Here is a 128700-nt window from a genome sequence, read left to right on the forward strand (position 1 = left end):
AAATTTTCATCTTATAAGTGATTTCTTGCTGCTTAAAATGAATTTACCTCTGAATCAGGAGAGGCAGAGTTAGACATCTTTAAAATACTGAGTTACATGTGGTAGAAGTTCTCTATTTTGCCTTCATTCTTTAGATTACATATTGTGGAAGAAATGCAGGTAGGTTTTACTTTTGCCCCAAGGTCATTTTTGAACGAAGTGAGCAAAATTCAAAAGAGACTCACAGGATTCGACCTTAATTTTTCATTGCTGGAGTTAGAATTATGTCTCATTAAATCTGTTTACTTGAGGCACCCTAGAAAAAAATGATATTTACAGATTTATTTTGTGTTTTATAATTGTTTAACAATAGTTTAATGTTTCTTTTATCAAAATTAATGCTGTAATGAATTCTCTGCAAACGTTTTAGATAGTGGCCATCACATTGAAATTTGTCTCTTCTTGAGCATGAGGAAATACCCCAAATTATACAAAATTTAGAAAAAAAGGCATGGTAAAAGTTGTTTAAAATTTGCAACACAGCGTGAAACATGGTCAACTTTAAGAATATACCAAGCAAAAGCCATTTTTGGGGCGGTGCGTAAACTCCGCCTCCAATGGAATTAAGACGGGAAAATGAAAGCCCGTCACTTCTTAGTGCAAAACGGCAAAGCGCATCCACTTTCTACATCCTCTCATAAAGAAGAGCACCGAAAACAAAGTGGATGAATATGACCTATATTGCGGCTATTTTAGACTTGTCTGGTTCCCGTCGTACTATGTATTTTAGTACGACAGTGAAGGAGGGGCAGGTAAACCAGACTATTTTTACACTCTGACGTCATGAGGGAAAACCCCACTTGGTTTTAATCTGACTTGTCTAAAATTACATACAAGTCAGTGACTTGTAGCCTGGCGGACTACTTTTTTAATTTTTTTCTTAAAACGACGCCATCTTGTTCTTTCCAATTGATAACTGCAAAAAACATATCTACGCGATTATTATTATAAACTGGACTTTTATTAGGTTCGTGAGACCATGGTACAAATGTATAGTGTATGCATACCGTATTTGCAATTACTACATAAAAGTTTTTATAACGGAAACGCTTGAGGAAACGGAAAGTGACTGGATTTTAGCTTTCTGCAATTCAAATTAGGAAGATATTGCATCTGGAATGGAGTGTTATTGAATAAAATCATCGAGGATACGGGTTGCCTATTTGTTCTGTCAAGCGGCGTTATGGCGTGTGTATAAGTCACGTCATTTGTTTGCTTGGTGAAGATGGGTAATTCGGTAAACAACTGAACTTCGGACAAAATTTTGCATGGCAGCAAATCAGAATTATTCAAGAATGTTAAGGTTTCGATGGAGGCCTTGAGAAACAAAAATCAAACAACACCAAATCATAGAAAGAAAGAGTTGTTTGACATGAAAATTGAACATCATGTAAAACATGTATATTACTTTATGAAACAAGTGTCAGTATACTGATATAAACATTGAATTCCGGAAAAGGGCTGCCTAAAGGGGTTCCACTTCCGGACAGTTAAACGCCTTTAAAAACTCACCATTTTCAAAGAACTGTTACACATGTTCGTTTTGATGCATTTGCAATAGCGTGCGAGTGGTGAAATTTCGCATAACAAGGTGGAACATAGTTTTCAGCAATTGTTTATCTTTTTTTTCTTTACAAATGGCATTCATTTTCAAAGGGAGACAACTTTTTCTCAAAGTTTACTTAAAATAATTGGAAAAAGTTGTTTCCCTTTGAAAATGAATGCCATTTGTACTTAAAATCATCGGGAACAGTTGTCTCCCTTTGAAAATGAATGCCATTTGTAAAGAAATAAAGATAAACAATTGCTGAAAACGGTGTTCCACCTTGTTATGCGAAATTTCACCTCTCGCACGCTATTGCAAATGCATCAAAACGAACATGTGTAACTGTTCTTTGAAAATGGTGAGTTTTTAAAGGCGTTTAACTGTCCGGAAGTGGAGCCCCTTTAGGCAACCCTTTTCTGGAATTCAGTGTTTATATCAGTATACTGACACTTTTTTCGTAAAGTAATATACATGTTTTACATGCTGTTCAATTTTCATGTCAAACAACTCTTTCTTTCTATGATTTGGTGTTGTTTGATTTTTGTTTCTCAAGGCCTCCATCGAAACCTTAAGCAGAACAGAGAGGTCGGGCAAAAAGTTAAACAAGGTTAGCGTTTGTTTATCAGCTCATATTTTAAGTCCTATCAATAAGACCTGACATAACATATTTTAACATTTTGACGTCTATCTTTATGTCTGGTCTTATCGGATCGCCATTTATAACATGTAGCCAGAAGTGAACACACATCATGTCGCCTTTATTCTTCAAATTACGAACAACATAACCCAGTCCGAAGTGAAAGAACACTACTTACACCAAAAATAATCCTTTTTTCAACTGCATATGTGAATAATTACAAAATAAAAGTTACTTTTCATGTTAAATATAGAGTTGTTTCTTTCAACTGTATGTATCGCTGTGTATCTGTGTTATGGTGTGCAACATTGCCGGTCTATTCCGAATGTTGAGTAAATACAATTTATTTTGAGAATCAATTTTAGACGAAATATTTTCGCTCTAAATCAGTTGGCAAATAGTTCACGTTGTTTTTCGTCTAAGTCGCATCTAAATATATTATTATTATAACCTGCTGCATATGCTTGAAAAATGGCGGAATGTGTATTGAAAACTCTACACAATTGGCATACATTGAATATAAGGGTTTTTAAAGGTAAATTTAAACGATATATTACTAGAATATGATAAATAACGGTGGGCTAAACTGTTTAAATCTGCGTACATCGTATATTTTCACACTGGCCATAGCTTTATCAGATCAAGTGGTTCCAACGTTGTTTGAATGGTGAATTTTACGCCGATCAGATGGAGAAATATGGCCGATACTACAAATTTCCGGTATTGTAAGTATGATTTAAAGGAATTTCTACCCATTAAATAACGAATCAAATGAAAACGATGGGTGCACCTGGAGCGCAAATGTGTCTATGTTTTAGAACATGTGTCCATTTAGCTGAGATTTGTGCCGCTTATTCAAACACTTCTGTACAGTCCGGCGGGGGAAGGAGATTTTTGACAGTTTTTGACAATATCACCTCAAATATAGTGTTTATCGGCAGCAAGTAACTGTTTAAACCCTTTTTATGTAAAGGGCTACCTCTTAAAACAAAGCGTGTGTATTTTCCATAGAATTATTCAGAGTTGTTTTTGAAAAATCGGCCGAAAACCTGATGCAACGCCGTTTCGAGTGGGTCGCTATGCAACGCAATCAAGTGGATACCGTTCTGTGTCTTACTTGCGAAGTATTATCCGTCTTAAAAAATAGACATTAAAGGCTAACAATGAATAAATTTAGAGAGTTTTATATCATTATAATGATCCCGCCATTTCTAAATATATTGTACTTTTACATTTTTATGCTCGCTTAACATTTAACATATTTTTGCGGACACTGTCAAAAAACATCTGCACAAAAACATAAAGCAAGGATGAACATCGAACAAGATCATTTAGTAAATAATGTTACAGTTTGTAAAAACAAGAACCAGTTTCAAGGATATTTTATCTCATCCACGAATGGTACTGAACAGCATGCCAAAAGCGGGTTGACTCTTTAAATCAGTATAGTAACAGTTGGTTACTTTTTAGTCCCTTAAAAACCAATACAATGCGATTTCATTACTGATTTGCTGTGCATTTAAGCCGTTCATACAAACTAAATAATTTTGGTCCATGATAAAAGTATTGATCAGTTGTTTGTACACATTTTCATTCATATTCCTGGTGTAGCCTTCATTTATTTTCAGAGAGATAAATCACAGAGACCGTTAAATGGCCAGGGAAAAAGACAAAATTTTATTTGTTCTCCATAAAACAGAAACGAAGTAATAAACCTCTATGGTCGCCTTTCAAAAATGAAAATACAAATGAAATACAGACACCAGTGAAAGAAAATAAACGGACTAGCAATAATAACTAAGAGAGACGTGTCACAGTTGTACTATTTAACTGTCTGTAACTAAAGAAGAAAATCGATGTTTGCCAAGCGTACTTATTCGTTTTGATAAGATTTTAGAAATATTGTAAAATTTAATGTATCTTTTGCTTCAGAAAGTTGTCTCAGGACAGCCTTGTCGCTCGCAATGTCTATATCTAAAAAATCTGTCTCTTCCTTTGTTAATTCTTCAAACATTCATCAGATAAAACACTTTCTTCTAATTCCTTATTGTGAACAGGGCTTTTTTTCTTGATATTTTGGTGCTTGAAGTTGAGTTAGCAGAATTTTCGTTTTTTGTGTGTGGTGTGTTTTTTTTTTATTCACTTTGAGCACATAGAGAAAACGCTTTAATCGTTTGCTTGGTGACACGTCTCTCTTAGAATTGCTGGTCTGTTTTTTTTATTGGTGTTTGTGTTTCATTTGTATTTCATTTTTGAACGGCGACCATAGAGTTTTATTACGTCGTTTCTGTTTTATGGATGACAAAAAAAAAATCTTGTCTTTTCCCTGGCCAATTTAACTGTCCTCTGTGATTTATCTCTCTGAAAATAAATGAACGTTTTCACCAGATTTATGAATGAATATATGTACAAACAACTGATCAATACTTTTATCATGGACCAATTTTTATTTATTTTGTATGAAACGCTTAACTGCACAACAGTAATAAAATCGCAATGATTGGTTTTAAAGGACTAAAATTTACCAACTGTAACTATACTGATTTTTAAAGAGTCAATCCGCTTTTGGTATGCTGTTCAGTACCATTCGCGGAGGGAATAAATATCAGTGAAATGGTTCTTGTTTTAACGAACTAATGCTATTATTTACTTTATGATATTGTTCGGGGTTCATCCTTGCTTTATGTTTTTGTGTTGATGTTTCTTGACAATGTCCACAAAAATATGTTCAATGTTAAGCGAGCATAAAAATGTAAAAGTACATATATTAGAAATGGCGGGATTATTATAATGATATAAAACTCGCTAAATTTATTCATTGTTATGCCTTAATGACTGTTTTTAAGACGGATAAGACTTCGCAAGTAAGACACAGAAACGGTATCCACTGATTGCGTTGCATAGCGACCCACCCCGAAACGGCGTTGCATTAGGTTTTCGGCCCGATTTTTTCAGCAACAACTCTGAATAAATCTACGAAAATACACACGCTTTTGTTTTAAGATGTAGCCCTTTACATAAAAAGGGTTTTAACAGTTACTTGTTCCCGATAAACACAATATTGAGGCGATATGTCAAAAATGTAAAAAATCTCCTTCCCCCGCCGGGCTGTACAGAAGTGTTTGAATAAACGGCACAAATCTCAGCTAAATGGACACATGTTCTAAAACATAGACACATTTGCGCTCCAGGTTTCACCCATCGTTTTTCATTTGATCCGTTATTTAAAGGGTAGAAATTCCTTTAAATTATACTTACAATACCGGAAATTTGTAGTATCGGCCATATTTCTCCACCTGATTGGCGTAAAATTCACCATTCAAACAACGTTGGAACCACTTGATCTGATAAAGCTATGGCCAGTGTGATTTTACGTTTGAGAAAATGCTACATTCTACATATAAGGGCCCTTTTAGACGTTACAATGCAGAATAAAAATGAAATATAAGATAATGAATGTTGAAGGTAAAATGAGCATGTACATTGGACTACTCTTATTTTATAATATTTTTGATTTATTTCAAAGGCTCTATTCAATAATTTAGCTGTTTGTGTATTCTAGTATTCTACTGTCAATTCTACTTTTAAATTTCTTGTACAGGCGCGCAGCTGCACATAATACTCGTAAAGAGGGGTAATGCAGTATAAATAGATAGATTATGGCAGTGTTCGAAATTCGCGGTAGTCTGACAGCCCGTGGCTACCAAATTCAGCTCGGGCTACCGATTTGCCGCAGGTACAAGCCCGACCAGGCTACCGAAATTTTCCTAATTTGTTTAAAAAATCATGCTAATTATAAACGAGTACTGCATCCAGCTAGAAACGCTTATGGAATTATTGTTGGGTTTTTCACTCTCACGTGTTGACAATCAAACACAGTGTCAAAGATGTAACCGCAGAGCTAATTGGGTGAATACAATCACCCCTAGCGTAACGGATAATCTGATTAGCTTTCATACTTCTTGCGAAAATCTCACAAGCACCTGCAGTAGGGGGAGCTTAAATTATGCTATCAGCGTGTGCGTAAATGTATATTCAGCACTCGTTATTACATCTTGCAAATTGTCAACAGTCCGAGTTGCAGTAATTGGCGAGTGCGGATCCTAAAAAATTGGGCGTAACAGTTTAGATTTTGTTTTGCAAGGAGTGTCATGTCCGATGCTTTTGGACTCTGACGATGCTGATCTGGACTGGAGTACTTAGAGTTAAAATTTTCAAAACATGGCAGACATGTACTGTATGTCTTTTTTATTACTTCAAACATGCATAGAGATGTCTGTAAAACAAAATGTTATATGGTGCAAAAATTATGACATTTTAAGGTATTAAAGTTCGGGCTAGTGAAATTGGTGTCGGGCTTGGAAATTTCCAATCTGGTAGCCCAAACAGGGTAGTGGATTCAAATCTGAATTTCGTAACACTGTAATGTTTTGACATATTAATCTTCAGATTTTTATGCAAGGTAGCAGGGGGGGCAAAATCTGATTTTGACTTGTTTGTTCTTTTTGTCAGTTGCTATTTTGTACTTTACATGTATATAGTAAATTCTAGTCAAATTAGACTCGTCCGTACAAGCTTTGGGACAACCTGGGCAATAGGGACAATTGAATTTGCCACCCCTGGGTAGTCGAATGTATTTGATGATGATCATAAACGAGCATTAAATTACATCGTCAAAGGTAGTTGTTCTTTGAAAGTCAACATGTGTACGGCTCCAGTCGCATTCGGTTTAATAATATTACAAAACGCACATTTCTACAAATTGGTATCCAATCAATTGGACCTCATTCTATTAGTGTACAATGAAAAACGATATTCTTGTTTCGTTATTCAAATATCTTTTGAAACTGAATAACCATTTTAAATGTCGTTTGATTTAAATAGCGCTGTAGATGCCCTCAACTTTTAGGACACCGTAAGTTATTTTACACTAACAACTTCTTTCCATAAACAGGGTTCGAATTTAAGCTCGCATACTCGCGAAATGCGAGTGCAAATTTCTAACTGCAAGGTGAGATTTCAGACACCAGCATTTTTTTGCGAGTGAAAATTTTTGGCCGAATAATGTGCATTTCTAACGGTCGTCTCGATCTTACACTGTTCTTTCTTTCAGAGCACTCTTTCATCTTTCGTCTTAAAAGGACATTTACACTCCATACATGTCCTGTGCACATGTCTTTTCAACTGCTGACAAGTACCTGCGCCAATTTTGATGACGTTTACCGCATCCGGTGGGTTTTTTGGTAATCTATTAATAAGTTACTATTTATATAGCGCAAATACGATTGGCTGGACTTGTCACGTGGATGTTGTGTTAATGTTCTAATAAAGTAACATGTCGCGGAAAATGCAAGTTGTATTTCATTTAGCAAGTTAAAAAAATACCACTTGCGAAAAAATGCAAGTAGAAAATCAGGCTAAATTCGAACCCTGATAAATGGCATTTTTTCCCAATCTGAAAAGTTATCACGCAGAAATTTTCACACTTTTGAGCAAGTCTCAATGAAACTTAGTCAGAATGTTACCCTTAATAAAACTTTTGATGAGTTCTTGATTGGGTCATCTTAGCTCTAAAACTAGGTCACCAGGTCAAATCAAAGGGAAAGCTTGTAAACACTCTAGAGGTCAAATGTTTGGCCCAGTCTTAATGAAACTTGGTCAGAATGGAACCCTCAATAAAATCTTAGAAAAGTTTGACATTGGGTCATCTGGGGTCAAATCTAGGTCACCAGTTCAAATTTAAGGAAAAGCTTGTTTACACTCCAGAGGTCACAATTTGGGCCCAATCTTAATGAAACTTGGCCAGTATGTTACCCTCAATAAAGTCTTTGACGAGTTTGATAACAGGTTATCTTGGGTCAAAACTAGGTCACCAGTTCAAATTAAAGGAAAAGCTTGTTAACACTGTAGAGGCCACATCTATGACTATATCTTCATGAAAACTTGGTCAGAATGTTGATCTTAAAGATCGTAAGGTCCAATTGTATCTAGGTCATCCAGAATAAAAAAAAAAAACTAGATCACCAGATCAAATCAAAGGAAAAGCTAATTTACACTAAAGAGGCCACATTTATGAAGATATCTTAATGAAACTTAGTCAGAATATTAATTTTGATATTCTTTTTTGTCAAGTGCAAATTTGGATGAGGTGGGGTAAAAAACTCGGTCACTAGGTCAAATCAAAGGAAAAGCTTATTGAGGCCACATTTATGACTGTATCTTCATGAAACTTGGTCGGAATGTTAATCTTGGTGATCTTTAGGTCAAGCTCGAACTTGGGTCATGTCGGGTCAGAAACTGGGTCACCGGGTCAAATCAAAGGAATAGCTAGTTTACACTTTAGAGACCACATTTATGACCATATCTTAATGAAACTTGGTCAGAATGTTAATTTTGATAATCTTTAGGTCAGTAGCTCAGGGGAGCGATACATGGCCTTCATGGCCCTCTTGTTTATATTTTCTCAGACTCGCTTAATAAATTTAAATTTATATGACAGTAACCTTATATTCTCTATTTATTACATAAATGGCGTTGCAGGAGTGTAATACAGCCATTAAATAAAAACGATACTACACTGTTGTAATAAGCTTGACATGACGTGATTTATAGTATAGGCGACGTCGGTTAAATTGACTTGTTTATATAGCAGAAGAAAGTCGAATATTTGGTGTTTCGACAAGAAAGGCTAACATGTGATAAAAAGAATTCATCTTACATTTGTGACTATCCACGTTGAATTTATTAAACTCTTTGAATATAATTGATAAAATGTGGTGTTTCACATTTTATCATGCAATCTATCTTATATTTGGCATGAGTGTCATCGTCGGTTAGACAAAGTCTCTTGCGCAAACCACAGGTTCCTATCTCAATATTTGACTTTCATCTAAGAATGTTACAAAAACAGCTGAAATGCACCGCCCCATCAGTACTCTCAGTGCTTTGATTTAAACATTACTATTATGGTCCAATACCTTAAGTACCATTTCATGATCTCTACTTTATATACATACAGTAAATGGATTTTTAACTTTTCAAATGCAGATGTTTGGGAGAAAAACATCAGTATTTTCACTATCCCCCCTCCCCCACTACATATGGGAGACATAATAATAAGGTATCAACCCATTTCGGACCACGGACATTTCGGCCCATGCATATTTTGGGACATTTCGGACCATATCCTGGTAAATTTCGGACCATGATATGGGTAATATCGGACCATATGAATATAAAGTTCGGACCATGTTATTATACTTATATCTTTATGTCTTTATCTATATGTATGTTTTCTATGTAAGAAAAATGAAAATACAGGTATTATATAAAGTTTTTTCCTCAAACCAGAAATATACGAGCAAAAGAAATAACCGTGTTTCAAATTTAATTGGACATGTATCTGCTAACAAATTAACATCATTTATCAATTTCAAAAGTTGAAACTTTTGATTTCAAGCTTTTAATTAATTAGCACGTAACAAATGTATTTAATGACCTAAAAATTAGTGTCAATAATCACATAATCAAAAGCTTGTCAAAGGTGTTATCGATAATTAAATTAAACAAGAGGACCGTGATGGTCCTGAATCGCTCACCTATCCCCACATGACCCAGTGTTGAACTGAGTATGACGTCGTTATTTCTATTATTTGACACAGTGACCTAGTTTTTGAGCACATGTGACCTAGATATCATCAAGATAAAAAATTCTGACCAATTTTCATGAACATCCATTGAAAAATGTGACCTCTAGAGAGGTCACAAGGTTTTTCTATTATTTGACCTAATGACCTAGTTTTTGAAGGCACGTGACCCACTTTTAAACTTGACCTAGATATCATCAAGGTGAACATTCTCACCAATTTTCATGAAGATCTCGTGAAAAATATGGCCTCTAGAGAGGTCACAAGGTTTTTCTATTTTTCGACCTACTGACCTAGTTTTTGACCGCACATGACCCAGTTACGAACTTGACCTAGATATCATCAAGCTGAACATTCTCATCAATTTTGATGAAGATCCATTGAGAAATATGGCCTCTAGAGACATCACAAGGTTTTTCTATTTTTAGACCTACTGACCTAGTTTTTGACCGCACGTGACCCAGTTTCGAACTTGATCTAGATATCATCAAGGTGAACATTCTGACCAATTTTCATAAAGATCCCATGAAAAATATGACCTCTAGAGAGGTCACAAAGTTTCTCTTTTTTCAGACCTACTGACCTAGTTTTTGACCGCAAGTGACCCAGTTTCAAATTTGACCTAGATATCATCAAGGTGAACATTCTGACCAATTTTCATGAAGATCCATTGAGAAATATGGCCTCTAGAGAGGTCACAAGGTTTTTCTATTTTTAGACCTACTGACCTAGTTTTTGACCCAACGTGACCCAGTTTCGAACTCGACCTAGATATCATCAAGGTGAACATTCTGGCCAATATTCATGAAGATCTCATGAAAAATATGGCATCTAGAGAGGTCACAAGGTTTTTCTATTTTTAGATCTACTGACCTAGTTTTTGACCCCACGTGACCCAGTTTCGAACTTGACCTAGATATCATCAAGGTGAACATTCTGACCAATTTTCATGAAGATCCATTGAGAAATATGGCCTCTAGAGAGCTCACAAGGTTTTTCTATTTTTAGACCTACTGACCTATTTTTTGACCCCACATGACCCAGTTTCAAACTTGACCTAGATATCATCAAGGTGAACATTCTGACCAATTTTCATGAAGATCTCATGAAAATTATGGCCTCTAGAGAGGTCACAAGGTTTTTCTATTTTTAGATCTACTGACCTAGTTTTTGACCGCACGTGACCCAGTTTCGAACTTGGCCTAGATATCATCAAGATGAACATTCTGACCAACTTTCATAAAGATCGCATGAAAAATGTGACCTCTAGAGTGGTCACAAGCAAAAGTTTACGCACAGACGCTAGGACGACGGACGCCACGCGATCACAAAAGCTCACCTTGTCACTTTGTGACAGGTGAGCTAAAAATTACAGACCAGGGTTTCCACTGGCCCTAATTATTTTTTCGCCACAAAATATCGATGTCAGCGACACATTTAAGGGGGAGGGATGTGTATTCTCCAACGTACTGCCCATGATGCAACAATTTGTCATTTTCATAATGTTTTCATTAATTAATTGTTAAAACTTTTATTGGAGGTGGGGGTCAGAGGGCTCTCCCCTTGGAATTTTTTGAAATACAGGCATGAAATCATGGCCTCTGCTGCATTTTTAGGTCCAAAATTTTAGTACCTTCTTGATGAGAGGGAGTGGGGTTCAGGGAGAAAATCATGAAATACAGGTATGGAATGGTGACCTCAGGTCTATTTCTGGCTCTAAATTTTGAAAAAAACAAAACATAAAAATGTTATTTCTATTCCTTTGCCAAAACTGTAGGGTGCATCCTAACTAGGGGAGCGTCGGGGTGGGGGTGGGGGGATCGAGACCCTGAAGCTGGACCTGGAATTATATTTCCATAAAAGGACTTTATAAATTTAACAAGATACACATATAATTGTATTTTGCATCTGGCAATTTGATTTAAAATCAACAATAACCCATTTGCATTAATCGGAAATTGTGGCTGCGAAAATGTGTGACGAACGAAAAATAAGGCAATCAAGACTAGCATTACTTATAAAATAAACAAGAGGACCATGATGGTCCTGAATCGCTCACCTGTTCCCGCATGACCCAGTTTTGAGTATGACGTCGTTTTTTCTATTATTTGACAAAGTGACCTAGTTTTTGAGCTCATGTGACCCAGTTTTGAGCTTGACCTAGATATCATCAAGATAAAAATTCTGACCAATTTTCATGAAGATCCATTGAAAAATATGGCCTCTAGAGAGGTCAAAAGACTTTTCAAATTTTAGACCTAATGACCTAGTTTTTGACCGCAGTTGACCCAGTTTCAAACTTGACCTAGATATCATCAAGATGAACATTCAGACCAACTTTCATACAGATCCCATGAAAAGTATGGCCTCTAGAGAGGTCACAAGGTTTTTTTATTATTTGACCTACTGACCTAGTTTTTGAAGGCACGTGACCCAGTTTCAAACTTGTCCTAGATATCACCAAGATGAACATTCTGACCAATTTTCATGAAGATCCATTCAAGGGTATGGCCTCTAGAGAGGTCACAAGGTTTTTCGATTTTAAGACCTACTGACCTAGTTTTTGATCGCAGTTGACCCAGTTTCAAACCTGACCTATATATCATCAAGATAAACATTCTGACCAACTTTCATACAGATCCCATAAAAAAATGACCTCTAAAAGAGTCAAAAGGTTTTTTCATTATTTGACCTACTGACCTACTTTTGATGACATGTGACCCAGTTCGAACTTGACCTAGATATCATCAAGATGAATATTCTGAACAATTTTTATGAAGATCCATTCACAAGTATGGCCTCTAGAGAGGTCACAAGGTTTTTCTATTTTTAGACCTACTGACCTAGTTTTTGACCGCATGTGACCCAGTTTCGAACTTGACCTAGATATCATCAAGATGAACATTCAGACCAACTTTCATACAGATCCCATGAAAAATATGGCCCTTTAGAGAGGTCACAAGTTTTTCTATTATTTGACCTACTGACCTAGTTTTTGATGGCACGTGACCCAGTTTCAAACCTGACCTAGATATCATCAAGATGAACATTCTGACCAATTTTCATGAAGATCTTGTGAAATATATGGCCTCTAGAGAGGTCACAAGGTTTTTCTATTTTTAGACCTACTGACCTAGTTTTTGACCGCATGTGATCCAGTTTCGAACTTGACCTAGATATCATCAAGGTGAACATTCTGACCAACTTTCATAAAGATCCCATGAAAAATATGGCCTTTAGAGAGGTCACAAGGTTTTTTTATTATTTGACCTACTGACCTAGTTTTTGAAGGCACGTGACCCAGTTTCGAAATTGACCTAGATATCATCAAGGTGAACATTCTGAGCAATTTTCATGAAGATCTTGTGAAATATATGGCCTCTAGAGAGGTCACAAGGTTTTTCTATTTTTAGACCTACTGACCTAGTTTTCAATAGCACGTGACCCAGTTTCGAACTTGACCTAGATATCATCAAGGTGAACATTCTGACCAACTTTCATAAAGATCCCATGAAAAATGTGACCTCTAGAGTGGTCACAAGCAAAAGTTTACGCACGGACGGACGGACGGACGACGGACGCTGCGCGATCACAAAAGCTCACCTTGTCACTTTGTGACAGGTGAGCTAAAAAATATAACTTATTTTCTATGACCAGAGTTAATTTTTACCATTGATTTTTGCTTGTTTATCACAGTTTTTCATTGGAATTTGACAAAATCAATCTACGATCATGATTTAAAAATTACTGGAATTTATCGCGGATGTCCCGTCAGTCGTTCATTCCAAAGTTTTGCTACAAAATATAACTTAGAAATGGCTACTTTGACACTACTTTCGCGATTCCGCTTGTTAAAATGTGTATAAATCAGCTGTCAGTGCTTTTAATTCAGTCCGTGAAACATGATTTTCATTTGTTTTGCTGTAACAGTAAACTACCTCGCCAAATTATTTCAGTCAACGATGACGTATGTAAAGGCGGAGCTTAATAATTTTGCCGATAAAATACGTCACGCGTTATACATCCAAAGCTGTCACTGGTTTATCTCATGTTTAAATTGAAGTCAAAGATTGAGAGAAACGTGGCAGCGTTGTGTAACTGATGCCGAATCACTAATCCATCGGTTTGTGACACGCTGTGTATTGTGTATCATGAACGGAAATGCCCGCGGGTAATATTGATTTTTTAAGACAGAGAACTACACATTATCAGGTCTAGGAAAGTGGAGTATTTACAGATTATCTGTAAATTTACAGATAATCTATAAATTTACAGATAATCTATAAATTTACTGATTTTTCAATCTGTAAATTTACAGATCAAGTGTTTGAAAACTGCTAAAATTATATTTAGACACAAAATTGCAGCTTGAAATTAATTGATTCACTTATGGTATGTATAAATAAAGGTCAGTTGTAACTCTCAGTCATTTATGTTGACTTTGATTTTTCTTAAAATGCCAAAAACTTAAAGTCAACAAAAATGGCTGAAACCCACAAATGACCTTAATTTATGCATGCTGTAAATAAACCAATTAATTCCAAGCTGTGGTTTTGAGGATAAATGTAATTTCATCAGTTTTCATACATACAATCTGTAAATTTACAGACTGAAAAATCTGTAAATCTATAGATTATCTGTAAATTTACAGATAATCTGCAAATATTCCACTTTCCTAGACCTGATTTTAGAAATACATTTACGGGGAAAACTTTTTTTTGCCAAATTTTTTTTTTCTATCAAAGCTATTGCTTTAAAATTTGGGGAAATTTCCTTTTTTTCACCATCATAAGTGCCCCTGACTTCAAAAAAAAATTTAACTCCATTTTGGGCTTTTTGCAAGAATTTTTCCCCCTTTTGGACTTAAAAATCAGTTTTTTTGGGTTTAAATTTTTATTTTTAGGTCAGTTTTTACCCTTTAAACTATAAAAGCTTTTCCCTTTTAAAAACTTGAAAAAACTTTTTTCCCCAAACAAAGCTGCCCCGGTACAGCAAAAAAACAAAAAATCCACCCTCCCTTTTTTCAAGTTTTTTTGGCCCCCTTTTGGACTTGAAAATTTTCAGATTTTTTTGGGTTTTTAAGTTTTATGTTTAGGTCAATTTTTTCTCTTAAACTATAAAAGGGATTGTTTTAAAAACTTGCACCCTCTTGTTCCCATCATACGCTGCCCCGGACAGAAAGGGCAACAAAAATTTTCCATCCTGCTTTTTGCAATAATTATTGCCCCTTTTGACTTAGAAAAATCATTTTTTTGGGTTTGAATATTATTTTTTAAGAAAATTTTCCAAAAAATAAAAAGCTATTGCTTTAAAATTTGCAAATTTTTTTCCCCAAATATAAGGGGAAAAACGTCATCAAAAAACATAACTCTATCCTGCTTTTTGAAAGGGAAGGGGATGGCCCTTTTTAGACTTAAAAAAATCAGTGGGTAGGACAATTTTTTCTATTATAAAAAAAAAAATTTTTTGAGCGTCAGCACCCGCAAGGGGGGTGCTCGGGTTTAAAAGCTAACTTCTTTTATAAGTTGTAAGTGAAAAACACAGTAAAAGGGATACATTCAGTACTAGCGCAATATTTTAGAGCATTGGGAAAGGGCCTTTGGGGCCCCTTTTTTTTTTTTAAAAATTGGGGCATTAGAAATGTTTTTTGGATTTTCAAAAAAAATATGCGCCCTAAAAATCTGAAAAGGGGAAAAAAATTTCAATAAAATGAAGGAAACCCAAAGGGGTTATTTATATTTTTTTTTGTATATATTTTAAATGCTTTTTTTAAATGGACCAATTTTTTGAAAGAAAAATTAAATTTCTTTCCAAATTTAATTTTTTTCAAAAAAACATTATTTTTTATGTCCGAAAGCCCATCGGGCAATTTTTACCCCCTGAAAAAAGTAAAAAAAAAACAAAAATCTTTATTTTTCCCGTAAATTATACAAATGCTGGCTAATTTTTTTTTCAGGAAAAAATTTTAAGATATACTATACCCTTTATTAATGAGTTTTTTTATTTATTCGTGTTTGCCCGTTTTTTGACATGGTACCATTTTCTATCATCGGGAACGGCGGAAGAACGTTTTGAGGAGGAAAGGCCCCAACATTTCCCCAATGAATTTTTTCTCGACATTTTAATTTTTAAGAAAAGGGGTTTTTTTTTGATACTAAAATATGTGGGTACTCGGCTAGATTGTTTTAAATAACGTTTCGATGATTGTTCTTATTTTTATGCTAACCCCAATTTTTTTAACTTTGCATAAATTTTTTATTGTCTTTTGTTTAAATTAATTGTCTTTATATTCAATTGGTCCCAGGGGGTAATTATGTGCACGCAAATTAAATGTACAGGTCCCTTTTTTTTGACGTTTTTTAGCGCGTCAGCTCAGGTTACTTTCTGTAAGAATCTGTGTAGGGCAAAAATTAGGGGAAAGGGGGGTGGAAAGGTTTTAAAAAAAACTTAAACCACTTTGTATACCCTAAAATTTTCCTTTTTTAAAGGGGGATATAAAAAATTTAAATTTTTTTAAGTATGAGAATTTTTCCCCGACAATGTTATATCTTGGGCTTTTCAAATTTGTCACCCCCTAGCCAAGGGGGGGGCCTGCTTGGAAAAATGGTAATTTTTTTGTTTTTAAAAAACAAAATAAATTTAGTTCTGTTTATATTTCGATTAAAAAAAAGCAAAATGCAATTGTAAAAATAAATTTTTAAAAACCTAGGTTCGCCCCCCAAAACCCTTCTTACAGAAAACTGTAACTGCAGTTTTGTTTAAAATTTAATTTTGACTGTCGGGAAAAATTTTCCCGATGAGCGTTTCGGAAAAAGGGAAAAAGCCCCCTGTGGATCAAAATGTTCTTTTTGATGATTTCATAAAAATGACGTATATAAATTACCCTAAGAAGAATTATTCTAGAAAAATTTTGGGTTTTTCCCACGGATAAATTTAAAAAAAGGTGCGAATATACACGGGCTGTGAAATTTTTCCGGGGAAATTATTATTTTTTTTACTTGGGTAATGATTACAATTTTTTTTCGACTTTTTGTAAAATTTTGTTGCTTGTTTAAACCCCTAAACATGTGCAGTAAAAAAAATATTAATTTTATTTTTAAAAAAAATGTGTATTTATTTTTAAAATCACTAAACTAGATTTTTATTGTTCATTGTAAATATACGGGACTTGTTTTAAACCCCAAATTTGGGAAAATGGCAAAGGGATCGAAAATGCAGCTTTTGATTAGTCAGGGTTTGAACCCCCAATGTTCTGTGATGTTTTTGATTTAAAATTAGGAAAAGTCTTAGAATTTGCGTTACGGGAAAACCCGGGGTCTTTTCAGTATTTCAATTTATTGTATTTTTCATTTGACACTGTACCCGTAGCACCAATTTAAAACCCTCACAAATTAATCATGTTTTCAAGCCTGTCTTGGATCCCGTCTTCGTGATTTAAAACAATTTCAAATTGAAACACAACATCCCAGAAAATTTTAAGAAAAAAAAATACCGGGTTGTTAATCTTTCGCAGTCCCGGGTTTTAAGGAAAACAGAGAATGTGTATGTTTTTTTTGAAAAATTTTTTTTACGGGAATATTTTAAGAAAAGTGTTTAAAACCCTTTAAATACTACATTTTTTCAAAATAATGGGGAGGTTAATGAAATACAGCTTTTGTTCGGGGATTTGGGGAAAGTAAAATTTTTAAAATTTGGGAAATAATTTCGAACAAAAAAGGGGAAAAAAAAGTGAAAGAATAAAATTTAAATTTAAAAAAACGGGAAAAATTTTTTTGCTCACCCGGGCAAATTTTGACAAGGTGAGCTTTTGTGATCGCCCCAGGTCCAAAGTGTGTGCATGCGGGGAACCCTTTTTTTGTGACCCCCTTAGAGGTCCACATTTTTGTGGGATCTTTTTAAAGTTGGTCAGAATTTTTCATCCCTTAAAGATATCTAGGTCAAGTTCGAAACGGGGGGCAAATTTTTTGGGTTAAAAAAAAAAACAATAGGCAAAAATAGGAAAAACCCTTTTGAAAAATCTAGAGGCCATCTTTTCAATGGGTCTTCATGAAAGTTTGGGCAGAAAGTTACCTTGTGATATCTAGGTTTAAAATTCAAAAAATTTGGGTCAACGGGAGTCAAAAAAAATAGGTCAGTAGGGGCTAAAAATAAGAAAAACCTTTTTTGACCTCTTTAGGGGGCCCTTTTTTTCAAAGGATCTTTATGAAAATTTTTTTTAGATGACCCCAAAAGGTTTAAAAATTTTAAAAATGGGTTTATGTGCCATCAAAACTAGGGGCGTAGGTCAAATAAAAGGAAAAACCCTTTTGACCTCTCTAAAAGGGCCCTATTTTTCTGGGATCGTAAGGAAAATTGGTCAGAAAAGTTCAAAATTGTTTATATTAGGTCAGGTTTTAAAAGGGGGCACATGCCATCAAAAAATAGGTCAAATAGGTCAAAAAAATAAAAAAAACCCTTTTGACCCTCTCTAGAGGGCCCAAATTTTTTTATGGGTCTGTATTTAAAATTGGTCTGGGAAAGTTCATCTTGTGAATTTCTTTAAATTTAAGTTTTAAAACCGGGTCAGCTGCAGTTTTAAAAAAATAGGTCGTAGGTTTTAAAATTGAAAAATCTTTTGACTCTCTAGAAAGGCCCCATTTTTTTTAAGGATCTTCGTTTTAAATTTTGGGCCCGAAATTTTTTTCTTGGGTGATATGTTGGGGCAAGTTCAAAACTGGGTTTTGAGGGTTCCCAAAAAAGGTCCCCCTATGTCAGGGTAAAAAGAAAAAAAGCCCTCTTTCTCAAAACGGGGGCATTTGGGGAAAAGGTGAGGGGTTTAGGCCCCTCATGGTTTCCCCCTGTTTTTTTTTTCAAAAACTGTTACCAAATCGTATTTTAAAAATTTTAAAATGTATAAACCAGTGTTAAAAAATAATAAAAAACCCCCTTTTGGGAAATATTTAGAAATTTGGTGTTTTTTTATAGCCATGGGATTACTTTTTTTCCGAAAACCCTTTAAACTAGAGGAGGACATAAAAAAAAAAAAATGAAAAAAGGGCCTTTTAAAAAAATCAATTCCCCAAAAAGTTGTTTTAAATTTTTTACCAGTTTTTTTGGTTTTTTGTTTTTTTGCTCACCTGTCAATAAAATGACAAGGTAAGTTTTGTGATCGCGCAGCGTCCGTCAAACTGTGCGGGCAACTTTTTTGTGTCTACTCTAGAGGTCACCCTTTTTTTGGGATTTAATGAAAGTTGGTCAAAAAGGGGTTTTTCGTGTTTAATCTAGGTCAAGTTCGAAACTGGGTATATGGGGTCAAAAACTAGGCCCGTAGGTATAAAAAAAGAAAAAAATTTTGCCTCTCTAGAGGCCATATTTTTCATGAGTCTTCTGAAAAAAATTTGTGAGGGGGGGGGAAAGTTCACTTTTATGATATCTAGATCAAATTCAAAAAAGGGGCCCCATTAAAAGTCGTCCGTCCGTGGGTAAATTTTGTTTGACCACTCTAGAGGTCACATTTTTTATGGGGGTTTTATGAAAATTGGTCCGAATGTTCATCTTGATGATTTGGTCAGATTTGGAAAAAGGGTCAAAACACTGGGGATGTGGGGATAGGTGAGGCGTTTTAGGGCCCTCATGGTTTCCCCTTTTTTTTATTAATGGGAGTAGGTATGTATTAGATTTTTTTTAATTTTTGGCTTTAAAAGGGAAAAGGGAAATCAATCCCCTCCTGTGCCAAAACCCCTTTGGGAAGGAGCCATCTTTTGTAAAGGTAAAATCACAAAATGGTTTCATGACCCAAATACAAAACTTTGTCACGGGCCGGGAAAATTCCCACCCAATTTCCCAAAGCGCACCCGAAATGCAGGGCGAGGTTTTTTTCTGTATGTTGAGTAAAAGTGGGAAGGTAAATTTGGGAAAACAAAGGTTTCCAAAATGTGGGCGTTATTTTCCACTTTAATTTCAATTTTTTTTTGGGTATAAGCCCAAATAGCCAAGTTCCCAAAAAAGGGTTAACATTTAATACTTTTAGTGAATTTTAAAATCCGAAATTTTAAACTTTCAGTATAAAAATAAAACCCAAAAAAATAATTTTAATTTTCGGGAGGTAACGAAATATTTTTCTTTTGCCAAATTTAAACATTGGCTTTAAATAGTTGTTTCTTTTTTGGGCTTCTTTTGGACCCGAATGTAAAGGGGGGGGTAAACTTAGTCACGGATTGGGGCTAGATCAAAGGGGGTCCGCTTTTCCACCCCTAAGGCAGGGTCGGATTTTAGGGGGGGCGGCTAAAGTTTCCCGCATTTTCTTTTTCCTTTTTAAAATTTCCATTTTAAGGGCATGGAAAATAAAAAAGGGTTTATATTAAGGTTTAGTTTTGGTCTTTCCTTTTTTAAAAACCCCCCGGTTCGAATTAGGAACCCTTTTGTTGGAATTTAGACCCTTGTTTGGAACATGGTATGCCAATCCCTTTTAAACTTTAAAAAAATTCTTAATTGGTCGTTTATTTTGTAATTTCTATTTTTTTTTAAAAAGCATGTAAAATTTACCCGACATTTTCCCCTTATCAAAAAGATTTTTAAAAAAGAAATGGTTTTTAAAACCCCCCCCCCGGTTGACTCGGGACCCTCTAAATTTCGATTTCAAAAAATTACAGAAAAAAGGTTTTTAAAACCAAAATATAATTTTTAAACTAAAATTTAGTTGGGGAATTTTAATTTTGATATCTAATTTTCTGGGAAATTTTAAAAACAATTGTGACACATTAATCAACAAAGGCTTTGTTAAACGTTTTAATTTTTTAAAAAATAATCCAAGGGGTTTGGGAAAAAGGTGCGGAAAAAAATTTCCCAAAGCTGTTGGTTTTCAGACTCGTAAATAGGTTTATACAGTTATCAGGTAGGGGGGAAGAAGTGGAAATTTTTTAATTTTGGTTTTTTTTTGTTTATGTTGTTTTTTTTTTTTTAATCGGGAGATTCAGAGTTTGACGGGGGGGGATCGGGTTTTTTCAAACCCGGGAAACGGGAGGGAAAAACCCGGGTCGGGGTTTGGGAGGGTTTGGGGTGTTGCTCTCCCCAAAATTTTTCATTTGTTCAAATTCATTTAAATTTTAAATTTTCAAAGTATACGGAAGGGATCATGAAAAGGTTTTAACATTGCCATTTTTAACTTTTAGTTTATCTTTTGGGTTTTTAAAACTTATTTTTATTTTCTTAGTGAAAAATAAACCCCCACTAGTTTAAAAAAGTGTAACTAATTTAAAAATACAAAACATGACGTTTAAAACGCAGATCACAGTTTTGATCCTAACTACTTTAGGAAACCCGAGGCAGACATAGGTAAAAGTCAGGGTTTTGAAATCGGTCTTTCCTTGCAGTCGAAAAAAATTTAGAATTTAGGGGGGCAGTAAACAGTTTTCCCGGCTTCTGGTCCCATAGTCACCTAATTGATTTTTAAAAAACCCCACACAAAACAGGGCTGTAAAAATGCTAACCCCAAACCTAATTTAGTTTTCTTTGGTTTTTCAAAACCTTTAATTTTTTGCTTTTCCCGGGTTTCGTTTTTTGATGTGAAAAAAACTTTTAAAATTTTCCAATTTTTAAAAACGCTGCAAAAAAAATTCCCGCAAAAAGTTTGGGACCAAATGTACACGATATTAGTCCAAATCCATGACTCTAGTTACCTCCCCTGATAGTCCGTCGACAAAGTCACAAGCAACAACTTTAAGATCGGTGTAATCGAGGTACTCAAGTCTTTGAGACATGATTGCTAACACAGTGCGAAAAGAAAAATATTTCTAAATAGAAAACCCTTTGAAGGATTTTCATGAAACTTTGGTCAAATGATCACCTCATCAAGACGATGTGCAGAACTTATAAGTCAGCCATGTTGGTTCAAGGTCAAGGTCACAACTCGGGGTCAAATGTTTGAGCCTTCCATTTTGTTTCAACTCTGTGTCTCCTAATCCCCTTGAAAGATTCATATGAAACCTGGGTCAGATGATCACCTCATCAAGATGATGTGCAGAACTCAGGAGACAGCCATGCCGGCTCAAGGTCACGTTTTGTATCTCCTAAACCCCTTGAAGGATTTTCATTAAACTTGGGTCAAATGATTAACACATCAAGAACTCATGAGTCAGCCATGTCAACACAAGGTCAAGGTCACAACTCAAGGTCAAAGGTTTGAGCTCTGTATCTCCTAAACCCCTTGAAGAAGGATTTTCATGAAACTTGGGTCAAATGATCACCTCATCTCAAGATGATGTGCAGAATTCATGAGTCAGTCATATCAGTTCAAGGTCAAGGTCAAAGGATTACCCTTTCACTATCCATAAAAGTAGCGGGGGATTTAGCTGTCTTTCAGACTGCCTTGTTCTATAGGTTTTATGCAGAACATGCTAAAGGACATTTTTGTTCACAAGATATGTATTATATATAATGAGAAAATCTGTATTAGTGACATGATATAATAATTACATAATTAGTAGTTTAAAATACTGGAAAATCATTGTTTTTCTTATGTTGTTACAAAAACTTGAAACTAATATATTGTAATTCGCTCATCTAAGACAATTCAGATTCTACCATATTTTTGATATAAATGTTGTTTCTGTTGTCATTGCAACGGAAATTTCAAAGCACCCATGCTCTTGAAAAAATAGAGGTCTATAGATAAAAGGCCCGTGATGAAACCAAAACTGTACGGTTAAGTTATTTTTCCGTAGAATCACTTTAAAATGTTCCTAAATATTCAAATGTATGATGTTAAGTAAGCGTTACACATAATTTGTTCCTTTAATGATTTGAAAAATACATGCCATGCACGGCGACGTCATGCTGCTTTCATAACGTGACGTCAAAAAATGTCCGCAGTGACTTACTTAAAAACATTGTAGCTCCTAAAATAGTGAAGATAATCACTTCAAATTTCAGATTTTAAAGATAAAAGAATGTTCTTCATGAATATTTGTTATTTCAATTCTGAATTTTTTGTCACTAATACAGGTTTTCTCATGGAACGCCCCATATATATATTACCTACAGCATTTAACAGTGATTTTTTTTTACCTGTGCGTCCTAGATGCATAATTATTTCCATGGACACACGTTTTCAAATAATGTGCATCAACAGGACGCATTAAATTTATAAAAAAAGTCTGATGATGTTTGTTTTCTCGATTTTCTACGGGGAATCAGCAAATTTGCTGCAGACTTTTTTTACCCTCGTACCGGATAGTAATTTTAAAACATTGCTTCTGATTGATTCTAGCCAATCTTTGCAGCTCTAATTTATTACTTCGGTAAATCACCATACAGTTTACAGGTAAACAATCATGGTCAAAGAAACAGATGCCACCAAAGAAAAAGCCAAAAATCGAGGCAAAACAACCAAAGCTGTCAGGGTTTTTTTCAATACCAATAAGGATGCATAACCTTGCATCAGACTCGGTGACCGAGTTTACTGATGTAACCTGTGTTACATAGTTATGTTTCCAAATCAAATACTGGATTTTTAACTCTGTTTCAGTCAATATGTCTTCCACCACACAGTGGTGTGGGAGACAAATTGATTTACTCCTGTCTGTGTGCCTGTCTGTCTGTCACAAAGCTTGTCCGCACTCTTAAGTCAAACATTTCTCATCCGATTTTCACCAAACTTGAACAAAATGTGTTTGCCATTTATCCTAAAACTTGCTCCAGAAATTACTGAACCATTCATCCTAGTCCACCTAGACTCACTAAACACTGAACCATTCATCCTAAAACTTACTCCTAAGTGTAATTTTTTTACTATTGTAATGCTGAAAAGTTATTATGTATGATGTAGGTACTAAAGCTCTACTCATTATGTCCAAATAATAAAACACAGTTCCAGATTATCTTCTTTATTTTTCTTCAGTGGAAAACCACACAGTTTAAAGAATAACATAATATTATTTATACAAGAGAGTCTTTAAATAGTACATATTTTGATACTAGAGAAGAAAACATACTGGTAATGCATGGTGTATACTTGAGTGAAGTGACAACATGGCTATAAGTAGGCTTTGATGAAACAAAACAAAACCAATTAATTTAAAGCTTCTATTTTGTACCATATGTTGTTTTAACATGAAAATATATTAATTTGTTAGAAAACATGCATCATTATGTCCCTTCATTTCTTAGACAATCTCTAATATATATATATATATATATGGGAAATCAACTTATGTCACACTCAGTGTCTCAAATCTAAATAACAGATTCTACATACATATTTTTTTTTTGCAAAGGTGTTATGCTCTAATTGGTCAACATGTTGCTGTACATGTACATACAACTGTTGCAGACCTGTAAGTCCCCTACCAGTGGAACACTGGAGGGGACTTTAGGAATGCCCTCTGTCTGTCCGTCTGCGAATCTTGATCCTGCAATTACTCAAAAGGTATTAAAGCTAGGTTCATAAAACTGTATGCCAATAGAGGGCAATATGTAGATTATGCATGTACATGACTTATGCTGGTAGGTCAAAGGTCAAGGTCACTACTGAAGGTCAAGTGAAAACTGTTTCTGCTCCATATCTTTTTTGTGCATCGATAGGTTATCTTAGTGCTACACACAAATGTTCCCCATGATGAGACAATGTGTCAACACATAGTCTATGCTTGTCGGTTATAATCTATGCTTGTCGGTTAAAGGTCAAGGCCACCAGTGGGGGACTTCTGTATTGCCACTGCAATACTCGTTCACTTATTTTATCTATTTTTCAGTCAAATTTTGTTCAAATGATTCCACTTGACCATTTTTAAGGGCCACTAGAGCTAAAAATAGAAAAATCTTAAAACTACTTCTTCTCATGAACTGCTTGATGGATACTCATCAAATTGGTCTGTAACATCATTTTACGGTCCTCTCTAAAAAAATTTAATGGGGGCACTTGGGTTTGCTAGAGCTAAAAATAGAAATACACAATGTACATTTAAACAACTTCTTATAAAGCGCTACGGATCTTCATCAAAGTTTGTCTGCAACATTCTTATAAAGTCTGGTATTAAATTTCATAAAATGGGGCATTTGGCCCCTTTAAGAACACTAAGTAGTAGATGGGTGGCCTGATTTAACATGATTTTTCTCCATATTTCTGAAGAAAAAAAAACAAGATGTGTAGCATACCAAAATGAAGGCAAAAGATTCAACTATACCATGGTACTATTTTAATAACATTTAATGCATCATGATTCTTTTAAGATAAGAAAATGTAAAACTCTATTGTTATTTTCAAATAGATGTAACTCTCTCATCAGCACTTCAAATGAGCCCAAATTTTGTGTGCAGTATGAGAGGCCCATAAACTACCAAAATATATCGTAAATTTTCCTAAATTGCCTGAAAAAAAGACTTACAGACAAATCAACTATTTTTGGGTATGTGTTTCCTTCCCCAATGAATTAAAAGTGATATAATTCAAGAATGTGATCATTTATTAAAAAACTTTGATACACTTTTATAGAACACCCTTCAAAAGAAACAGACTGCCAATTGTTATGCAATTTCCTTCATAAATAAAGGAATTGAATCACATGAAACACTTCACCAAGCTGTGAATTTCTGTTCTGAGAAAAAGAAGAAAATTATTACCGTATATGAACTAAATCCTTAGGCCCCACCTTCATCAAACATGAACTTCCCTTATTTTTCTGTCAACAAATCAGCCATTCCATGTATTAATAGGTCGACAGTTTGAACATTATTAATACTTGTTCACAAATAATTAGGCCTTTCCACCAAGACAGTCAGTCAAAATCTGTTATATTTACCTGGTGATCATCATCCATATAATTTCGATAACATGAAAGCAGTATAACTCCCATTAATGCTTCCTCTAGAGCCTTGGATGGCCACATTATGATTATTTGAGATTCAGGAAAGCAAATGTTGATGGTCCTCGAAATACTGTGACTAAATTTATAGCCTGGCTGTTCTTTCCAGAAGGGTGTTATTGAAAACACATGACAAATATTTACTGTTTATCCTGGAAATAGGTCAAGTAAAGGTTTTATGTTTGAACATTTAAGGTAGTTCTGCACGTTCAGATCGAAATATTTTCTACAATGTAGAATTTGATTAAACCCCGATTTTTCAAAACTTCAGAATATACTTAGAAAATGTAAATAAAAAAGATAGGGTTGTCTGCTTGGTATTTTGCTTGACTGATTTGAAAAATTTGGAACTCATGCAATTTTTAATGTAATGGGAAAATCAGAACTTTCATAACATTTTTGCAGATAAAATTTTTTCTACAATGTAGATTTTAATGAAATTTCTCACAGTCGTAAATAAACATATGTCTATAATGTGGTGAAATAAAATATATACTATTGGTCTTTGTGCTTATTTTTGAGATATTTGACCATGATTAAAGTGAACCTCATACTCAAGCTAATTTCAAGACATTATTTTGAATTATTTAATGTGTCATATGTTTTGATGTCATATTTTAACTTTAGAAAGATAGTAACAGTGCCATTTTAAGGTATAGGTCCATGTTTCGGAGAAAAAAGTTCGAACGTCATTAAATCATAGAAAGACAGCATTGTTTTACATGAAAATTTAACAGCTTATAAAACATTTATACTATTCTACAAAACCATTGTCAATTTATTCATGTATATATTGAACTCCGGAAAGGGACTGCATGAAGGGGCTACACTTCTGGACAGTTCAGTGCCTTTAAAAACTCACCATTTTCAAAAAGCTGTTACATGTCTTCGTTTTGATGCATTTGCAACATCGTGCGAGTGTTTAAACTTTAAATAACTAGGTAAAACATCGTTTTTGACAATTGTTTACATTTATTTCTTTACAAATGACATTCTTATTCAAAGGGGGACAACTCATTAAGAATATTTTAAGTATCCAACTCCGTGGGACAGAACAGTAAAGCATGTATTGGACAGATAAGTTGTGCGTTTTTCATTTACTGAAAAATCTGTTATTTTGTGATATACTGCTAAACCATAACAAATTTAGTCAGGGGTTGCCATTAATTCTTAAAATGATTTTTATTTCCGTACACCTAATCCAGGCTTTATTCTACGTTTTCCAGATAAATGACGTTACGCCATCACTTCGGCTTTATTAAACATGCAGAATTATAATAATAATAATAATAAATTTTTTATTTAAGGAGGGTAAGACTCATTAAGTTTCATACATAACATACAAATCTTATTTTCAATGAGGCCCTCTAACAAACACAAAACCATTTACTCATACAAATGAAAATGTCACAGTCGTTCCATAGAGCAGACTTGTAAAGAAGAAAAACACATGTTAACAGTCACATAACATAACTTTACACTGTATTGATTAAAAGAAAGTTTTTAAGTAAATATTTAAATGAATTTACTGAGCTAGCATTTCTTATTGAGTAAGGTATATCTTTCCAAATTTCTGCAGCCATAAAAGAAAACGAACGTTTAAGAAAGTTTGTTTTAGGTCGAAGGTGCTGTAGATCAAATTTCGTATTAGAACGAAGGCTATAGTATGTATTGTCACAAATTCCAATAGTGTCACAAATATAAGATGGTGCAAGTTTATTTAATGCTTTATAAACCAAAACATCAATATTGTATTTAATCCTGTTTGGAAAAGTTAACCATTTAAGTTCACAAAAGAGAGTACTGGATGATGTCTGGAAGGGTACTTTCAATATAAGTCGAGCTGCCCTCTTTTGAATTTTAAAGATTTTTTTCTATATTTCCTTTAGTGCAGTTTCCCCATAATAATTAGTGGATACATAGTCAAAAATCGGTAAAATGTACGAGTTATAAAACATATTCTTCATGTCAGCATTTCCTGTAAAAAAGATACAGTTTAGAGTGCAGTTTTTCACACACCTTTTTTACATGTTGATCCCAATTTAAATTTTTATCAATATAAACACCTAACAACTTTTGACATGATACATTTTGAATACAGTTATCATTTAGAGTTAGATTTATGTTTCTTCAACTTTATTTGATTTCTTGTTGGTACCAATTAACATACTCACGGTGGCGATACCCTGGGTATGCAGGGGAGCAAAATGGCGGCGGATTCTCTCGATTTAGGTAAAATTTTTCATTATTACTGTCTTAATACTTAACCAATTTTGACGAAATAAAGACGAGTGCCCGCTCATAAGAATACTACATCCTCGGCTATAAAGCTAGGGCTCCTGGGTTTCGTAGTTTTTGTGAAAAGTGCAACGGCGCATTCTGACGGAAAAAATGCAACTGCTATGTAGGGGGGCATTTTTCTGAAAATGATTAAATCAGCTATCCCTGTGTGTTTCGAAAAACGGCTTTGTGGGGCGGAACCGGGCTTGACATTTTCCAAAGCTGTTGTAGAACTTTAGCGAGTGAAATCGCCAGTTTCGGCAATTCCAGGCGATTGAAAGGAAATGCTATGTAGGGGAGGTGTTTTCATTATTGTTATGTGGGGGAGCTTTTGACATGTGGGGGTGACTTAACTGGCTGCTAGGCTGCTAGAGGCACGCGTGATATGATCATTTGATACATAAAGTACCGGTATATATAATATGGATAGAAATTATCTCAGTGGAAAAAAACCTTTTCAAGGATTTTTTATTTTGAAGGTGGATATGAAGTAAACATATAAATGCCTTCTACGGACACATTAGGGTACATATATGTGGAACAGATTGTCAACTCCGTCCGCTCAGATTCGTACTTGTATTTTGATAATATTCCCTGTGTTTTATCCCCGTATCCGTTAAATCGGGGACAATATCTTTGTTGGCCTCTCTCTCTCTCTCTCTATCTCTCTCTCTCTCTCTTTAAAATATGAACTCGGCATTCAGATAACTTTTTTCGAGGCAAATTTCTTTATGAAATCCTTCCATATTCACACATCCCATTCATGTACATGCCCATTTACATTGGTAAATAAACATTTGACCTTGGTCTTCGTTTTGCCATATTTACACGTCAAGCACATAGCTCTTTTTCCAGCCTCATATTTCAACGGGGGCATTGTGCTTCAAAAACACATCTTGTTTTTCTTACTTTTCTCATATACTTATAGCCAGTTAGCGTACTCCATGCCCCACCTACCAATATTTTATTTTGTTTTCGGTGCTACGAGTGCCGTAGCAGCAATGTTTCCTTATCTAATTTTCTGATTAACCGTTTTAACTTTGGAAAAAAATGGAAGAAGAACGTCTTAGTATATTTATTAATTATAACGTAAACAGAAATATATAGTGAAAGTCAAAATCTTTAGCATGATATTTCAAACCGAATTGTTGTAAATTGTTCCGGACATAAATTTAGCCTGTGTATGTGAAAGAGTTTGACCATCAAAATATTGTTCGTACTAGCAGTAAATTTAAACGGGCCAACATGGTTCTTGCAATTGAAAAAAAAAAGTATTGAAAGGTTCTATTCAATAATATTATGTTTACGTGCAGTTTCTTTTTAAAATAAGGGGGAAGATAGTGATATTGAAAATGATTAAAATCGTTATTTAGACGACTGCTTTACCACTTAGAACCATAGAATATTTTATGTTTCAACTGCCATGACTATTATATCAGTACAATGCAACTTCTAATGCCACCTTTAATATTTTTTTCAAATTTCTTTAAAAGAGTTTTTATGAATGTCAGCATCGCTGTTCCTGGTTGTGGAGATGCAGCCGATCAACTGTTTATAAACCCCGGCCGCAAAATTCGCAAAAAATCCAACAGCGGCAACGTAGATATAATATGTTTTTAGTAATATACGTAGGGGTTAGTCTTATTGAAACAGCATTTGACTTTCAAATTAAATTTTACTATTCTCACATGACATTTGCACCGGTGGTAAAGGAGATCGTAAAGCGTTTTCTTCGTTAAATGAAGACAATCTTTGTCGTATAATAGCAGTATAGGATGCACTTGCTATTATGAGGATGCATGATTAACCATAACAATGAAACAATAATATATCGTGCGTACAAAAATGAAAGAGTAAGTAAATGAAAATTATTTAACTGCGAGAAACTCTGCAAAGTTAATTTATAATTTTTTATGCCCGTGACAAACTGCCCGATCGTTCATCAAAATCAAATTATATTGCACGTTAAACTCGGGGTTGCATGGTTATAAAATGTACAAATCCTTTTAACGATTTAGTATGATGGAAAAAATACGAAGAAATTAAACATAAATATATCTAGTTAAACCTTCCTCTTTTTATGACTTTAAAAAACTAGAGGTTTGCGAATTTCGAGAATTTAGAAATTAAAGGTTATTTTGTAAAAAATAGCTATAAAATCTGCAGTAGATCTATATATTCTTGCATAAAAACTACTTTTTTCACTGGATCCGCCCATGTATTAACAGGAGAAAAATCGTGTGCAAACAAGGCAATTCACGTGCTGTTAATACCCGATTTTTATTTTTGAAATGCTTTGCCAGGGATATATGTATGTATTTTTACGCACACTGATATTTGGCATCTGCGTCTTGTTTCTTCCTTAACAACCTTATCTTGTAGCATTATAAATACAATTTGTAATCCATAGTATGTTTAGCTGTATCTGTTTCCAACCCCAAACGTACTGCCCCATCAATGTACGCCCTAGCTTCTTTTAGAGTTCACTCCCTTTACAAAGCGTCTGTTCAGTTATTGTAAATAACTGTGAATAAATAAGTATCGCGTGTAACTTGTGCTATTGTTCGTTTTTTAGGTATTATTTTATGATTTTGGTAAGTATCAGTCGGTATGTTTTTATCTAATTTCTCGAAGAATTTATATAAACAGCTTGGAAACTTGACACTACGTTCTTTACTTATCCGTACTCCAACTGCGTGTCCGTACTCAATATAACTCGAATGCAAGGTTATTATTCTTGAAATTGTGATCGAGTCCACCAAATTGTGAAATGATTTGAACAATTTTTGGGTTTAATTTTATGTTTGTAATAATGAGAGATAAAAAATCGCTTAAAAAACCTTCAGGAGGTGCTTTTGATAGCGTTGTTTATTTCCGGGCCCTGGATACGGATATTTAAAACATGTTTACCGTTTCCAAGAACAACTGGAATGGTAAATAAAAAATGTACCGGAATCGTCAAGTCATCACGTATGAAAACAATACATAAATCGCCGTGAAATATATTTTTATGCAAGAATAGCGACAATACACGTTTGTTTTGTGTATTAACATCTGCAGAAGCCCTTGGGATATGTTTGTGACCTCGACCTTCGGTCTCGGTCACAAACAATCCCGCGGGCTTCTGCAGCCCGTTAATACACAAAAAAACGTGTATTATCCCTACATTGAAGCTTCACTATGCAATAAAAACGCCTCATGAAAATAGAATAGGCAGCTTATAGTATTGGATGATTAATGGTTTATGTTTCAGGTACAGCATAGAAAAAAAGATGAAGAGTAAGCGCTCATCAAATGTAACGTTAAATGCCAACAGCCGGCGTCGTAAACGTACAGCTAAAATGAATATGAAATACCAACTTCAGATGACTGAAATGTATACTGTTATAAAACCGTCTCACAAAGCAGTTCACCCCCACATGTCAAAAGCTCCCCACATAACATAATGAAAACACCTCCCCTACATAGCATTTCCTTTCAATCGCCCGGAATTGCCGAAAACTGGCCATTTCACTCGCTAAAGTTCTACAACAGTTTTGGAACATGTCAAGCCCGGTTTCCGCCCACAAGCCGTTTTTTGAAATACACGGGGATAGCTGATTTAGTCATTTTCAGAAAAATACCCCCCTACATTAGCAGTTGCATTTTTTCCGTCAGAATGCGCCGTTGCACTTTTCACAAAAACTACGAAACTCGGGAGCCCTAGCTTTATAGCCGAGGGTTGTAGTATTCTTATGAGCGGGCACTCGTCTTTATTTCATTTAAATTGGTTAAGTATTAAGACAGTAATAATGAAAAATGTTACCTGAATCGAGAGATTCCGCCGCCATTTTGCACCCCGGCATACCCAGGGTATCGCCACCGTGATACTGGTTGTCTTATTTGGATGGAGAGCCATATTGTTAGACGTGCACCAATTATTAACTTTGATAACATCAATTTGCAATTTTCTTTCGATATCAGATTCGTTATGGTCGCTTACATGCATTGTAGAATCAACCAATGGAAGATCGTTTATATATATCAAAAAGAGCAAGGGGCCAAGTATAGACCCTTGAGGAACGCCTGAGTTTCTATATACGCGTAAAGAAGATTTAATATTATTCATTTGGACATATTGTGTTCGATTCTTCAGGTACGACTTAAACCAGCACAATGAAAGTTCACTAAAATGATACAGTTTCATTTTGTATAGGAGAATGTTATGATCCACTAGGTCAAAAGCCTTACGGAGGTCTAGGAACATACTACCGACTATTTTTCCTGAGTCAGTGTCTTTAGCCCATTTATCAATTAATACAGTAAGGGCCGTTTGGCAAGAATGCATTTTTCTGAAGCCAGACTGGGTGGTGTGTAGTATGTCCGTTCTATTGAAGAAATTATGCAGCTGAGTAGCAATATGTCTTTCAGCTACCTCGGAAATGGTTGATAATATGGATATGGGTCTGTAATTGTTCATTTCCTCCTTAGAACCAGATTTAAAAATTGGAAATACTTTAGCTTCTTAATTACCTTAAATTCATCTTTTTTTTGCATCTGATAGAGGAAAGTATGGTGAATATATATGAAATAAAAACTAGGGATGGGAACGAATGTTCGAATATTCGAATATTCGAAAATCTGTCGAATATTCGAATATGAAAATCAAATTCGAATATTCGTAAATTATTGCATTTTTTTTTTCAAAATAAGTTTCATTGATTTTGGGCAATATGAACGAGACATACAGAATAAAACCATGTCATGTTAGTTTATCACGTATCAAAAGATGTCCAATTAACAAGAAAATAGCAATGCATAATTGGCAGTGGCCATCGTTACTTATTAACAGTTTGCAACAGGCGTCAATGTGTCAGATGCATGTCAAAAGATGTCCAATTAACAAGAAAATTGAATGCATAATTACCTGGGGTCATCGCTACGGATTAACAGTTTGTATAAGCCGTAAATGTGATATTTCTTTATCTTTTGTTCATTTTTATTGGCGCCTGTTTTATGTAACAAGTTGTAGATTTTTTTTTTTTCGAAAACAATACCAAACTTGTAGATATTGTCGATCTTTTCACAATATTTTGTACGAGGTTTCAGACCATCCGCAGAATCGGTTTTCATCCGCAATCGGCCGTTATTCGAATTAAATTTTGAAGTAGTTAATAATAAAATCAAGAAAAACGTATGATTGATGCACAAGTTCATGTTGAAGGAGGTTTAAGTCTGCCTTACTTGCATTTTACACGACGATTTTTACACGCCGATTGAAATTTTTCAAAATGGCGGCGGTAATACAACAGCGCGTCACGTGTTTAAATGGGACGACCTGCTATTTTTAGATAAAATTGCGACGGTCTAAATTATAATCGTTTTGATTTTTTGTATCATTTTGAAGCTAAAACACTGAATTAGTTAAATATGTTCATGATTATACTGACAGAATCGTGAAATAAAACGCTAGGATCGGCGGGTTTCGCTATGTAGGATCGGGTTACCCGAAATAAACATTTTTTTTTTTGGCCTTATTTACGATGATCCACGCTTTAAACAAATGAATACGTTGTGTATATGCCAGTCACTTAATAAGAATTTAAAGCTTCCATTAAAACTAACCGAATATTCGAATATATTCGAATATGGCAAACCGAATATTCGAATATTGATTTCAGTATTCGTTCCCATCCCTAATAAAAACAAAAAATGTCAATTTACCCCTTAGAGTATCCTTAAGGAGACACTAGAGCTAAAAATAGAAATATCTTGTAATGAATTTTTGTGGGAGATCATTAAATTTGGTCCATAGCAGCCGTGTAAGTTCCTCTCACAGAATTGTATATCTTGGGTACTTGACCTTTTTTATGTATTTTTATACCGAACACAATTGTAACTATTCATGTGTCATATACAAATATAAGGTCAAATAGTCAATTTCATGTTTTGACTAAGGGCCACTTTTGCCCTCGTTTTCTTACAATTTTCATAAAAATCTAGCTGAATGTGATGAAATATTTCTGTAATTTATTATACAGATTGCTTACAACAATAAGCCTAGAAGAAAAATGCAGACAGAACCAGACTTCAGGGCAACGCTGGAGCGTTTGCAGTCTTGCAGATCTGTACGTGATGCATTAGACATATTGCAACAGATAACTGGTTTGTATATTCTATTAGGTAGAGGATATTTGTTTCTGTATGTGTAAGGTCAAATAAGCTTTATAAGTGAACAGCAGTGCATGATTTAGTTAGCTACAAATAAAAATTATAATCAGATGTTTATCGGATAGACAGATTGATATGCCTGGCAAAAGCAACCAAATTTTCTTTTTACTTCACGTCTTCAAGGGGTTTTAAACAATATTTTTTAAGGTCTGCCTGCATAGATTGATATTAAATAGATACAGTACGAGTTTTTCTTCAAAAGTGTCCTCTTACAGACGTAAGAAGCCGTTTCGCTAGGACGAACACCAATTTTATCCGAGGCGAAGCCGTTTCGCTAGGACGTACACCAATATTGTCCGAGGCGAAGCCGAGGATAAAATTGGTGTTCGTCCTAGCGAAATGGCTTCTTACGTCTGTAAGAGGACACTTTTGAAGAAAAACGTGTAACTGTATCTAACTTGTACAACGATAATTGTACAGAATATATTAATGAATGAATAAACAAATAAATAGAAATATTTGTTTTTGAAAGATAAACATTAAATTATTATCGCGTGCCTTTCTAAATATACTGTATCAGCCAGTGGTATAACCCGAAATTTTCGTGCATTCAAATTTCAAACGGGTAGCTGTACATGTTTTTGTACATTGGTATACATCACTACATGATATACAAGTTCTTAAAAATGACTGACGCTTTTTTGACGAGGAAACGAATGAACAGGATGAAATCCTAGACCTCGTAGTACCATCCCTGACTGTTTACATTGAGGTATCGGAGCTCCGTTGCTGGATGTGTCATTTTGTAATGTAGGTGCGATATATTTTATCTGTTTATAAATATTACGTTTTAACAGCTTATAGAGGTTTGTTCTGAATTTAATCTTGGACTTCGTAAAAGGGGTCTATAATATCTCTTAGCAATACACTGGCCTTAAATGTTTTAAAAACAGCCTGTTAAACGGAAAAAGGCCACAAGAGGTAAAGTGGGCTATGTAGGCTCTCGAAAAGAATGGTTACCCGTTACTAAGCTCACCTGAGCACATAATGCTCTTTAAGGATCGATTAATGCCTGCTTCATGTTAACATTGATAACACTAATATCACCCTTGCTAAATCATTGTGTATCTACCTTGAACACAATATTCAAACGAATATCACCAGGCAGAGTGTTCTTTATTAACAAATAACAAATTGTTTACTCTTCTCGTGAGAAATTACAAATATTTAGGGCCTAATATAAATGATATTTGATTAGGTCTAGAAAACAGTTGTTTGTTTTCGCTAATCCTTTGGTAATCTGTGTTCCTTCAATAAAGTTTGGTTATGTTCTGTTCTGTTCAGTAAGATCAGATTTTTCTTGTAAATTTACGTTACACAAGATTATTAGTAATTCTATAATGCTTGTCTCTGTTAAAACAAGCTTACACTAGAATGACATCACATTAAGGTACGGTGACGTCAAAGTTTTTGTTGCCACCAAAAAAGAGTGCTACTACATTTTATCTATTGTTTTAGATTAAGGGCATATTAGAATTGAAATAATATATAGCAAACCGTGTTTTAACACTATTTATACACTCGGGCGGTAATACTTTGCACAAATAAGTTCTGTGCATGATTGACAGGAAGGCAAACAGTACGATGGTAAAGAACGAAGATGCGATGGCGAAGCGCGACAGTACGATGAACTGTCACCATCATACTGTCGCGCTCCGCCATCAGACTGTTGTGTTATTGTCATCGTACTATGGCTTCGTCATCGTACACTCATACCTTCGCCTTCATTGGGAGCAGGCGCTGGCACTAATGGAACATCGTAGTTTTCACATGGTGGGGCCCACTTAATATTTAATTTGTCAGGTATTGCAGATGTTCTTATGATGCTGACTGTGGTCTAAAGCTATCATTGCCATTCTGTTTATAAGTTGAAATTAATGATTCTTTCCTGTGTTGTTTAAAAAGCTTTATTTGCATTGCAATTCTAAAATACTGATGCCTTCAACAGAATATAGCCAAAAATTAATTCACCTTAAAACATCAGGCACAGTTTACGACTTTGTTCACGATTTTCACGTGCAGGTAGTTAACTGATAGAGTGCATTCATACAAGACAGTTCTGTTTATAAAGTGTCCGCTTACAACCGTAAGAAGACACTTTTACAATAGCTCTGCTGGGGGTATAGTCGTATAAGTAGAGCGCAGATTGCAAGATTGTGAGGTCAGTCCCTAGGCAAGGTGTATGTTCTACATGACGATTTGATGAGACATTGTGTCTTAAACATTCGTCATACACCTCCTATTCATGTGGAGAAGTTCGCAGTTACTTGCGAAGAACATGTTATTACTAGTACAGAACCCACAAACTTTGGTTAGGTTAACTGCCCTCTCTTACATAACTAAAATACTGTTGAGAAAATATGGCTTAACCCAAAACAACTTGCAAGCAAAATTTACTAAATTCTACTAGTGTTGCAACATGTGCAATGCTGTGACAACTTGATGTTTATGTTGAAATAGTAAAATACATACATTTGTAGTTCTAAGAAGTTTACAACTTCCTTTACACTTTTTAAGCTTGACAGTTTGAAATTTTGCACAAGCAAGCATTGTTATTCTAATTTTCAGCATATGAAATAGTTAGTGTAACAATTTGTCCGAAATCTCTTGGTCTTAAAGTAGTATTTATTATCAATAATGGTAGAAAGCGGATATTTTGGTCTAAATACGTGAATTAAATGGAATAGATAAAACATTTAATGAGATATAGTAGAGCTGATTTGCATGGAAAGTGACTTCAAAAGTAATGTAGTATAGTGATGTTATAAACATATACTGACAATTAAAAAGGAATTGCTGTGGAACTTGAATAAACTGAATTTCCATGGCTCCCTTGACCTGCAATGCTTCCAAGATATTGTCAGCAACTGCATCATTCTTGAAGATGCCTTCAGTTTGTGTGAAATCCCTGTGATTAGGAGCAGTAATGTAGCAGTCTGTAATTAGGAGTCTGTAATGTTCAGCCAGAAGGGACTTCAAAGATTAAGCTTCGGTTTTGTAGAATATTTAATATACTTATCAAAATGTATTATTTCATTCATCTTTGTCCAGATAATGTTGAGCATTTTCTAGACTCCAAAAGGATGTGGCTGTCCTACAGATTGATACTTGTTGATATGTAAACATTCTTAGAGGCTGCATTTTATACCTGGTTTAAATGATTCTTGATCAGAATAATGTGCTTCAGTAAAATCTAGACCGGGTTGAATCTGGGTCATCTGAGTTAAACAGTAATGGCACTAGGAAATCTGGTTTTCTTCCTGGTTTTCATGTTTTTAGCTCACCTGTCACAAAGTGACAAGGTGAGCTTTAGTGATCGTGTGGCGTCCATCGTCCGTGTGTGCATCCGTCCGTCCGTCCGTCCGTAAACTTTTGCTTGTGACCACTCTAGAGGTCACATTTTTCATGGGATCTTTATGAAAGTTGGTCAGAATGTTCATCTTGATAATATCTAGGTAAAGTTCAAAACTGGGTCACGTGCGGTCCAAAACTAGGTCAGTAGATCTAAAAATAGAAAAACCTTGTGACCTCTCTAGAGGCCATACTTTTGAATGGAGATTCATGAAAATTGGTCTGAATGTTCACCTTGATGATATCTAGGTCAAGTTCAAAACTGGGTCACGTGCCAACAAAACTAGGTCAGTAGGTCAAATAATAAAAAAACCTTGTGACCTCTCTCAGAGGCCATATTTTTTATGGAATATGTATGAAAGTTGATTTGAATGTTCATCTTGATGATATTTAGGTCAAGTTTGAAGCTGGGTCAACTGCGATCAAAAACTAGGTCAGTAGGTCTAAAAATAGAAAAACCTTTTGATCTCTATAGAGGCCATATTTTTCAATGGATCTTCATGAAAATTGGTCTGAATGTTCACTTTGATTATATCTAGGTCAAGTTTGAAACTGGGTTACGTGCCAACAAAAACTAGGTCAGTAGGTCAAATAATAAAAAAACCTTGCGAACTCTATAGAGGCCATATTTTTCATGAGATCTTCATGAAAATTGGTGAGAATCTTCACCTTGATGATATCTAGGTCAAGTTCAAAACTGGGTCAAGTGCCTTCAAAAACTAGGTCATTAGGTCAAATAATAGAAAAACCTTGTGACCTCTCCAGAGGCCATATTTTTCAATGGATCTTCATGAAAATTGGTCAGAATTTTTATCTTGATGATATCTAGGTCAAGTTCAAAACTGGGTCACATGAGCTCAAAAACTAGGTCACTATGTCAAATAATAGAAAAAAACGACATCATACTCAGTTCAAAACTGGGTCATTTGGGGACAGGTGAGCAATTCAGGACCATCCTGGTCCTCTTGTTTCTTGTTGAAATCTAGGTCAAATTTGAAAGTGGGTCATCTTTAGGGCCTCAATGGCCAAGTGGTTAAGACTTAAATCACTTGCCCCAACCAGTGTGTGTTTGAAACCTTACTTTAGTTGCAGAATTTTTCATGTGGGGAAGCCATCCAGTGGGCTAACCCAAAGTCGGCGGTTATACCCAGGTGCCTGTCCCTGCCTGAAATAGCAAGGAGAGGCACCTTACTTCATGTTTATATCTGTGTAAACTACAGTTTCAAAACTTATATTTTCATTATTGTTGTAACAGTTAACCTTTGAAAGACTTCGAATAAAAGAATGAATTTTATTCTGCAGATGCTAAGATGGATTTAGTTATCCCAGCTACTAGAGAGGATGTCGATCTGATTGTAAGAGAGTTTGAGGAGAGACTTAGACAAGGGGAAAACCCATCAGATGTGGATCTGTCTTCCGAAGTACAGGTATTTGTATTTTAGATACATAATTATATGGATATCAGTTAACCTTTAGCCTGTTGGCGGCTAGCTGTTTTGTCTTTGCGACCATTGCAGACCAAGATCAGCCTCCATGGATCATGGTCTACACTGTTCGCTATTAGTCAGTTTTTAAATGAACACTCCCTTTCAGTAATAAGCGGTACTGCCCAAATTGAATGATGGACAAGTCAATTTTAGAAATTTAGCAGGGTAAAGAAACCACCAACTCAGTGGATTACAGTTACCCTGTTCTACACTAGGAACCATCTTAGAAAACATAAGCCTTAACCAAAAACAGAACCTGTAATTACCTGATTGGGCAAACCTGGTGGGCCAAAACAGTTGTTTTTAAATTCAGATCTCCTAAAAATGGAGTAGAATATAGCTGCTGTTTCTAACTTTTGCTATCTGAATATCTGCATAAAAAGGAAATCTTGGCTTTAAAAAAAAGAGACAACTTTAGCCAGATTTTTGACAGTGTGAGATATTTGCAAGACTTTTTAATACATTTGCAGTCGTCATGTGCACTGTGTTACAGTGTAACTCTTATATTATTACACATACCAAACTTTGAATGTGAATTCATGTGTGTATTATACTTAGGTTGGGTCTTTGTGAACACAATGGTGGTACTCCGACAACACTCAGTCTCTTGAAAATCCATCTTGATCATTGCTGTTATGAACTTTAAACCAACCGTGTATTTGACAGTCTTGTATGCAGTTCTAGTTTTCATCAACATTCTCCATTCTCCACCGGTGGGCCGGTGGTCTAGTGGTAACACGCTTGACTATCAATCCAGAGGTCCGGGGTTCGAATCCCGGTCCAGGCACTGGAAATTCCTGAGATGCTCTTGAGTGTCTCCCACCTAACTAAGAGGCCTGTACTGGTTCTTCCCAGGAAAGACAGCTTTGCGTGTATTGGTGCTTTACATCGGGCATTTTAAATAACCAGACTGTCTTTTTGCAAAGTCTTTGAAAGCGCTAGGCTAAATTAGCCAGACAGGCCTGTATCTAAAAAGGATTTCTCTCTATCTTTTCTGTGGGCTTTATCTCACTCTGTCCTTCTGGTCAGATCGTTCTGTGTCTGTACTAGTAGAGGATGAATTTCATGCCCTGTGTGGCTGCGTTTGCTATATGTAAAGCACCTTTGAATGTGCTTATCATGAAAAGGGCACTATATAAATCTGGTATAATAATAATAATGATAATCTAATATTACAGTTAAAAAATAGAATTTTAAATTCCAGTTGTCCTTTTTAAGTTGTGAAACTCTGTTGTGTGTAATATACATAGGGCCCTAAGACTTCTATCTGCTGTTACCGTAGAGCTGAGTTTTATGTTAATCTTATGTCTGTTATTGTAGTTTTTCATTTCAGTTAGTTGTAATTAACTAAACCTCGAACAATATCTTTGTATTTAGGAGGAGCTAAAAAGGTTCCTGGATTCCTTCATTTTGCCAGAACATAAAGGTATGTACTCATTTGTTTTACAGTGATCTTTTAAAAATATTCTTGAATTATTTAAGAAATAATATATCCCAAACAATTTATTGTTGAATAAAGTCATTGTTTGGAGTTTAGATGCGAAGGCTTATCACGAGGGGGCAGCCTCAGTGATATAATAATACGCATCTACAGTAAAATTCCTACTTACGACCACGCCGAAATTACGACCGCACCTCTAATACGACCGCTTTTGCAAAGAACGGAATATTTCCTTCTTAAAAGCAATTGTCGTGTGTCCGAAAATGCGACCAGACCGCTAATCCACTAATGCGACCACCAATTTCAGAACTGTTTGATATTTCACACTTAATTAATCACCGCAATTACGACCACTCAAATGTTTCTGTATGTTACCACAAATCGCCGCGGGAATTAACACGTGCGACATCGTGTTAACACGTTAAGCGTGTACATTGTGTATTTATCCGTTAATTTCTAACAAGTCTTTTAAACGTTATTAAAACAACGTATCAAGCTGTTTTATTGTCTGAAATTGTTATTTAAAAATGTTTAGCGTTTTACATTGCTATTTTAACATAAGAAATTGTTGAAATAATTAATTTGTCTGTAATTAGACGAATGCCCGCTGATCAAATTGACTGGATTAAAACGGATTTAATTAGATCTAAACGGTGTTTGTTTGTTATTATTTAATGTAAATACATTTGGGATTTCAGCGGAGAATAAAGTTTGAAAAGGTTTGATATTGTTGTAATTGTCTTTAATTGAACAAAATTCAAATCATTATCAGTTAAGTGCGTCCTTAATTAATACACAGTTTGATCCGTAATAGTAGTATATATAGAAATTAAAGAAAATAAAGCTACATATAAACTGAACACTGAACATTATTGCGTCTTGATTGTATTCCAATGTGTTATTATCTGCAAGACCTTCCCCGTATAGCCTTGTCCACTAATCAGACCAGACCGCTAATAAGACCAGTTTTACAAAGAACCACGGGTGGTCTTAATAGCAGAATTCTACTGTATATGGCAAACAATGATTGTATTCACATGCAAATCACTGTTTGAGATATATTATTTCGATTCCAACATGTTATCAAGGATTATTATGTCTCTCCCCACTATGTTTTTGCCCTGTCCTTCCGTCCGTCTGTCACACTTCAGTTCTGATCAATAACTGGAGAACCATTTGACCTTCAAACTTCATAGGGTTGCAGGGCTTATGGAGTAGACCACCCCTATTGTTTTTGGGATCATTCCATCAAAGGTCAAGGTCACAGGGGCCTGAATATGAAAAACCATTTCCGATCAATAACTTAAGAACCTCTTGATCCAGAATGTTGAAACTTCATAGGATGATTGAACATGCAGAGTAGATGACCCCTATCGATTTTGGGGTCACTATTAATGGTCACAGTCACAGGGGTCTGAACATGGAAAACCATTTCCGGTCAGTAACTTGAGAACCACTTGACCCAGAATGTTGAAACTTCATAGGATGATTGGACATGCAGAGTAGATGACCCCTATTGATTTTGAGGTCACTCTATTAAAGGTCAAGGTCAAAGGGCCTGAACATGGAAAACCATTTCCGGTCAGTAACTTGAGAACCACTTGAACCAGAATGTTGCAACTTAATAGGGTGATTGGATACGCAGAGTAGATGACCCCTATTGATTTTGAGGTCACTCTGTTAAAGGTCAAGGTCAAAGGGCCTGAACATGGAAAACCATTTACGGTCAGTAACTTGAGAACCACTTGAACCAGAATGTTGCAACTTAATAGGGTGATTGGACACGCAGAGTAGATGACCCCTATTGATTTTAGGGTCACTTTATCAGACCTATTCATATCTACGGATTGTCCGTAGTTTCTATGAATTTGCGTTTGAAAATACGGAGTAAGATTTACCAAAAAATACTAAGGAGATCGGCCAGATCAAAATGATGCAAAATCGCGAGTGGGGAAAATGGAAATTTCTACATATACAATGTAACTGGTTCGGATAATTTGCCTTCGTTTCAGGTAGCAAAAAATCGACACTGATACACATTCTGCGTTTTATGTTAACTGCAATCAGTTAGCGGATAAATTATCGGGAGAAGAAGCTCTTACTGGTTTGTTTTGATTGCTACTGATTAAATGATTTTATTCCTTTAATTTTCGAGAAATAAACAAATCAGTGAAACATTAAATTGTACTTCTTGTAGTTTTTTAAATTGAAAGTAGATCGTCTGCTGTCATTTTTCATGAAATGATTTTAAGAAGAGGTAATGTCATCATAAACTTTAATGTCAGATACTGCCAAATGCTACTAAACTGTCTCCGTATCAACATAATTTGTAAACATATTGCTGAAACTGGAGATTTTGGCGGTATTTAGAAAAGTGTAATCATATCCGGATATAATATTTTTGGATGAATATGAAGAAGCTGTGTTCTGAAATTTTAACATTTAAGTAACAGACATGATTGATATTATTGTAACAGAAGTGATTCTAGAATTTATTTTTATAACACATACATATATCAGACTTATAAATCCTCCGCCACAAGTGGTTATAGGAATGGTCTCCGTCCGTCCTTCCGTCCGTCTGTCCGTAACACTTTCGTGTCCGCTCCATATCTCCTAAACCCCTTGAAGGATTTTCATGAAACTTGGGTCAAATGATCACCTCATCAAGGCGATGTGCAGAACCCATGAGTCAGCCATGCCGTCTCAAGGTCAAGATCACAACTCAAGGTCAAATGTTATAAAACTTGGGTTAAGTGATCAAGACTTTGTGCAGAACCTATGAGTCAGCCATGCCGGCTCAAGGTCAAGGTCACAACTCAAGGTCAAAGGTTTGAGCCTTCCATTTTGTGTCCGCTCTATATCTCCTAAACCCCTTGAAGGATTTTCATCAAACTTGGGTCAAATGATCACCTCATCAAGATGATGTGTAGAAGCCATGAGTCAGCCATGCCGGCTCAAGGTCAAGGTCACAACTCAAGGTTAAAGGTTTGAGCCTTCGATTTTGTGTCCGCTCTACATCTCCTAAACCCCTTGAAGGATTTTCATCAAACTTGGGTCAGATGATCACATCATCAAGGCGATGTGCAGAACCCATAAGTTAGCCATGCCAGCTCAAGATCAAGGTCACAACTCAAGGTCAAAGGTTTGAGCCTTCCATTTTGTGTCGGATCTGCTCTATATCTCCTAAACCCCTTGAAGGAATTTTATAAAACTTGGGTCAAATGATCACCTCATCAAGATGATGTGCAGAACCCATGAGTCAGCCATGCTGGCTGAAGGTCAAGGTCACAACTCAAGGTCAAAGATTTGAGCCTTCCATTTTGTGTCCGCTCTATATCTCCTAAACCCCTAGAAGGATTTTCATCAAACTTGGGTCAAATGATCACCTCATCAAGACGATGTGTAGAACCCATGAGTCAGCCATGCCGGCTCAAGGTCAAGGTCACAACTCAAGGTCAAAGGTTTGAGCCTTCGATTTTGTGTCCGCTCTACATCTCCTAAACCCCTTGAAGGAATTTTATAAAACTTGGGTCAAATAATCACCTCATCAAGATGATATGCAGAACCTATGAGTCAGCCATGCCGGCTCAAGGTCAAGGTCACAACTCAAGGTCAAAGGTTTGAGCCTTCGATTTTGTGTCCGCTCTATATCTCCTAAACCCCTTGAAGGATTTTCATCAAACTTGGGTCAGATGATCACATCATCAAGGCGATGTGCAGAACCCATGAGTCAGCCATGCCGGCTCAAGGTCAAGGTCACAACTCAAGGTAAAAGGTTTGAGCCTTCCATTTTGTGTCGGATCTGCTCTATATCTCCTAAACCCCTTGAAGGAATTTTATAAAACTTGGGTCAAATGATCACCTCATCAAAATGATGTGCAGAACCCATGAGTCAGCCATGCCAGCTCAGGGTCAAGGTCACAACTCAAGGTTAAAGGTTTGAGCCTTCGATTTTGTGTCCGCTCTACATCTCCTAAACCCCTTGAAGGATTTTCATCAAACTTGGGTCAAATGATCACCGTATCAAAGTGATGTGCAGAACTTACGAGTCAGCCATGCTGGCTCAAGGTCAAGGTCACAGATTAGGGTCAAACGTTTGAGCCTTCCATTTTGTGTCCACTCTGTATCTCCTAAACCCCTTGAAGGATTTTCATCAAACTTGGGTCAAATGATCATCTCATCAAGAGCTCATGAGTCAACCATGTCAACTCAAGGTCAAGGTCACAACTCAAGGTCAAAGGTTTGAGCTTTGTATCTCCTAAACCCCTTGAAAGATTTTCATGAAACTTGGGTCAAATGATCACCTCATCAAGACGTTGTGCAGAATTCATCAGTCAGCCATATCAGTTCAAAGTTAAGGTCACAGCTAAAGGTCAAAGGTTTACCCTTTCACTATCCATAACAGTGGCGGGGATTTAGCTGTCTTTCAGACTGCCTTGTATTCTACAGTCCTGCTAGTATTTTATTGAGTTGGGTAACTCTTAATCTTTCTCTGAACAATGAGGGAGAAGGTAGCAAACAATTTTACTTATATATTTTCACCCATTGCAAAGGAAGAAAATTATTAAGATTTAGTAGGTGTTGTATTAACATTTCAGATGGTCCAAAAGAAGATGAAATTGCCAGACAGTTATCTAGGCAGATTTCAGAGGAGAAAGAAAAGGAAATGGTAATAGTTTTAAGTTAACAAGTTTTCTTTAATATGGCAAATTTGGCCAGGACTGTTTAATGAATTTTCTTTCATATGGCACATGTGGCATAAAAGAATATTGTTTTAGTTTTTCTGATCACTCAATGTCCGGCGTCCGTTGTCTGTCGTCTGTCTATCTGTCGTCTGTCAACATTTAGCTTGTGTATGCGATAGAAGCTGTATTTTTCAACTGATCTTCATGAAATTTGGTCAGAATGATTACCTTGATGAAATCTAGGCCGAGTTCGAAAATGGGTCATCTCGGGTCAAAAACTAGGTCACTAAGTCAAATCGAAGAAAAACCTTATGTATCCGATAGAGGCTGTATTTTTTAATAAATCTTCATGAATATTGGTCAGAATGATAATAGTATGCCTATATATCCATAAAAGAGGCCTAGAAATTGTCTTTGATGGCATTTTTTGTTAATGCCCGACAGCCATATTCATTGTTAACTTTATAAAAATTGGAAACTTTTCATGGGGGCTGTGGCCTTCTAAGGGTCATAGTAAGGTCACAGCACAAGGTCAAAGGTCAATAAGTGCATTTTTATTATAAACTTCAGTTTTTCGCCATTTTTGCTACATTGTAATACAAACTTGTATTTTTTGTGATAATTATGAATCTGAGAAGTAAAATAAATTACTTCAAATAGATTTATTGCATTTGAAACTGGCAAAATTCAAAACGACTTAGGTTATTTCTATAGAATAAGCTTAACTCGTATGTTCTGATATTATGTTCATTTATGGAAGTTATCTTTCTCGTGTTTCTAAAACTTCCGTTTTCAGGCTAACAATTTCCATAAAGGCTGGTTGGTTACCTGTATGATTGTCTGTATGAACAGTACAGGTAGAAAGAAATCTATGGCGCGTATTTTATAAAGACTAGTACATTAAACTTCGTTTGCTCGAATTTGGATTATCCAATTACTACTTTTGGCTCGAACTCAGTGGCAGGTCTATATAATGTATATTTCACGTTTTCTTGTTGTTCCTTCTCAAGAGAAGGAACACTTACGGTGAACATGTCACACTTGACTGAGCATGTAATGGATGCAAGGGTATCATCAAAGGAATCCGATTTCCCGTAGAGCGCCGCCATCTTGGACTCTTGCATATTCATTACAAATAGCCTCTAGCCCAATATGTGTTTACGCATAATCAATCTTTATTTCAGTCTTTATAGTGCAATACAACTACTAAATCAATAACAGAACAACAAGACACAATAATAAAGTTTAAATCATGTAACTCCTCAATTGAATATATTATAGTAAAGAATCGAGATTAATGAAATGAATATGAATATGCATCTTCTAAAAATAGACTCCCGCCAAAATAAATTTACGTAATGAAATTGTCCCTGGTCACGTGATTTTTTAGCTTCTAACATTTCGGATTTGCAGATGCTTTCTTTTGCGTACTTTTTTTACTCTTCCTGATTTGTTTTTCGAATTGTAAATGCATGTATTAATTTTTTTTGTGTTAAGTGTGCAGGTACTTGCTGGTGTAGTCGCGTGATGAATATATCCGGAACACAGACTGCAAGACAAATACTTCCAAATAGCAGAATTGTTACTGCACTTGCTTATATTAAAAAACAATTTTGGGTTATGATAAAACTGTTAATACTTAGATTAGTTCTTAATTAAGTTTGCACCAATAATGACAGCACATATTTTTCTCATTGCATTATTAAACATTTGTAACATTATGCTAAAACAATATCCCTTAAAAAGAATATTTTATATGCGCTAGAAGGAACCTTTTGGTAAGCTAAATCTTGTTCTACTGATATCTCGAACACATTTTGCTTGTCCCGTCGAGCTCTGGCAAACATATTTTGACTGTTCTAACTGTTCACAGATCTAAAGTTTCCTTCAGAAGCATAGAACTCAAGGACGTCAAAATAGCAAACTCGGTTTGATTAAGTCTGTTTGTGAGATATACAAATTCTCGCAAGCATTACCTAAAACGATCTATGCTGTCAATCAAAACTCTATTCCAGTGGTTTACGCTTGTGCTGTAGCAATTTCATGAATGTGTGGGTGTTTAGAAATACTACCTATATATCAAAGTGTAAATATAGATATTAGATAACCGCAAATGTTATCTTTTTTGTGTGTTTAATTTTTAATTATTTTTTTTTCATTACATTAGCATGAAAATGGTACTTTTCATATTTTTGAATCAGGTAAAAAATATTTCATTGCACGTTAACATAAGGCTATAATAAGAACTGGTAACCACTCTTCAAGTGTTTCCAATATCTACAACTTCGTAATTGTTCTATAGATGTCATAACTTCAAAAAGGCTTAATAACTGTCAGTGAATTTGGAAGTATATCGAATGTTATTAGTATGATCTTTATGACTGTGAATATAGGAGCAAAGCATGTTTGTTTTCATGTTACAACACCTTTCCGAGTGACTGGTTGGTGATAGAACCGAGTAGAGAAAACTTACCAATGTATCACAAAGGAATATACTGATGTTATAAGATAAACAAATGTGAGCTTACACTTTTGTAGCCTTAAACGTGTAAAAATAAATATATTGTCAATTAGATTCAGTGCTGAATGCTAGAATGAACTACCCTTATATAGAAATAACTTCTTACCCTTATATAAAAAATGAATAAACCCCATAACACTTCGTAAGCTATATGTCTTAGCCTGATGTATTCAATCGGCATTATATGTTTATTATAAACCCATCGTTTTGAATTTCAAGTTTCTTCTTCATGCTCTTCTCATCCTGCAGGAAGTTATTTTTACGCATTGTATATCTCTTGGTAGCTATCGAACCACCATATTTCATCATTTTGATTAGTTTAACCATCATCTGTCAGAAATCATGAAAATATCTCAGGGTATAACTTCAATATTTCACTGAATGGGCCTCAGTGTTACTGTTATGAAAGATTCTAAATCAACCTTCTGATGTTTCTATACCTTTGTTTTTACATTTTTATTTGTAAAACATCTGAATGACTAATGTTTTAGTGTCAAGACACACGCTTTGTTTTCACAATATTATCAAGGACTTCCTGTCTAAAACCAAGTGTCAGATCTGTAAATTGTTACGATCTGATTCGTTTTCAACTTTTGTTTTGAACAGGAAGCAAGAGTGTAGAAGCAAAGCCAAAGATAAAAAGAATCGAAACAGAAATAGCGTGCTGAATTTTCAGAATAAAATGATGCAAATATCGCATTAAGAGCTTCGGTGAAAAAAAAATCTAGTTCTTGAAATGTGCTACTTAATTGCAAATACATAAAGTATGATGATAAATGCCTGACAGATAGTAAAAAAAAATAGAACTATATTACAGAAAGGGAATAGTGTATATATTAACTAGTTGAAATCCTACAGATCTGTTCTGTTTAGTTTATTACCGTATATGTACTGTGTACACCTATGTTGTGACCAGTATAATTTCAGTTATTCTTCCAAATAGGTCCTATTTAACCATCACCCGCATGGACAAATTAACATAAATATATATCATGTAATGAATCATCACCAGATTTGAAATCATTTCTTTAGGGGCTGGAAAAGGATTCCATATAATATTATATATGTTACTTTCAACAGTATTTCAGTCATTTAACGGCGATCAATTAACCTAATCAGTGTTCTGGAGTCGCTAAAAGTAGTAGCCTTTTCCCCCGCAAGTAACTGCCAACTCACGACCCTTAGATATGCGCCTACTGATTGAGCTAAAAGTACTTGTTTGTATAAATGACAGTAAAGTGGTTTTAACTATTAACATGAGAATTTTATACATTTATATGTAATTCATTTTCCGCTGTAATCTTCTTCCCCAAAACCTATCATATTTTCTCTTTTACACAAGTTTCTCAAAAAGTGTACAATATGTAAATATTCCTTTTATAGTCAGTTGAAAGCTTAAATTCAAATTTTATTGCTGCCTAAAATGCAAGAAATGCATTTGCAGTGTCATTTTATAATCATTTGCTCAACACTTTTTCTAACTCAATACCTGACTTTTGCTTTTATCTCTGCCACATTTTGACAGATTTGAATGAAAATTGGACACATTGTTTAATGACCAGTTCAATTAAATTGGCGATATCAATTGTGCGTACATTCGTTCAAATAAGGTACTCCAACCTCTCCCAAATAAATGTCACGGAATGAATGCAACTTGGTGCTGGTCTGTATGCGGTAAGTACAGCCATCTGCGGGATTAATCAATTTTGTCATTAATGTGGTGTCATTAATGACGTCACAAACCTGATAAAAAATTAACATGTTCATATTGAAAATATAGACGGATGTTCCATTAGAACTAAACAGAGTTGAACATTCAGAATATAATAATTTAAATTATATTGAATAGGATCAAAGTGTACTACTGTGATTTGGAATTTCCTAATTATAAGGTATTCCAACCTCTCCCAAATAAATGTCACGGAATGAATGCAACTTGGTGCTGGTCTGTATGCGGTAAGTACAGCCATCTGCAGGATTAATCAATTTTGTCATTAATGTGGTCTCATTAATGACGTCACAAACCTGATAAAAAATTAACATGTTCATAATGAAAATATAGACAGATGTTCCATTAGAACTAAACAGAGTTGAACATTCAGAATATAATAATTTAAATTATATTGAATAGGATCAAAGTGTATTACTGTGATTTGGAATTTCCTAATTATGTGACTTGACTTTTAATTTAAGGGTTACCTTATTTAAACATGCCATAATTTTTCTGGACCTTTCCGGGATTCTGAGCAAAATTTTCGGGATTTTTACCCTTTGTCTGGGACATACACCGTGACATTAGTATTCCTCTGTTTCATGCATAAATATCATAAAATTATATGCAGTTTCCGGAGATAAACATTATTCCTTCGCTTAGGAATAATTTGTTGCAAATGTCGTCTAGCTTTCTAAGGGAGGTAAATAGGATAATTTACGTCTATAGTTCGGCACGTGAATTGGTTGCGTTCCCGAGGTGAACTGAATTTGGAGATTTGCTATAAACGAAGAATTAACCTGGTCATCGTGATTTAGAATCCAGCTTATTTGGTATCTTTTTAAAGCTTAAAAGTTTACCTAATCATTAATAAAATGGAATCCTCAAAGGAATGAAATAAATCTTGTAGATAAAATCGATATAAAATATTTCGGGTTGGGTCAGTTTTCAAGGATCGGGCGGCAAAGGCATTCAATACTTAAAAGTTTAATTTAGAATATGTGTGACACTCAGTCTACATTTTGAAAGATTACAACCTTTTAAAATAATTATCGTTTAATTGACCGTTATCAGCCATTTCTTCCAATCAAGGCTACATGTAGCTTCACCGCCTACGTGCTAACAACAACGAGATTTTCGGCTATTGTTCCTAATATTAAATTCTCATAAAACTGTTATTGATTGCATAATTTTGTCAATTCATAATCAGGGTCATCAAAACAGCTGACTGTAAATTAATCTGGGTCATCAAAACATCGCAGTGCGCAATATGAGTGGTGATCGGAGCTAGCTTAACTAACATGTGTCCCGCTCGAGGGCATGAAACTGATTATCGGATAATTAGGAATAAACAATGTCTAACCGGTGAATGTTTATTGTGTTTTATTCATGTAAAATTCAACAATTTATAGGCCAAAAAAACTAGTTTTTTGGGGGGTTATTTTTTGTTTTTCTGTATTTTTAATTTTCTGGGACATTTCAACACTGTCCGGGACACCGTGACGAGTATGTGATTTCTGGGACAATCCCGTTTTTATGTTATATTATAATAAAATAATCATTTAACATTGTGTAAAACATTCATTCAAATCTGTCAAAATTTGGCGATGAAGAGAATAAAACAAGTGTGGAGTTAGAAAAGTTATTGAGTATATTATTAATATACGCACTATTTTGCTACCTTTAGACATAGAAGTAATTTTTAAATGTTCAGTTTTGACCTTGACATGTCTGTCACCTTGAAATTACATTGAAATAACCCTTGGATATGACAGTTCCAAAAATATTTCTCTTTTCCCAGATATATATTATTCTATATAATATTATATATATATTATATATATATTTTATATATTTTCATCAGTTTTATTCACAAAATACTAAAGGGCGTTGAGACATAATATTTAAACCAATTTAGATTGTATATGAAAATAAAACGAATGCATAGCGGCATAGTTTATTTGTAAATGCACTTATTTGACCTTTGACCCCATTGTACTGTAATTAGACACCCTAGAAGGCGACAGCCCCTTTCAAATTTCACGCTCGATCCTAAGGAACACTTTCATACTAATATCCGAGCATTAACAAAAAATGCCATCAGAAGTCACATTTTCTCAATATATTGGCAGACTATAAGCCTGATGAAATCTAGGCCGAGTTCGAAAATGGGTCATCTCGGGTCAAAAGCTAGGTCACTAGGTCAAATCAAAGAAAAACCTTGTGTATGTGATAGAGGCTGTATTTTTCAATTAATCTTCATGAATATTGGTCAGAATGATACCCTTGATGAAATCTAGGCCGAGTTCGAAAATGGATCATCTGGGGTAAAAAACTAGGTCACTAGGTGAAATCAAAGAAAAACTTTGTGTATGCCATAGAGGCTGTATTTTTCAATTGATCTTCATGATTATTGGTCAGAATGATTGCCTTGATGAAATCTAGGCCGAGTTTGAAAATCGGTCATCTCGGGTCAAAAAGTAGGTCATTAGGTCAAATCAAATAAAAACGTAGGGTATGCGATAGAGGCTATATTTTTCAATTAATCTTCATGAAATAAAGTCAGAATGATTGTCTTGATGAAGTCTAGTTCAAGTTCGAATATGGGTTAACTTGGGTCAAAAAGTAGGTCACTAGGTCAAGTCAAAGGAAAACCTTGTGTATATGATAGAGGCTGTATTTTTCAATTGATCTTCATGCATTTTGGTCAGAATGATTGCCTTGATGAAATCTAGGTTGAGTTTGATCATGTTTTATCTGGGATCAAAAAGTAGGTCACTAGTTTAATCAAAGAAAAACCTCGTGTATGTGATAGAGGCTGTATTTTTCAACTGATCTTTATGAAATTTTGTCAGAATGATTGCCTTGATGAAATTCAGAAACTAGGTCACTAGGTCAGATCAAGGCAAAACCTTGTGTATGCAATAGGGGCTGCATTTTACACTGGAATTTCATGAAATTTAGTCAGAATGGTTGCCTTGATGAAATTAAGGTCAAGTTCGAATATGGGTTGTCTAGGGTCAAAAACTAGGTCACTAGGTCAAATCAAAGAAAAACCTTGTGTTTGCTATAGAGGCTGTATTTTTCAATTGATCTTCAAGAAATTTGGTCAGAATGATAGCCTTGATGAAATTTAGATCAAGTTCGAATATTATCATCTTGGCCAAAAACTAGGTCAAATCAAAGAAAATACTTGTTTATACTCAAGGTTTTTGCTCCAGTTTTAATGATAATTGGTCAGAATATTTTTTTCCATGAAATCACTAGATCAAACATGGTGTGTTATGGTGTGTTTTTCAGGTGAGCGACCTAGGGCCATCTTGGCCCTCTTGTTTTTTTATGACTGGCAAATTTGGCCATATAAGCTCTTTGAGTTTTCTCATCTTTGTCAACTTAGGCCATCAAAGTAAATGAGCTTTTTTCATGTATGGCCAAAAGTAGTTACTTTTTGATAGTGTTTCCTCTAGTTTAGTAACTTTTAACAAAACTGTGCAAATACATGGTTTTTAGCTCCTGGTTAAAAAACTGAGAACCACCATCTTGCTTGAATGCATTTGTGACCAGCTTTTATGATATGACATGCATGGTTTGGTGTTAAAGTTCAGTAATATCCCTCATCTAATTTCTTTTGTAGAAAATTATTGCCAGTCGTTTAGGCAGGACCTTTTTAAACAATACTTCTTCAGAAGAAGGTAAGTATTCTGTTATTATACTACTGAAAATAAAGTTTAGGGGGCATATTGTAATAATCTTCAATTAATTGGGTAGTTGTTGGTCTATTGCATCAAGTTTTGGTGTGAACTACTTCCACATTTTTGGCGAGCCCGCTAAAATGCAGAAGCGAAGACATAGTTGTCCAAATGGCTGTTCGGTGTTTGTGCATGCGTCCGTGTGTTAGTCCGTCCGGATTTGTTTGTCAGGACCATAACTTTGACATGCATGGAGCAATCTTGTTTATATTTGGCATTAATGTTAACCTCAGTGAGACGGAGTGTCTTGCACAAACCACAGGTTCCTATCTCAAAGGTCAAGGTCACATCGGAGGTCAAAGATTAAATTCAATAATGACTTTGTCTGGAGCATTTCTTTTCATGCATGGAGGGATTTTGATGTAACTTGGCACAAATGTTCACAACCATGTGACGGAGTGTCTTGCGCAAGAACCAGGACCCTTGGTCTAAGGTCAAGGTCACACTTAGAGGTCAATGTTCAGATACAAGAATGACTTTGTCCTGACCCTTACTTACTATCTTTTGTCCGGAACATTTCTTTTTCATGCATGGAGGAATTTTGATGTTACTTGGCACAGTTGTTCACCATTATGAGAGGGAGTGTCATGTGCAAGAACCTAGAATTACTTCCCTTTGTTATTACTATAAATAGCTTATATCAGAATTTTTTTATTACTGGTCGTAGGGAAAAATCAAGACCACTTTTCTGTAGAACGATATGCATGTTACATCCAATTTTGAAGTGTATTTTGACCTATCTCTACTGGTAAGGATTTTTGTGTGGACTTAGATCTTTTTAAAGATTTACTTCCCTTTGTTGTTACTATAAATAACTTATATTGTATCTTTTTGCAATCATTTTTGGATGGTTGTCGAAGACAAAACAGCCAGTGCAACCACACTCCCCCCTGTCTCCCCCACACCTTCTCCACCTCTGCTCAAAAATTTACATAGACCAAATTGTCCCTTAATCCATTTTTTAATCACTTCAAGATCTAGTTAAACTCCTTTTCCCTTGAAAAAATTGCAAATCTGCAAAATTAGATCTGTTATCAAGAGTGATATAGAGCTACCAAAATACTGTAACAAAACAGTTGTATTTGAAGTTGTCCTTTTATTTATTGATTTTGGTCGTAGGAATATGCATTGTGATGCATTTCCGTATTCTCTGAGAAAACGTTAGATATCGAAGTGGTGTATCTATATAAATTTCCATAGGCCAATAGCCCAGTATTGCTCTAATGCAAAAAGATCGCGCTAAAACTGACCACATGACCCCCTTCTTTGCTTCATTGCCGAGGGAGACGCCATATTGTTGTCAAAGACATACAGGCCTGTACAAATGCTTCTTCCCCCTCCAATAATATACATATGGGGAAAATACTTCGATTTTTTATGCTGGAGGCATATAGTGATTGTCCTGTCTGTTCGTCCATCCATCCGTACGAGGTTAACCAAATGGGACCGTTTCGTCTAGCATCAATACCCCTAACTAGAATGACTTGATACAAATGCAGATGACCTGGGACCATTCCTCATCTTCAGATATATCACCTGACCTCAGTTTGACCTTGAACTTGACTTGGTTTTGGTTGCTTTTTCTTGACAAGGATGCCACTGGGGGCATCAAGCGTTTACTGAACGCAGCTTCTTGTTATCCCCCACCGATGAAATCGGGAGAGGGGTATTGAAAAGGCATTGTCCATCTGTCTGCAGCCATTTCTCTGTTAAACTAGCAGGTAGAATTTCATGAAACTTGACTTAAATATGAACCATCATACTGCGATGATGCCCGTCAAGTTTTATTTTTGATTGGTCAATTTTCCATAGAGTTATTGCCCTTTATTTACTGAAAAATGCCCAAAAATGTCCGTCCGCAGCCATTTCTCAGTAACTAGCAGGTAGAATTTCATGAAATTTGAAATGAAGATGAACCAACATACTGTGATGATGCCCGTCAAGTTTGTTTTCGATTGGTCCATTTCCCTTAGAGTTATTGCCCTTGATTTAATGAAAAATGCCCAAAAATGTCTGTCTGCAGCCATTTCTCAGTAACTATCAGATAGAATTTCATAACACTTGAAATAAACATGAACCAGCATACTGCGCTGATGCCCATCAATTTTTTTATTTTTGGATTCAGTTTCTCTTAGAGTTATTGCCCTTTAATTGTTAAAAAATCCACAGATTTGTACATAAGAAACAAACCAGTCGGTAGAATTTTATTAAATTTCCATGAACATTTATTATAAACATGTGAAGTTGTGTAACCACACCTGGTCACCACCTTGCCTTTGCCCCCACCCCCACCACAAAAAAAAAAATCCTTTTTATTATTTTTTTTTCAAATCTTCCATGAATATTTTATCAACATGCAAAGTTGTACCGTTGCCCCACCTCACTCTCCACTCAGTCATGCCCACCATCCAGATCATGCATCTGCCCCCCCCCCTTTTTTCATTTTTAATTTTCCATCAATATTTATAATCAACATGTAAAGTTTTGTGCCCTCACCTGGTCACCCCCACTGCCTCCTCTCCTCCACAAAAAAAAAGCATTAATTTTCTGTTAAAATGATTTTGACTAATGAAATTATTTGCTTCTTAGTAATATCCTTAACTTTTTGCAGGATATATTTTTTGCCATTCCTCACCACAAGCCCTTTCAGCGGGGGATACCAATTCATCAAATTTGCTTGTTTATTAAATAACTCCTGTGATTTCGAAAACCCAGTGAAATAAACTAGTTCTATACTTTAACAGAATTATATTTGTTTGAATCCGAGTAAATAGACGCTTGCAGTTTACGCCAATTACGGATGATTATAGCGACCCGCTTATTCTTTTGAACTGTGAATAACAATGTAAATGAGTGTTTAAAAAAAAACAGTGCCCGATATACTGACACAAAGAGCTATAAAATAATGTGTTTTATATTTCATTGATTTATCTTGATTTTCAACATATGTTGCCGGAACTGAAATCAGTTTTGTGTAGATATATCAGGGTTCGCACAAACCTGGAAATATGGAAAATCACTGTATCATGGAAATGTCATGGAATTTTGAATAGATAGATTTTATCATAGAAATATCGTGGAAAATCCCAAACAGATCATGGAAAATCTAGAAATTGCCTTGAAAAAATCTCTCAGGCAGTGTATTTCAGTGATTGAATATTGATGGTCGTTTGTTGATTACAGACGTCTGAAAGTGTGTTTTACCATACCATTTAAGTGTTGTATATATATATATTTTTTTTTGCTGCAGCCAGGAAGTCCGTTTCCATTGGTGATTTATTTATATTTACCATTGACTGGAATTTACTTAGGTTGCTTTATATGGGCTATCTCTTGGTTAACCAAATGGGACCGTTTCGTCCAGCATTAATACCGCTTACAAGAATGAATTGATTCTAATACAGATGTAACCTGTGACCATTCGTCATCTTCAAACATCACCTGACCACAGTTTGACCTTGACCTTGACCTCATTTTGGGCTTAGGTTGCTTTATATAGGCCATCTCTTGGTTAACCAAATGGGACCGTTTCGTCCAGCATTAATACCGCTTACAAGAATGAATTGATACTAATACAGATGTAACCTGTGACCATATCTCCTCTTCAAACATCACCTGACCACAGTTTGACCTTGATCTCGTTTTGGACTTCGGTTGCTTTGTACTGACAAGGATGCCACCGGGGGCATCAAGCGTTTATTGAACGCAGCTCCTTGTTTAAGATAGAGCCTTGAAATTTTGATGACATACACAGTTTTGCACATCAATCGTAAAACTGAATTTCATTGACCATGAATGTGACCTACTGACTTTCTTAATATTTTATCATCAGTTTGACATTTGAAACATGTAGCTCATATTACTCAGGTGAGCGATCCAGGGTCATCATGACCCTCTTGTTTTTGTTTCTAATATGTTATTCCCCATATTGGGACAAGCATATGCATCAGGGGAGTATCATTTGGTTTTACCGATTCCTTGTATTCAAAATTAAAATAGTTGTTCCACGTTATTAGCCACATGATATTACACAGGGTGCATTACTCTTGCAAAAATATACCATGAATTATGTCTTCTACTAAGTTAATGTTTTGATACGCTTTCACCCTATCACTGATATTACTAAACACATCTAACTCAGACTTCAACTATTGTTCAATATAGTTATACACATTGGAGTCATTAAACTCTCAAGTGGTTGCTCCGGCTTCCTCAGATGTGATCTATTTCACTACCCAGCACCAAAATCCTGTGACAGCTCTTGTTTCTGTCTGTATTAAGAAAGTACTTTTAATGGTTGCTATGGTTATTGTAATACAAAATGTTATACAAGTAATATATTTGTTATTTTAATATTTGTATAATACCATCTTTAAAGAATATCTTTATTACAGATTCTGGAGAAGGAATCACTGCTGTGAAGATAAAGGGAGGAGAAACGGTTTCTGAAACAGACATAAAATTTGGATCATTAGTTGAACCATTGGATCCTGTACCAACTGCATTGGTAATTATTGCTATGACACTTTCTGATTCAGATGTCTCTTTAATATGTTTGTAGATCTGATGGATCAGTATTCTGTCACAGAGTTTGCAGCTATTATTATACCCTGTCAAAGTATCTAGAGGTTGTTTAGGAGCAAAACTATTCAAACACACTCTGAGACATTCACCATGTCAAGTTTGGCTAGACCAGAGTTATGGGTCTTGACTTAGAAAATATTCAAAAAGGGCCTAGACATTTATGTCACATGTATCAAAATGTATTTGAGCTAAAGTCATGAAACATGAGAGGATTTTTAAAAACTGTTTAAGCCAGCTATGAAACTCACTTGAGTGATCTAATGCAATCATGTCCGTCTTGTTTATGTAAGCTGGTATCTTATTAACCAGGTTTTCAACGAAAACCTTAGATTCACGGTGGCGATACCCTGGGTATGCAGGGGAGCAAAATGGCGGCGGATTCTCTCGATTTAGGTAAAATTTTTCATTATTACTGTCTTAATACTTAACCAATTTTGACGAAATAAAGACGAGTGCCCGCTCATAAGAATACTACATCCTCGGCTATAAAGCTAGGGCTCCTGGGTTTCGTAGTTTTTGTGAAAAGTGCAACGGCGCATTCTGACGGAAAAAATGCAACTGCTATGTAGGGGGGCATTTTTCTGAAAATGATTAAATCAGCTATCCCTGTGTGTTTCGAAAAACGGCTTGTGGGGCGGAACCGGGCTTGACATTTTCCAAAGCTGTTGTAGAACTTTAGCGAGTGAAATCGCCAGTTTTCGGCAATTCCAGGCGATTGAAAGGAAATGCTATGTAGGGGAGGTGTTTTCATTATGTTATGTGGGGGAGCTTTTGACATGTGGGGGTGACTTAACTGGCTGCTAGGCTGCTAGAGGCACGCAGTGATATGATCATTTGATACATAAAGTACCGGTATATATAATATGGATAGAAATTATCTCAGTGGAAAAAAAACCTTTTCAAGGATTTTTTATTTTGAAGGTGGATATGAAGTAAACATATAAATGCCTTCTACGGACACATTAGGGTACATATATGTGGAACAGATTGTCAACTCCGTCCGCTCAGATTCGTACTTGTATTTTGATAATATTCCCTGTGTTTTATCCCCGTATCCGTTAAATCGGGGACAATATCTTTGTTGGCCTCTCTCTCTCTCTCTCTATCTCTCTCTCTCTCTCTTTAAAATATGAACTCGGCATTCAAGATAACTTTTTTCGAGGCAAATTTCTTTATGAAATCCTTCCATATTCACACATCCCATTCATTGTACATGCCCATTACATTGGTAAATAAACATTTGACCTTGGTCTTCGTTTTGCCATATTTACACGTCAAGCACATAGCTCTTTTTCCAGCCTCATATTTCAACGGGGGCATTGTGCTTCAAAAACACATCTTGTTTTTCTTACTTTTCTCATATACTTATAGCCAGTTAGCGTACTCCATGCCCCACCTACCAAATATTTTATTTTGTTTTCGGTGCTACGAGTGCCGTAGCAGCAATGTTTCCTTATCTAATTTTCTGATTAACCGTTTTAACTTTGGAAAAAATGAAGAAGAACGTCTTAGTATATTTATTAATTATAACGTAAACAGAAATATATAGTGAAAGTCAAAATCATAGCATGATATTTCAAACCGAATTGTTGTAAATTGTTCCGGACATAAATTTAGCCTGTGTATGTGAAAGAGTTTGACCCATCAAAATATTGTTCGTACTAGCAGTAAATTTAAACGGGCCAACATGGTTCTTGCAATTGAAAAAAAAAAGTATTGAAAGGTTCTATTCAATAATATTATGTTTACGTGCAGTTTCTTTTTAAATAAGGGGGAAGATAGTGATATTGAAAATGATTAAATCGTTATTTAGACGACTGCTTTACCACTTAGAACCATAGAATATTTTATGTTTCAACTGCCATGACTATATATCAGTACAATGCAACTTCTAATGCCACCTTTAATATTTTTTTCAAATTTCTTTAAAAGAGTTTTTATGAATGTCAGCATCGCTGTTCCTGGTTGTGGAGATGCAGCCGATCAACTGATATAAACCCCGGCCGCAAAATTCGCAAAAAATCCAACAGCGGCAACGTAGATATAATATGTTTTTAGTAATATACGTAGGGGTTGTCTTATTGAAACAGCATTTGACTTTCAAATTAAATTTTACTATTCTCACATGACATTTGCACCGGTGGTAAAGGAGATCGTAAAGCGTTTTCTTCGTTAAATGAAGACAATCTTTGTCGTATAATAGCAGTATAGGATGCACTTGCTATTATGAGGATGCATGATAACCATAACAATGAAACAATAATATATCGTGCGTACAAAAATGAAAGAGTAAGTAAATGAAAATTATTTAACTGCGAGAAACTCTGCAAAGTTAATTTATAATTTTTTATGCCCGTGACAAACTGCCCGATCGTTCATCAAAATCAAATTATATTGCACGTTAAACTCGGGGTTGCATGGTTATAAAATGTACAAATCCTTTTAACGATTTAGTATGATGGAAAAAATACGAAGAAATTAAACATAAATATATCTAGTTAAACCTTCCTCTCTTTTTATGACTTTAAAAAACTAGAGGTTTGCGAATTTCGAGAATTTAGAAATTAAAGGTTATTTTGTAAAAAATAGCTATAAAATCTGCAGTAGATCTATATATTCTTGCATAAAAACTACTTTTTTCACTGGATCCGCCCATGTATTAACAGGAGAAAAATCGTGTGCAAACAAGGCAATTCACGTGCTGTTAATACCCGATTTTTATTTTTGAAATGCTTTGCCAGGGATATATGTATGTATTTTTACGCACACTGATATTTGGCATCTGCGTCTTGTTTCTTCCTTAACAACCTTATCTTGTAGCATTATAAATACAATGTAATCCATAGTATGTTTAGCTGTATCTGTTTCCAACCCCAAACGTACTGCCCCCATCAATGTACGCCCTAGCTTCTTTTAGAGTTCACTCCCTTTACAAAGCGTCTGTTCAGTTATTGTAAATAACTGTGAATAAATAAGTATCGCGTGTAACTTGTGCTATTGTTCGTTTTTAGGTATTATATTTATGATTTTGGTAAGTATCAGTCGGTATGTTTTTATCTAATTTCTCGAAGAATTTATATAAACAGCTTGGAAACTTGACACTACGTTCGTACTTATCCGTACTCCAACTGCGTGTCCGTACTCAATATAACTCGAATGCAAGGTTATTATTCTTGAAATTGTGATCGAGTCCACCAAATTGTGAAATGATTTGAACAATTATTGGTAATTTTATGTTTGTAATAATGAGAGATAAAAAAATCGCTTAAAAACCTTCAGGAGGTGCTTTTGATAGCGTTGTTTATTTCCGGGCCCTGGATACGGATATTTAAAACATGTTTACCGTTTCCAAGAACAACTGGAATGGTAAATAAAAAATGTACCGGAATCGTCAAGTCATCACGTATGAAAACAATACATAAATCGCCGTGAAATATATTTTTATGCAAGAATAGCGACAATACACGTTTGTTTTGTGTATTAACATCTGCAGAAGCCCTTGGGATATGTTTGTGACCTCGACCTTCGGTCTCGGTCACAAACAATCCCGCGGGCTTCTGCAGACGTTAATACACAAAAAAACGTGTATTATCCCTACATTGAAGCTTCACTATGCAATAAAAAACGCCTCATGAAAATAGAATAGGCAGCTTATAGTAATTGGATGAATTAATGGTTTATGTTTCAGGTACAGCATAGAAAAAAAGATGAAGAGTAAGCGCTCATCAAATGTAACGTTAAATGCCAACAGCCGGCGTCGTAAACGTACAGCTAAAATGAATATGAAATACCAACTTCAGATGACTGAAATGTATACTGTTATAAAACCGCTCACAAAGCAGTTCACCCCCACATGTCAAAAGCTCCCCCACATAACATAATGAAAACACCTCCCCTACATAGCATTTCCTTTCAATCGCCCGGAATTGCCGAAAACTGGCCATTTCACTCGCTAAAGTTCTACAACAGTTTTGGAACATGTCAAGCCCGGTTCCGCCCCACAAGCCGTTTTTTGAAATACACGGGGATAGCTGATTTAGTCATTTTCAGAAAAATACCCCCCTACATAGCAGTTGCATTTTTTCCGTCAGAATGCGCCGTTGCACTTTTCACAAAAACTACGAAACTCGGGAGCCCTAGCTTTATAGCCGAGGGTGTAGTATTCTTATGAGCGGGCACTCGTCTTTATTTCATTTAAATTGGTTAAGTATTAAGACAGTAATAATGAAAAATGTTACCTGAATCGAGAGATTCCGCCGCCATTTTGCACCCCTGCATACCCAGGGTATCGCCACCGTGGATTGGGGTATATCGTTGGTCGGGCGGGCGGACGGCGGCGTCAAACTGGTGTTTCCGGTCAATAACTTTAGTTTCGGTAAAGATATTTGAATAAAACTTGGTATGTATGTAGCTTATATCAACACAAAGGCTGGGATTGATTTTGGGGTTTCTGGGGTCAAGGTCAAGGTCACTGGTACTTAAAATAGAAAAAGGGTTTCCGGTCAATAACTTAACTTAGGAATGAGCTATCATGATGAAACTTGGTGTATAGAAAACTTATATAAAGTTGTAGCTTGGGATTGATTTTGGGGTTTCTGGGATCAAGGTCAAGGTCATTGTTACTAAAAATAGGATTAGGTTAGGGTTAGGGTTAGCATATCTTCTACATGCATGGAGGGATTTTGATGAAAGTTGGCACAATTGTTCACCATCATGAGACGGAGTGTCATGCGTAAGAACCAGGTCCCTAGGTCTAAGGTCAAGGTCACACTTAGAGGTCAAAGGATACAAGAATGAAAACTTTGTCCGGAGCATATCTTCTTCATGCATAGAGGGATTTTGATGTAACTTTGCACAATTATACACCATCATGAGACGAAGTGTCTTGCGCAGTTCCCTTTTTTAGAATTACTTCCCTTTGTTGTTACTATAAATAGCTTATATTGTAACTTTTTCATTACTAGACGTAGGGAAAAATTGAGACCACTCTTCTGTAGTACAACATGCATGTTACATCCAATTTTGAGGTGTATTTTGACCAATCTCTACCTGGTAAGGATTTCTATGTGGACTTACAATTTTTTTTTTTTTTTTTTTTTTTTTTGGAAGATCAACTTCCCTTAGTTGTTACTATAAATAACTTATATTGTAACTTTTTTTATAATTGACCGTAGGGAAAGCCAAGACCACTTTTCTGTGGTACAACATAGTTGTTACTTTCTAATTTTAGGTGTATTTTAAGGTATCTCTACCTGGTAAGGAGTTTTTTTGTGGACTTAGAAAAACAAAAGAATTACAATGATTACTAAACAACCACAAAATTAAAATTACATCTGCAAATACAGGTGCTAGAGTAAAGAAATTTGCTGTGACGGGCGTATATTGTGACATTCTGGCACTCTTGTTTATTCTTATGAAAAGTATTGAAAACCTGGTTTCGTGGCATTGCCGCGTTTCTTGTTTATCATATTAAGAAGGATTTAAATTGATTTAACATTTTTGTGATAAGGCCTATGAAAAGTTGGGCTTTGCTAGCTAGCTACATCAGTACTCTCATTTTAGATTATGGTACCACAAGTTAGTTGTTAAACTTAGTGACAAGTTAATCTTTATAGCAGACCTTATCTCAATTTTGACCAGTGATTTTTTTTTTTCCCCTTTTGGGAAAAGGTCCGGTACCGGATAAATTGGTGAAAATAGCGGGGTTTTTACTCAGATTGGGAATTTTTACAGTTAATTAATAACATCATTTAGAATGATTCTTCCTTAAATTCCATGTAAATATCATCAAACAAACTGTTTGAATGGTTAAATCATGGTGAATGTCAATGTAACTAAGTTTTCATGCTGCAATCATCAAAATGCAAACTTAATTTTGTAATTTGAGGGAATTTTTAGACGATAATAAATTAATTGGGGAAAAAGATTGCATTTTTCAATTGGGAAAAGGTCCTTTTAAGGGAACTTTATAAAGAAGGAAAATAATCCCTGTTGACAAATGTTCACCCTGGTCCAATTAAGCCATTAAATTTTTTCTTACATTTATGACGTATACAGTTATATAAAAATCATTGGCATCATATGTTTTAGAGCATATTACTTATGCAACTCTGTTACAGTCTTTTTTACTTATTTTGTAGGCACATTTAGTCTCCGTTGCTCCAAAGGAAACATTTAAAGGTAAGTACGATTTCAGTGTTTATATTTTTATGCCTCCGAAGGGAGGCATATAGTTTTTGAACCATCTGTCTGTCTGTCGGTCTGTCAGTCTGTCGGTCTGTCCGCAGTTTTCGTGTCCGGTCCATATCTTTGTCATCGATGGATGGATTTTCAAATAACTTGGCATGAATGTGTACCACATTAAGACGACGTGCAGTGCGCAAGACCCAGGTCCGTAGTTCAAAGGTCAAGGTCACACTTAGATGTTAAAGGATAGTGCATTGATGGGCGTGTCTGGTCCATATCTTTGTCATCGATGGTTGGATTTTCAAATAACTTGGCATGAATGTGAACCACAGTATGACGACATGCAGTGCGCAAGACCCAGGTCCGTAGCTCAAAGGTCAAGGTCACACTTAGACGTTAAAGGATAGTGCATTGATGGGCATGTCCGGTCCATATCTTTGTCATCGATGGATGGATTTTCAAATAACTTGGCATCAATGTGTACCACAGTAAGACGACATGTCCTGCGCAAGACCCAGGTTCGTAGCTCAAAGGTCAAGGTCACACTTGGATGTTAAAGGATAGTGCATTGATGGGCGTGTCCGGTCCATATCTTTGTCATCGATGGATGGATTTTCAAATAACTTGGCATGAATGTGTACCACAGTAAGACGACGTGTCACACGCAAGACCCAGGTCCGTAGCTCAAAGGTCAAGGTCACACTTAGACGTTAAAGATCATTTTTCATGATAGTGCATTGATGGGCATGTCCGGTCCATATCTTTGTCATTCATGCATGGATTTTAAAATAACTATGCATGAATGTGTGACACAGTAAGACGATGTGTCGCGCGCAAGACCGAGCTCCGTAGGTCAAAGGTCCTAAACTCTAACATCGGCCATAACTATTCATTCAAAGTGCCATCGGGGGCATGTGTCATCCTACGGAGACAGCTCTTGTTGTTAACATTCCATTTCATCCAATAAAGATCATGAAATCGGTAAAATGAAAACTAGAATGATGATTTGATTCAGTTATGATGCGTTTATATACACAAATTAAAAGAATGCAGGATAAGGGAAAAGAGGAATTGTCAGAACACCTTTATGTAGATATATGAGAAATGCAATTTTGTAATTTTAAGACTGTATGGTTTGTAATGCAGATCTGATGTTAGAAAATGTGAAATGTTATTTAAGATATTAAATTAATGTAATTATATAATTAAAGTATATACAGGTTTACATGTACTATATATTGATTTATATATGTTGTCACATGTTTGACATCAGAGGAGTGAAATAAAGCCACTACATAAATTTGATAATACACTGTTGTAATAAAGCTTTTACGTCGACGTCGTTTAAAGTATTGGAGTCATTGGCCATATTAACTTGTTTATGATAGTTAAAGAAAGTAGATTTTTTAGCTCGCCTATGCAATGCTGAGGGTGAGCTATTATGATCACGCTGTGTTTGTCGTGCGTCCATCCGTTTGTTGTCAACATTTGTGTTTAAAAGACATCTCCTCCAAAACCACTGAATGGATTTTGATGAAACTTGGCATGGGTGTTCCTTGGATGGTCCTCTACCAAAATTGTTCAAACGGTTCCGTTTGGTTGCACATAGGGGCTGCCAGAGCTGAAAATAGAAAAATCTTCAAACGACACCTCCTCCTAAACCGAATGTCCAATTTTGAAATAATTTCACACAAATATGCTTTATGTCAACCTCTACCAAGATTTTTCAAATTATTTTGATTCGTCAAAAAACATGGCTGCCAGAGGGTGTAGTCACTTTTCCCTATATGTATATAGTGGAAACTTTAAAAATCTTCCTGTGTGAAACTGCTAGCCCAATTTTAGAATAAATGGTCCTTGTATGACCCTCTACCAAGATTGTTCAAGTTATATCGATTTGTCAAAAGCCATGGCTGCCAGTGGGCATGGTCACTTTTTAGCTCACCTGTCACGAAGTGACAAGGTGAGCTATTGTGACCGCTTGATGTCCGTTGTGTGTTGTCCGTCGTCGATCAACAATGTTTGAAAAAATCTTCTTGAAAACCACTAGGTAGAATTACACCAAACTTCACAGGAATGATCCTTGGGTGGCCCCCTTTCAAAATTATTCAAAGAATTGAATTCCATGCAGAACTCTGGTTGCCATGGCAACCAAAAGGAAAAAGTTTAAAAATCTTCTTCTCAAAAACCAGAAGCCCTAGAGCTTAGATATTTGGTGTGAAGCATTGCCTAGTGGACCTCTACCAAATTTGTTCAAATCATGACCCCGGGGTCGAAATTGACCCCGCCCCAGGGGTAAGTAAGTAAGTAAGTAAGTAAGTAAAGACTTTATTTAATGAGGCTACACATTTGGTTTCCCAATCTTCCATGTGGGCCTTAGAATATATACATAATATACAGATGATAAAACATTCGGGGTCACTTGATTTTACATAAGAAAATCTTAAAAAATCTTCTTCTCAAAAACCAGAAGCCCTAGAGCTTAGATATTTGACATGTAGCATTGCCTAGTGGACCTCTACTAAAATTGTTCAAATCTTGACCCCGCTCCAGGGGTCACTTGATTTTACACAGGAAAATATTAAAAAGTCTTCTTCTCAAAAACCAGAAGCCCTAGAGCTTAGATATTGGACATGTAGCATTGCCTAGTGGACCTCTACTAAATTTGTTCAAGTCATGACCCGGGGGTCAAAATTGACCCGCCCTAGGGGTCTCTTGATTTTACATAGGAAAATCTTCAAAAATTTTCTATAAATAAACCAGAAGGCCTAGAGCTTAGATATTTCACATGTAGCATTGATTTTAGACCTGTACAACATTTGTTCAAATCATGACCCCCTGGGTCAAAATTGACCCCGCCCCAGGGGTCACTTGATTTTACATAGGAAAATCTTCAAAAAATTTCTAAAAATAAACCAGAAGGCCTAGAGCTTAGATATTTCACTTGAAACATTGCCTAATGGACCTCTACAAAATTTGTTCAGATCATGTCCCCCGGGGTCAAAATTGACCCCGCCCCAGGGGTCAATTGATTTTACATAGGAAAATCTTTAAAAAAATCTAAAAATAAACCAGAAGGCCTAGATCTTAGATATTTGACGTGTAGCATTGCCTAGTAGACTTCTACAAAATTTGTTCAAATCATGACCCCCAGGGTCAAATTGACCCTGCCCCATGGGGTTACTTGATTGTACATAGAAAAATCTTCAAAATTTTCTAAAAATAAACAAGAAGGCCTAGAGCTTAGATATTTGACATGTAGCATTGCCTAGTGGACCTCTACAAAAAATTTTCAAATCTTGACTCTCCAGGGTCAAATTGACCCAGCCCCAGGGGTTACTTGATTGTACATAGAGAAATCTTCATAAATTTGCTAAAAATAAACCAGAAGGCCAAGATCTTAGATATTTGATATGTAACATTGCCTAGTAGACTTTTACAAACTTTGTTCAAATCATGACACCCTGGGTAAAATTGGCCCCGCCCAAGGGGTTACTTGACTGTACATAGGAAAATCTTCCAAAAAATGTCTAAAAATCATCAGTTTGACATTTGAAGCATGTGGCTCATATTACTCAGGTGAGCGATCCAGAGTCATCATGACCCTCTTGTCTCTATGTGTATATAGTGGAAACTTTAAAAATCTTCTTGTGTGAAACTGCTAGCCCAATTTTAGAATAATTTTACACAAATGGTCCTTGTGTGACCCTCTACCAAGATTGTTCAAATTATATCGATTTGTCAAAAAACATGGCTGCCAGGGGGCGTGGTCACTTTTCTCTATATGTATATAGTGGAAACTTTAAAAATCTTCTTGTGTGAAACTGCTTGCCCGATTTTAAAATAATTTTACACAAATGGTCCTTGTGTGGCCCTGTACCAAGATTGTACAGATTATACCGATTCGTCAGAAAACATGGCAGCCAGAGGGCGTGGTCACTTTTCCCTGTATGTATATAGTAGAAACTTTAAAAACCTTCTTGTGTGAAACTGCTAGTCTGATTTTAAAATAATTTTACACAAATGGTTCTTGTGTGACCTTCTACAGATGGTGTTCAAATTTTTCTGATTCATCAAAAAACATTGCCGCCAGAGGGCGTGGTCACTTTTCAACAACAATTTCTTTTAACAGTATTTCCTCCAAAACCACTGAATGGATTTTGATGAAACTTTACACAAATGATCTCTGGGTAGCCCTCTTTCAAGATTGTCCAAAGGTTCCAGTTCATTGAACATAAGGGTCTTTTTTGGTTGAAAATAGGTTTTTAGTTATCAGACTTCAAAAATCTTATTCTCTAGAGCTTTGATATTTGGTATGATTGTGATATAAGAATTTGACTCTCTACTATACATGTCCAAATTATTACCCTAAGGTAAAAAAAATGGCCATGCCCCTGTGTCTGACATGTACTTACTATTAGACAGTTCGCGAAAACCCTGAGAAAAAAATCTGTAGGCATTTTTTAGTACAATATGGTATCATACATCCAAATGTTCGTTGGGGTATATCGAATTCAGCCAGGGTGGATACCAGGCGCAAATATCCCTATTCAAGTTTTTGTGAGGCCCTAAAAGGGGTGTACATGATAAGAAATAATAATGAAAGTAAAATGTTTAAATTACAGGTTAAGGTAAATCTGACATAAATATATAATAGAGTGGAAAGATTCAATTATGTAATATAATTTGACGTATAAATGTAATTTTCAAGTGAAATTAAAGACTAAGAGGCCCTAAATTGGGGGTTCTCTGTCAGACGGCATTTACATGATGATGTGACGTATCCAATATGTTAAAATTTGCGCTATATTGGTATTAACATGTAATTAAGAAATGAATGTTTACCCTTTATAGTATCCAGTGCATATAAAAAACTAAGATATATTACATTTTCTTTGAAATTTCGTATATAATTCAAGAGGCCCCAAAAGGAGTTACACTCAAAATGAACAATTTTAACCGGACATGTTGAATATCATTTTTGCCATCAACGTAACATTCAGTTAAGTGTGTGGATATACTCAGGTAGTCTTAAAACATTAACTGTACTAAAACTTATTATGTAAAGTTATTTCATTGTTTTTATTATTGCAGCATCACTTTCTATTGAGGTCTGAGAACACTAAAACCGAGACTTTCACAAAACACTTTGATACATATAGAATAAGTTAAACTCTGAGAATTTCAAGAAATTATAGAGCCAATATATTACATATACATGTTACTTTGCTGCATTTCATTTCCTAAATCACTTGCCCCTCATCGATGTGGGTTCGAGTCTCACTCGGGGCGTTGAATTCTTCATGTGAGGAAGCCATCCAGTTGGCTTACGGAAGGTCGGTGGTTCTATCCAGGTGCCCGCTCATGATGAAATAATGCACAGAGGGGCAAAAAAAATATTTTCATTTAATTGTTACTACAATGAGAGTGTGTAAAATATCGGTTTATTGGTACTAACTTTTGAGACACATAATTATAGTCAAATTGCCCAAATATGGAATACTGAACCGATATATACACTCAAAAAAGTAAACACGCAATATCACTTTCTGGCAAATATTTCATTTTTTTTTTTTTCAAAACGTGTGTAAATATTTGATGTATATTGACATACACATATAAATTGCCAAACTTTTCAAAATTCCAGTGCATTTGAAGAATAGTGAGAGCTATTCTGTTCACTCTGGTGTTGGTGTCGCCTTTGTTGACATCCTCACCTTGGATAAGTTTTGCATGTAATAATCTTGACTGAGTTTAATACAAAATATGATTTGTTTTCAACCTAGAATATTTGGTAAAAGATTAGCATGTACCTAAAAACAAGGTGTATTTCAGAAACTATGGTTTTGTAAGTCTTGCCTAGTCGTGGTCCTTGTTAATCTTAGAAGTTGTTGAATAGTCGAGCGCAAGGCTTTTGGGCAGCTATTGTTATTAAAATCGTTATCAGACTTTATTCATGGCCAAAACAGGCATTTTTCAAAAATATTTTGTTGAAGCAGTGGTATGCCATAAGACCCATTGACATTCAGTTGTTTTGAAATGGTGGAGTCACCAGATGTAATAATACGACTACAATATAGAAAACCTTGTGTGACATTACACGTAAATGTTTGTAATCGCGTCTACATCATACAAAAGTGTTTTGTAAGGTAAAAACTTCAGACTTACCAAACTTAAACTTTTGGTCAATTTATTAATCATTTAACAGTATCAAGACTTTTAATGGATATTTGGTATGTCATTCCTTATTAATTATCAAATTTCTGTATAGTTTCTAAGGTTGTAGTGAAATGAATTAGAACACAGGCGCCATATGCTCATGTAACACACGTCATGCTTAGACTGTCCTAAAGAGTGGATGTGTTGCATTTTTACTGTTTGAGAGTATTTTCAAAGCACAAGGCTAGACAAAAAAATCACATGGACAAATATTCATTAAGAAAAACTACGTTCGAAGAAAGAACCTACCCCCTCAAACAAAAAACCCGTATCAGTGATATGGATGTGTACATGATTAACTTTACACTTAATATACATGAACAAAGTTAAATATATAGACAACGAGAAACATACGGACACACAAAGGAACAAAGTGGAGCACAGATTTGGAACTGTCAGTTGCAAAAACACAACTTGGAAATTAAACCAGTAAAAAGTGAAGTAAATCTTTCTCCTAATCCTTCCAACTTTTTAGAGTTGCATAACAGTGTAAATAAAAGATGTAATGGCAAAGTATGTACAATATGAAATATTTCTGTAAATTTAGATACAAAGTAAGCCTAACAACTATTAAGACATGTACTCAGTTCTTTTAACCTGAGCAAAATAGGCTTCTAGAGCATAATAAGCCTAGAACTGAAAAAATGACCATTAACAAAGGAGAAGGTTCACTTGCCTCAAAATGGCCTAAAAACTGAAAGTTTCAAAATGGAGTAAAGAACACGTTTTCTTTCTTTAAGAAGTATTCTTTTATCAAATGGCACGAAATAATTTACAATATATTCATTATAGAAGAAAATATTTGACATAACTGAAAATACGTTTACCATTATGGGAATGGGGAACCTTCAGTTTTTAACAGAATTTTTAAACAAATCTGAAATTTTCACTATGAGCACAGCTGTCGACCACAATCAAAAAATGACCATAAATTCTGTGAAAGAAGCTGGACCTATGGTCAAAATATTTTTGTGGTCCTTGAGTGTGCTCACTACCAAAAATATTCCTATGTGACCTAAATATGGCAAAAAATGCCAGTTTTCTCAAAAATCTACGTTTTCAGCAATATTCAGTGATATGTGTTGAACACAATAATTAACCTGTTTATAAAAAACTTAATTCTTTACAGCAAACAATATATAGTTTTTCAAATTTTAGCCAGTTTGAACATTTTCAGAATTGCATAGGCCATATAAGGCTTAAGTGAACTTTGTCCTTTTTAATGTTGAGCTGAAACTACATGGAGGGCTCTCAGGTTGGAATCTATCCCTGACCATCACTAAGATGCCAGGAAAATTGTTTCATGCAGTCATTTGTACATAAAAATGCTTACTCTCAGGAATCCTTACAAGTATAACTACTGTTAATAACAAACAACAAAATATACATACTTAATCTATTATCAAAATTGTAAACAAACAGATTTGACAGGTCCTGGACATTCTTATTCCTATAGCATGAATACAGGCGAGTATATGAGGACAAAAAAGAGCCGATATCTACAATCTGCAAGGCACAAAATTACACAAAATACTAATGATTACATTATTTTTGGAAATATTAGAATTTTCTAGCTCCTTTGTGGCTACTTCATAAACACCACCTACTAAAAACGTAGCTGATTGGGAAAATAGGTGCTACATGTTCACATGAATATTAGCTATCCTTTTCAGGTAATGAAATACTTAAAATAATAAAATGTAACTATCAACTGTGCAGTGTCATTGTGACATTTACTGAAGTGGACACACACCAGTACATGTGTCATGTGGTACATGAAATGCTGACATCCAGATTGAGCAGCGGAAACCTAAATACTTGACAACTGCTCCTCTGATACCAAATTGGTTAAAAATGTCTTTGACTTGTCTCTCTGGCTAGCTGAATCAAGTGATCTAATAACTACCTAAAAACAAATGTTAAATTGCTGTGAAGAAAATATTCTGGTAAATTTTATGGTTTACAACATATGAAAGAAGAAGGCAATTTACCATATTTTTTTTCAACAAACTTTAAAATTTGCTTATCAATTATTCTACAATAACATGACCCCATAGTGGTGCCTTTTTAGCTCACCTGAGCCAAAGGCTCATGGTGAGCTATTGTGACCGCTCAATGTCTGTTGTCCGTCGTCCGTCCGTCAACATTTCCTAAAAAAATCTTCTTCTTGAAAACCACTGGGCAGAATTACACCAAACTTCACAGGAATGATCCTGAGGTGGCCCCCTTTCAAAATTGTTCAAAGAATTGAATTCCATGCAGAACTCTGGTTGCCATGGCAACCGAAAGTAAAAACTTTAAAAATCTTCTTGTCCAAAACCACAGGGCCTAGGGCTTTAATATCTGGTGTGTAGCATCATCTAGTGGTCCTCTACCAAAATTGTTCAAATTATCCCACTAGGGTCAAATATGGCCCCGCCCCGGGGGCTCTCAAGGTTTATATAGACTTGTATAGGGAAAGCTTTGAAAATCTTCTTGTACAAAACCACATGGCCTAGGGCTTTGATATTTGGTATGTAGCATCATCTAGTGGTCCTTTACCAAGTTTGTTCAAATTAACCCCCTAGGGTCAAATATGGCCCCACCCCGGGGGTCACATGGTTTATATAGAGTTAAATAGGGAAAACTTTGAAAATCTTTTTGTAAAAAACCACATGGCCTAGGGCTTTAATATTTGGTATGTAGCATCATCTAGTGGTCCTTTTCCAAGATTGTTCAAATTATCCCCCTAGGGTCAAATATGGCCCCGCCCCGGGGGTCACATGGTTTATATAGAGTTATATAGGGAAAACTTGGAAAATCTTCTTGTACAAAACCACATAGCCTAGGGCTTTGATATTTGGTATGTAGCATCATCTAGTGGTCCTTTACCAAGTTTGTTCAAATTAACCCCCTAGGGTCAAATATGGCCCCACCCCGGGGGTCACAAATTTTACATAGACATATAGGAAAAAAAGTTTAAAAATCTTGTCTGAAACCACAACTCTTAGACCTTTGATTTTTGGTTTGTAGCATTGTCTTATGGTCCTCAACCAAAATTGTTCAAATTGTACCCCTGGGGTGAAAAGAGGCCCTGCCCTGGGGGTCCCAAGTTTTATATAGACTTATATAGGAGAAAAAGCTTTAAAAATCTTCTTGTCAGAAACCATACGACCTAAGCTTTTGATATTTGCTATGATGCATTGTCTAGTAGTCCTTTACCAAAACTATTTAAATTATGCCCCTCGGGTTAAAAGAGGCTCCACCCTGGGGTCATTTAGTTCTTATGTGAGTTATATAGGAAAAATACTTAAAAAATCATCTGATCCTATTTCCAAGACTATTTAATTATAATTACCTGATGACCCCAAGTAATATGATGTCACTTGATTGTGACCTTGACCTACTGACCAATTTTCTTGTTTTTTAAGATACAGCCTTGAAATATTGATGACTTACACAGTTTTGCACACAAATCGTAAAACTGAATTTCATTGACCATGAATGTGACCTTCTGACTTTCTTAATATTTTATCATCAGTTTGACATTTGAAACATGTAGCTTATATTACTCAGGTGAGCGATCCAGGGTCATCATGACCCTCTTGTTTTATTATTTTGTTTATTAGAATGCCTGTTACACACCTGAACCTTAAATACTCAACCTTACTATGTAGAGATTTCACAAATAGAGTAAAAACAATATACTTCTAAAAAATGCGATACCTATCAAAAATTTCAAAATATGTTTTTAAAAACCCAGTAATGGGCCTCAAATTCTAAAATAATTAGTGTGATGAACATATTTATTCATATTAGAATACATTTAATCTAAAACAGATACACATTTCATCAAATAATGATAAAAATGAAAATTTTCTTTAACTTCCCTTAAAATTGAGAAAAAACTAATTGTCCCCTTTTGGGGCCTCACAAAAATTTAAAAATGGATTTTTGAGCCTGGTATCCACCTTGGTTGAATAGAAGAAAGAATATCCAACGTTTTAAGGTGTGATACCATATTGTACTAAAAAATGCCTACGGATTTGTTAACCAGGCCTCTTCCAAGTGAGCCAACTGTCTATATAGGCTTTTATATAAGAAACATTGAAAATCTTCTTCTCTGAATCAATAATAGCTAGAGCTTTGATATTTGGCATGTGATATCAGATTTGTAATTTCTGTTGTAATTATTCAAATTATTGCCCTAGGTTCAAAAATGTGTGTGACATGTATATAATAAAGGCTAACATAGAAGAAACTTAACTCTGTACTATTACAGACACACTTGAAGCCTTTAGTTGTACACAGGTGAGCGCTTTAGGGTCAATGACCCTTTTGTTTTGTTTTGGCTTGAAAGGCTTACATTTGGTTAAAAGAATATTATATTTGAATGTTCCTTTCCACACTGAATCCACACTCGTTGAGTAAATTTGAAAAACTGCTCGGTAAAGCCTCGCATTTTATTAGCTCACCTGAGCCAAAGGCTCAGGGTGAGCTATTGTGATTGCTCACCGTCCAGCGTCCGTCCATCCGGCCGTCCACACTTTCCTTTAAACAACATCTCCTCCTAAACCATCAGGCCAATTTTGATGAAACTTCACAGGGATGTTCCTTGGATAGTCTTCTTTAAAAAGTATTCAAAGAATTGAATTCCATTTAGAACTGTTGTTGCCATGGCAACCGAAAGGAAAAACTTTTAAAATCTTGTCCAAAACCACAGGTCATGGGGCTTTTATACTTGGTATGTAGCATCATCTAGTGGTCCTCTACCAAGATTGTTCAAATTATTCCCCATAGGGTCAAATATGGCACCGCCCTTTGGGTCACATGGTTTACATAGACTTATATAGGGAAAACTTTGAAAATCTTCTTGTCCAAAACCACAAGGCATAGAGCCTCATTATTTGGCATGTGACATCATCTAATGGTCCTCTATAAAGATTGTTCAAATTATGCCCCTGCGGTGAAAAGAGGCCCAATCCCAGGGGTCCCAAGTTTTACATAGACTTATATAGGAAAAAACTTAAAAAATCTTCTTGTCTGAAACCAAAAGACCTATTTGATATTTTGGTATGTAGCATTGCCTTTTGGTTCCCTACCAAAAATTTTCAAATTATGCCCCATGAGTGAAAAGAGGCCCCGCCCCGGGGGTCTCAAGTTTTACATAGACTTAAATAGGATTTTTAAAAAAAAATCTTGTCTGAAACCACAAGACCTAGGCCTTTGATGTTTGGTATGTAGCATTGCCTTGTGGTTCTCTACCAAGATTGTTTAAATTATGCCCCTGGGGTAAAAAGAGGCCCTGCCCCGGGGTCCCAAGTTTTACATAGACTTATATAGGAAATTTTTTTAAAAATCTTCTTGTCTGAAACTGCAAGGCCTAGGCTTTTGATTTTTGGGATGTTGCATTGCCTAGTGGTTCTTTACCAAGACTGTTCAAATTATGCCTCTTGGGTAAAAAGTGGCCCTGCCCTGGGAGTCCAAAGTTTTACATAGACTTACATAGGAAAAAACTTTTAAAAATCTTCTTGACTGAAAGTTCAAGGCCTATGCTTTTGATATTCAGTATGTAACATTGCCTAGCGGCTCCCTTACAAGATTGTTAAACTTATGCCTCTAGGGAGGAAAATAGGCCCCGCCCTGAGGGTCACATAGTTTTTATATGAGTTATATAGGAAAAAATACTTAAAAATATGTGATCATATTTCCTAGACTATCTAATTATAATTACCGTATGACCCCAAGTAATTAGGGGTCATTTGACTGTAACCTTGACCTACTGACCAATTTTCTTGTTTTTAGCTCACCTGAGCACGAAGTGCTCAAAGGTGAGCTTTTGTGATCGCCCTGTGTCCGTCGTCAGTCGTCGTCAACAATTTGACTGTTAACACTCTAGAGGTCACAAATTTGAGCCAATCTTAATGAAACTTGGTCAGAATGTTACCCTCAATGAAGTCTTGGACGAGTTTGATATTGGGTCATCTGGGGTCAAAAACTAGGTCACCAGGTCAAATCAAAGGAAAAGCTTTTTAACACTCTAGAGGTCACAATTTTGGCCCAATCTTAATGAAATTTGGTCAGAATGTTACCCTCAATAAAATCTTGGATTAGTTCGATATTGGATCATCTGGGATTAAAAACTAGGTCACCAGGTCAAATCAAAGGAAAAGCTTGTTAACACTCTAGAGGAAACATTGTTGGCCCAATCTTAATGAAACTTGGTCAGAATGTAACCCTCAGTAAAATCTTAGACTTGTTCGATATTGGGTCATCTGGGGTCAAAATCTAGGTCACCAGGTCAAATCAAAAGAAAAGCTTGTTAACACTCTAGAGGTCACAATTGTAGCCCAATCTTAATGAAACTTGGTCAGAATGTTGCCCTCAATAAAGTCTTGGACGAGTTTGATATTGGGTCATCTGGGGTCAAAAACTAGGTCACCAGGTCAAATCAAAGGAAAAGCTTGTTAACACTGTAGAGACCACATTCAAGATAGTGTCTTCATGAAACTTGGTCAGAATGTTAATCTTGATGATCTCAAGGTCCAGTTTGAATCTGGGTCATGTAGGATAAAAAACTAGATCACCAGGTCAAATCAAAGGAAAAGCTTGTTAACACTCTAGAGACCACATTTATTACCATATCATAATGAAACTTGGTCAGAATGTTAGTCTTAAGGCTGTATAGGTCAAGTTCGAATCTGGGTCAGGTGGGGTCAAAAACTAGGTCACTAGGTCAAATCAAAGGAAAAGCTTGTAAACACTCTAGAGGCCACATTTATGACTGTATCTTCATGAAACTTAGTCAGAATGTTAATCTTGATAATCTTTAGGTCAAGTTCGAACCTGGGTCATGTCAGGTCAAAAACTAGGTCACAGAGTCAGATCAAAGGTAAAGCTAGTTAACACTGTAGAGGCCACATTTATGACTGTATCTTTATGAAACTTGGTTTAAATGGTAATCTTGATATTCTCAAGGTCCAGTTTGAATCTGGGTCATGTAGGATCAAAAACTAGGTCACCAGGTCATATCAAAGGAAAAGCTAGTTTACACTGTAGAGGCCACATTTATGACAATATCTTAATGAAACTAGGTCAGAATTTTAATCTTGATGATCTATAGGTCAAATTCAAATCTGGGTCAGGTAGGGTCAAAAACTAAGTCACTAGGGCAAATCGAAGGAAAAGCTTGTTAACACTGTATAGGCCACATTTATGACTATATCTTCATGAAACTTGGTCAGAATGGTAATCTTAATGATTTCAAGGTCCAGTTTGAATCTGGGTCATGTCGGATAAAAAAATAGGTTACTAGGTCAAATTAAAAGAAAAGCTAGTTTACACTTAAGAGGCCACATTTATGCCATATCTTAATGAAACTTGGTCAGAATGTTAATCTTGATGGTCTTTAGGTCAATAGTCAGATGAGTGATACAGGGCCTTCATGGCCCTCTTGTTTAAGATACAGCCTTGAAATTTAGACGACATGTACAGTTTTGCTTACCGATCTTAAAAATGACTTTCAGTGACCATGAGTATGAACTACTGACATACTTCTTGTGTTTTAAGATACAGCCTTGAAATTTGGATGACATGTACAGTTTTGCACACCCATCTTAAAACTGATTTTCAGTGACCTTGAATGTGACCTACTGACCTACTTTCTTGTTTTTTTAAGATACAGCTTTGAAATTTTGATGACATGTACAGTTTTGCATGCCGATCTTTTAACAGACTTTCAATGACCATCAATGTGACCTACTGACCTACTTCCATGTTTTTTAAGCTAAAGCAAAAGGATTTGGACTACCTGTAACATTTTCCAGATTTCAGAAGTAATCTTGCATAATCTTTACTTTGACCCACCCTCCTAATTTTCTTGTTTTTAAAGCTTTAGGTAAGAAATTTATTCAAGCAAGCAACACTACTCAGATGAGCGATATAGGGCCATCATGGCCCTCTTGTTATTTTATTCAACTTGTTTAATAAATTTAATATGAAAAGACACTCGTGTAATATCCTCTATGTATGTAGAACGAGCAGCTGATTCTGAAATAATTTCACACAAATGGTAATTGTGTGACCCTCTGTTAAGATTATTCTTATAAAAGCATTTTCAAAAGACTGATATACAGTTATCTTCTTCTTCGTGATACATGGTTATCATATTTATAAAAACACACACATTTCAGATGCAACTGATGGGAGAAAATCTATGAAGGTTTCCTCTTCTTGTTCTTTAGGAATAGATACTGTCCTGTAGATGATGATAATAACTTTCAATTTTGACATACTTCTGCAACAGCTATTAAATTATATTGACCAATTTGTTTTGGAAATGTTTTATCAATGAATTTAATATACCATCACCAGTGCACAAAATATTTCGATTTGTGGAAGCTTATTAACACTTTAGAGGCCACATTTATGACCTATCTTCATGAAACTTCAGAATGTTTATCTTGATGATTTCTATGCTAAGTTCAAAACTGGGTCATATGGGGTCAAAAAGTAGGTCACTCGGTCAAATCAAAGAAAGAGCTTGTTAACACTCTTGAGGTCACATTTATAATTCTATCTTTATGAAACTTGGTCAGGATGTTTATCTTGATTATTTTGTGATCGCCCTGTGTCCGTCGTCCGTCGTCATCAACAATTTGACTGTTAACACTCTAGAAGTCACAATTTTGACCCAATCTTTTTGAAACTTGGTCAGAATGTTACTCTCAATTAAATCTTAGACGAATTCGATATTGGGTCATCTGGGGTCAAAAACTAGGTCACCAGGTCAAATCAAAAGAAAAGCTTGTTAACACTGTAGAGGTCACAATTTTGACTCAATCTTAATGAAACTTGGTTAGAATGTTACTCAGAATTAAATCTTGGACGAGTTGGATTTTGGATCATCTGGGGTCAAAAACTAGGTCACCAGGTCAAATCAAAGGAAAAGCTTGTTAACACTCTAGAGGTCACAATTTTGGCCCAATCTTATTGAAACTTGATCAGAATGTTACCCTCAATAAAATCATGGACAAGTTCGATATTGGGTCATCTGGGTTGAAAAACTAGGTCACCAGGTCAAATCAAAGGAAAAGCTTCTTAACACTGTAGAGGTCACATTTATGACTGTATCTTCATGAATCTTGGTCTGAATGTTTATCTTGATGGTCTCAAGGTCCAGATTGAATCTGGGCCATATAGGATCAAAAACTAGGTCACCAGGTCAAATCAAAGGAAAATCTAGTTAAAACTGTAGAGGCCACATTTTTGACCATATCTTAATGAAACTTGGTCAGAATGTTAATCTTGATGATCTATAGGTCAAGTTTTAATCTGGGTCAGGTGAGGTCAAAAACTAGGTTACTAGGTCAAATCAAAGGTAAAGCTTGTTAACACTCTAGAAGCCACATTTATAACTTTATCTTCATGAAACTTAGTCAGGATGTTAATCTTGATGATCTTTAGATCAAGTTCGAATCTGGGTCATGTGGGGTCAAAAACTAGGTCACCGGGTCAAATCAGAGGAAAAGCTAGTGAACACTTTAGAGACATTTATGACCATATCTTAATGAAACTTTGTCAGAATGTTTATCTTGATGATCTTTGGTCAATAGGTCAGGTGAGCGATATAGGGCCTTCACGACCATCTTGTTTTAATTTGTACTATATTTTTAACACTCAAAAAGTTGTAACAAACAAAGATATTGAAACCAGCAATAAGATAATTATTTTCAACTTCGTTCCAAGACAATCATTTGGAGACAAAGATATTGTGCGTGTTAGAGGGGTTGGAGTGTGTAAATGTCTCTTTCAGAAAGAAGCACTTATGGGCAAATGTCCAACAGTCCACTTTTTCATTTTGGGTCAAATGTACAGATCCCAGTTATTTTTGGCCACTGAGGCCGACATGCTATATAAAGAGTCATTATATAGGGATTTCCAATGGTGGAACCAGGTGATCGTTCTAAGCAGGGTCACGTATTATAGGTATATAGGTGACTGCTTATGCAGGTTAGACTGTACAGTGCAACCTCTGTAGTGCAACAGCACTGAAATTTCACACAGATTACAGCTGTATTAAAGGATATTTTACTAAGAAATTAGAGGTAGGCATTAGCATTTGTTGTAGTGGTCTCATAGCTAGAGGTTATACTGTATTTCAGTTGAAACCGCTGCAGAGGGAACTACAAATGAAGAAGAATTTTTAGATCTGCAGAAACAGCCTAAAAGTAAGATACGTATATTCAGTGATAGACAGCAGTTTGAACATTACATTAAAAGTCACATTGACCCCGATGCTTTCAGCTGGCGAATAATCGAAGGAGTGGCTGAGTTTGTTGTATTAAGTTTGCATGTTCTTTTTGGAACTAATAGAATTATAGAAATTCAGAATGAAGGAGGGGATGTCGAAAATTTAAAACATCTTGATGTTTGCCGCCAGCTTTACCAGAATTTCCTTGGGGAATGTAAATGTGGAGTTGACCTCTCGTACAATGGGGAAAAGGTTGGAGAAACTAAACGTGCACTTTATAAACAGGGGGAACAAGGGGATTGTTCAGCAGCGGTAATGGATAGAAGTGGGATTGAGATAGCCCTTGTCAAAATGGACCATGAAGAGAAAGTAAACATTGACTTTGCTGACTCGATATCTGATCAGTGGAACAAACTTGGTAAGAACTTTTTGTTAATTTGGAGAGAGCTATTATAAATGCTCATTGTTGTTAGTGTTAAAGCATGAGAGACTGTTGACAAATTTTAAAGAAATCTACATAGAGCATATCTCGTTTAAATGTGATAATGAGCTCATATAATAGCAGAGTTACTGCCTTTGAATTAGTTATTGTCACATTTTGTTAGCATTTACATCAAAAAAGGTTTTCAGGGGTGTGGAAATCCCAATATTTTTCACTTGTCCACGGACAAATGAGACTGAAAAATCTACTTGTCCGCAGTCAAAACTTACTTGCCCGGATTTTCAACATTTAAGCATGCAAATAATTCTTTATTTTGGACAATAATCTACAAGTATTAACAAACGCAAACATAATAAAGTGTAATACTATAGCTGTTTCAAAAATTAAGCTTTCGACACTTTAGCTTGTGTTCGTCCGCGAGGCAGTCAAACATTTAACAGAAATACCTGGAAGACTGCCCATCATGCCATGTGAAATCATTTGAGAAAGCATGAAACTTTCTGACTGTTACAGTTAGAAAACATGAAACTTCCTGACTCGTACTAGCGAGCTCTTTGTGCTTTAACTGCTGACTTCCATTTTTGTTGGCAGACGAGGTTGTAACAACGAATTTGTCCAAAACCTTGTGATAATTGTTTACCTTTCCTGTTTTTATTCGCCGAGTTATCATGTGCAAAAATAACGCGAGGTTGTGACAGGAACCAATCAAAATGCAGAGAAAGAGATGCTAAATTTAGACGCAGTATGGTTTTCCCAAAACTGGAGAAATCGAGAGGCCCTCGGCGGGTGAAACATCCATTTTGTACGTCAAATTCTTTTATTAACTCCATAAACTTGAAGCACTGTTCAGCGTTTCTAAATTATCTTTTCCTTTTTTCATTTCAAACCAGAAAAAATTTGTGCTTGTCCATGGACAGACGGAATGCGAAAACTCACTTGTCCGCCATCAAAAAGTCCCGAGTCGGACAAGTCCGACATAGGAATTCCACACCCCTGGGTTTTGCATGTAAGCAGGTTTTCCAGCAAATACTGGACTGAATGATTTTGATTTTTACACAAGTATGACATCACAGGCCAGGTTTCATATCTCTTGCTTACTGTTAACAAAGTTATGCCCCCTTTTTATGCCCCCCTTCAAAGAAGGAGGGGTATATTGTATTGCAGATGTCTATCGGTATGTAGACCAATCGGTTTCCGGATGATAACTCAAGAACGCTTTGGCCTAGGTTCATGACAATTGATAGGAAGGTTGGTCATGACCAGCAGATGACCCCTATTGATTTTTGAGGTCAGTAGGTCAAATGTCAAGGTCACAGTGACCCGGAACAGTTAAACGGTTTCCGAATGATAGCTCAAGAATGCTTGGGCCTAGGATCATGAAAATTGATAGGGAGGTTGGTCATGATCAGCAGATGACCCTTATTGATTTTGAGGTCAAAAGTCAAAATCACAATGACCCGGTACAGTTAAACGGTTTCCGGACGATAACTTGAGAACGTTTGGGCCTAGGATCACGAAACTTAATAGGGAAGTTGATCATGACCAGCAGATGACCCCTATATTTTGAGGTCAGTAGGTCAAAGGTCAAGGTCACAATGACCTGAAAATTTCTGTTCCTTGTGCAGTTACTGAATGCTTCAAGGGGGGCATTTCGCATTTACGAGCTCTTGTTGCTAAGAAATTTTTGTGAGTTTTTCATGTAAGGAAGTTTCTGAGAATTTAATGGATCAAATGCTGTCAGATACCCCAAACCAGTGTTCTGTATTATTTGACTTCATAAATCTAGCTTACAATTTTTCAAGACTGCTCCTTTTTAACTGAAACTTTTTTGGTAAAAGTAAATTTCTCAGCAACTACTATAGAGAATGACTTTAAATTCAACATATGTCTTTGGCATCTTGATCCCACTAGTCAGGTACTGTAGGCGTACATTTATTAGCGCTGCAAATTTATGTCCCTTTTCAACATATAAATCTCGATGAAAGTTTTGCATGTAAGCAGCTACTGGATGGAATGATTTCAAACACCACACAAGTCTTTGGTATCAAGAAATGACAAGTATATTCAACAACACTGGCTTACAGAATTTGACGGTGCAAGGTTCCTTCACTAAGGCTTTTATTTTAACAGAATCTTGTCCCTTTTTATCTTTAGAACATTTTGTTAAATATTTATGTCCCTTTTTATACTAAGAAAACTTTGTTGAATGCTTTCATAGTCAAATTTGTACTTTGTAGAAGGGTATGATAACATTTCCAAAATAGTCAAACACACATTGTCATTTAACAGCTCTGGTTACTGAAGAAATAATTTATAGCAAAACCATGTTTTAACACTTTTTATACACGATGGGCGGTTATACGTCGGGCTGCACCCATGTGAAATTATTCCGTACGATGTATAACCGCCCAAGTGTATAAATAATGTTCAAACAAAGTTTTGCTGTAAATTATTTCGATTCTATTTTATCTTTATTTGTAAAATATAGATAAAATATGATAGAACTGTTTATTGGAGCATGTATGGTGCCAAATGGGAGGTTGTCACGCTCCTTTGTTTATACACGCCAGGATCGGAAATGGTTATATGTTTTGCAGAATAATTTCATTGGGGCACAAATGGTGGCAAATTATTCTGCACAGCTATTAGCCAACCCTCTGTGTGTGTAAATTAATTAAGACAGTTATGCTTTGTGATATTTGTTTTAAACATGTTTTTATGTAAAATATTTGATCAAATTTGAAAGTGCTATTTCTCAATGCGCCAAATATCACAACGTGATGTCAACATAATATCGTTGTGACAAGTCAAGGATTGTTTGTCATATTAGAATTTTCAGTATTTCACATTGCTTTTTGTCATACATTAAAATTATAAGCCCTACAGAAGAAGTTTTTTTAAGTCTATTATTGGAATTACTTTGTCCTGTTCATCTATCCCTCCATTCTAGCATTTAGGGTAATACATAATATATTATGCTGTCTAAAGTGTGAGGAGGCAGCCCAAGTACTTTATGTTGAGATGGTAACTACACAACCAGAATTTATTCCTTATATATTCATAGTACTGTTAACTTCTTTTTGTACCCCCCCCCCCCCCCCCAACAACAAAGTTGTAGGGGGGGGGGGTATACTGGGTTCAGGTTGTCTGTCTGTCCGTCTGTCCATAGACACAATTTTGTGCGCACCATCTCTCCTCATCCCCTCGACACAATTTAATAAAACTTCACACAAGTGATCAGTAACAACAGTAGTTGTGCATGGGGCATGTTAGGTTCTTTCCAAAAAAATAATTGCAGAGTTATGGGACTTTGTTTTTTGTTACTATACTATATACATAGACACAATGTTGTGCACACCATCTCTCCTGATCCCCTTGGCACAATTTAATGAAACTTCACACAAGTGATCAATAACAATAGTAGTTGTGCATGGGGCATGTTTGGTTCTTTCAGAATTTTTTTTTTGCAGAGTTACGGGACTTTGTTTTTTTTTTTACTGTACTATATACATAGACACAATCTTGTGCGCACCATCTCTCCTCATCCCCTTGACAGAGTTTAATGAAACTTCACACAAGTGATTAGTAACAATAGTAGTTGTGCATGGGGCATGTTAGTTTCTTTCAGAAAAAAAAATTGCAGAGTTACGGGACTTTGTTTTTTGTTACTATACTATATACATAGACACAATCTTGTGCGCACCATCTCTCCTGATCCCCTAGACACAATTTAATGAAACTTCACACAAGTGATCAGTAACAACAGTAGTTGTGCATTGGGCATGTTTGGTTCTTTCAGAATTTTTTTTTTGCACAGTTATGGGACTTTGTTTTTTTGTTACTATACTATATACATAGACACAATTTTGTGCGCACCATCCCTCCTCATCCCCTTGACACAATTTAATGAAACTTCACACAAGTGATCAGTAACAACATTAGTTGTGCATCGGGCATGTCACATTCTTTCAACAACAAAAATTGCAGAGTTTTGGGACTTTGTTTCTTTTAAACATACTATGTACATACAGTCTGCATATGCAATCTTGTGCGCACCTAATCTTTCAAACCCTTGCACACAGCTTAATGAAACTTCACACAAGTGATCAGTGCCAACCCTAGTTGTGCATGGTGCATGTTACGTTCTTTTAGATAAATATTCTGCATAGTTATGGCACTTTGTTTTTTGTTACTATACTGTATACATACAGTCTATATACATAAAGTCCACATGATTATGCAATCTTGTGTGCGTCAAATTGCAATGTACTGTGTCAGTGCATGCGGGGGGTACATTCATCACCTTTAGTGATAGCTCTAGTTTCACATTGATTTATTTAGTTCAGTGTTTCATACTTTTAAAAAAATAGATCCCCGAAATTACAAAATCAAAAACTAACGGGGACTGCAAATATTCCAATGTTTTATCATAACAGGTACATCTTTCAAATCTGTCATGTTTTGTGTCCAGAGCATAACTTAAAAAACGTTCAAGGTATTGACTTCAAACTTGACATATAGGTATCTGGTGATGAGTTGATATGCAGAGCGCATGAACTTGGTCAGTAGGTCAAAGGTCAAGGTCACAAATTTTCATATATCAAATCTGTCCTTCTGTGTACAGAGCACAGCTTCAAAACTATTCAAGGTATTGACTTTAAACTTGGCATGTATGGGGGTGGTGATGAGACAACTCCCCCACCCCCCACCCCTTAGAAAAAATATCACTTAGTTACTCTTGTGTTAGTATTTCAGCAATGCTGCAGCACAAAACACCCCAATCCCTACCTACTGCCACATTACAGCTCCCGCTACTCCCCTCCAACACACACACAAATCAAAGCGCCCAAAGCGCTGATGGTGGCTGCTAATCAATGTGCAAAATATTACAAAGAAAGTGACATTTGAGAAATTCTTAATATAAACCTGAGAAGAACTTTGGGGGGGGGGGGGGGGCAAAATATTCAGCTTTGGTTTCAAAATTAATCCTTTTTTCATTGCCAGTCATGAAGCTTTTTCTACAAACCATTCAGCTTCTAAGATTTCTTTCTAAAGCTTTTGGACAGTGCCTATCATTAATTATATACACACTGATTTAGTCCTTATCGGATAACTTTGGTTTTCATGAGATTTTTGTGGAAGAAAACAGCATAAAACATGCACCACAAATGCACCTCAGAATTTCAGTTCTGCAGCCAGTGTATTTAAGAGGCGCATTAATTATCACTCCATCTGTTATACTCAAAAGTCCTCTAGACATAACAGCAGGCTTCGCAAAAATGTTAGACATTGGCAAACTTACAACTTTAGTCAGACCGAGAAAAAAGTCGAAAAATAAATTATGTCACTGGCGAAACGAAACCGTTTTAACTTTTATACATATTTGTATCAATCCAGATATTTTGAGCCGTACCATGAGAAATCCAACATAGTGCGTTTGCGACCAGCATGGGTCCAGACCAGCCTGTGCATCCGTGCAGTCTGGTCAGGATCCATGCTGTTCGCTTTCAAAGCCTATTGCAACTAGAGAAACCATTAGCGAACAGCATGGATCCTGACCAGACTGTGCATGCAGATCCGCAGGTCCATGCTGGTCACAAATGCACTATGTTGGTTTACTCCTGGTGCGACTGAAGTGAGCAGAATCCGTCTTAAAAAAAATTCAATTTTTAAGTTGGTCAAATCTGTTATCCGATGGCTTGCTACAGTCTGACATATTGCCGTTTCTAAAAGGCGAGTATTAATATCATCGGTGCGCCCGTTGATAACTCGTGTTTTGTTAGACGAAATTGTACCGAATACATGTGTATCTATGCATTAATATAGTATCTTATGTTGTACATTTGCTGAAGGAAGATTATCCGTGAGGGAATATTATTTAGAAAACATACATGTCTTTGATTCTCATGGCAGGTCACATTGCAAACAATATTAAATGAATGTTAACTGAATATTCTTTTGTTTTGTTCACTCTCGTATTGCAAAGCATGTTTAATTATATTTTGTTCTTAATATAACGATGAACTGTACATGTTCAAGTTATATCAATAAATTACTGTCCTGTTCTGTTCTGTTCATAAATCATCTTACCAAATTAGTGCGCTAATTAGTGTTAATTGGCAGTAGCAATGCCTGAGGAAATCCGTATCACTGCTGATTATCGATTCTCTATAAGTAGCCTAATTAACATGTGGTCATATTTTCGAGTGTTTGAAACGACAACGAGACAATACTGTCTAAAATTCGGTAACATTCTTAGATCTCTAGGGTGGCATTAATATAATATCTTATAATTTGATAGCTATGATTGACGAACATTTAAGTTTATTCTGACATACTTGAAAATTGTTACAACTTGCTGGAAAAGCTATGGTAGGTACAAACTGCTATTGTCTGTGGACCGGAAATGTTCAGAAACTTTTCCGTTGAAATTCCGTTTCTATTTTTAGCCGTGGATTATCTGTAGATGTATATAATCTGTAGATTATTGCTGTTAGAAGTCATTGTTCTTTATCAAATACATTCTTATATTTCAGGAGTTATACATGTGACAATGCGGTTAGGAAACATGTTTAAATTGTCAGTCTGGATTCCCGGCTAGCTTTCTATCTTTTCTACATTATAAGCTACGTGACCTCTAGGGCAGTACTATGCAATAGCTAATCAATATCATCGCTCAGTTCAGGTGACATGAGATCAACGTTTATTCACGTGATCATAAATTTGCATATTTGTATTCATACACATGGTTGTTTTAATTAAAAGGTTGATTTCAGTTTGTATTGATTTTAGTTGCCGAATTTACATTAAAATGGTATTAAGGGGACGCATATTGCTACATTCACAGTTCATACAGCAATGCGGAAGGGGTGCATATTCAAGAAATCGATGGTGGGAAAATAAAAAACATATTCCTAAACTGATATAATACTGATGGACACCTGTAATATTCAGTATTTTGTGGATAAGGATGTGGTACTATGAATGTAATAGGAAAACAGAGGTCTTTGTGAAAGTACATTCAACACAAAATATTAAGCTTTTGTATAAGGAAAATACAGGTTTTTTACAATAACAGTGTTCCAAATAATGTTGAAGGGATGAGATTTTCTTTCTAACACACCAGGTTTGCTTAAACATGTAAAAATTTAACGCCACGTCTGTTAATCTCGGGATGGACGCCATATTTCTCATTGATAAAAAAAGTAAACAAAAAAATCAGAGTGGGATTAGCATTGCAAGGGCATAACATGACATTCTACACAATGAATACCTTAGAAAAGATATCTAAGATGCTACACAGGTCAGGCGGGTTAAATGCATAATGTCGATCACTTGAAATTCATCTTGAAAAGGTAGTTAATTTTACTTTGTTTACATGGTTTTTAATTTTCCCACGACTTCTCGGCGATTCACTGCAAATGTATTACTGCGCCTGAGGAAAGGTAACTCTAATAAACAACGGGAGACAACTTAGGTGTCAGCACGTGTACGATTTTAAAAAAACATGTCGATGATTATAATTTCTTATCAAATAATGAATCCTATTCAGATATTCGTCTTTAATATTAGAAAATTATTAATTTCTGTGGACATTTGTCAAAAAATATTACTTACAGTGGACTACTTTGCGCATCAAACTGGTTTCCGCTTCAGTTGTGAGGCACTTCCGTTATACTTTTTGACAATAACAAAACACAAAATGAATCAAAAAAGTCACTTATAAACCGACTGCTACTTAAATCAGTGTAAGTAAAGTTGTTGTTACAACATTATACATGTTCGTTACGTTATGAGATAAAGTTTATCTTGAACTGCATAATCCATTAATTACGTTTAGATGATATTGCATTTACAACTTATTTGACCCGTTTTTTACGTGAATGACAGCATTCTCGTGCAACTCGTGCAACAGAGTTATGAAAAGTATGGTGGAGAATTCAAGGACAAATTATAAATGACATTAAAGTGAGGATAACTGTATATTCGTCCAGTTTTGATCATTGACATTCCTGCTGTGTATTAGTAACTTTTGTAAACAAGATTAGAATGTTCCTTTTCCACATATACACATTGACTGGACCTCTCAACCAAATTTCATACCTTATTTTAGGGATTTTTAAGACAATACATTTTCAAAAGTTTGTTGAATGTGTTTTGATATTTAAGTGCATTGTAGTTCATGAATACCAAGTTAAAAATTAATAATGGCAACATTTCTAGGCCTTTATTGTAAGCCACTAGACTTCTGTAACGATAAATGTTTAATGTATTAAGGGGAACATACTCTTTTAGTTTTGGAATGTGGCATTCCCTGACCACCGTATCTTTTCTTATGCACTACTTTGTAAACAAACTAAATAATGAGTTTTAGCTCACATATGCGAAATGAAAAGCAAGACAGTGAACTTATTTCACATTTTTTCTTTAAATTAGAATCTGTAGGACATTGATAAATGTTTGGACAAAGTGAAGCACTATTATTTTCGCACCAAAAAGTCTTAATTGTTGACTTTGAATGTACACAAGAAGTCTTATGTAATTCAACAATAACTTTCTTCTTTCAGTTTTTCTCATTTTTATTTTAGTAAGCAATACTTTGTGTACTTATAACAGTTGAAACAGTATTCATTTCATTTACCAAAACCTTGTACTTTTTTGCAGGTAAATTTTATAATACCCCACCCACTTTTTTCTAATTTCAAAGTATGCGTCCCCTTAAGGCATATATTGTAGCATTGCATATTCTGCACGTTGTGTAGATAATCATTTCCCTGGAAAGCCTGGAACTATTTTTGGTTGTGTTGTTAGGATGGTCTTAAGAACTGACAAGAATTCTCAAACAGAGTATTCTTTTTATGCCCCCGAAGGGAGGCATATAGTTTTTGAACCGTCTGTCCATCTGTCGGTCTGTCAGTCTGTCAGTCTGTCCGCAATTTTCGTGTCCGGTCCATATCTTTGTCATCGATGGATGGATTTTCAAATAACTTGGTATGAATGTGTACCACAGTAAGGCGACGTGTCGCACGCAAGACCCAGGTCCGTAGCTCAAAGGTCAAGGTCACACTTAGACGTTAAAGGATAGTGCATTGATGGGCGTGTCCGGTCCATATCTTTGTCATCGATGGATGGATTTTCAAATAACTTGGCATGAATGTGTACCACAGTAAGACGACGTGTCGCACGCAAGACCCAGGTCCGTAGCTCAAAGGTCAAGGTCACACTTAGACATTAAATGTCATTTTTCATGATAGTGCATTGATGGGCGTGTCCGGTCCATATCATTGTCATTCATGCATGGATTTTAAAATAACTACGCATGAATGTGTGACACAGTAAGACGACGTGTCGCACGCAAGACCCAGCTCCGTAGGTCAAAGGTCCTAAACTCTAACATCGGCCATAACTATTCATTCAAAGTGCCATCGGGGGCATGTGTCGTCCTATGGAGACAGCTCTTGTTAACACTGGTGGCAGCAGCCACCAAAAATCATTTAGTTTTTTGTGCCTTTGTATTTTATCACCACTGCCACACAAAACACTCCAACCTCCACTCCACATTACTGCCCCCTCAGACACACACACACCCCAAAAAAATTTCTTTTATTCAACTTACTCCTCTGATCTAGAGTATCGGGCATATATTGCCCCACTTTGCGGAGTTCTTATTATATTTTTTTCCACACTTTATACCTATACTGTGTTGGTGTGCAGTAAAACCCAAATAAATAAATACTCCTTTGAAAGAAGAGGGAGAGATGCTTTTCAGATTGCTGTGAAATGAAGGAAGAAACTTTTCAAGGGTAATTAGCCTAAGATACTGTGAAATCATTAATATTCGTTAGGGACTAATTTTCGTGGATTTCGTGGTCCAGTCAATCCACGAACTTTAATCCCAACAAACAAATAAAATTCCCATTCATTTTTTGTTAGAAGGTTGGAATCCATGAATTCATATCCCACGAAATTGCCGTTTTGACCCAAACCACGAAATTTCATGCCCACGAAATTTAATGATTTTACAGTAATTATATTAGGCAGTTAACAATAGAATGCATTTTATGATTTTAAGCAATTTAATACCATTCCTTTTAAATACTGTATCATTTTGTTGCAGGCATGGGAAATCAGCTAGTATTTAAAGGAAGCTGTCAGAATTACCATGACATACCACTTGGCACTGAAGTGTATAAAATGGGTCCCAAGACAGGTCTTACGAAAGGAGTAATAACCAAGAAAAATGAACCATACATGTTTTTGAATGAGGTTTTGCTTCTGTTCAATCAGGTTAAGGTTCAATGGGAAAATGTTCCATTTTCAGAACCGGGGGATTCAGGATCTATGGTATTCTCTGTAGAAAAAGGGGAGATGATATCAGTTGGAATTGTAACAGGTAGTAAAAGAGAAAAGAAATTAAGTATTGTAACACCAATAAGCGAGATAATGGAATACATCAGTAAAAAGAACAGAGGAAAATACTATAGGCTAAAACAGTTTATGCTGAAAATGGATGGAAGAAATTTAAGAAAAATAATTACTGACAAAATAATGAAAAGAATGCTACCCAGGTCATAGCTGGGTCTGTGTTTCTGAAGAAATATTGTGTTTCTGGAAAAAAGGCTTTGTTTTTTGCAAAATGACTCCATTAGTTTTTGTCAAGATGTACCAGTATTTTCTAACATAGGGACAAAAGGAGAAAAGTGTACAGAAGTTTTTTATACTGATACACATTTTCACCTTGTAAAACTTGAAATTAATATGGTTGTTGAAGAATACTTATATTTTTGACAGTTTTTAAATGATAACTCCAATCTTGAAATCCTGTTTAAAATGTTGGCAGTATCAGACAAGTAAAATTGTGCCAACATTGAGCTTCTTGGAAAAAAAAAATTAACATTCTTCTGTGAAGTGGACACTATCATACAACTTAAGAGACTGTTAATGATGATCATTGCCATTATCTGTATGTGTAGCATGTGATATGCATTTAAAAGGTAGGACAAACAAATTATAGCAGTAGCAACTTCAGATACACTTTTTATGTAACATAAATAGAAAATGATCATTTTTGTTACAGTTTTTGTACAATAATATAATAAAAGAAAGAGTATGTTTCTAATTTTTTAGCTCACCTGAGCAAAGGCCAATTTCATCCAAACTTCACAGGAATGTTCCCTGGGTGAAGCTCTACAAAAATTGTTCAAAGAATTGAATTCCATGCAGAACTCTGGTTGCAATGGCAATTAACTGAAAGGAAAAACTTTAAAAATCTTCTTCTCGAAAACCAGAAGCCCTAGAGCTTAGATATTTGGTGTGAAGCATTCCCTAGTGGACCTCTACCAAGTTTGTTCAAATCATGACCCCGGGGTATGATTTTGCATAGGAAAATCTTAAAAAAATTTCTTCTCAAAAACTAGAAGCCCCAGAGCTTAGGTATTTGACATGTAGCATTGCCTAGTGGACCTCTACTAAAGTTGTTCAAATCATGACCCCGTCCCAGAGGTCACTTGATTTTACATAGGAAAATCTTCAAAAATTTTCTAAAAATAAACAAGAAGGCCTAGAGCTTAGATATTTAACATGTAGCATTGCCTAGTGGACCTCTACAAAATTTGTTCAGTCATGACCCTCGGGGTCAAAATTGACCCTGCCCCAGGGGTCACTTGATTTTACACAGGAAAATCTTCAAAAAATTTCTAAAAATAAACCAGAAGGCCTAGATCTTAGATATTTGACATGTAGCATTGCCTAGTAGACTTCTACAAAATTTGTTCAAATCATGACCCCTGGGGTCAAATTGACCCTGCCCCAGGGGGTTACTTGGTTGTACATAGAAAACATCTTCAAAAATTTTCTAAAAATAAACCAGAAGGCCTAGATCTTAGATATTTGATATGTAACATTGCCTAGTAGACTTCTACAAAAAATTTTCAAATCATGACCCCAGGGGTAAAATTGACTCCGCCCCAGCAGTAACTTAATTGTACATCGGAAAATCTTCAAAAAAATTCTTAAAATAAACCAGAAGGCCTGAAGCTTAGATATTTGACATGTAGCATTGCCTAGAGGACCTCTACAAAATTTGTTCAAATCATGACCCCCGGCTTCATATTGGCCACGCCCCAGGGGTTACTTGATTGTACATAGGAAAATCTTCCAAAAAATGTCTAGAAATAAACCAGAAGGCCTAGAGCTTAGATATTTGGTGTGTAGCATTGCCTAGTGGATCTCTTCCAAGTTTGTTCAAACATGACCCCGGAGTAGAGCTTAAATGCAAATCTTCATAGCAACCATTTAACCAGGTGAGCGATATAGGGCCATCGTGGTCCTCTTGTTTAAGTAAATGATTTCTTGTACAGTCAATATGTATATACGTCTGTGACACAGGATATATGTTTCTAATTTTTCTAGTAAACACTGTTTTCTTGTACAGTCAATATGTATGTATGCCTGTGACTTGAGATGTAGTATTAGATTATGGGCAGCAGGTGCTTAGAATTTCAGGTTAAAGTTATGATAATTATTCTCCCTTTTTACTTAGAATTTCAGGTTAAAGTTATGATAATTATTCTCCCTTTTTACTTAGAATTTCATGTTCAAGTTATGATAATTATTCTTCCTTTTTACGTAGAATTTCATGTTAAAGCTATGATAATTATTCTCCCTTTTTACTTAGAATTTCAGGTTAAAGCTATGATGCTCTTTTCTCTTTCTCAATTATAAATAAATTGATTTTATTCGATTTCAAAGTAGTTGTTCCACTTAATTAGCATCATGATAATAACACATGGTGCATTACTCTTGAAGAAATATTCCATGAATTATGTCCCTTTTATACTGTTACTTAATTAATGTTTGGTACACTTTCAGCCTATCTCTTTTTTTTACTGAATACATTTGACTTGAACATTTGTCCAATATAGTCATAAGCATTGGAGTCTTTAAACATTCCATTGATAGCTCCATCTTACTCAGATGTGCCCTCAGCACCAAAGAAGCCGAGCATGCTGTCTCCTGTGACAGCTCTTGCTACTGTTTATAAGAGATCTGATATTAACATTCTATTCAGTTAGGGCTTAGTTAAGTTGTGTAATGCTTTTGTCTTAACCAGTGATTCTATTTTTAGAATATTTCAAGTAATCAAACTTTCCTGTTGTAGTTGATATAATTCTATTGTGAAAAATCCACACTTCCATTAAAGCACTGAAATCTGACGTCATGTTTACATATCATGTGCATGGATTTTTCACTAGACAAGATGCAATATTTTGATCCAACTAGAAACCTTAACATTTTTAGCTCGCATGTCACTTTGTGACAAGGTGAGCTTTTGTGATCGCACAGCGTCCGTCCTCTGTGCGTGCATCCGTCCGTGCATAAACATTTGCTTGTGACCACTCTAGAGGTCACATTTTTCATTGGATCTTCATGAAAGTTGGTCAGAATGTTCATCTTGATGATATCTAGGTCATGTTCGAAACTGGGTCATGTGCAGTCCAAAACTAGGTCAGTAGGTATGAAAATAGAAAAACCTTGTGACCTCTCTAGAGGCCATACTTTTCAATGGATCTTCATGAAAGTTAGACAGAATGTTCAACTTGATGATATCTAGGTCAGGTTTGAAACTGGGTCATGTGCTATCAAAAGCTAGGTCAGTAGGTCAAATAATGAAAAAACCTTGTGACCTCTATTGAGGCCATATTTTTCATGGGATCTGTATGAAAGTTGGTCAGAATGTTCATCTTGATGATATCTAGGTCAGTTATGAAACTGCGTCATGTGCTGTCCAAAACTAGGTCAGTAGGTCTAAAAATCAAAAAACCTTGTGACCTCTGTAGAGGCCATACTTTTCAATGGATCTTCATGAAAGTTAGCCAGAATGTTCACCTTGATGATATCTAGGTCAAGTTTGAAACTGGGTCATGTGCCTTAAAAAACTAGGTCAGTAGGTCAAATAATAAAAAAACCTTGTGACCTCTCTAGAGGCCATATTTTTCATGGGATCTGTATGAAAGTTGGTCTGAATGTTCATCTTGATGATATCTAGGTCAAATTTGAAACTGGGTCAACTGCAGTCCAAAACTAGGTCAGTAGGTCTAAAAATAGAAAAAAACCTTGTGACCTCTCTAGAGGCCATACTTTTGAATGGATCTTCATGAAAATTGGTCAGAATGTTCAGCTTGATGATATGTAGGTCAAGTTCAAAACTGGGTCACGTGTCTTCAAAAACTAGGTCAGTAGGTCAAATAATTAAAAAACCTTGTGACCTCTTTAGAGGCCATATTTTTCATGGGATCTGTATGAAAATTGGTCTGAATATTCATCTTGATGATATCTAGGTTAAGTTTAAAACTGGGTCAACTGCAGTCAAAAACTAGGTCAGTAGATCTAAAAATAGAAAAACATTTGGACCTTTCTAGAGGCCATATTTTTCAATGGATCTTCATGAAAATTGGTCTGAATGTTCACCTTGATGATATCTAGATAAAGTTTGAAACTGGGTCGCTTGCGGTCAAAATCAAGGTCATTAGGTCAGATAATAGAAAAACTTTGTGCCCTCTCTATAGGCCATATTTTTCATGAGATCTTCATGAAAATTTGTGAGAATTTTCACCTTGATGATATCTAGGTCAAGTTCAAAACTAGGTCATGTGCTTTCAAAAACTAGGTCATTAGGTCGAATAATAGAAAAACCTTGTGACCTCGCTAGAGGCCATATTTTTCAATGGATCTTCTTGAAAATTGGTCAGAATTTTTATCTTGATGATATCTAGGTCAAGTTCAAAACTGGGTCACATGAGCTCAAAAACTTGGTCACTATGTCAAATAATAGAAAAAACGATGTCATACTCAGTTCAAAATTGGGTCACGTGGGGACAGGTGAGCGATTCAGGACCATCATGGTCCTCTTGTTAAACCATGGTATGTTTTCAAAGGCTCATACAGTGATCTAATAGCTAAGATTTTTTATTTTGCCCCTCATTCTTTAAGGCCAGAAACATGGTTTAGAGCTTATGATTTTGTAATGAGCGAAATCTTATAGCTGACTTGCAGAAGGTCAGTGTTAGTTTCCAGTTTGACAGAAATTGGCTAGGGTAGCCTTGGCTCTTTCACTATCATTTAAAGAGAAAGGTTATAAAGGTTATTTAAGGTAAGGCTCGACAAAAGTAAAGAACAATGAATACATATTGTTGTTGACTTTACATAGTTTTTAAGTGGCCTTTACTAATATGTGCCATTTACTTAAAGTTGTGCAAAAGATATTCTTTCCTGCCATAATAAATTTTTAATTCAACTTTTATTTCTTTCCTTGATTTTTTTTCTTCCATGGAAGCAATGGCTGACATCTAGCAGCTTACAGACTTTTGAATGTTCCCTGTGATAAAAAAGATGTGCTGCAGTGCATTCAAAAGTTAACTGGCAAAGTACATTGTGTTTAATGGATTGGTTCTGCAACAATTTATGCAATATGCTCAGGACTTTAAGAGGCAACACAGTTATTATGTATTGTGCCCTTTCTCCGTACAATAGTTACTTTTTATGGATGCAAACTTTCTACCATATTTACGTTAGGTATATTTTGCATAGCCAAGTACGTTTATGGATAAAGCAAAAAGAGTACTTTAGTCTTTTGTTTTGAAAGCTTAAAATTAATGTATATAAATAGTTGCGGGACACTAGGTAAAAAAAGGACATTGGAGCTTTAAATGGGGAAAAAAGTAATCATATACCTGTGAATAAGGTAAGATTGGTAGTCTCTTTGATTGGTCAGTAATGTAGACAAACCCAAGATTTTTTTTTCAAGTTTTAACCTTGCTGTATTTGCAGTGTTTTATTATACATTTTGATAACATTACTATATTCAATATGCACCGAAAAAAAGCTTCATGCAACATGCTTCTGCCATTGTACCAAATGATTTAAGAATAGAGTCATATATTAGCATAAAATCCTGGGATAAAGGATCACTATTTATTAGCTCACCTGTTACGAAGTGACAAGGTGAGCTATTGTGACCACTTGATGTCCGTAGTGCGTCGTCAGTCGTCCATGGTGCATCAACAATTTCTGAAAAAATCTTCTTCTTGAAAACCACTGGGCAGAATTACACCAAACTTCACAGGAATGATCCTTGGGAGGCCCCCTTTCAAAATTATTCAAGAGTTGAATTCCATGCAGAACTCTGGTTGCCATGGCAACCGAAAGGAAATTTTTTCAAAATCTTGTCCAAAACCACAGGGCCTAGGGCTTTGATATCTGGTGTGTAGCATCATCTAGTGGTCCTACCAAAATTGTTCAAATTATCCCCCTAGGGTCAAATATGGCCCCGCCCCGGGGGGTCACATGGTTTATACAGACTTATATAGGGAAAACTTTGAAAATCTTCTTGTACAAAACTACATGGCCTAGGGCTTTGATATTTGGTATGTAGCATCATCTAGTGGTCCTCTGCCAAGATTGTTCAAATTATCCCCCTAGGTAAATATGGCCCCACCCCGGGGGTCCCAAGTTTTACATAGACTAAGACGTATATAGGGAAAAAAAGTTCAAAAATTACAACACTTAGACCATTGATATTTGGTTTGTTGCATTGTCTTATGGTCCTCAACCAAAATTGTTCAAATTGTACCCCTTGGGTGAAAAGAGCCCCTGCCCTGGGGGTCCCAAGTTTTATATAGACTCATATAGGAAAAAGCTTTAAAAGTCTTCTTGTCTGAAACCATACGACCTAGGTTTTTGATATTTGGTATGATGCATTGTCTAGTAGTCCTTTACCAAAATTTTTCAAATTATGCCCCTGGGGTTAAAAGAGGCCCTGCCTTGGTGTCACTTAGTTATTATGTGAGTTATATAGGAAAAATACTTAAAAAAATAATCTGATCCTATTTCCAAGTCTGTTTAATTATAATTACCTGATGACCCCAAGTAATATGATGTCACTTGACTTTGACCTTGACCTACTGACCTACTTTCTTGTTTTTTAATATACAGCCTTGAAATTTTGATGACATACACAGTTTTGCACACAAATCGTAAACTGAATTTCATTGACCATGAATGTGACCTACTGTCTTTCTTATTTTTAGCTCACCTGTCACATAGTGACAAGGTGAGCTTTTGTGATCACCCTTCGTCCGTCGTCAGTCCGTCCGTGCGTGCGTCAACAATTTCTTGTCTGCACGATAGTGGTTTCATTTATGATTTTATTTTAACCAAACTTGCACACAACTTGTATCACCATAAGATCTCGGTTCCTTTCTTGAACTGGCTAAATCCCGTTATGGGTTCCAGAGTTATGGCCCCTGAAAGGGCCAGAATTAGCTATTTTGACCTTGTCTGCACAATAGCAGCTTCATTTAAGATTTGAATTTAATCAAACTTACACAAAACTTGTGTCACCATAAGATCTTGGTTCCTTTCTTGAACCAGCCAGATCCCATTATGGGTTCCAGAGTTATGGCCCCTGAAAGGGCCAAAATTAGCTATTTTGACCTAGTCTGCACAATAGCAGCTTCATTTATGATTTTATTTTAACTAAACTTGCACACAACTTGTATCACCATAAGATCTTGGTTCCTTTCTTGAACTGGCGAAATTCCGTTATGGGTTCCAGAGTTATGGTCCCTGAAAGGGCCAGAATTAGCTATTTTGACCTTGTCTCACAATAGCAGCTTCGTTTATAATTTGAATTTTATCAAACTTGCACAAAACTTGTGTCACCATAAGATCTCGGTTCCTTTTTTAAAGCGGCCAGATCCCTTAATGGGTTCCAGAGTTATGGCCCCTGAAAGGGCCAAAATTAGCTACTTTGACCTTGTCTGCACAATAGCAGCTTCATTTATGATTTGATTTTAACCAAACTTGCACACAACTTGTATTACTAGAAGATCTTGATTCCTTTTTTGAACTGGCCAGATTCCGTCATGGGTCCCAGAGTTATGGCCCCTTAAAGGTCCAAAATTGCCTATTTTGGGTTTTGCAGCCATATAGATACTTCATTTATGGTTTTATTTGATACAAACTTCCAAAATATCTTCAACAACAATAAATCTTGGATTCCATGACAAATCAGATCCAGTCATAGGTTCCAGAGTTATTTTATATTTGATTACCTCCCCTGATTGTAATCAAAATGGATTTATATCAGTAAGTACTTGTAGGACTTATTTGAAATTTCATTATTGTCTTTAGTTGGACTGAGTAAATCAGGGTAGATAACTATGGACTGATTTTATGTCAAATTACCTCCCTTTATTTCAAATTAAAACGGGTATATCTTCGTAACTAATGAAGATACTGATCTGAAATTGCATTTATGTCAACAGATTTATTTGGCAGATCCTTCTTTTGTTCACTTACAATAATTTTTTTTTTTTAATTACTTCCCTTTTACGTTACTATAAATAGCTTATTTTTAGTAACTTTTTAGCTCACCTGTCACAAAGTGACAAGGTGAGCTTTTGTGATCGCGCGATGTCCTTCGTACGTCGTCCGTGCGTGAGTCCGTCCATAAACTTTTGCTTGTGACCACTCTAGAGGTCACATTTTTCATGGGATCTTTATGAAAGTTGGTCAGAATGTTCACCTTTATGATATCTAGGTCAAGTTCGAAACTGGGTCACGTGCCATCAAAAACTAGGTCAGTAGGTCTAAAAATAGAAAAACCTTGTGACCTCTCTAGAGGCCATAATTTTCAGTGGATCTTCATGAAAATTGGTCAGAATGTTAATCTTGATGATATCTAGATCAAGTTCGAAACTGGGTCACGTGCCATCAAAAACTATGTCAGTAGGTCAAATAATAAAAAAACCTTGTGACCTCTCTAAAGGCCATATTTTTCATAGGATCTGTATGAAAATTGGTCTGAATGTTCATCTTGATGATATCTAGGTCAAGTTCGAAACTGGTTCACGTGCGGTCAAAAACTAGGTCAGTAGGTCTAAAAATAGAAAAACCTTGTGACTTCTCTAGAGGCCATATATTTCACAAGATCTTCATGAAAGTTGGTCAGAACGTTCACCTCGATAATATCTAAGTCAAGTTTGAAACTGGGTCACGTGCCTTAAAAAACTAGGTCAGTAGGTCAAATAATAGAAAAACCTTGTGACCTCTCTAAAGGCCATATATTTCATGGGATCTGTATGAAAGTTAGTCTGAACGTTCATCTTGATGATATCTAGGTCAAGTTCGAAACTGGGTCACGTGCCATCAAAAACTAGGTCAGTAGGTCTAAAAATAGAAAAACCTTGTGACCTTTCTAGACGCTATATATTTCACAAGATCTTCATGAAAATTCACCTTGATGATATCTAGGTCAAGTTCGAAACTGGGTCACATGCCATCAAAAAGTAGGTCAGTAGGTCAGATAATAGAAAAACCTTGTGACCTCTCTAATGGCCATATTTTTCATGAGATCTGTATGAAAGTTGGTCTGAATGTTCATCTTGATGATATCTAGGTCAAGTTTGAAACTGGGTCACGTGCCTTAAAAAACTAGGTCAATAGGTCAAATAATAGAAAAACCTTGTGACCTCTCTAGAGACCATATTTTTCAATGGATCTTCATGAAAATTGGTCAGAATTTTTATCTTGATAATATCTTGGTCAAGTTCAAAACTGGGTCACATGAGCATGAGCTCAAAAACTAGGTCACTATGTCAAATAATAGAAAAAACGACGTCATACTCAATATTGTATCATGTGGGAAGAGGTGAGCGATTCAGGACCATCATGGTCCTCTTGTTTATTATTGGCCGTAGGGAAAAACCGAGACCACTTTTCTGTGGTACAACATGGATGGTACCTCCAATTTTTAGGTATATTTTGACATATCTGTACCTTGTAAGAATTTTTTTTTCTTTTTGGTTAAATTTCTTCCCTTTCTTGTTCCTGTCCTTTGGACTTAGATATTTTTTCTGAGGACCTTCTTGTCCTCAAGTGCAATGATAACAGGTGAGCGATATAGGGCCATCATGGCCCTCTTGTTATCATTTTATCATCAGTTTGACATTTGAAACATGTAGGTCATATTACTCAGGTGAGCGATACAGGGTCATCATGACCCTCTTGTTTTTATTTTTATGCCCCCGAAGGGAGGCATATAGTTTTTGAACCGTCAGTCTGTCGGTCGGTCTGTCTGCAATTTTCGTGTCCGGTTCATATCTTTGTCATCCATGGATGGATTTTCAAATTACTTGGCATGAATGTGTACCACAGTAAGACGACATGTCACGCACAAGACCCAGGTCCGTAACTCAAAGGTCAAGGTCACACTTGGACGTTAAAGGATAGTGCATTGATGGGCATGTCCGGTCCATGTCTTTGTCATGGATGGATGGATTTTCAAATAACTTGGCGTGAATGTGTACCACAGTAAGACGACGTGTCCTGCGCAAGACCCAGGTCCGTAGCTCGAAGGTCAAGGTCACACTTGGACGTTAAAGGATAGTGCATTGATGGGCGTGTCCGGTCCATATCTTTGTCATCGATGGATGGATTTTCAAATAACTTGGCATGAATGTGTACCACAGTAAGACAATGTGTCACACGCATGACCCAGGTCTGTAGCTCAAAGGTCAAGGTCACACTTAGACGTTAAAGGTCATTTTTATTGTAGTGCATTGATGGGCGTGTCCGGTCCATATATTTGTCATTCGTGCATGGATTTTAAAATAACTATGCATGAATGTGTGACACAGTAAGACGACTTGTCGCGCGCAAGACCCAGCTCCATAGGTCAAAGGTCCTAAACTCTAACATCGGCCATAACTATTCATTCAAAGTGCCATCGGAGGCATGTGTCATCCTATGGAGACAGCTCTTGTTTTAACCATTATTTTGGTGAAGCTATGAGAGTTCTTGCAAATAATGTGATTAGATACACACTCTTCAATTTATAGAAGGTTGTTACATGCCATTATGTTATAACACAGTCTGTTTTGAAACAATTGGTGGCCTGTGACTTGCACTGAAAGTTCTTGAGAAGAATTGTTTTTTCGACTTTTCTATCTAAAGGATTAGGTTTATTTTAGCGTAAAATTTATTTATTTTTATGTAGTGTATTAACACTATGTTTCAAAACTTGTTTGGCAAGTAGTTGACACAAATATTGTACACAGGCAAGTGATTTTTTGTCGGGCCTTTTAAAAGTTGTCCAAATAGCTGTTTGATTTGACATACATGTAGCAATCTTGTTTATATTTAGCATGAATGTTAATAATGAGATGAAGTGTCATGCGCAAATTGCAAGTTCCTATCTCGAAAGGTCAAGGTCACACTTGGGAGATCAAAAGTCATGTAAGATAAGGTTACACTGGGGAGGTTTAAAATCATGTAAGATTTCGTCCAGGCCATAACTTTGACATGCATAAAAGAATCTTGTTATGCCCCCCTGCCAAGAAGGAGGGGTATATTGTTTTGCAGATGTTGGTTAGTCTGTAGACCAGTCTGTATCTGGATAATAATTCAAAAATGCTTGGGCCTAGGATCATGAAAGTTCATAGGGAGGTTGGTCAGTCAAAGGTCACAGTAGCCCAGAATAGTTAACCATATCTGGACGATAACTTGAGAATGCTTGGGCCGACGCAGGGTTGTGAGTTTGATCGCCTGGTGCAGCATATGTTCTCCATGATGATTTGAAATCATTCATCCTTCACCTCTGATTCATGTGGGGAAGTTGGCAGTTACTTGCGGAGAACAGTTTATACTGGTACAGAATCCAGCAAGACTGTTTAAGTTAACTGCCTGCTGTTACATAACTGAAATACTGTTGAAAAAAGGCATTAAACCCAAAACAAACAAATTATTTCAGTTACAGTAACGTGGAGCAAGAACTTCTAACCTATAGGCTCATTCAAACAGGGATCTTTAGCACTGCTCAAGTTCAGAGTTCCCAATATCTTTTTGCCTTCTTAGGTATATGGTAATTAAGAAAACATAAGTTTAGAATCCAACATTATGGCACATACCATATTTGTTTAGAAAGTAATACATTATAAAGAATGAATTGTCACTGAATAAAATCATTGGTTGGAGTTCAGATGGGAAGGAATTTTATTATGAGGGCACAGACTGAATGATATGATAATATGCATCTAAAAGACAGACAATGAGTTTATTAGCAAATCACTGTTTTAGATATATTATTTTGATTCTAACACATTATCAAGGCATCCATCAAATATTTGCCTGTTTTCTGTTGGATTGTTTGGATTTTTTTCTAGAGCACCACTATGCTGTTTGACGCTATGATGTTAGAATTGTGGCATCAGAAAATGAATTGTTACATAACAACACAATTTTCATCCTTCTTTAATTAATAGGAAAACAAAAGAGTCAGTGTTAGAATATACAATATTAATTCATGGCTAAATTTTGATTTGCTAATTAAACAAACCTTAGAATTGTCTTAAGGTTAACAAGTATCTTATCAAATCACAAAATTATTTGATAAATGAACATCCTGTTTAACAACAATCTGCCTGACCATTTCATGTTCTGCTGTTCTGTTCTGTATGATGGATACTTCAATATTCTGAAGGAGTTGTCCCCCTTTAAAAATGAATACCATTTTAAGGTGAGCTATTGTGACCGCTTGATGTCCGTCGTGCGTAGTGCTTTGTGCGTTGTCCGTCAACAATTTCTAATAAAAGTCTTCTTCCACTGGGCAGAATTACACCAAACTTCACAGGAATGATTCTTGGGTTGCCCCCTTTCAAAATTGTTCAAAGAATTGAATTCCATGCAGAACTCTGGTTGCCATGGCAACCAAAAGGAAAAACTTTAAAAATCTTCTTGTCCAAAACCACAGGGCCTAGGGCTTTGATATTTGGTATGTAGCATCATCTAGTAGTCCTCTGCCAAAATTATTCAAATTATCCCCCTAGGGTCAAATATGGCCATGCCCCGGGGGTCACATGGGTTATATAGTCTTATATAGGGAAAACTTTGAAAATCTTCTTGTACAAAACCACATGGCCTAGGGCTTTGATATTTGGTATGTAGCATCATCTAGTGGTCCTCTACCAAGATTGTTCAAATTATCCCCCTAGGGTCAAATATGGCCCCGCCCTGGGGGTCACATGTTTTATATAGGGAAAACTTTGAAAATTGTCTTGTACAAAACCACATGTCCTAGGGCTTTGATATTTGATATGTAGCATCATCTAGTGGTCCTCTACCAAGATTGTTCCAATTATCCCCCAAGGATCAAATGTGGCCCTGCCCTGGGGGTCCCATCGTTTACATAGACTTATATAGGAAAAAGGTTTAAAAATCTTCTTGTCAGAAACTACAACACTTTGACCTTTGATATTTGGTTTGTAGCATTGTCTTATGGTCCTCAACCAAAATTGTTCAAATTGTACCCCTTGGGTGAAAAGAGGCCCTGCCCTGGGGGTCCCGAGTTTTATATAGACTTATATAGGAAAAAGCTTTAAAAATATTCTTGTCTGAAACCATACTACTTAGGCTTTTGATATTTGGTATGATGCATTGTCTAGTAGTCGTCTACCAAAATTATTCAAATTATGCCCCTGGGGTTAAAAGAGGTCCCAACCTGTGGTCACTTAGTTATTATGTGAGTTATAAAGAAAAAATACTTGAAAATAATCTGATCCTATTTCCAAGTCTGTTTAATTATAATTACCTGATGACCCCAAGTAATATAATGTCACTTGACTGTGACCTTGACCTACTGACTTACTTTGTTTGTTGAGATACAGCCTTGAAATTTTGATGACATACACAGTTCTGCACACAAATCATAAAACTGAATTTCATTGACCATGAATGTGACCTACTGGCTTTCTTAATATTTTATTATCAGTTTGACATTTGAAACATGTAGCTCATATTACTCAGGTGAGCGATCCAGGGTCATCATGACCCTCTTGTTAAAGAAATAGAAATAAACAATTGCTGAAAACTATGTTCCACCTAGTTATATGAAATTTCAGCACTAAGACAAAATTGCAAATGCATCAAAAAGAAGATACGCAACAGTTCTTTAAAAATGGTAAGTTTTTAAAGGCGCTGAACTGTCTGAAAGTAGGGCCCCTTTATGCAGTCCTTTTCCGGAATTCAATGTATATACCAGTATACTGACAAATTTGTGTAGAGTCATACACATGTTTTATAAACTGTTCAATTTTCATTTGAACAACCCTTTCGTTCTATGATTTGGTGGTGTTTGTAATTTTGTTCTAAAAATGTACAGTTAAGCCTTAAGCCTTTCACCCAAGCTTACATTCCAACCACGGCATATAATTATGCCCAACCAGCCGTACATTTGGAACCTGAGCATGACAAGATTCTTTTCTCAATCCCTGCCAGTAAGGTGCTTTAAGAGATTTTCATTATTGTGGAACTACTCTTCAACAACAGAAATGAATATGAATTATAAAGAACTAGAAATTCTTACTAAAATATCCATCAGTAAAGATACAGTTGTATATATTGGTAAATACATATGAAAACATAATTATCACCACACTGTGTTAAAATGTAGAAGAAATCTAAAATGTTAAGGAATCATTTTATTTTTTATAAGCCAGAAGTGACACATTCTTCCGAATAAAATGAAAATCTGTTTGTTTTTAAAAAAAAACTTGTGAATATTATTATTATATAATTATATTTATAATAAATTTTCAATTATTGCTGCAGATGAGTTTCAATTATTGCTGCACCACTCATCTGATTTTCACTTTGTAAAACCTATCTCGGTCTACACTAAAATGAACAAATATTGTTAAATCTTAAGGTTTTATAGGAGATAACAGCTGAAGCTATTCAAAGTATACAGTTATGTCCCTTCTTTCTCAAAACCTTTTCTGTTGGTACTTATGACCAAAAATTATACACCATGCAAAATTTGCCTTGTATGATGATGTGCACCAGGTCCTGCTAGGCGTCATACTCAGTTCATGTGGGGACAGGTGAGCGATTCAGGACCATCATGGTCCTCTTGTTTTTTCAGTTACTACATACATACTTCTGTGGCTTCAGTTATCATAAAAACATTCATGATACGTTTTCACTGCCTTCAGTTATTTAAGAAGGCTATAGGCAAAACAAACAGTACAAAAACAAACAGTAGAAACCTTTAATACAGTGATTTACTTTTAAATGATATTTTAAGTAAAGTTTAATACATGTAAATGGGAGAGTTTTCCTTTGAGTGCCCTTACAGAAGAAAAAGGCCTGCCGCGTACTCTTGCTGTGTACATACAGCGTATTTGACGCATACATGATGTGTACTGAAACCAAGGGCTTTAATAGTACGCAGGATATACACCGCACATACACCGATAGTACGTTTGTAGTACACTTTTGACATGCAAATGAGCTCTGCCGCATACTATTTGCTGCGTACATGCTGTAGACTACATAGTACACAGGATGTACGATGGAGGAATCTAGTACACAGGAAGTACACCGGAGAAATAGTACGTAGCATGTACGCGGCACATACACTTTTCACATGCAAATGAGCTTGTGGTGTACTACCCCTGCGGCGTACATGCTGTGTACTCCTGCTGCATACTTGCTGTATACTCCTGTGGCGTACATGCTTGTACTCTTGCGGCAAAACTGCTGTGAACAGGTTTTACTATTCATGTGCAGCCTTCCTAAATCAAACAAAATTCATAATGCTCAAAAATACCATATTTAGTTTAAAATTAACAGTTTTAAATAGTGACCTAAAATGCACCATAATTCGACTGGACATTAAGAGTAACAAGTGCACTTAAAGCATATGGCAAATCTGCGATAAATGCTGAGGAGCATGGGTAAGACACAGCTCACTGCTCAGTTTTTCATTATAATTGCTTATACAGGTGTCACTTTACATTGCATGCAAGGTGCAGCTCAGAAATCACTTAGATGTAAGCTTCACAAATGAACATTGCAAATAGTTTGGCAAATTTAATTGTTCAGAATAATCTGAACTATTCTGTGCTATTAAGATAAAAGTTACTCAGAAATCAAGTTCTTGCTTCAAAAAAAAAAAAAAAAAATGTACAAATCCTTCCTGCATGAAGTGTACTTCAGACTTTTACCTAAAAAAATTCTAAGTATAAACACCAAAAGAAAATGAACAAGTCTCTCCCGCGTATATGAAGTGTACTTCAGACTTTAACTTATAAAAAAGAAATAAGTATAAATGCCAAAAGAAATTGTACAAGTCCTTCCTGCGTATATGAAGTGTACTGCACAAATTTCAAAGTATCTGCGTGTACATGCAGTGTACTATTTTCTTGTACAAGTCCCTCCTGCGTACATGCAGTGTACACCTTAAATTTTTTGAAAGTCTGTGCTGCGTACTTGAAGTGTACTAATGACCTCCTGGGTACATGCTGTGTACTCTTTGAAATAGTATACTGCATGTACGCGGCATGCGGTATATGTAAAATGTACTCCTCTGGCGTACTACTGTGTTCGCGGCATATACACAGCAAATACGCAGCATGTATGCCACAGAGGCTTGCTTCTGTAAGGGTGATAATGGTCCTGACAAGGTGATATTTATTATAGTCTGAGGGCTAAATTATCTTTTTCTAGGGCCAGTATCACTTAAAGCCGCCACTCTCCCATGTATTAGTGCCATTTTTATTGGTACAAGCATCGACTGGCATAATAACTTTCAGCTTTTCAGTTTCTGTTTCATTTCTAAATTATATACACTGTATATATATATATATATATATATAAAATCAAATGCCTTTATAGTTGTACTATGTGGCTTATACCATAATTTGGAATTGAAAATAAGTTATTTCACAAAGAATACACAATGTTACGCTCGATATAACAAAACTACACCAGAACTATTTGCCGTTTTACCTCCATTAAATGTCATGACATCATTTCTGTTTACGGGTGTTAATTTCCTGCACTAGCGTCAGGGCCATTATCGATTAGTGACCCTGGGGCTAGTTGTGATGTAATTACGCATGAGGCAATGCGGTAAGCACAAAATTGTCACTACTTATATGTACTTGTGTAATAACTTTATTTATAACCAAGACTCGTTTATATTTAATGGTATATTTCATGAATTTCACTTTTAACCTGTACATATAATATCAATTGTATACATTATATTTAAAGTATTTTGACACGTATATTTTCAGTTGTTTGGGGCGCGTGCAATCATTCTTTCCACAACTGCTGTATGACATTGTGGGTAAAACAGAACAACAGATGTCCACTGTGCCAGCAGGACTGGGTCGTACAACGTATAGGAAAATACGTTAAACCCAACTTTGTTAATAAGCATAAAGAGTGGAAGTGTACTGATGAAATGTTATTTTGGAGATGTCCCTTGTAATATTTATAAATTCTAATAACAGTACATGTATTGGGGCATACAACATACAGTGAAGCAGTGATTGTTGACTATGAATTACCATGAAGTATGGACATGCAGTGATGAAATATTATTTGCAAGAAGACACTTGTAATGTTTATATATTAGTGTTTTATCACAATTATATCCTTTATCATAACAATATTGGGACATACAACATAACTGAAAAACAGTGATCAGTGACAACAAATTTCCATCAAGTATGGACAGTCTGACATGCATAAAATGTAGTAATAGCGACACTTCATGAAATATTTATTATGTATTACTGAAAGAATGATGTCCTGTGTGCAAGCAGTATTGGGTTGTATATTGGACAGGAAAATGAAAATGTTAGTTAAGAAGAATTGTAATGCATTGATCAAGAGTTATACTTTAAATCTGGAAAATATACAGGCTGGCTTTATTATTTGCTGACTGTACTACAGGTGAACTTAAAACTAGTATGAACAAGAGCTCGTTAAACACGAAATACCCCTCTTGATGCATTCAGTAGTTGCACAAGGAACAGAAATTATATGCTCACTGTAAACAAAAGTTCTACCATTCTGGTTTCATCTGACCTTGACCTTTAACCTATTAACCTAACAAGAGATTACAGAGTGATCTTGGTGCCATCCACTCAGCCATTTTTGAATGTTCCAAATTTCAAGACTAGCTCAATGTCAAAACCAATGTCAAATTTCATTTCAGTACATAACAATGTGTATGTGGTCTAAATTTGAAAGTTGTGGCTTGAGAAATGTGAAAGCAGGTCACTAGATCAATTCCAAGGTCAAAGTTCATTTCGGTAGACAGAGCTATGCATGTGTTTCAAATTTGAAGGCTGTAGCTTGAGAAATGTGAAAGTAGGTAATAGGTAATCAAAGGCCTGAATGGCCTGAGTCGGCTAATGATTGATGTACTGACAGTATAGTCTACCAGTTTCAGTTTGTTTTTAGTTTTTTTTCTTAAAATTTCATAACACAGCTCGATATTTACCCAAAATATTATATCCGGATACGATTACACTTTTCTCCAGTTTGAACAATATATTTTACAAATTGTGATGATACGAAGACATTTAGCAGCAATTGGCAGTATCTGACATTGAAGTTTACGGTTAAATTACCTCTTATTTAAATCTTTTCATAAAAAAGTTGTTTCATTTCGCCAAACATAGACGATCTACTTTCGATTTCAAAAACTACAAGAAAATACAATTTAATGTTTCGCCGATTTGTTTATTTCTCGAAAAATAAGAATTAAAATCATTTTTAATATCTGTAGTAACTAAACAAACCAGTAAGAGCTTCTTCTTCCGATAATTTATCCGTTTACTGACTGCAAAATTCATGTGTGTGTGTAGAAACCCACGCAAAGTTTATAGAAATCATACGATGCGTGTATACGTTCAATGTGGGAGAATTAAGGCTGATCGGGATCGGCTATGTTACCTAACGCATCCAGATGATTCAGATTTTGTTTTTAATAAAGCATTGTGTGCATTTCTGTAATTTTATATACGTTTAGAAATTATTAGACATGCGTATTTGCATTATTTCTATACGTAATTTACGCTAATACGCATCTTATCTGGAGCCCTGTGGAACTATTTTTTGTCTTTCGCTGGATGTTACGCAAGCTTTGTAAGCCTGCGCAATTCATAAAATGCACATTTATGCTTAATGAGTTACATTCGAGTATTGCACAATTACAAGTCATAAATATGACAGATTACATCGTATATTTGTCATAGCAAAGGGAATTCACGCAACTTAATTTCATTCTTGCAGTGAACTGTTTGAAGTTTGAGAAATCTAATGGAACTACATCGCTTCACTGTGTTATTTGGTCCATTTAGACTTAGAGAATCGCTGGATAGCAAGGACTCGTCAGAACGATTACATCGTTTAGCCGACTCAAAAATCAAGATCAAAGTTAATTTCGGTACACAAAACTATGCATGTGCTTCAAATTTGAAGGCTGTCACTTGAGAAATGTGAAAGTAGGTCACTAGGTCAAAATCAAGGTCAAATTTTATTTCAGAACACAAAACTATGCAAGTGGTCCACATTTGAAGCCTGTACCTTCAGAAATGTGAAAGTAGGTCACTAGGTCAATCTCAAGATCAAAGTTCATTTTAGTGCACAAAACTATGCTTGTGGTTCAAATTTGAAGGCTGTAGCTTGAGAAATGTGAAAGTAGATCACTAGGTCAAAATCAAGGTCAAATTTTATTTTGGAACAAAAAACTATGCATGTGGTCCAAATTTGAAGCCTGTACCTTCAAAAATGTGAAAGAAGGTCACTAGGTCAATAACAAGGTCAAAGTTCATTTTAGTGCACAAAACTATGCTTGTGGTTCAAATTTGAAGGCTGTAGCTTGAGAAATGTGAAAGAAGGTCACTAGGTCAAAATCAAGGTCAAATTTTATTTTGGAACAAAAAACTATGCATGTGGTCCAAATTTGAAGCCTGTACCTTCAAAAATGTGAAAGAAGGTCACTAGGTCAATAACAAGGTCAAAGTTTTTTTCGGTACATAAACCTGTGCATGTGGTCCAAATATGAAGGCTGTAGCTACAGAAATGTGAAACTAGGTCAAAATCCAGGTCAACTCATGTCAAGGTTCATCTTGCCACTCAAAACTATACATGTGGTCCAAATCTAAATGACGTAATTAAGTTATGGACATAAAGGTTCTAAGTTTTTCCCTATATAAGACGATATAAACCATATGATCCCTAGGGCGGGGCCATATTTGACCCTAGAGGGATAATTTGAACAAACTTGGTAGAGAACTACTAAATGATGCTACATTACAAAATATCAAAGCCATAGTCTTTGTGGTTTGGACAAGAAGATTTTCAAAGTTTTTCCCTATATAAGTCTATGTAAACCATGTGATCCCCAGGGCGGAGCCATATTTGACCCTAGGGGAATAAGTTAAACAATCTTAGTAGAGGACCACTAGATGATGTCATATATAAAATACCAAAGCCCTAGACCCTGTGGTTTTGGACAAAAGGATTTTCAAAGTTTTTTTCATATATAAGTCTATATAAACCATGTGACCCCAGGGGTGCGGCCATATTTGACACCTGGGAAATAATCTGAACAATCTTGGTAGAGGACCACTAGATTTTGCTACATACCAAATATCAAAGCCCTAGGCCCTATTTTGGTTTTTTTGTTTTTTTTTTGTGTTTTTTTTGTTGGATTTAATGTCGCACAGACACATGATAGGTCATATGGTGACTTACCAGCTTTAATGGTGGAGGAAGACCCCAGGTGCCCCTCCGTGCATTATTTCATCACGAGCGGGCACCTGGGTAGAACCACCGACCTTCCGTAAGCCAGCTGGATGGCTTCCTCACATGAAGAATTCAACGCCCCGAGTGAGGCTCGAACCCACATCGATGAGAGGCAAGTGATTTGAAGTCAGCGACCTTAACCACTTGGCCACGGAGGCCCCTCCCTAGGCCCTATGGTTTTGGACAAGAAGATCAGACACCGTTCTAACTGTTTCTGGCCAATGTGACCTTGACCTTTGACCTAATGACCTCAAAATCAACAGGGGTCATCTGCTGGTCATGGCCAACCTAACTGTCAATTTTCCGGAAACTAGGCCCAAGCGTTCTAGAGTTATTGCCTGGAAACCATTTTACTGTTTCTGGTCACTGTGACCTTGACCTTTGACATACTGACCTAAAAATCCATAGTGGTCATTTGCTGGTCATGACCAACCTCCCTATTAACTTTTGTGACCCTAGGCTTAAGCATTCTTGAGTTATCATCCGGAAACCGTTTTACTGTTCAGGGTCACTTTGACCTTGACCTTTAACATACTGACCTCAAAATCAATAGGGGTCATCTGTTGGTGATGATCAACCTCCCTATCAACTTTCATGATTCTAGGCCTAAGCATTCTTGAGTTATCATCTGGAAACCGTTTTACTGTTCAGGGTCACTGTGACCTTGACCTTTAACATACTGACCTCAAAATCAATAGGGGTCATCTGCTGGTCATTATCAACCTCCCTGTGATATCAACTTTCATAATCCTAGGCGCAAGTGTTTTTGAGTTATGATCCGGAAACCATTTTACTATTCAGGGTCACTGTGACCTTGACCTTTGACATACAGACCTCAAAATCAATAGGGGTCATCTGCTGCTGATGACCAACCTCCCTATCAACTTTCATTATCCTAGGGCAAAGAGTTCTTGAGTTATCATCCGGAAACGGATCGGCCTACATTCCGACCGACCGACATCTGCAAAACAATATACCCCTCCTTCTTCGAAGAGGGGCATAATAAACCAGCAGTGATGTCAATAAATGTAGACAAGAAAGAATTTGGTTTAAAGGTGCGGCATAGAAACCTTACACAACAATTTGCAGTATAACCCTTGAAAATATTTAATGAATCGGTTTAACAAGCACACAGCTGCTATGTTGAATACCAGTTGATGCAGAAGTTGTTTTCTTGAAGTCTAAATACATAAATCTAAACCCATCAGTAGAATTTATTGCAGGTTATTTTGTTATCATTTGACAATGTTATCGGTATAGTTTTGAGACCGAGGTACTGGAGAAGGAAAAAATCCTCTTCCAGGAAGCAAACTAAAGTTCTGCTATTTAAAATATATACAGCTTTTGAAAGATGTAACATTGTGAAGTTATTTAAAATAATTTAACGTTGTTATAAAATTTTGATGTTTTGGCCAAATTGGCATATTCTTGAGGACTAAATATTTAGTTTATGGAATTGAAAGAATAAGAATTATATCTGCAGGGTTTAATTTCATGGATTGGCACAACCCACTGAAATATATCCCCCAACATTATTGGTTTCCCCCTTGTGTTTTGTGGGGACAAAAAATTTCAGGATGTATTGAATGGGAGAGATGTCAAAGTATAATTTCACAATAATGACTTACTATGATTTAGAAGGCAATTAATAATCTGTTTGACGGATATAGTGATCAGCAGGTGTTCAACACTGTCTGTAGGTGTGGCTAGACCAGTATTTTTACTTGTTCCCAGTCATTACCTGTGCAGAAAGCAAAATGATCGAGATCCAGTATCTTGTATCGATGACTTTCATTGGCCGACCAATTACAGACTATGTCTACAGAAATGACAAACAATTGTAGAGCAAGTAAAGAATGCTCAATTACTGGAGAAACTAATTCTTGTTAACAAACATGTCAAAATTTGTTTTATAATAAAAGTGGTTACCATTGTGAAATATTGTTGTGTAAATGTTGCTTTCATGACAGTATGGGGCTATTTTAAGTTCACATGAGTCAAAGGCTCAAGGTGAGCTTTTTAGAACTGCTTGATGTCAATTGTCCGTCGTGTGTCAACAATTTCTAAAAACAAGAGGACCATGATGGTCCTGAATCGCTCACCTGCCCCTACATGAACTGAGTATGACATTGTTTTTTTTCTATTATTTGACATAGTGACCTAGTTTTTGAGCTCATGTGACCTACTTCTGAACTTGACCTAGATATCATCAAGATAAAAATTCTGACCAGATCCATTGAAAAATATGCCCTCTAGAGAGGTCAAAAGATCTTTCTATGTTGAGACCAAATGACCTAGTTTTTGACTACAGTTGACCCGGTTTCAAACTTGACCTAGATATCATCAAGATGAACATTCAGACCAACTTTCATACAAATCCCATGAAAACTATGGCCTCTAGAGTGTTTACAAGGTTTTTCTATTATTTGACCTACTGACCTAGTTTTTGACCGCATGTGACCCAGTTTCAAACTTGACCTAGATATTATCAAGATGAACATTCTGACCAATTTTCATACAGATTCCATGAAAAATATGGCCTCTACAGAGATCACAAGGTTTTTCTATTATTTGACTTACCGACCTAGTTTTTTGACCGCATGAGACCCTGTTTCGAACTTGACCTACATACATGTATCATCAAGATGAACATTCTGACCAATTTTCATACAGATCCCATGAAAAATATGACCTCCAGAGAGGTCACAAGGTTTTTCTATTATTTGACCTAATGATCTAGTTTTGGACCACACGTGACCCAGTTTCAAACTTGATTTAGATATCATCAAGGTAAACATTCTGACCAATTTTCATGAAGATCCCATGAAAAATATGGCCTCTAGGGAGGTCACAAGAATTTTCTATTTTTAGACCTACTGACCTACTTTTGGACCGCAGTTGACCAAATTTCGAACTTGACCTAGATATAATAAGATGAACATTCTGACCAATTTTCATGCAGATCCCATGAAAAATATGGCCTCTACAGAGGTCACAAGGTTTTTCTATTATTTGACCTAATGACCTAGTTTTCGATCGGACGTGACCCAGTTTCTAACTTGGCCTAAATATCACCAAGATGAACATTCTGACCAATTTTCATACAGATCCCATTAAAAAACATGACCTCTAGAGAGGTCACAAGGACACACGACGGACAACGGACACAGCGCGATCACAAAAGCTCACTTTGGGACAAGCGAGGTAAAAAATCTTCACAACCACTTGGGAGATATACACAAAACTACAGTAATTATTCTTGGATGGCTCCCTTTCAAAATTGCCCAAAGAAATGAAATCAATGCAGAACTGGTTGCCATGGCAACTAATAGGAAAATCTACTCCTCAGAAACTACGCGCCAGATTTCAAAAATATTTTGTAGAAATGATCTCTAGGACCCTCTACCAAGACTTCTCAAGCTGTTCTATTTCAGTTAAAAATATGGCTGCCAGGGGATGGGGCTTATATTAGCTAGATGGCTGTATTGTACACTTCAAAAATCTTATCCAAAACCATCAGGCAGATTTAAACCAAACTTCACAAAAATGGTCCTAATGTGTGTTCCCCTTTCAAAATTACTTAAAAAATTAAAATCCATGCAGAACTGTGGTTGCCGTGGCAAGTTTAGGTCAGCTTTTCTCCTAAACTATCAAAGCTATTGCTTTGAAACTTGCAACTCTTATTTTATCAAGAAACACAATGCCATTCTGCTTTTTGCAAGAATTATGGCCCCTTTTGGACTTAGAAAATATCAGATTTCTTGGTTAAGTTTTGTATTTAGGTCGACTTTTCTGCACAGCCGTCAAAGTTATTGCTTTAAAACAACGAGCAGTTATTCACCATTTAAAGCCGACTGCACAGCAAGTCACATAGCTCTACATTGCTTTTTGCAAAAATTATGGCCCCTTTTGGACTGTTATACAGAGGCAGAAAAAAATGAGGTGATGTTGCACCCGCAAGGCGGTGCTCTTGTTTTACTATGTTTTAAAACTTCACCAAACTTGATCAGATTGCTGGTATTTATAAAATCCCAGTACGGGCACTGAAAATCTTGGAGATAATCTCTAGTGTCTCTTGTTTAACTACCAGTATAAGCCAGATTGATTCTTCCCGGAAAAGACGGACTCGTGTGCATCAGTGGTACCCGCTTTGCAAAGAACTAGACTAAGTTAGACTGACGTGTCTGAATCTAAAAGATTTCTCTCTCTCCTTGTTCTGGCTGCTTTCTCTGTACTTCTGTAGGGTCTGCCTTTGTAAGTAAAGTGCCTTTGAAAAGGTTTATCATGAAAACATCTCAAAATAATAAGGCCATAGTTATCCTGGGTCATAAACTAGGTCATCCAATTATAGAAAACATCATGTGTCTACAGGGCCAATTTTAAACTTGATCAATGATTTTTTTGAAATCTTAATTGGTTAATTCTTAACTGGGTTATCTGAGGTAAACTGGTATTTATTTATTTATTTGGGTTTTACGGCGCACCAACACAGTATTGGTTATATGGCACCAAACAGAATTACAAATTTTGGTTTCACATCTCATTTACATCAAAGTAAAGGTTATCACAGCGCCAGAAAAGACAACATTCATAATGTATTTCTTTTGTTTGTTACCTTTTCAATCTTCAGTGGCCCAGGTAGGTACAAGATTATGAGGTCATCTTTAACAAGGCAGTCTGAAAGACAGCTATATAGTGAAAGGGTTGGTGGAACTGGGTGGAGCCATTAAACATTCGAGTTATGACCTTGAACTTAAGCTGGCACTGGCAGGGGTGAATTTTAAAATGTGCACATTGTCTTGATAAGGAAATATTATAGCCAAGTCATATTAAAATCTTTCAAGAGGTTTAGGAGATACAGAGCACTCATATGGAAGGCTCAAAACTTTGACCCAGAGCTGTGACACCCTGACCTTAAGCCGACATGGCTGACTCACGAGTTCTGCACATTGTCTTGAGGTGGTCATTTGATCAGTTTCACGAAAATGGTTCAAGGGGTTTAGGAGATACAGAGCAGACACAAAATTGAAGGCTCAAACCTTTGACCTAGAGTTGTGACCTTGACCTTAAGCTGACTCACGAGTTGTGCACATTGTCTTGAGTTGATCATCTGACCAAAGTTTTGTGATTTTCCTTCAAGGGGTTAAGGAGATACAGTGTGGACACAAAATGGAAGGCTCAAACCTTTGACCTTGAGATGTGACCTTGATCTTAAGCCAACATGACCGACTCATTGGATTCTGCACATAAGCTTGATGAGGTGATCATTTGACTAAAGTTTCCTGAAAATCCTTCAAGGAGTTTAGGAGATACAGAGCATACACGAAATGATGGAAGGACGGATGGAGATCATTCCTACTACAACCCCCTACCACTAGTGGTGGAGTATTAAGTGTAGGAAAGTGGTCTGTTATTTTCGCAAAATAAGTAAGCATGGTTCAAGGATCACTGGTTAGGTCAACGGGCTTGTTACATAACTGAAATTCTATCATTTAGCTTAGTGACCTAGTTCTTGACTACTGGTATCTCAGTTTTAAGGCTGACCTAAATTTTACAAATACAAACTTTCTGACAAAGTTTTAAGACCATGATGAAAATGCCGCGTCTTTTAATGTAAACAAGTTTTTGTCTATGACTTGTCCTAGTGACCCAGTTCTGAACTGGTCCTGGATTCTATAGACACAAACGTTATTAAAAAGTTTCATACAGATGAAGTAGAAAATATGGCCTCTAGTGTAAACAAGGGGTTTCATATTAACTGACCTATTGATTTAGTTTTTGACCCTAGAATACACAGTAATGGAAGTTTGCTAGATTTTATTAAGGGTAATATTCCGACCATGTTTCTGTAAGATTTGGCAGATATTAAGACCTCAGGAGTGTCAACAGTCAAACTGTTGTAAAATAAACAATGAGACTATGGGTGATCACAATAGCTCACTGCTCTAATGAGCTAAAAATCTAATCCTAGAAAAAGGATTACAGTAAAGCACAAAGATTGTTTTATCTTAGCACCATTTATCAAAAATAAAATACTGTAGGTCTCTCCAGGAGAAAACCTTACTTTTAAAAGCACAACAGTAAATAGGATATACAAGCAGTTAAATATGAAGTACTAAAGCAAAGCTAATGTACAGGTGAATAATAATTAGCGCAGACGTTAATGTAGGAACAGATCTATTCCACTCATTTTAATGTAGGCCAGTGAGTGGTTTCCTACCGATAATTGCTGCATAAAATCTCGAAGAGGTTTGCTGCATAAAATATCGAAACCTCTTGTAATACATACATGTAATACAAGCAAATGATGCTACCAATTATATCTTTGAATCTACTGCAAGAGCTTTTTATCTGCCACAGTAATTCTAATCCAGTTCCACAGCACTCTTCAAGTACATGTAGATACTTGCATGCAGTATTTAACACTAAATATAACCAGAAACTGGTTTATTTTCTGTAAAAACATTAGAATGGGGACAGGGTGTATTTTGTGTAAAACTATGTTATACAGAATAGGAAAAAGGTGTACTTTGTTTTGCTGGGTTAAACATCACATCATGTCTCCCCCAATGCAAAGTCCTATAGGCAAGAAGTCAATAGGGGTCAGGAGCGAAAGTCAAAGAGACACTGATGGTTGGCTGCAATAGGGATCATCTACTTGGCATGTCCAGTCATCCCGCTAAATTTCAACACTCTTGGCCTAGTGGTTCTCAAGTCACTGTTCAGGCTCCTGTGACCTTGACCTTTGATCAAGTGACGTCAAAATAAATAGGGGTCATCTACTCTGCATCTCCAATCATCCTATTAAGTTTCAACATTGTAGGTCAAGTGGTTCTCAAGTTATTTCCAAAAAATGATTTTACATGAACAGGCCACTGTGACCTTGACCTTTAATAGAGTGACCCCAAAATCAATAGGGGTCATCTACTCTGCATGTTCAATCATCCTATGAAGTTTCAACATTCTGGGTCAAGTGGTTCTCAAGTTATTCATCGGAACTGGTTATCAATGTTCAGGCCCCTGTGACCTTGACCTTTAACAGAGTGACCCCAAAAACAATAGGGGTCATTTACTCTGCATGAACAATCATCCTATGAAGTTTCAACATTCTGGGTCGAGAGGTTCTCAAGTTATTGATTGGAAATGGTTTTCCATGTTCAGGCCCCTGTGGCCTTGACCTTTAACAGAGTGACCCTAAAATCGTTAGGGGTCATCTACTCTGCATGACCAATCATCCTATGAAGTTTCATCCTTCTGGGTCAAGTGGTTCTCAAGTTACTGAGGGGAAATGGTTTTCAATTTTCCGGCCCCTGTGACCTTGACCTTTCACAGAGTGAACCCAAAATCATTAGGGGTCATCTACTCTGCATGACCAACCATCCTATTAAGTTTCAATATTCTGGGTCAAGTGGTTCTCAAGTTACTGACCGGAAATAATTTTCAATGTTCAGGCCCCTGTGACCTTGACCTTTGATGGAGTGACCCCAAAATCGATAGGGGTCATCTACTTTGCATGTACAATCATCCTATGAAGTTTCAACATTCTGGGTCAAGTGGTTCTCTAGTTATTGATCGGAAATGGTTTTCAATGTTCAGGCCCCTGTGACCTTGACCTTTGACGGAGTGACCCCAAAACCGATAGGGGTGATCTACTCTTCATGATCAATCATCCTATGAAGTTTCAACATTCTGGGTCAAGTGGTTCTCTAGTTATTGATCGGAAATGGTTTTCAATGTTCAGGCCACTGTGACCTTGACCTTTGTAGGAGTGACCCCAAAATCAATAGGGGTCATCTACTCTTCATGACCAATCATCCTATGAAGTTTCAACATTCTGGGTCAAGTGGTTCTCTAGTTATTGATCAGAAATGGTTTTCAATGTTCAGGCCACTGTGACCTTGACCTTTGACGGAGTGACCCCAAAATCAATAGGGGTAATCTACTCTTCATGACCAATCATCCTATGAAGTTTCAACATTCTGGGTCAAGTCGTTCTCCTGTCATTGATCAGAAATGGTTTTCAATGTTCAGGCCCCTGTGACCTTGACCTTTGATGGAGTGACCCCAAAATCAATAGGGGTCATCTACTCTTCATGACCAATCATCCTATGAAGTTTCAACATTCTGGGTCAAGTGGTTCTCTAGTTATTGATTGGAAATGGTTTTAAATGTTCAGGCCCCTGTGACCTTGACCTTTGACAGAGTGACCCCAAAATCAATAGGGGTCATCTACTCTTCATGACCAATCATCCTATTAAGTTTCAACATTCTGGGTCAAGTGGTTCTCTAGTTATTGATCGGAAATGGTTTTCAATGTTCAGGCCCCTGTGACCTTGACCTTTGATGGAGTGACCCCAAAAATAATAGGGGTCGTCTACTCCAGCAGCCCTACAACCCTATGAAGTTTGAAGGTTCTAGGTCAAATGGTTCTCCAGTTATTGCTCGGAAATGAAGTGTGACGTACGGACGGATGGACGGACGGATGGAAGGACAGACGGATGGACAGGGCAAAAACAATATGTCTCCTGGGGGAGACATAATTAAGATGGTGGCTTTTCAGATTTCGATCCTCTCTGAGCATCCTGTCTGGCACCAGGTTAAAACCTTCCTAAATCATGCTGGACTGCTTCCTAACCTGAAAGACTTCTTCACCTCAAGCAAGGTTTCAAACACACAGCAGTGAGGGGCAAGTGACCCTAACCACTTGGCCAAAGAGGTCCCTGTATTTTGTGCAAGATGTGTCAAATAAAATAGGAAGAAAGTGTATTGTGTAAAACTTGTGATAAAAAACAACAGGAACAAGAATATCATGTAGGTGTTTAAAAAGCTGTATTTTGTTGTACTTTTTGAATTTTTGTTTTTGTACATGTACTAATAAACATTTTTTTTGAACTGCAACTCCACAGAAAGCTTGTGTATACCAGAAAACCAAAAAGTACAAAGCACCAATATCTGTATTACTGTTCTATTTTTGTGCAATATCTTTGATCATCTAAGTTCTACAGAAGTAAAGTTAACATTACAACCTGTATCACAGTCTAATTATTCTATAATACAGCTCTATACACAAACTCGGATTCACATTTGAAACACATTTCTCAATGACTCTGCTACAGATGAGTCTAACACTGCATGTAAGGGACTTGGGATTCTTACTCATACACAAGCGAGATATGTGGCTTCTATCATTTATTTTCTGACAATTATGTGCATCTCCATAAATGCCATAAATGCCGATTCTCTACAATAAATTTAAAAACAGATATTCAAACAAACATACAAGAAATTTATACAAAACAGCATTCATACAAACATTCAAAAATTACATTTAATAAAAATAATAAATCAATTCTTTACTGCAAAAATGGATGTTTAAAATAATAACAATATTTACTTAATGATACCAATTAATTCTGAATAAAAAGTAACAAAACCTTACCAACTTTAGTATCTCAAATAAATTTACTTTAACAAAGTAAATTTCATCCAAGCTCCTTAACTCACGTTTAAACTATAACAAAACTAACGGGCGGAAACGACGTCAGATGTATACTGGACGTCGCGTACAAATTGACGCCAAACGTCACATTGAGCGCCTTGAAATAAAACAATAGATAAAATTTTAAATATTCAGAACGTCTGGTTCTCTGCACCTTTGTATATCTAATCCTTATATCCTATTTATTCTTTTATACATTTATCTATGTGCGAATTCAAATCATATGTGATATACCCTTTATTCAAAAACTTTTGTTATAGTTGGGCAAGTTGCTAATTTATTTTCTCCTCTTCTTTTTGTCACCTTTTCTTTCAATGTTGAAAACTGCTGTCGCCTGTTTTGGACTTTTGCTTAGGATGAGTAACTTGCTTTTTCATTATCACGTCTTTTCTTTGACTGAATATATTGTTATAAGTATGAAGAAACTTTTTCACTTGAATCAGACTGGAGATTGTACTTGAACTACTGTCTTCACTAGTCTATTAAGGTTACTGGAACTTTGTCAGCAATGTTTTTTTTTTTCTTCAACTGGTTTTCATCCATTCTTGTCCTTCTGATCACAAGTACCACTCCCTTCTCTTGATTCTGAACTTTTCAGGTAATGCTTCATAACTAACTCTTTACATCTCAATCTTTCACTTGATGTCCTTTTGTGTGCTCCACTTCATTATTAGAGACTTTTGGTCAACTAGGTCTTTGGACTTAACAGATGGCTTGAAAAAGCTTATTTATTGTTACTGGAGGAGTCAGAGCTTCTGTTAAATTTTGATGAATGGTGCATTTCCATGCTCTCGATCTTCAGAGTATCTGAGTTTATCATTTTGCCAGTAGTTTGTTCTGAAGAAGTTGATTGGTTCAAATTTCAGAGGGTTTGAATACTGCTTAAGCCGGTGTCTAGGGGGCGTGGGCAGTGTTGCATTTTCCATTACTGCCTCATGAACAGACTCAATCAACCGAGTCTGCTATTTTTACACTGTTTGCATTGTTATCGGTTGCTTAACGAGGGATTACATTTCATTCTGTAGGATCTGTGATAGTCCATTGTGTGATGAAGGGGTACTATTTAGTTGCTGAGTAAAACTGGCTTCCTTGGAAGAGTCCACTCGCACTGGGAGATTGTCCATTCATTTTCTGTGGACATCATGAATGTTTGGGGAGAGTCCCATTTTAAGCTCAATGACTTGGAGATAAGTACTGGGTCATTGGGGTGCCTGATAAATGTGAATTATACGCATATTTCTTTTTTAGGTATAAAAGTCGATGGCTATCTTACCTCAGTTTCATAGGAAAGATCAACTTAAACTACTGTGGATTTTTTTGTATTTCACTGGCTTTATATGTGGTCGTTTGGCTGGAATGCATCTGATGATTTTGCATTAGTTATAAGATAAAACAAAGAATTTTTTTTCTGGGATTGCATTTACTATTGTGGGATGGCATAATAACAAAATCTATATTACAAGTGAATGAAGTATTGCAGCTATACAATGTCCCCTTCTGGAAGGCACCTTATTGTTGCTTCTGCAGTATATCAATGAGTGATATATGTCAATGTGGTATAAACAATTTTGTACTGTATATACAATATGTTATACAAAACACTGGATTTAAAATTTGCGTACATGATTAACCTTATTTGTTTGATATGATTTATTTGTGGCTTACTTTGAAGAAGTCCACACAAAAATCTTTACCAGGTAGAGACAGGTCAAAATACATCTAAAATTCAATGTAACATGCATGTTGTACCACAGGAAAGTGGTCTTGACTTTTCCCTACAGCCAGTACTAAAAAGTAACAATATAATCTATTTAAAGTAACAACAAAGGGAGGTAATTCTTAAAAAATGGTGCCTGTGGCAATGAACATCTGTGCCAAGTTACATCAAAATCTCCATGCATGGAGAAGAAATGCTCTGGACAAAGTCATTCTCTAATTTAACCTTTGACCTCTAAGTATGACCTTGACCTTAAACCTAGAGACCTGGTCCTTGCGCACAACAATGCGTCTCATAGTGGTGAACATTTGTGCCAAGTTTCATCAAAATCCCTCCATGCATAACAAGAGGGCCAAGTGGCCTGGGTCGCTCACCTGACAAGCCAATGAGGCACTATGGTTGTAGGAGAACAAGTTAATGACTGAAAATGTTATTTGAACAATTTTGGTAGAGGACCACCCAAGGATCATTCCTGTAAAGTTTCCTTAAATTTGGCTCAACAGTTTCACAGGAGATAATGGTTGCAATATAGGCTCGGCCAACCCAGTTGGGCCCACACCCTCACATCTCGACCAAAGCATCCTTGATGAAAATCAATACGTATTTTTTTTTCTCCAGGTTCAAATATCATGTCTTCTATTTTTATGAATTTTTTAAATCAAGAGTTTTTCCTTATAAGTCTATGTAAAAACAAGTATCCCCTGGGGCGGGGACAATCTTGACCCCAGGGCCATGATTTGAACAATTTGGTAGGGTCAACTAGATAATGATATACACCAAATATCTAAACTCTAGCCATTGTAGTTTCAGACAAAAGATTTTTCAAGATTTCCCTCTATAATTCTATGTAAAACAAGTAGCCCCTGGGGCGGGGCCAATTTTGACTCCAGGGCCACGATTTGAATAACCTTTGTAGAGGTCCACTAGACAATGCTACATACCAAATATCTAAGCTCTAGTCATTGTGGTTTCAGCCAAAATGATTTTTAAAGATTTTCCTATATAAGTCTAGGTAAAAACATAGTGTCCCAGGGTGGGGCCAATTTTGACTGCAGGGCCACGATTTGTATATTCTTGGTAGAGGTCCACTAGACAATACTACACACCAAATATCTAAACTCTAGCCATTGTAGTTTCAGACAAAAAGATTTTTAAAGATTTTCCTATACAAGTCTATGTAAAAAACAAGTAATCCCTGGGGCGGGGCCAATTTTGACCCTGGGGCCATAATTTGAACAAATTTTCTAGAAATTCGGTGAGGTGAGTTAAACAAGTTTGGTGAACATGCAAAAATAAATAAAAGCGCTATCGTGAACACAAGGCTAAAATCTGCAATTTTAGCCATTTCAGGGGGCATAACTCCAAGACCCATTGTGCAATATGGCTGGTTTTCGAAAGGAACCGAGATCTAATAGAGATACAAGTTATGTGCAAGTTTGGTTCAAATCAAATAAGAAATGAAAGCGCTAACGTGAACACAAGCTCAATTGTGCAGATTTTAGCCATTTCAGGGGCATAACTCCAAGACCCATCATGCAATATGGCTGGATTTCGAAAGGAACCGAGATCTATAGAGATACAAGTTATGTGCAAGTTTGGTTCAAATCAATAGAAATGAAAGCGCTATCGTGAACACAAGCTCAATTGTGAGATTTACATTTCAGCATTCGGGGCATAACTCCAAGATCCATCGTGCAATATGGCTGGTTTTCGAAAGGAACTGAGATCTAATAGAGATACAAGTTATGTGCAAGTTTGGTTCAAATCAAATAAGAAATGAAAGCGCTATCTGAACACAAGCTCAATTGTGCAGATTTTAGCCATTTCAGGGGCATAACTCCAAGACCCATCGTGCAATATGGCTGGTTTTCGAAAGGAACCGAGATCTAATAGAGATACAAGTTATGTGCAAGTTTGGTTTAAATCAAATAAGAAATGAAAGCGCTATCATGAACACAAGCTCAATTGTGGACGGACGACGGACGACGGACAAAGACTATACTAAAAGCTTCACCTGACTTTCAGTCAGGTGATCTAAAAAAGAAATGCTCGAGACATAGACCTTAGGCCTCTAAGTGTGACCTTGACCTTAGACTTAGAGCTCAGGTTTTGCACATGACATGTTGTCTCATCCTGGGAAATATTTGTACCAACTGATATTTAAAATCATGCCTTGCATGACAAAGTTATAGACCAGACAGGAAAAAATCCTACTGACCTTTGATCTCAAAGTGCGATCTTGACCTTTAAGCCAGGGTTCTTGGTGTTGGGCATGACATGTCATCTCATCATGGGGAACATTTGTGCCAAGTAATATTAAAATCCCTTAATGAATGGGAGAGTTATGGACCAGACAGGAGAAAAGCCCCGTTGAACTTTGACCTTCAATTGTGACCTTGACCTTTGAGGCAGGGGTCTGGGTCTTGCGCATGACATGTCGTCTCATCATGGGGAACATTTGTGCCAAGTGAAATTAAATTCCCTTAATGAATGACAGAGTTATGGACCGGACACAAAGCAGACCCTGTTCATGCCATGCTAACAGTTGACTGTCAAGAAAACTGAAAAGTAGTAACACAAACTGACTTCCTTTCTATGGAATGATATGATTCATTTTGTTTGCCATACATACATGAATATGCAGGACATAAAACAACTTAATTAATCCCCGTCATAACTTAATGTCATTGTTAGGGTTGAATCCACGACCTCCCGCACTCAAAGCGGACGCTCTACCACTAGGCTACAGAGGCGGTACAATACTGGGTCTGACCACTGAAATATTATATAACTTACTAAACAACAATACTGGGTCTAACCACTGAAATATTATATAACTGATAAAACAACAATACTGTATCTGACTACTAAAATATTATGAAATATTATATAACTTCTAAAACACCAATACTGGGTCTGACCACTAAAATGTTATGAAATATTATATAACTTATAAAACACCAATACTGGGTCTGACCACTGAAATATTATATAACTTATAAAACACCAATACTGGGTCTGACCACTGAAATATTATATAACATATAAAACAACAATACTAGGTCTGACCACTGAAATATTATATAACTTATAAAACACCAATACTGTGTCTGACCAATGAAGTATTATATCACTTACCAAGCACCAATACCGGGTCTGAGCACTGAAATATTATGCAACTTCTAAAACACCAATACTGGGTCTGACCACTAAAATATTATATAACTTATAAAACACAAATACAGGGTCTGACCACTGAAATATTATATAACTTACTAAACACCAATACTGGGTCTGACCACTGAAATATTATATAACTGACTAAACACCAATACTGGGTCTGACCACTGAAATATTATATAACTTATAAAACAACAATACTGGGTCTGACCACTAAACTGTTATGAAATATTACTTAACTTATAAAACACCAATACTGGGTCTGTGTGTGTGTGTGTGTTCGGGTTTAACGTCTTTTCCAACAATTTTTCAGTCATATAAACGACGGTGTCTACTTGTAGCAGTGAGCACAATGGCCAATTTTATAGTGCTGCCTCACTGGAATATCACGCCGTAGACATGTGGCATGATACCACACCCAGTCACATTATACTGACACCGGGCTGACCAGTCCTAGCACTATCCAGTTAATGCTGAGCGCCAAGCGAGAAACCTGCTAGTACCATTTGTTTTACGTCTTTGGTATGACGCGGCCAGGGATCGAACCCACGACCTCCTGCACTCGAAGCAAACGCTCTACCACTAGGCTACCAAGGCGGTACAATACTGGGTCTGACCACTGAAATATTATATAACTTACTAAACAACAATACTGGGTCTGACCACTGAAATATTATATAACTTCTAAAACACCAATACTGGGTCTGACCACTAAAATGTTATGAAATATTATATAACTTATAAAACACCAATACTGGGTCTGACAACTGAAATATTATCTAACTTATAAAACACCAATACTGGGTTTGACCACTGAAATAGTATATAACATATAAAACAACAATACTAGGTCTGACCACTGAAATATTATATAACTTATAAAACACCAATACTGGGTCTGACCAATGAAGTATTATATAACTTACCAAGCACCAATACCGGGTCTGACCACTGAAATATTATGTAACTTCTAAAACACCAATACTGGATCTGACCACTAAAATGTTATGAAATATTATATAACTTATAAAACACCAATACTGGGTCTGACCACTGAAATATTATATAACTTATAAAACACCAATACTAGGTCTGACCACTGATATATTATATAACTTATAAACAACAATACTGGGTCTGACCACTGAAATACAGAATGTATTATATAACTTACTTAACACCAATACTGGGTCTGACCACTGAAAAATTACTTAACTTATAAACAACAATACTGGGTCTGACCACTGAAATATTATGTAACTTACTAAACAACAATACTGTGTCTGACCACTGAAATATTATCATAAATAAAAATATTTCATCAAGTCTTGCTCTCTGATAGGAATAGGTCCAATAAAAACAAGTACTCTATAAAAGTCAAGTTCTTCAAAAAGAAAACGGACTCCAAGAAAAATATCTCCACACAAAAGGGCTAAATTTACATCACCAATTAAAAGATGTATTATAAAACATAAATCACCATCTAAACAAGCCAAAACATTTGTAAAACTGTTCAATATAAAGTCAAGAAAGACTGAAATATGGAGATGTTTCAAATGATAACAATGGATATGAACAGTTATCTGAAAACACTAACAATCTGGAGGGTTGTGAAACTGGTTTGTACTCAACTATAAATTATAGAGATAATACAACAGATGTGTTCGTTTTTAAAAAGGAATCTGAGGAGGATAGTACATCTATTGCAGATGTATTAAAAGAGTTTTACAAATACTTTAAAAAGAAAACATGAAAAACAAGTTTATGACACTTCAAGGGTCTGTATTTTGTTCTTTTTTTTTCAGATAGAGAATGCTTCATAAAGGTAAATAAACTATGATCGTGTTTTTCTTTCTTTAAAAACACAATTCCCTGCAGGAAAATTACCAATTAGAGAATATTGGTGTTGTTTTGTTATGGATGCATCAGCAATTCGTATTATTTAATGCCGTCAAAGCGCCACCACTACTGTATCTAGAGTTATAGTGTCACCACTTTTAAAAATCCTGGCACATTTCTTCTAACCCAACTTTCTATTAATCATGGTGTGCGTGTATAATTATTTACCATTTCTACACCATTTGCATGCACGCAGGTATGTTCTTACAGTGTGTCTATTCATCAGAATGGTGTTCGAATACTGGCCGATATGAAAATTTGCCACTGTCAGATTCCGGAGAAAAGCTCCTGGCACCACAGTTTGCATAATATTTTAATGAATTTACAGCCATCTTGAACCCGGAGAGCAGAAACATCAAAGGGACATAATATAATATTTTCTACTTGGGTGCATTTCATTTAACATTCAACTGTGATCTGGATTTCTAAATACTGATCCATGATACTGTGTGCTAAAAATATAGAACAACTGGAACAGTCCATTAACAGCAAAAAGATACTGTAGCAGAATGAAAATTGTTAAGCTGTAACTGGGACTCGAACCAAGGACTTCTCACATCTAAGGCAGACACTTTACCACTTCCCTATAACAGCAGTAGCTACAGCTAGGCAGTTTAAGTGCACCGATTACATCAGTCTCAGCTGAGTTTGATAATGAAACTGTCATTTATATATAATTGGCATGATAAAACTAAATTTCTAGTAAATAATAACAATTTTCAAGCAACTATTCAGTAATGATGGTCAGTCTCAGTTGGAATTTAACCTTGAAGTTTTAGTAAAATTGATATTAAAATTTCAAACTCAGTCTCAGCTGCAGAGACCGAAAAATGTTTTGTGAACATGGGGCCAGGTGGCTGAATATTCAATAAAGAGTGATTTTTAACATGAATTATTACATATACTTCCCTATGGAAGATGTTTGAATGAAT

General features: G+C 35.9%; 1 protein-coding gene across 3 annotated transcripts; it reads left to right on the forward strand.

Moving 5' to 3' along the window:
- The first annotated feature begins 33976 nt into the window (after positions 1-33976).
- Positions 33977-109391, forward strand: LOC123556526 (uncharacterized). Of its 3 annotated transcripts, none has more exons than XM_053553201.1 (9): positions 33977-34131; positions 38851-38975; positions 40413-40461; positions 45078-45148; positions 53031-53088; positions 57540-57652; positions 63870-63909; positions 80277-80783; positions 107945-109391. In XM_053553201.1, exons 1-9 carry the CDS (start codon positions 34038-34040, stop codon positions 108139-108141), a joined length of 1254 nt encoding a protein of 417 aa, XP_053409176.1. In that variant the 5' UTR covers positions 33977-34037; the 3' UTR covers positions 108142-109391. The 3 variants fall into 3 exon arrangements, with proteins under 3 accessions (XP_053409176.1, XP_053409175.1, XP_053409177.1); XM_053553200.1 differs by lacking the exon at positions 107945-109391 and adding an exon at positions 90925-96103; XM_053553202.1 differs by lacking the exon at positions 107945-109391 and adding an exon at positions 87344-87590.
- Positions 109392-128700: the final 19309 nt, after the last annotated feature.

Source organism: Mercenaria mercenaria, chromosome 10 (assembly GCF_021730395.1).
Source record: "Mercenaria mercenaria strain notata chromosome 10, MADL_Memer_1, whole genome shotgun sequence".
NCBI lineage: Eukaryota > Metazoa > Mollusca > Bivalvia > Venerida > Veneridae > Mercenaria > Mercenaria mercenaria.

Excerpts from the sequence above, each read along its gene's own strand:
- LOC123556526 (XM_053553200.1), top strand. The coding sequence starts at position 34,038 with ATGCAGACAGAACCAGACTTCAGGGCAACGCTGGAGCGTTTGCAGTCT. Across the intron at positions 45,149-53,030 it reads AGGAGAAAGAAAAGGAAATG|AAAATTATTGCCAGTCGTTT; the intron begins GTAATAGTTTTA and ends TTTCTTTTGTAG. Across the intron at positions 63,910-80,276 it reads TCCAAAGGAAACATTTAAAG|TTGAAACCGCTGCAGAGGGA; the intron begins GTAAGTACGATT and ends ACTGTATTTCAG.